General features: G+C 43.9%; 1 protein-coding gene across 5 annotated transcripts; it reads left to right on the top strand.

Annotated features, from left to right (window-relative positions):
* The first annotated feature begins 2,241 nt into the window (after positions 1–2,241).
* Positions 2,242–104,748, top strand: ADGRF5 (adhesion G protein-coupled receptor F5). 5 transcript variants are annotated; one of them, XM_059701494.1, is made up of 23 exons: positions 27,261–27,281; positions 47,973–48,098; positions 54,870–54,924; positions 66,547–66,717; positions 69,756–69,929; positions 70,058–70,164; positions 72,001–72,059; positions 73,072–73,214; positions 76,327–76,548; positions 77,496–77,699; positions 86,088–86,258; positions 88,011–88,130; positions 88,280–88,489; positions 90,472–90,684; positions 92,575–92,733; positions 93,569–93,777; positions 95,705–95,881; positions 97,609–99,000; positions 100,259–100,300; positions 100,398–100,457; positions 101,063–101,147; positions 102,315–102,381; positions 103,008–104,748. In XM_059701494.1, the coding sequence occupies exons 1-22, from the start codon at positions 27,264–27,266 to the stop codon at positions 102,377–102,379; spliced, it is 4,182 nt and encodes a 1,393-aa protein (XP_059557477.1). In that variant the 5' UTR covers positions 27,261–27,263; the 3' UTR covers positions 102,380–102,381; positions 103,008–104,748. The 5 variants fall into 5 exon arrangements, with proteins under 5 accessions (XP_059557479.1, XP_059557477.1, XP_059557476.1 ...); XM_059701496.1 differs by lacking the exons at positions 27,261–27,281; positions 102,315–102,381 and adding an exon at positions 2,242–2,479; XM_059701493.1 differs by lacking the exon at positions 102,315–102,381.
* Positions 104,749–115,100: the final 10,352 nt, after the last annotated feature.

The following is a 115,100-nucleotide window of genomic DNA, read 5'->3' on the forward strand; positions in this document are numbered from 1 at the left end:
TATTTAACTCATTAATTAATGAAGGGACGGTAAGATGTTAAAACAAGTTCAAAGGAAAATCTCAAGAGTAGACATTTATATAAGCAATCAGGAATTTTGAATTGGATTTGTGAAAATGCAAATACAGGGTGTCCCAAAAATGTATGCACACTTTGAATAATTATTAATTCCAATGGTTTAAATCTGAAAAGAAAGAAACATCAATTGAGCTATCAGCTGTAAAGTGTATATTCATTTGGGAGGGGGGGCACCCTATATAGAGAGCCTAATATTATGTGAGCACTAGAATGTAATATTTGAGATAATAATTTCTACAGGGTGGAAATCAATGATGTATCCCCACTGGGGGAAATTAATTTGTATTTCTATGGATAAGAATTCTTTGCACTATTGCCTGTGTAATTGTTTCACTCTGTCGGCCAGAGTTTAAACTGTTATAGAACCATAACAACAATCTTGTTTTCCTGAGTCATATAATTTCAACTGATCAAAAAGGGGATAACTGTAATGAATGCTTCTGCTACTAATACTAACCTCACACGCATCACACCCTCCTGGTTCTCGACCTAGGGACGTCCTGTTGAACCAGACACGGTCCTTGCCTTCTCAGAGTCTAAGCAGTGATGGCGAACCTATGACACGCGTGTCAGGGGTGACACGCGAACTCATTTTTTTGGTTGATTTTTCTTTGTTAAATGGCATTTAAATATATAAAATAAATATCAAAAATATAAATCTTTGTTTTACTATGGTTGCAAATATCAAAAAACTTCTATATGTGACACGGCACCAGAGTTAATTTAGGGTTTTTCAAAATGCTGACACACCGAGCCCAAAAGGTTTGCCATCACTGGATAGCCCTGCAGGCGACAAGGGCAAGCAGACTGGTTTCCACTGCTTTGAGTTAATGAGTGTTGAGAGAGATAAGCAGGGTTTGCTAAGGAGATACACCAAAGGGGCTCAGGAATCTGACAATTATTTTCTGGAGGATGTGAGATTTGAAGGACACGGGGTTGAAGGAGAGCATGGTTCACAGAGTGATCCCCTGGAGTGAGAAAGGTGGGGAAGGAGGGAAGGAGGAGGGTTGAGGAGAGAGCAGGCGGAGGTGGGCTGTGCAGTAACGTGGGAGAGGCAAGGCAGTGCCAGGTCCTGAAGGGGCTGGAAGCCACGTTAAAGTGTTCAGCTTTTTTTGCTGATGTTACTGAAAGATTTTAATCAGGCGAATCATGTCACGATGGTTGCAGTTGATAGCGATTGTTCTGAATGAGGAGAGGAGAATGACATGGAGGTGAGCGGGAAATCAGCGAGGAGACCACTGACCCTTTAAGTCAGCGATACAGCTATGGTCTTTGCTGGCTCACACGCCCAAGCCAGCATTCCTCCCTTGCCCCGGCTCCAGCGGCACTGCTGTCCCAGGCCTGACTGTCACCCAGCAGAACACAATGCGACAGTCCAGGCCTCTTGATAACCCAGCTGCTTAAAACCAACACACCCATAGTCCTACCCTTCTTCCCTAGCCAGGACTGGCTCCACTGATGCACAAATCGAATAGTTGCACACAGTCCCAGACTCAAGGCAGAAGGGCCCCCACTATTGTTTTCATGATCTGCTGTCACCATCTTGAAATCCTTAATTTTTGAATGGCCTCGTACTTTTCATCTCACCCTGAGTCCCACCTATGACGCAGGGAGTCCAGCTTCCAGCAATCGATAGATGGTAGCCTTGACAATAATTCTTTAAACCCCAGGGCAAAATGGCCTGAGGACTTTAGAAGCTGTTCCAAGATAAGACTGAATGTCATCAGCGGTTGCAAAGACAGAACCCAGCTCCATGCTGCGAACAGACTCTTCTCAGACCTGTGACTCGCTCTCACCAGCACCTCTGGGGCAGGTCTTCTGGACAGCAGCCAGGCAATGTTTCAGTTCTAAGAAGATGAGGGTGTTCTTGACTTTTGCAGAGTTAAACACTTAGGGAAACTTCAGGAAGCAAGCACTTGGTAAAAGGTAAAGCTAGCTGGCCCGTCAGCTCCCTGCCTGCTGCCCCGCTCATTCTCATTTTCATGGTTCTTAGCATGTTTATTCTCTTCTTTCCAGTGGCCAAAGGACAAGTTTAAATTTCTTATTTCCTCTAGGGAGCCTGGAGAGAGGCAACCGGCACCAAATACAGGAAGTCATGTGGAGAGGATCTCTTATTTATTATGGCTCCCATATTATTTCCCTTCCCCCAGCCTCCGCCCCCACCCCCAGTCACACTGAGTCTCCCAGCTCTTTCCTGCAGCAGAGAACAGAAGACAGTCCACCTCTGCTCCCTCGGGTCTGTGGGCGCACTGAGGATCTGGAGGCTGCTTCTGGGAATCCCACCCTGTGTGGCTGTGTGATTGAATGGGAGGCCCTTACATTTCATCTCACATAGAAGGGCCCTAGGAAGGTCTCTGGGACCGGATTCAGTTTCAGGAGCCTGAACACCACAGAGGAGAAAGGTAGGTCCGTGTTATTGTGCTTTGTCCTGCTGCCTGTGATTTGAGCTGTTCTGAAGTAGATGTGACTGCCCACCTGGCTTTTTGATTGGGCTGTATACCTTCCACCTGGGTCTTTTTGACGTGGACTGATTTACAGGACTGTGAGCAAAAGGGTGAGAGGGGAGGTGGCATTTGGGTTTTTTGAATTTGTACATCGTTGGATAAAGAATGCCAACCAGCATAGTACATAGAGCATGATGCTGATTATTATTCTTTTTGGAGGGCCAATCTCATTAGAAATTGCTTTTTTATTTTTATTTTTTTGGCTTCTGCTGAAGGGAACAAAGTTTACCACTTGCCTTTTTTTTTTTTTTCCTTCAACAATGTAGACCCCTCCCTTTATTCATTTATTTATTTATTTTACTCTTTCCTGAGTTTTTTCTTTGGGTGAAAGGTATACTCGAGCTGACAGGATTTTCTAACAGGGATAGAAACAGGTGTATCTAATGTCGGGGACCTATGGGCTGTGAATAAATGAACAAGAACTTTGCTCAGGATCCGGTGGACTTCCATGTTACTTTCCAGAATTTGTTGTGAAACAATTGCTCTTCCTGAAGTTTCCTGAAATCGAATGCAAGTAGTGACACCATATGTCAAGGGATATCTGTGAAGAATGGCTTATTTACTCTGCTGTGATCGTTCTATGCAGGGATGGTGCTCACTCTATAGCTGGCTGCTTTTTGGGGCCAGTGAGGTCACTCTTGGGGTTCAAGATAATGTGTCCACTGAGACCTGGAGCAGGGTCAAGACATTCAAATAACATTACCTATTCTCTGGAATTCCTTTCCTGCCTCTTATGGGTTTTTGTTTGTTTATTTGTTTGTTTGTTTAATTTTTGTCCTCATAGTCTTCCTCTCGGAGAAGTATTTTATAGCAACTTCATAGACTATCAGCCAATTTACACCTATTATTGAACATAGACTCTTCTTCCTTAGCTTATTTAGTTCAGGTGTTCAAAATTTCTTGCCACTCGTGTTTTTAACCTCAACAAAGTCTCCCTCCGCTCTGTCCTCCATGTCCTACCACGGGGTTCTTGAGAAAATCAATTCTGTCAATGTCACTCTCCACAGTGAACTAGTCCCATCATGCGCCTGCTGCCTAAAGGGCCCTCTGGAGTCTGCATTTTAACCAGGTCCCTGCACATTAAACTTTGAGAAGCCCCAACTTAAAGAAGGTAAACAAGACCTTCAAGGTCTGCTCCTTATCACCGTGCCCAGCCTCGCCTCTCCCCACCTGAGCTTCCAGCTGTACTAAATACCTTTCAACTCCTCAGGACATGAGAGCTCTCTGCCCGCCTATGTCTATGGGTGCTATTCTCCCTGTCCAGGTCACTGCCAATCATCTTCTCCACCCAACTATCCACTGCAGCCTGACTTCTTTCCCTCCTTCCCCCTCATCCAGTCCACCTCACTCTGAGTGTCCCTCAGGTCTGTGGTTTGATGGCACTTTGTGAAATGTGCTGTCATAACCCTAGCACATTAAGTGATGGTTGCTATGTTTATTTTCATCCTTGAGGAGTTATCAGTCTTTGATTTCTGAATCCATAGCACTTGAAACAATGCTAGGTGCACAGCTTTTGCTTAATCAATGTTTATTGAATTTGTGAGCACATGAATGAATCTGTTGTCTGAAGAACCCAAATTCATTGCCAGATCAATAGTTGGAAGCTTTTCAAGGAGATTGCTGATTCCTGTAATATTTTCCTACACTCTCCTTTAGGAGACTTTGCTATATTCATTTTTTTCATCAATTATTTTGAGTATCTACCTTGTACCATACCTTTTTAGAATTGATTTCTTTATGTCTCTGTGGATAGCCTCTCCCATTAGGTGTTTCTCTATCAGTGCCCCTCACTCCACCCCTCCAAGTCAGAGACTTGCGTATTTATTTTATTTTTTATTTTTATTTATTGATTGATTGAGAGAGAGAGACACTGATTTATTGTTGTTCCACTTATTTATGCATTCATTGATCAAATTTTATGTGTCCCCTGACTATGGACTCACACCTGTTTAGCAAATACACATATACTGAGCACCTTCCACAGAAACACCAGGTTCTGTACTAGGGATACAATGGCAAGTGACACAGATGTGAGTCCTGCCTCCATCCAAGTCTCCTTAGAGAGGATGTACATTTTCTCATCCTCTGTCCTGCTTCTCCCTAAAAAGCATTAAAGAAAACTCAAAGTCTGATCTCTAATACATGTTGGCACATCCAAGTACATATATCAGGAGCTTGAAGTATGATTTAGTAAAAAGCTGTGGGGCCCTGACTTAGTCCTGCACCTGTAACTCATTTGCCATGTGAACGTGGGTGAGTCCACATCCATTCTCTGAACCTTGATTTTTCTCAAGTGGTAAGCAAGACAGGAGCAACAAGGGAGAGGAGCCTCCGCTTTCATGTGTGCACATAGAAGACGATATCCCAGGAGCCTCTGCACTCACCTTCTCTCATGCAGCTTGATTATTTGAAGGGCATTGCTCTGTAGTTTTCTGAGTCAAACTGGCAAAGAGATCTTAAGGGAGTCATTTTTTCACTATGCCCATGTGCTCAGCCATAGACATTAATGTTGTCCATTGGTACCTTCTATGGAGCACAGTGTGGCAGTGACTCTTAGGGAGCAGTGGCCTACAGCTTACTTTAATCCACTGGGCATTAGTTGTTGGGTGTAGAACTACTTTGAAAAGGGGCAGCTGAGGGCAGAGGCAGTGTCATCCTCAGGCAATCCCTGCTTTTGGAGAGCAGCCAGGAGAAAGGAAGGAAGTAACCCTACCAAGTGGTGTGGGGAAAATGTAGAAGCCTGTAGACATAGAGCCAGTCCCTGAACCTCATTGTGGCAGAGCTGCAAAGGACTCTCTTTCTGACTACATGCAGGCTTTTTCTCTTTCCACCTAAAGGTGTGGCCTAACCAGATTTCACCTAGAGTCAGATGTTGGACTTAGTATCCTTTGTCCCCAAACTTTGCACTCCCGTAGAGGGCATGATCAGCTGGGGGAAAAACAAATATTTCATATTTATTCTGTAGACACAACCACGCGGCTCGGGCTAAAGCAAACGGTTTAGGCACCCTCATGCAACCACTTCCCCCCTCTTTGAGCCCTGTTGTCTTGTTCTCCCACCACCTGAAGTTTCCATAACAAGGTGCCTCCCGGGCCTCCTAAATTCCTTCTTGCTTCCTGTTGCTCACGCGTCTCTTGACCACTATACTCCCCTGCACACCCACCTTGTCTATAGTTTCCCTTCAGCAGCCAAGGTGGGTGTTTTCCTGGTCACTTCCTAACTGTTCAAATTAACATTAATTTTTGGCTTTTATAAAAAAACCAAAAAATAACAAGTGTTGGTGAGGATGCAGAGAAAAGAGAACCCTTGTGCACGGTTGGTGGAAACGTAAATTGGTGCAGCCACTTTGGAAAACAGTATGGAGGTTCCTCAAACAACTGAAAATAAAACTATCATATGATCCATCAACTCTACTACTAGGTATTTATCCAAAGAAAAAGAAAACACTTCTTTGAAAAGATATATGCACCCCTATGTTCATTGCAGCTTTATTTGTAATAGCCAAGATGTGGAAGCATCTTACGTGTCCATCAATAGATGAGTGGATAAAGAAGATGTGGTGCATTTATACAGTGGGATGTACTCAGCCATAAAAAGGAATGAAATCTTGCCACTTGTGACAATGTGAATGGACCTTGAGGGAATGAAGCTAAGTGAAATAAATCAGAGATAGATAAATACCATGTGATTTCACTTATTTGTGGAATCTAAAACAAAAACAAAAAAACCCTCTCAAAACTCATAGCTACGGAGAACAGAACAGTGGTTGCTAGAGGGGAGGGAGTCAGAGGTCTGGGCAAAATGGGTGAAGGGGTCAGGAGGTAGAAGCTTCCAATTATAAAACAAAGAAATTATGGGGATGTAATGTACAGCATAGTGTCTGTAGTCAATAACATTGTAATGCATAGTTGACAGTTGCCAAGGGTAAGTCCTAAAAGTTCTCAACACAAGGAAAAAAAGAATTTTGTAATTTTGTATGGTAATGGATGGTAGCCAGGCTTATTGTGATTATCACGTCTCAGTGTATACCAATATCAAATCATTAGGTTGTACCCCTGGAACTAATATAATATTATATGTCCTTTATACCTCAATAAAAATGAGAAAAAAAAAACAACACACACCCATTAATCTCTATTAGTAAGGACAAGTTGTAGTGACAAAAGGATTGTTAATGTGCATAGGAGGATTCTAGCAGCCACAGATCTCAGAATGTTTCTGAGATCAACCTTGGCTATACCTGGTTCAACATTGTTTTTTTAATCAGAGACGTGTGGTGGGCTAGAAAGAGGCAGACCTGGTTTTGAATCCCCCATCTGCCACTTCTTTGAGTTAGTAATTGTATCTTGCCAAGTTTTAGTTTTGTTTCTGAAAATGCAGCTAATATTTAGCTCACAAGGTTATAGAGAAGATTAATTAGCTAAAGTACTTAAAATGTTGCCTCAAGAAACACATCAGATCTTAAACGAGGAGGCTGGCCAAGATGGGGAAAATGAGAAAATTGTCATTTGCAGAATAGTTGAAGGAACCAGGGGCATTTGAAGTAAGAAGTCGGTCTTGTGGCACATGGAGGCTACCCTCAAATATTTCAAGATTGATGTGTGTGGGGAAAGAGGTCAGCAGAGGATTGATGAGTGGAAATTATGGGGTAACGGGTTTTAGCTCAATGCGCGGAAGGATTTGCCCGCCATCAGAATTGTCTAAAACTGCCTAGTGGTTTGGTGAACGACCTGTTCTGGGCGGTGAGCCAGCACCCTGGAAGCTCGTGGCCGGGGTGTTCCCACAGGGATGCCGCACTGGGTGGGGTCCGGGTGATGACCTGGAGGTCCTTCCCGCTCAAAGCCACCGAGAGTCCTGTGATGTCAGGCCCCCAATCCAAAGCTACCAAAGGAAGGTCTGAAAAAAAAAATCATCAGGCTAGAGAGCGACTGTTGCTGCGCTTTTGTTAACTAACTCTGCCTGTCTGCTTGACCATTTAAAACCAGGGTCTTTGCAACAACAATAGAGTGAGTTTGGACTTCCAGGAAAAAGCAAAGAAGGCATGAGAACGATGAGGCAGCAAAAGTTCACTCAAAACCACTCTTTTTCAGTTACTCTTTAACTAGATTGTGGGTTACTTGTTGTGCTGCAAACACATTCCGATTTGATGGAAAACTGACACAATTTGGCCCATTTTCAGCCAAACCAGGGTCAGGCAAGTCACAGCAAGACTCAAAGCTATACCCCTGATATCTGTTCTATTTATAAAATAGAAACACCACCAAATGGATATGTATTCTGAGCCACTCAAAAATCTAATTTTAAAGAGTGCAACATAAATGGTCCTACCATCTTCTAAATTGTAGGGACTGTGAGTAAGATATTTGCCTTTTGGGGAGAGAAGAGAGCTGGTTGGAGCTATCTGCCTGCTGTGAGTCAAGTTCATTGTTCACTGTTGACTTACCTTTCTTTTTCTGCTAAATGAGCCACGTTAATAACAGCCTCTCTGCCAGCTAAGTACCTGGAGGCTTAGGGAAGGGCGGACTTCGTTACAGGGGGTCCCACGCAGGTCACCCGCTGCTCCGGGCCGGCCCAGGGCTCTCTGCTAATACTTTATCCTTCCTGCACTGGGAAGAACTGGCTGGTCTTGTGGTTTTGGGTGCTCCCATCTTTCTGCAGTTGCTTGGACAGCATCCCAGCATGCCTTTGCTTTCTTGAACACTGTTTTGAAATCCTCAGGCAAAAAAAGCAATAGCCCTTTCAAAGAAATGGGTATCAGCAAATGGTACATTTTGTCAAATCGAAAGGAAACCATGATATATTTTATTCTTCCCGTTTACCTGGGCTTGCTTTCTTAAAAACATTTTTAAAAAAATTCCCTTTTGAAATGTGATCCACTGTGCAGGGCAAAATCATAGAACCCCATGCAGACCAGCATGTTTATTTTTAGGCGCACATCAGCCTGCCCAGCATAGCAAAGCAACTGCCTCACGTCCAAACTCTGGCCCTGGGAATTTCCTCTAACAAGCCCGTGTTTCCGAGCATTGTTACAGTACAAAGGGCAGAGGGAGGTCTGAGTGGAAGGCTCATGGTAACCCCGCCCAGAGTGAAATCTGCAACCTGTCATTGCCTCAGTCTACAGGGTCCGAGTCCGGGGTCATGATGGAGGTCACCCACCATCTCTGGGCAGATGCAAATGAGTCGGCATGTATGATTATTTCATCTAAAAATATCCCAAGACCAGTGATGGCATTTCAGAAATAAAGGCTCAGCTTTCTATTGACAGTTGAGAATCTAACCCTCACCCGTGCTGTGTAGTGGACTCTGGTATGGCCAGAAACAGGAATTTGAAGAGCCTGGGTTAGACTGCAATTAGTAAAGGGTGGTTAAGCATTTTATAGTAACAAAAGCACACATGTACATGCACACAGCCCTGACACATACACCACACACCACACCACACACCAAATACCCCACACCACACAATACACCACACACACCACACCATATACCACACACACCACACACCACACACATACACACACCACACACCACACCACACACCATATACCACACACCACACAATACACCACACACACCACACACCACACACACACACCACACAATACACACACACTGCACACATTCCACACACACACCACACCATGCATGCACCCCCCCCACACACATGAGCAGCTATCAGAAACATGAATCACCCAGATCTTTGCTATTAATGTTTCCTAGGCCAGTTTCTGATCCTTGATTTATTCATCTACAGAATGGCTGCAGTAATCCTCACATCCTATTAGTTTGGGCATAAATAAGGTACATTATTACCAATAAACTGACCCACACTAGATTTTTGCTTAAGATTTTTGCATTTTGGTTTTAAAATGCTTTGGATTCCTTATGAGAAATTATTGTATAAATATTTACCAAGACTTCAGAGATTTTTGTTGCTGTTGTTTGGGTTTGCTGTTTTTGTTCTTGTTCTGGTGAGTGGTGAGCGGTGTGTGTGTGTGTGTGTGTGTGTGTGTGTGTGTTGTTTCTTGCAATTACAGAGAAATAAGCCTAATCGGTTATGTAATCAACACACTTTATTAGCAGGGTTTTCACACCTTTGTCAAGCCCTCCCATTCCTGGGGAAGGCCACTGCATTACTACTCAAGGTTGTAAAGTTCAAGGTTGTGTCTGGGAGTCACTGCAGAAGATGCTAAGGTGGATCTCAGGTCTGCATGCAGGGTCCATATCCAACCTGGAAAGGATCTGCAGTCTACATTCCAGAGGTTCCATGTGAGCGTGGGGCTCCCACACAATCAAAAACACAAGAGGCAAGGGAACCTGCACGGACAGACGCCACACAAAGGGCAGAGGGAGGGGCAGAAAGCCCTGAGCGGGGGCAGGATTGTTGGGCTCTGCCAGCGGGTGGATGTCCAGGCCCCCTCCAGGTCCACAGATGCAGGAAAATGCGCTCCAGCCCTTTGGTGAAAATGCGAGAACATTAGTAAAAATGCTTTTATGGATTGTTTTGTTTGCAAGTGTTTATCATCAGACACTCCTCCGGGGTTCACAGGGCAGGTTGCGAATGTCCGAAGTGGGGCCTGGGAATTTCCTTCCACAAAGGCTGCGCTTCCTCTCTTTGTTACTCCTTGGAGAACAAGTGGAAGCATTGCTAGAGATCCTTAGTTAACCCTTTCTCCTGTCCAGTGCTCCTGTGTCCTCACATCACACAAAAGTCATGTTTCTGGCCTTCTAAGAAGTAGAAAGATTTTGGACTTGGGTTGTGTGCGTGCACAGGCAGGTTTGTGTGCATGTCTGCATGTGGGTGTGTGTATGAGTATGTGTATGAATGTGTGCATGTGTGTGTGAGTGTGTTCGAGTGTGTGTGAGTGTGTGTGTGTGTGTGTGTGTGTGTGAGTGGAGAGGAAATAGGTAATAAAGTGTTAAGTTCAATATCATAACATGCACCAATCACTGTTTAGATAGGGTAAAACTTCTGCATTATTACTACAATATGCTTTCCTACTAAAAATGCTGATCAGTTTCAGTTCCCTGTCCCCAGGACAGGACACACCTAGAATGATATTTGCTTCTCCCCATTGGCATCTGCTTTTACTAAGCAGGGATATGATCAGTTGAAGATCTTTCAATCGATGAAGTTATTTACCAAGCATATGCTGCATGTGGTCTACTAGGCACTGAGAGAAAGCCTGAAAGAAACTTTAAGAACATGTGAAATATTTAAATGCACACGCACTTGTGCATTGTAAGTGAGAGTGCACAGAAGCCAGATAACTGTATGTTTTAACCCCAGGAAGATCAGAAGAGGCACATGAGCCCTCGCCTAGCCAGAGACTAATTATACACAGAGACAGTTCCATGGGGTCTCCACCGTCCTCACATGTCCAAGCACTAGTGTGGCCAAGTGCACGCACACACATGGACATACACATGCACACACATGTACACATACCTCATCTCAGGAAGCAGCTTTGCCTTCTCAGAGGTCACAGCTCTGTTGGCCTCTCACCACCAACTCCATAAAAGTATCCGCTTCAACACCCATCTCTCTCCTCCTTTCCGGTCTCCAAGGAGAGACAGCCCTTTCCTACATCCAGAGCTCAGCTCTCTCCTTCCCTCCACCCTCCCAATGGCCTCACTCCACTCCTCTCTGATTGACTCTTTCCCATTATCATTTCATTCTACTTATGTCGTTCTCATCTCAAACAATACTTTACCTTCACTCAAAATCAAAATCACAATTCTAATACTTCCGATTTGAGTTTTCAATCCTTGTTTAAAAGCAAAAAGAAGAAGAAGAAGAAGAAGAAGAAGAAGAAGAAGAAGAAGAAGAAGAAGAAGAAGAAGAAGAAGAAGAAGACAACATGGACTTCAGAGTGAATTTAAATTTCTCTTCAGGGAGAATTTCTGAATATGTCATGAATGACACTGTGTTTTCATGCACCTCAGTGGGGTTGCCACAGTGGAGCACGAAGCAGAACTAATGTTTTGTCAAGATCACCACCTCACGGTGGAGCTGGCATTGCATAAACTACCCACGGCTGCACCTGCAGCTCTTCTGAAGCCACAGAGGAGTTGTTTGAAGGAAACCTGTGGGGACCACAGGATGAGCCTGAACATGGAGTCAGTACAAAATCCACAGCCTCCTGCCTCCCAGGAGTGTGCAGGGCAGGCTTAAGAGGGCAGGGCCAGAGGCTCACCCAACCCTGGGTGGTAACAGTACGCTGAATCCTCTCTTGGGTGAAGAGGAGAAAATATATCAGCTGTTATTTATTTTGAAACATCTCAACCCTCTACAATGTCTGGGGTTTTTGTAATAATGTATGTAAAATATTAGTGTAAGAGAACAGTAAAATGACACTCAAAATACTGGCGATACAGAGCATGGTTCATCCACGTGTGGTCTAGAGATCACCAGTGGACAACCTGGCTGGAGTGCTGGTCAAATTCAGATTGCCAGGCCCTACCTGCCCTATAAAATCAGAATGTGCATGTGCGAAGGTGGGGATGGGGGCAGGGAAGGGAGCCATATGTACACACTTTTCACCAGCACCTTAGATGTTTCTTCCAAAATCTGATGCACATTTAATTATGCATAAGTAACAATGGTTAGAAAACATCAGCCAGCGTGTTTAGAAAAGTGTTTACACTGCTGGCTTAAGGGGCTCCTCCCTGCATTCCTCTGGGTAGGTTAATGATTTTGCCAGCTGGCTCCTCTTTGCAGGGACATCCTTCCTGCTGAATTTGTAACCCTCTCTGGCCACACGTTTGGAAGAGAACCTACCCTGCTTTGTACCATCCCTCACACCATCAGGTGTTGACCTTTTTGTTCGCTTATGTCTCGGCAGCCTATCTTATCTATGCCATACAGCATAGCGGAAAGAGCTGGGTTTGGGGTTCAGAATCTGACTTAAACCTTCAGTTTGTTTGACCTCCAATCTGGGGAGTTTTCAATCGAGGCTTGGCAGGTTGCTAAACCTTTCTAAGCCTCCCTCTCTAAAATGGGAATAGCTAACTACCTCATAGAAGAATGTGAAAATTTAGTGACATTGTACATAAGCAATTTTTTAAAAAGAACTCAGCACAAACCCTGTGATGGAGTTGTTTCTTGGCAAGAGGCAGCAATTAATAACAACAACAGAACTATCATCACTACCAACTATTGCAGTGGTTCTCAACCTTCTGGCCCTTTAAATACAGTTCCTTATGTTGTGACCCCAAACATAAAATTATTTTCGTTGCTACTTCATAACTGTAATTTTGCTACTGTTATGCATCATAATGTAAATATCTGATATGCAGGATGGTCTTAGGTGACCCCTGTGAAAGGGTCGTTCGACCTCCAAAGGGGTCGAGACCCACAGGTTGAGAACCGCTGAACTATGGTGACAATATACTTGGTGAGTTTGGGAAGCACATGGATGATTTGTTTTTACAGAACCTGAAACAATATTCTGTATAAAAGAGGCCCCCAAACATTCTACCAGTAAGTGAATATGTTGTGATTTATTGGTAAAAATAGTATTTTAAAAAAGTAAATATGTAAGCAAACTGCTTATGTAATTGGTCATGTGACTGGAAATCAGATTTGGTCTGCTCTTGATACAATTCGAATAATTTTGCACAAAAATAATCTGCTTTCCCACATGTTGTCTGCAAGTTCTCCTTACTTTACTAGACAATTCTGTCTACTGCTTGTATGTTTAAATTGCATTTCTTCTATAAGTTACTAAGTCTGTTTTTCCCCTCTTTTTACTTGAGACCCACCTTATTTCAATAATTTCATAAATGATAACTTTCAAGGGCATGTAGGTTTTATTTATTTTTAAGAATTATCCTTCAAACAATTTTTGAATTGGCTAATGCCTATTTCCTAATTGCTGACATACCTTAGTTCTGTTTATAACTTCATAAACTCAACTAACAAACCACATCTACACACACACACACACACACACACACACTTCTAATGGTTATAAATGTGGGATGTTGTTGTATTCTTAGAGAGCACTGTATCAAAGAAAGAAGAGAAAGGAGAAAGAAATATTGGCAGCCTAGAGAAGAAATATGAAAATTTGGAGAAAGAAGGGGCGAGTGACTTTCTAACTACTAAAGTATCTTAGGACCCTCATTGATCCTTTTTGTTGCTAACATGAAGCATTAAGGCTTTAATACATATCAGGTCCTGCTCTAAGCACTTAAAACAACAATCCTATGAGGTAATTGCACCCCTATCTCAATTTTATTCAGAAGAAAACTGAGGAAAGAGAGGTTAAGTAATTTCCACAAATATACAAAGCTAGAAAATGGTAGAACTAAGGCTTGAACCCATGCAATCTGGTGTCATAGCCCATGCCCTTCACCTCATATAGTGCTCTAATAATGTGCCACCTTGAGGACTTATTTGTAACAAACATTGATTTCATACCTGTACCTGACCTGGGCTAAGGTACAGGGCACAGAAGAGTAGACAGATGAGGTCCTGCTTTGGGGGTGTGGGTGGAGAGTGGGGGGAATCATAGGATAGCAGAAGAGCTCACAAATAGACCATTATAATGCATTTCAGTAAGTGCTTTGACAGAGGGAAGTGAGGGGTGGAAGTGTACACACAACTAGAGTGAGTCAAAGGCAGCTTCTAGAAGGAAGTGACCTTGACTTGGACCTTGAAGGACAATGGAGTTAGACACATGACAATAAAGGAAGGAGGCAGTTCCAGGCAGAGGCTGGAGAACACTGTGTTTGCAGGGCATGAGGGGGTTCAGAGAGGGAAGAGTAAAATGGGAAGAAAGTGGGAGAGAGAAGTGAAGTTGGATGTGTAGGCAGTTGCCGCAATGATTTAAGGTTTTAGCTTGAAGATAGTTGTGCCATTTTGGAGACAGGACAGACTCTCCATGAAGGAACCCAGCAGCTCACCAATCTGCCAGTGTTTCTTTTAAATGTATGAGGAGCTTCTGATTCAACTGGTGGTTTTTCAATGTGAGGACCCTATGTTAACAGATAATCATACTATATAAATCCCAGTGGTTATTCAAGTTTGCGAGCGGAGAGCTGTTTAAACACTGATTACTAGACCCAACCCCTCTAGTTCTAGATTCCAGAGGTCTGGATGGGCTCAAGAATTTGAGTTTCTCTCAAGTTCCAGGTGGTGCTAGCACTGGACTCCAGCCCTCTAGAGAGCAGAATCCCTGAGTGTGAAGCCAGGAACTTGGGCAAAATGATTTAGGTGATTCTTAAGCAGACATAAAATTTGAAAATTCCTGGGGGGGGGGGTGGGGAAGGAATGATTAAATCTCTCACCTCCTTTGCAGTAATGCTCCTTTGATTTTTAAATATTTATGTAGTTTAAGAAAAACTAACCCAAATATTCCTGATATTCTGTTTCACTTTGGCCTGTAAGTTGTCAAAATGTGACTTGTAAGGTTCCTTGGAATTTTAAAAATCAGCCCTCTGACACTCTTGTTTGCGAAGCAGGAAGTCACTTGTTACCCAGAGCAAACACACTCAAGTCAAGGATTTGCCCTTCCAGAGGGCTTTCAAGCTGGGGCTTTTGAGCAAGTTTCTCGGCATTTTGGAGCAATTTGAATCCGAGCCTTTAGAGAATGGACTGTGAATGTGGAGACATGAGATTGATGTCTCTGAGTGTGGCCAAGTAGAGAAGGCCGAACCATATCTTAGGTTGTCAATTCCTCTTGGATAGATGAAGCAGAAGAAGCTGGAAATCCAAGGGCACCTTGAACAAGGGTGGAGTGAAAGGATGGATGGAAAGAAAAGATCCTGGGTTCTTCATGTTTCCCTTTGCTTAAAAAAAAAAATCTACTGTCTTTTATGTCATGGTCACAAACTAAATTTCTCACACCAAAGATTCAGAAGAAAAAGGTTCATGTGAAAAACAGCAAGTGGCCAAATCAACACCATTCTTTAACATGGTGACTGATGAACCAAAATAAGGCTTTGGGGAGCAGAAATAATTACAAATCATAAAAAAACCTAGTTCCTGTGTGGGAAACTTAAACTCCTGTGCCTATAACATTGAAATGCAAGTGTCATTCTGAATATCTAGAAGCATCTAGAAATCCTTATTCACCCAAAGTAGATTCACTTCCATTAACTGTCTGTTTCATATAGAAGAAATGGGCTGAATACATATATGCTTGAGGATTTTTCAATACCACACAATTTGTCGCCTTAGTTTACCAGCGAAATTAGATAGTAGAGCCCCTAATTCCATATTCTGGGGACAAAGTTCAACCTTTACTGAAAGTGACTTTTGAGTTTTGAAACAATGGGTTCAAAGGGAAGTTGCTAAAAATAATTGAAATTAACAGCGATTGTATCAAAGGGAAATAAGCAGAAAACTACTTTCATTGAACAATCGACTTTTATTAACTTGCTCTTTCCCCTCATTTGGTTAATTTTCTCATAGGGATTTCAGTTAAAGTCCTGCATTGCACCAGCTGGTTGTCTATTAATTTACTAAGTGCCTCCACGAGCTCACGGGGCAGCCGGTGCCCTCCCATTTCCTGAAGCTTCCCCCACCCCCACCTTTGAGCCCACTAGATTCCAACCCCAGCTCAGCCCTGCCCTCACTCAAGTCAGATACTTTGAACTTGGTCACTCAACTGACCATATTAAAGCAAGATTACCACACCTACAGGTAGAAAACAACCATATAAAGGAAGGAGTGATGAGTCCCTAAGGCTTTTGTGTTGACAGAATCAGAAAAAGGAGAAACAAAATGAAAAAATGAGGAGAATTCTGGGGAGAGGAGAAGGCCCTGAGAAGCACTTTGTAGCAGCACATGGGTGGTAGTCTCTAGAACAATAGACTTTAAAGTTCAGTTTGCGCAGGAGTCACTTAGAGAGTTTATAAATAAATGAAGATTCTGGAGGCCACCCTGAGACTCTGGTGAGAAGGTCACAGGCAGGACCTGAAAGTCCTGGTCAGTGGACACCCCCAGGGTGTATAGCACCCTGCCCATGAGGATCGAAGGTCTAGTCTCTCCGAGGGTGAGAAGAGCAGATGGACTACAAGGATTTGTCCATGGCTTGGAGGGGAAGGGAAGGAAAAGTGTTCCTCCACCTTATTGGAGTCCCTGGCGGGATCTGAGAATTAGACTGATAAAATGAGGTTAACAGGAGAGACGCATACACTTTTATTTAACATAAGCTTTACTTGACAACAGTAGCCTTCATAAAGAAAGGAGGACCTGAAGAAAGTTAAACCTGACTGTTTTTATGTGAGGTTTGAAAAAGAGTGGACAGTTGAGAAAAGTTGTGATAGCACAAAGAGTATGTGGTGAATGTAGTAAACTGGGGGGAAGTGCACAAGACCAGTGTTCAGATTCTTCTTGACATCTCTCATTCATGGCAATGAGGATTCTCCTCTCCTCCGGGTGTAGGAAGGGCACCTCTCATTTGCTTCAAGGGAGAAGGGGGGGATGGGTGGAAGCCAGAGAGGCCTCCTGTTTCTGCCATTTTCTCAAACTCCTTCAGCCTAAATATCCAATATGCTAAGGTGCCATATTTTGGGGTACCATGTCCCGAACCCTGTCAGAGAACAACTCACCTCCCGTGGCCTCATCTACCAGAACCTCACTTTCCTTATTGACAACAACCCCCAAGATTGCTCATTATCTATGGCCTCCTAGGTGCTTGACAGAACAACAACAAAAACCAGAAATCGACCAGTCAACAGTGTTTGTCAAGGGTTGGAGGAACATGGGAGGGAAGCCAACCTACTCAGCTCTGATTTTCTGCTTATGGGATGGGATGGCAGGTGGCAGAGTCCGAGGCTGGGAAGGAGAGGACGATGCTTTAGAAGGCACCCGAGCATTGTCATTCTCCTGGCAAAGAATTTGCAGAGCAAGCTTTGGACTTGTTCTGCAGGCTTTGGGCGGTTAAAGAATACACATGCTTGCTAAACACACAAAATTAAACTGTAATTCATGTTTCCTCACCAACTACGTGTAATGGAAAATATGTCTGGCTGTCGGTGACTGCTCATATCACCTCGCAGTGAAGATGAGCATAGAAAGCACTCTGCCTGGGAGATTGAGATACACATTCAAGGCAGGAGCCGTGATTGGCCGGCAATGCCCTGTTTAATGCCGATAAGAAAAACTGAGGACCCAGTGGAACACCCAAGAATGTGAGATCTGAGCTAGTGAGGCTGGGAGGGGCCAGGTAAGGGCCGGAAAGGGGATTTTCAGTAACATGAAAGAAAGAGGGATGGGATGCCGCCTCACTAACACACGTGCACTCCTTGTAGCCCTGACTCTGCTTAATGTTGCTATATGGCATTTTTGCTCACCTGATATGTAAGTTATTTGTTTGTTGATTGCCTATATTACTGTATCAGTTGAAGCCCTGGCAGAAAAGACTCTCTCAGAGGTTAACTGAAATGGTGTAGGCAGCTAAGTCAACAGGAGATTGGCAGCATTGAGAAGTCCTGGATCGCCTTCCTGAGGGCAGAAAGAGACAAAAGGTTTGGGTGGCGTGTCAGAGGAGCCTGGCAAGACCGGTGGATGTAGGAGAGGGTGTTCCCCAGAATCTGTGGCTGAGGGTGGAGGAACACAGCCACTGCCCAAACTGTAGCCCGGACCCCCTTTCCTCCATCCTTCAGTCTCCTGCTGGGCTTTCCCCCGCCCTTTCTTCCCCTTGCCCTCCCACTTGACAAGGATGTGGGTTTGGGTCGCTTCCCGGGGCACAGAGCAAGGGTGAAGATGGATCTGGAGGTGAGCCAGCACTCTCCCCCAGCTAGAATGTCAACTTCTAGGGGACAGTGTTAGTTAGTGCTTATCTCCAGGGTCCAGATTAGTGCCTGGTGCATAGATTTTCAACAAATATTTGGTGAAAAAAATGAATGATGCATGACTCAATGAAGAGACATATTATTGTATCATGTCTCCTAACTGTGGGTAGGTGACATGATACAAACTCGCCCACTAACCCTATGATCATATTTAGCTAAATTCGCCTTCTCATAAGGCTTTCCTGAGAAGGGCTTATTTTAAAGGGCAGTCACAACAGGCAGACCTGGATGAAAAGAATGAGGAGATACCTGGCACTTGATTACACACAGATTATGCTAATAAGTTATCTAGACATTCACTCTACACATTTCTGATTCTTGCTCTGTGAGCAGCTGGATTGAATTAGCCATAGATGGACCCCATCGTGACAGCAATGGTGAAGGTTAAGCCTCTGGTATCTACAGATGCTGCAGTCACGGGAGGGCTCATCCCCAGCCAGCCCACCCCCAGCGGGCCAGAAGGCCCAGACACCAGGCAGTCCCGGGGGTTGGGTCCCATCCTCCCACGTCAGCTGCTCAGAGACAGTTTCCTGTCTGTGAAGTGGGGATGGCTGGGCCTCTTCCCAGGCATAGTCGTGAGGCTGGTCAGTGTGAACACTTAGCAGTAGCCATCAGGACTGTTTCTTGTACTGGACAAGGTCGCTAAGCTTGAGAGAGGTGTGGAAAGTGCTGCGGGGCTCTGCTTTCCGCAATTCGCTGGGTGTTTTCGATTAGGGAGGGTCAGGAGGTAATAGCACAGCCAGTCCCCAAGCAGGGCTTCCTGCTTCCTTCCTTCAGGGTCAAGTGCAGGGGAGGCTGGTTTCCCTCTGACCCCTGCTCACTACCACACACCACACAGTATTTTTCTTTCAGGTGGCCTGGTGGGCCTAGAACTACACACACACACACACACACACACACACACACACACACACACAGCTATGCAGCTCTTCCTTCCTCCGGTCAGGGAGATGTTTCCAGAAGAGCGGGAATGAGGGGCAGGTGGGGGGCCTGGGAAGGAGAGGGCAAGATCAGCTTCCCTTGGCGAAGATGGGAAATGCATTAGCGAGTCTTGGCATTCACGTGGCCGCCCTTTCCAAGGGCGCACCTCCACTGCAGCTTGCTAGTGGCAAGTCCTCCCCCCACTTTGGGTCTATACCCCTGAAGGTTGGCTCTGAGTTAAAAAGGATGGGCTGATGTAAAGAGAAATGGGTGACCCTCGAACACAAAGGTCTCCGTGCCTGAGTGACAGCTTAGCAGACACTGGAATCGGTGTCTCCGAGGGTGGGATGTGGGGAGAGGTCCCCCTGGGTGTAGGCAATAAGTGGTACTTGTCTGCAGAGAACTTAAAATCAATAATAAAATCAATTAAAAGTTCTTTCTAAAAAATTATTACGTGGTAGCCATCCCAAACAATGTCAGTGATAACATACTCTTCTTAAAAATAGTTTTGTTGATCTAAGTGCTAAACAATTATTGCCCTCACGGGTGAGTTTCAGTACTACAACATAAGCTCATACTTAATATTTTTATTACTTATATTTTAATGGATATTGCACTCTACATCGAAGTTAAATCAGAAAAAAACTCAATTGTATACTGGCTCCTGACACACAGGGACTCGGCTATGCGTGCTTGCTTCAGGATTAAGTTCCTAATGGCTTGCAAATATTTGGCCGTGCTTTCTGTGTGTCCATCCCATCGGTATGATGACATGTCCTTGGCCTTGAACAGTATATTAATAGTAAGCAATGTGGGCAGGTGGTTGTAAAGACAAAGAAACTGAGCAGGAGTTGCTTCAATTCTGTCATTCTGTGGGACCATGCAGAATTTTTATTTGTGTTTAAAAGTTAAAACGGTAAAGGACAGTGCACCCTGCAAAGTGTAATCTTTTTCTTGACAAATACAATTTTGGTTTACAATGAAATGTTTTACTGCATTTTAATAATATTTCCACGTGAAATGTTTTATTTTTTTCATTGTTTTAAACATAAAGATTAATCAAGAAAATAAGGATTATTAACGGAAATAGTGTTTTCATCTAAAGAGGGGGAAGTTAATAAAAGACATGGTTCAAGTCTCAAAAAAGCTAGATGCCTCCCTGGTCCAGAATTATGTGTGCTGGTTGCTGCTTTCTTTACCCCTCTGGTACTGCAATGCAGAACAATATAAGTGTGTGTGTGTGTGTGTGTGTTATTATAGGTATACACATGCACGTGTGTGTGTGTGTGTGTGTGTATTTGTAGGTTTAAGAGACCCATTTTCTCTCTTTAAATCATCTCACAATTCCTGGAAAATTCTATGATTTTAGACATAGAAGTATACTTATATATTGCTCTTGTTAGTTCATAGAAATAATCCCAGGGCACCTGATGTGCAAGGTGAACTTGGCACTTAGGAAGGGGCCATTTCTAATTTAGACTAGTAAGTGAGCCAAGGGCGAGAGGTCATTTACATGGGGGCCCATATTTAGAGTCCAATAAAGGGTCCCAAGCAGAGATACATACTAAGAGTGTGCACATATTACCATGTAAAACACGGGCCAGATTTCAGTGGCCCTAAATAAAATGGAAAATGGAAGGACATTTGAGGAATTCAGGAAGAGACTAAAAATATATGTGGTTTTCCTCTCAGTGTTTCAGGTCAGATGAGGCAAACTAGAGGGGTGTGGGCCTGGAATAATCCTGTATTGTTGATATGTAGCTGTGTTTTGTGTATTATGTCTCAGCTCTAAAAATAGTTTCGAGGTCCTGAGAGGCAAACTCTGAGTTATAGAAGGCAATGTTGTCTGGAGAGGTCTTGAACTTGAAAAACTGGACCCCTTATTGTCCCGGAATAGGCCATCAGAGGGAGCTATGGAGGGCTGGGCAATTCCATGCACCAAGGGGAGAGTCTGCAGGATCTGGGCCATATCCAAGGGCAGTAGCAGCCACTGTGAACATGTTTCCCTAATCTCTTACTCCATCTATTTCTGGAAAACTAAAAAAGTACAGAACGCAGGGCAACTAGCCTTAGGGTTTATCAATTTGGTCACCAGGCTGACTAGATGGTCAGACAGACACTTAGAGTTGGCATTACCACATGAAACAACAGATCAGTGAAAAAAGAAGGCGCCAAAGCAATGCCTTATCCACTGCTCAGGTTTGGGGAGACGGGGAATTCAATACATCTACAGGTAAGCCATCCGAAGTGAACAATGAATGCTTCTCCCCAGTAATAAAGCAGGCAAGTTGTTTTGAACAGGGGCCAGTTTACCAAGTAATGTGCACGGTATTCAGAAATTTTGGGCCATTCCATTTTCTTTAAAAGCAACTTACTACACGTAAAATAGAAAGGAGTGTTTGTGGCCTAGCAAGATCTTGCTAACTATCAAATATTTAATTTCCCCCAAGCTGTCACAAGCTCTGTTGTTTTTCAGCATTCCATATCTCCATGCTTTTAAAAGGCACATTCTTCCTTCTCCCCAAGGAGTTGAGCTTCAGGAATTTTTATTAATTTTTCACTTGTGCTTCACTTTCCATTCCCACCACCACTGCCCCTAACTTTATTGTTTGAGTCTCATAGACACAGGCGTCAGCCTGTCTTTTTCCGATTTCATTCTCAAGCAAACATTGTCACTGTCCTTGACATATTACGTATTCTTGAAAGGGCATTTAAAAAAGAATACATCATTCCTCTGAAGAACTTGGAGAAGTATTAGTCCAGGGAAATATCTGTTAGACTTGTAGCAGAAACTAAAGAGCAGAGCCTCTGCTGGGACGTGGAATGCATACTGTGGGGGGTAGCAATTTTTACCACAGGATGGCCCTCTCTGGTTGACCAGAAGGTAATACTGACTTATTGTATTACCTTCACATTGGAGGTCTTGCAACATTTATTGAACATCTATGATGTCCTGGGGATAGCTAGCTCTACTTCAAAAATTACTTCCACTCTTTGGCTAAGATGGTGGAGTATCTCCCCATACATGTAGGGGACCTCCTGTAACTCTGTTATTTACAAGAATGCAGGGAACATCAGTGTGCATGTGTGTTAGCAATCAAAGCATTGCTATGCTTTTGGAAGTACTGGGTTCCCCTGATGGTGTGTATACCTTAGCCAGCTGAAAAAGAAATGAGAGGTAAAGCAAAATCTCCCCTTGATTAAGTTATTAATTAAAAAAGTATTCATTGAGCACCTACTATATTCCTTTTCAGAGTTACTTATTATTTTAGTTCATATCTTCTTTTATAATCCCATCTTCAAATTAATCATTTTAACTAATAATTTAAAAAAGTAATAGTTAAAGAATAGTTTTTAAATGATCGATTCTCATGTTTAATTTTCTTTTTTCTCAAATATCTCTTTAACCTAAGTTAATGTGTGCCATATGAATAAAATTCAGGAGGCCCATGAAATTTAGAATTTCCTTTCATTAGGAACACAGGTAATACACCACAGCAGTATTAGCAGTACCTATGATTTGTTACCAATAGAAATCACAAATATTTTTCTATCACATTTACAATGTTGCAGATCCTTAAAAAAATCTAATTTATTCCCATCATCACTTAGAACTTGTGATAGTTACTAAACCTGTTGCATTAAATATTTTATCTGAATATATTGATTAAGTAGTCAATACTCAATCACATCATGTTTAATATTTCAGGAAGTATATTTCAATAGAGTGTAATCCTATGTATTTTGCTTTATGCATTTAAAAAACACTATTCTGAGGAGGCGTCAATGGGTCTACCAGATGGCCAAAAGAGTCCATGGCACAAAAGCTTTTTTTAGTAGTCCTTTCAGCCAGGACCAGTGAGGTACAAACCTTCTCAGTCTTCACATGCTAAAAAAAATCTTTATTTTGCTCTCCTCCATGAATGTTCTTTGAAGTATGGAACCTGATGAGTTCACCCTGGAATAAAGCAGGTCAAATGGACAGTGGGACCCTGGACCAAACCTGGGGCACACCAACATTTAGGGATCAGGTAGAGGAAGAAAGGCCACCAGGAGACTAAGAGGAGGGATGGGTGGGGAAGGAGGGACATCAGAAGAGTGGGTGCCACAGAAGCCAGAAGAATATGAGGTTTTAGGGAGGAGGAAGTGGCCAAGTCTGTCCAGGGGTGCTGCAGGGTCAAGGAAGATGAAAACAGAAAATGTACCATTGACTGTGGTGACATGGAAGCATGGTGACCACCAAAAGAGCTGCTTTGTGCAATATGAGGGAAGGAACACTGATTTGATTGACTCTGGGGCCAGAGAAGAGGGCTGAGGAAGTGGAGACAAACATATTCAGCTCTTTGTTCATGACTTGTTATGGGAGCAAAAAACTGTTGCAGTCAATGAGGGGAGGGAAAGGCATAAGTCTAAGAAAAGCATTTAAAGAGACATTCTAGAACATGTTTGTGTGTGGATGGGACTGATCCAGTGCTGAGGAAGTAAGAGGAAACAAGACACAGAGACAAGTGGAGGAAGAGGCACGCCATCAGGAGGGACAGGGACGTGTCATCCTCTCAAACCAGAGGGAAGGCAGAAAGGGCAGTGCAGGTGTAAGAGGGTTGGAAGTTCCTGTGTAGGAGCAGGAACATTCCTGTTTAATTGACTCTGTTTCCTCAATGCAGTATGAGGCAGGTTGCTGCTAAGACCGAGGAGAGGAGGAAGTATGCAATGGTCATTTTGAGGACTGAGAAAACTAAAATAATGGGCTTGTTGGCTATGTGATTGTAGCAATTCCACCAACAATTAGCAGGATGATTTTAATGAATGAGCCAAATATCTGCCCTTGGACAGAATTAAGAACTGCTCTTTGCAATATCACCCCCTATCTATTATTCCTCATCTCTCTCTAACTTTACTGCCATCCTGTTGTCTCTACTCTTTCCCATATAAAAGCCTCTTTGATGTCTTAAACTAATTCATGTTTATGTAAAACTCATTGGAAATGGAAAATATGTCAATCTTCTAAACATATTTGAGTCAGAGAAGAGTCTGTTCCTTAACTTACAGTAATTTGTTTCTAAAAGTGTAATTTCAGGAATTAGAGGCAGGTGGAGATGTTTCTTTTTTCTTTTTTTAAAAAAATATATCTTATTGAGTTTTTACAGAGAGGAAGGGAGAGGGATAGAGAGTTAGAAACATCGATGAGAGAGAAACATCGTTCAGCTGCCTCTTGCACACCTTCTACTGGGGATGTGCCCACAACCAAGGTACATGCCCTTGACCAGAATCGAACCCGGGACCCCTCAGTCCTCAGGCTGACACTCTATCCACCAAGCCAAACCATTTAGGGTGGGACATGTTTCTTTTTGTTGTTGTTGTTGTTGTTGCTTCTCAAACCCTGCCACAGGGTGACAGCCAATACTACTGATGTCACCTGGTACCATATTTTTTAGCCTACCATAGTGCCATTCACCACAATTTTAGTTCAACTGCATTCTAAATGTTAAAAAGAATTCTTTAACATTCTTCCATTTAGGTGCTGGAAAAAATTGGGTATCATTTCTGGCACTAATTAAGTTTTGAACCAAGCATCATTAAAAAAAAAAAAAACACAACAAAAAAAACAAGCACAAGTTTAACACAAGTTTAATATTGTCTCTTTCTCTACTGAGAAATCATTACTCCATCTTAGACATTAGGTGTAGAGATAAACACCCTATCGGTACCTGTGGAATTACCCCATTTTAGAAGTGAGAGGTAAAGTATCTTAACAGTATCCTGGGAGCACAGGGGGGCAGGGAGGCAGTCACCAGAGCATGATGTTAAGAGGACTTCCTGCCAGATTAACCAGAAAGCCGCCTGGCAGCCCAAACAAAGACAGAAGATCTAAATTCTAATTCTAGCTCTGACACTAATGGTGTGGTGACCTTGGTTAAGCCTCTCAACTTCCCTCTCACACAAGGTGGCTGGAATAATGGGTAGAGGCCCTCTTTAACTCTTTGATTCTGATATCTCCTGGCCTGGGTGACTCTTCAGCTCATATTTGCCCAATGGTTTTGGTATCATAGTTGCTCACTAATTGACTTGATACATTCTGATGAAATTACCTCTATAATCAGAAGCAGAAATGGCAGCAGGAGGGCGGGGAGACTTTTCTTTTGAAGTCAAAGGAAATGCTGGGGAGCTGAAAACAGTAGAGAACAATGGACTCTGAGAGGTGGCTCTAAACGAGGGCCTGCCAGATGCTAGTAGATCACACTCACTGTCAGAGGTATACAACATCTGCCAGTGCAGAGCACCTGCAACAGGATGAACAATTAGGGAGAGAGGTTAGAATAGCAGTGACTATCCAGAGATCATGGACAAAAGAACACCTGTCCTTTAGAGGAAATGCAGCTTCATTCTAAATAGATTCCTTCCCAGATCAAGACAAGAAGGAATGCCCACGTCTTCAAATATCTTGCTTTTCTCCATAATACTGATGAAAGGGAGTGAGGAAGGAGAAATCATTGACACATTTTGTCAATTAATAACTCTGATATCAAACGCATCCCAGCTGCAGCTGAGGGTGACATATTGTGGACATCAGTAGGCATGTCTGCTGCATGGATGGCATGTCACCTGTAAGAACTAAAGGTGGAACCTGGAGTCTGAGAATGGCTCTGTGCTTCGCTCTTCTGGGCAAAGGCAGGGAAGGTAGTGCTGGGAGTAGCGTCCAAAAAAGGAGAATTCCACTTGGAAGGGGCTTTGGGTTTCCACCAGAAGCTGGGACCATCACTGGAAGCATAGGAAGGTGAGTAGAATGGGGCTGTCAACTGTACGCAATGGGTTCAAAAGATGGAAGCTTTGGTATCTTTCATAGCAAAATAACACCATCATCTTAAGTTATGTACACAAAGGAGGTGTAATAGCTCTGTCTACGGGTGGAATGAGTCCATAACAGCAAGTACAAATAAAACTTGAGAGGCTGCAGCTGAGCACAAGTACAACTAACTCCAATTAACAGAGACTCTGCCAAGGTATACACACAAAAGATAAGAACAAGACCATTTGTATACTATAAAACTGCCCAATTATTTTTTGGTTCCTTCCTTGCATAAGGACAGGTCAGTGCCAGAGGGCAATTTTGCTGGCCTTGAAATAGAAATACCAAACAAGAGCTGACCCTGGGCCACACTGAGTCAAAAGGGTTACCAACATCTTATTGTGAATTAAAAAACAAACCAAGCCTTAACCTGCCAATACATGGAGGTCAGGGTGCTTCCAAAGGTGAAGCATTGTGTACTTTTGCATATGCTTCTGCTATGTATATGCTAATGCTGTGGCATTCATAACTTTGCTTGTGTGTTACACTTCCAAATACTCTTCTATAGTGAACCAAATAGGCATCTCTGCCCTCAGGGAGCTTACGTTCTAGTTGGGGATGGAAGGTGGAGACAGCCAATAAACAAAATAAATAAGTACATTATAGTATGTTAGAGGTGATATATAATATGGAAAAAATAATCAGGGAAACAGGAGTGGGAGGGCTGAAATGTGAAATATGGCAGTTAGCTAAGTCTTTACTAAGAAAATGAGGATTGGGCAAAGGTGGGAAGGGAACAGGGAGAGAGACACGAGTGTATCTGGACAAAGAGCATTCCAGACAGAGAGAAGAGCAAAGTAGGAAGACTCTGAGCTGGAATTGTACCTGGCTCACAAGGAGGTCAGCACGTTGGAGCAATGTGAGTGAGGGAAAGAGAAGTAAAAGAGGAAATAAATGCTGGGAGGAGCAGGGATGCTGATGGGGTGGTGCAGGGCTTACAGGCCATTGACAGGACTTTCACCTTGACTGTGTGAGAGGGGAGTGCCCAAGGGTTGGGCATAGGTGATGGACGTTATATAGCTTATGTTTTATGAGGACCATCTAACTGCAGTCTTACACAGACACCAATAACCCAGTCAAGAGACAGTGATGGCTTGAATGAGAATGATAGCAGTGGAAGAGGTAAGAGCTGCCTAAATATGCATGTATCTTGAAGGTAGGGTTGACAGGACTTGATGGCAAATTAAACATAACGTGTGCAAGGGAAGACTCAAGGATGACTCTTAGGGTTTTGGTCTGAGTTAGCTGGAACGATGAAGATACCGTTTACTAAGATGGGAGAGACTATTGGGGTAGTTCGTTTGGGAGGGAAAAGTCAGAAGTTTAGTTTTGGACATGTGCATTGTGAGATCCTATCGAGCATCTAAGTGGGGATATTAAGTAGGCAGTTGGATATATGGGTCAGGAATTCAGGCGAAATGTCCCTGATAAAGATACACATTTGGAGGCCATCAGCCCAAGGATTTAAACCAGCAATTTTCAACCGGTGTGCTGCAAGAACTTTTAAAACATGCAATACCTGACCTCTTTCCCCTTAGACTGTCAAATAAAAATATGACAACAGCCAACACAACAATAGCCATCTGGTGTGAATGAATCAAAATTATACCTATATTTTTTATCAGATTGCCAAAAAAATGTGCTATTTTTTGGTGTGTTGAAGAATTTCAGTAATTAGTTTATGTGTGCCATGAGATGAAAAAGGTTGAAATTCGCTGATTTAAATCCTGAAACTCGTGGAGATCACCTGGGAATAAGCATCAACAGAGAAGAGTTCCAATGACTGAGCCACAGCGCAGTCTAATGCTGAGAGGGAACCAGCAATGGAGTGAGACGGATCAGTTTCATGTTGTCTGCTTTTGTCGATGAGCTGCAATAGGCCAGCACTATGTTAGGAGCTGGGCAAACAATCAATGAGACTGGCCCCTGCCATCAAGGAGCTCATACTCAATGCAGGAAAGGAGTCACCTGAATGCAGTGTAGTGACTGCAAAAGACTCACCTGGTAGGGTGGGATCAGGGAGACAGAACTCTTGGCCCAGGCTGGGAGGACTACAAGGGTCTTTAGAAGACATAACACCTGTAGCTTAGAGTCACCAAAAGTGAGCTGAGTGACGAAGGAGAAAGGGCAGAAGGTGCGAAATAGCCTGGAGCTTGCTGAGAAATACATACTTATTTGGTGCCGACATCTCCGCCTCTGAAAATAGCTCTGTCTCTAGTGAGATTAGGCCCTCAAGTGCTAAGAGACACTTTATACGAACGCAAATATAGATAACACAGCTGGAAAATTAATTACTCTGGCTTCACTGCTGCATCAGGTTGAAGAAGTCTGGGGTCAACTTGCTACCAACTTCAACATCTTAAAATGCAGGGGAAGGGCAGGGCCCCTGCCACAGACCACACATCTGTAGCTGCGAAGGGGCAAAGTCTCCCCATCAGCAGTTAATTCTGGGTTGCAGCCGGGACCATATGGTGGTTCCATTCTTTATTTGTCTTTGTTTTCATTGTAAAGTGAGGGTGACAAGCACAGAGTGTTCCTAGCAACAAACGGACTGTGGGTGAGAGAGGAATTGCTCCTTGGGGAAGCGCCGGGACAGCCACTGGACGACGCCCCTTTCCATGTCAGGGAGCCAACTGCCACCGATGACCCGAAGCAAGCCGGGGACGGTGGGGGGAACAGGGGGGGAGAGCAGTTGGAAAAGCCCTTATCCGGAGCTCGCTCTGACAGCAGGGTGTTTGTTAAGGCAAGAAGTGTCCAAGTCAAGTGCCCCCACACTGTGCATCTTTTTGTAAATATCAAGGCCTGCAGCCTCCCTTTCTCCAGCTCTGGGTGAACTCTGCACCCAGACATGTACTTCCCAAAGCCATCAGCCTGCTGAGTTCTCTTTGTGTCCTTTACCATTGTGTTAATGCCCAGTGTCCTCCGACGTTTTCTTCATTCCTCCCCAACACGGCTGCCACCGGGTATCTACATTTATACCAACCCACTCAGGTTACTCTTAAAGGAGCCAAATCTCACGACAGAGACAATAGGATATATTTCGGAAGCATCTGGAAAGGGCTGATCAATCCATGCTGCACCTGAGGCAAAGCTAGCGTAAAGCAAAGGCAAAGACAATACCCAAACCATATGCTACTATTATTACAACGGAAATTTCTTCTCTGCAAAAATAACAGTAGCTAACACACATGCTCACTGTGTGCCACACACTGTTCTCAGCATTTTTATGTGTATTTAATCTTGACAACAACCCTGAAGCAGGTAATATTATTTTACGGATAAGGAAACTGAGGCCCAGAAAGATGAAGTAAGCTGAGTGTCCGCGGAGCTACTATTTGGCAGGTCTGGAGTTTTGGGCTACTCTTAAGCTCTGGCTATTCTGGGTTTTTAAGACCAGGTGCTTTTCCAGGACTTACATTTAATATTGAAGATTTTTAGTGTAAGAAAGAATCTGGAGTATTTTAGTCCATTTCTATAGAACAAGTCAATACCACACATATTTAGCATAAGAAGTGGATTTGGAATATTTTAGAATATGATTTAAGTCATTTGGCTCTGTATACATTTTGATTTTCCCTCTGTTTCATTTAGGCCTAGGGTAGTAGTTTATATGGAATAAAAACATTTATTTTTTTATAGTGATTCACCACTTTATTATAATGGCTTTTAGCTACAAATAACAGAAAACCCAATTGGAGCTGGAATAATAACAAGAACCTTTATTGTGCCACTAACAGTAAATGCAGAGGTAAATGTGCACCCACGATCCGCCACATATCCAAGCTTACCTCAACGTTCCCAAGGAGAATGAGATCACCTTGCTTAGACCAATCTCCGTTCACCCCCTGAGCTCACAGACTAGCTATGCATGAGTTCCCCAGCAAAGCGGGTCAGCTGTGGTGGACAGCCACCGTGGTCTCCCTCCCAGTAACTGCAGGGGGTAGGCTGGAGAATACAGTTGAGAATCAGTGCCAAGAAATAAAAGAATGATATTTTGAAGGCTCATCCTCCTTTTATTGAAATACTTAACTTTTGCCGAACCGGTTTGGCTCAGTGGATAGAGCGTTGGTCTGCAGACTGAAGGGCCCTGGGTTCGATTCTGGTCAAGGACATGTACCTTGGTTGCGGGCACATCCCCAGTGGGGGGCGTGCAGGAGGCAGCTGATCAATCTCTCTCATCAATGTTTCTAACTCTCTGTCCCTCTGCCTTCTTCTCTGTAAAAAAAATCAATAATATATATATTAACACATTGTTTGCGGGTAGTTTTTATCGCGCGCTAACAGGTGGCGCAGGCCATTTTTGCTAATTTTTTGCGCAAATGGCAACGTTCAGTAAAATTACGATAACTTTAGTTTACGTATTTATACGTTACCTGCATTCTTCCGCTAGTCTATAAAAAACGTATTAATACGTGTCCCGCGCTCTACTACACTGGTAGAACGTATAAATACGTAAAACGTGTAAACACGTTTCCCACATACAATGTGTTAAAAAAAAAAAGAAAAGAAATACTTAACTTTTGTCTCAAGCCTGAGTTCCTTTGGTGGTGGCTGACAGACAGAAGGGAAGACAGGCAACGGACGGTGTAGAGCAGGGAAGACATATGAACTTAGAGGATTGGAACCCAGGTCTCCAGACAGTAATGGACAGTTCTTGAGCTCTCCCTCTATCTCAGGCTCTCACTGGTGCTCAGCAGTATTATTACCCACTTTCCTACATAATAAAACTGAGTCTTGGTGAGGAGAAGTTGGTGGGACTATGGCTTGACTCTCTACAGTCTGATTCTGGTGTCCTTGCTTTGACACTACACTGGTTTCTCTAACTACAGTCTGGGGATTACCTGTATCAGGCTCACCTGGAGCACTTACTTGCAATGCAGATTCCCGGCTCCAGGCCAGGCCTCATTCAGCAAGCCATCTGTGCACAAGGCTCACAGGCAGGCAATTGAGCAGCATTCCCCATGCTAACGCTGAAGAATGGGTGGGTGATAATCTATTACTTCCCATCTGTGTTCGGACCTTATTTCCCCTTGGGCATCAATTGCCTCACTTGTAAAATCAGGATGGATAGGTCACTTCCAGCTCAAAAACTGGTTAGAATTCATCTTTAAACCCAACAACCTGACTACAGCCAGCCAACTGGCCCTTTTTCATGGATCTTCTTATCCTATATAAAACAGGCTAATATGCAAATTGACTGAACAGCAGAACGACCGGTCGCTATGGTGCGCACTGACCACCAGGGGACAGACGCTCAACACAGGAGCTGCTCCCTGGTGGTCAGTGCGTTCCCACGGGGGAGTGCCGCTCAGCCACAAGCTGTGCTCACAGCTGGCGAGTGCAGCAGTGGTGGTAGGAGCCTCTCCCGCCTCTGTGGCAGGGCTCAGGATGTCTGACTGGTAGCTTAGGCCCGAGGGCTCCCAGACTGTGAGAGGGCGCAGGCTGAGCTGAGGGACCCCCATGAGTGTTACATAATAATGTTATCAAAATGATATTTGAAGTGTCACAGAGTTTAAACTTTGATGCACAAATTTTCGTAGAGCTTCCCTAGAAATCTGGAAGAACTAGCTGTCCCTTCTTGCAGCATATTGGAGGTTCCGGACCCTAAAGCCATGGGAGGGGACTGAACTTCTGTAGGTCTTCCCATTCTCTAACTTTTAGGCACTGCTGGGAAAGGAAATCATCGATAATTTTAATTTTCTTTCCCCTCTGAAATCACAGTGGACATCTTTCCGAGGTTTAAACCAGGGCATCCTACACCCGTCATTAGCTCCAACCCATTTGGGTTTGCTTTGGTTTCAGTTTTCTGATTTTTTTTTCTTTGGAGAAAGGAAAACAAGAGCGAGGGGCATTGGCCAAACAAGTCCGGCCACTCAGTGGTGAGGTTTCCAGATAAGAAGGATCTGAAGGACTTCCCATGGGCGTGAGGGAAATTGCGCACGCCATCCGGGAAGGGGACCAGGAAATCACTTCTTGTTTTTGAAACAGCAGCAGGCTGTGCGGAATGGCTCTGTGAGGCTCGGAGCACAGGGCAGGGAGGCATCGGCAGGAGGGACACCCAGCTTGGCAGCAGCTGCCTGAGCCTCGCAATGAGTCCTGTTCGGCTCTTTCTTCAGCCGTGAGGCCTTCAAGGAGGCCGAAGGGCAAATGGCCTCCTAGTGGAAACTGGGAAGCGTTGAGGCGTCTTTTGCAGCAGGAGCGGGTCTGGGGACTTCAGTGCTGGCCAGGTAACAGGCACTTCTCCTCCTGGGGTCTGTCTCCCTTTGCAGCAAGACCTCAGCGACACTCCTCTTAAGGCATCTTCCATTTAGGAATCTCTTTGCCTAATTTTCTCTTTTGTAGGATATGTGCAGCTGTGGCATTTATGTTGGATATGTACACATGTGGCATGTATGTTGGATATGTACAGCTGTGACATGTGTGTTGGATATGTACAGCTGTGACATGTATGTATCATGCATAGCTAGGGCATGTATGTTGGGAGCGTAAAGCATGTGTGGTCAAGAGCATTGTGCAGCCTGTCGATTAAGTTGAGACTGTGCTTAGGGAGACTGAGTATCAGACAATTAGCTGGGATCTTTTTAGTATATTCTCTATAATGGAATTCTTTTCCCTGTCACCTTTTTTGTTGTTGTTAATAAATTTTCCTGTCTCTGTGCTAGAAAATACCATAAAGACCAGGGCATTAACGAATCAGTACTGAGCGTTTCCATGGCTGGGCAGCCATGTTGCAGTTGTGCTGACCAAGGCGATGGCTGCAGCCGTGTGTAGCCAGAGCACGGGACATTCTGTCAGCTCAGGCCGGACAGGGGTGATCTCTGAAATGTTAAGAGTAAGCGTTATCTCCCACCCACTGACTGAGGGGACAGGAGTTTGCAGGCAGCCCTGGAAGGAAGACAGGCAGAGTGCTGGGATTAAGAGCTGGCAGACTTGACTGGAGCATTCGAGAAGGGAGGAAAAGTTCTCTGATGTGTGGTTGCTTGAACCTTTTTTTCTTGTACATTGTAGAAAGCCAGGCCATGCCACTACTGCAGCTCGGTTTTTCCTGACATGAAAGTTTTGGTCATTTTTTCTGAATTATACCCCTAATGCATGAATACTTGTACTGTAACTGACTATCTCAAAATCTCCAACCCTTCAATATGTATTATTTCTTCCCTTCCTCCAAATTAAATCATCAATAGTTTGCTGTGTACCTTACTAGTTACATGACTTATTTTCTCTCTTCCTAACTCTTAGGACAAGCCAGGGCACACAGAAGTACAATAAATTTTCATTGTCAAATTCATTTATTGATCCTTAACAACATCTTCTTCCCACTGGAAATATAAAATAATACATGGGGAGTGTGGACAACTCTTTTAACACTTAAAAAAGTTTGAAAGAGTTTTAGTCATTTTTACCATTATTATTTTGTGTTGGCTTTGGCTTTAGTAATTAATGATATTAAAAACAACTTCCCATGGATTAAACTCTAGATTTGCAAACTTGAGGTTTTTCTCTTGAAGACTATCAAAGGCAGCCTTGTTCTGGCAATGAAAGGGGAAAAAAGAAAAGAGAGGAAAACTAACTGGGGAACAGAGAGACCCCTAGATTAAATGGTTGGCTCAGGGAATATAGGTGAATGTGGGAGACACTCATTTTTCATTTCATGGATAAGACCTGTGTGTAACAGGGGTTTATTTTTATCTCTTTCAGCCTTCTGTAAAAAAACAAAAAAAAAAACAAATGGGTGGTCATTGATCCTTCTTTTCCCCCTTACATTGTTATGAGACAAGTGAATAAGAAAAGCAGTCACTGTTAACAAGCCCATGTAGCTCGTGGAAAGAAAGTACAAATAAGCTATGTCAAATCCAAGAATAATTGCAAAATACTTTCAGTTGCTACTGGTATTTGGTATTTTCTTGTCCTTATCAAGGTTTCTCCACTCCAAATTCAAGGGTCATTGGCCCTGCTGATTTTGGAAATTGGTGCTGCCTTCTTGGCCATCCAGCCTTGGTGCTTCTCCCCATCCCTGGCTAATAGGATTAATCACTTCTCCTTACTGCATAGACCCAGCCCAGACTGAGACTTCCCCTGCTTTCACTACGTCACAGTCATAGGTGAAGTAGTATCTTCTTCACATATATATTTCTTTATTGATTTCAGAGAGGAAGGGAGAAAGAGAGAGAGATAGAAACATCAATGATGAGAATCATTGATCGGCTGCCTCCTGCATGCCTCCTACTGGAGATCGAGCCTGCAACTCAGGCATGTGCCCTTGGCCAGAATCAAACCTTCGACCCTTCAGTCCAAAGGCTGAAGCTCTATCCACTGAGCCAAGTAGGCTAAGTCATGTTCCCATTTTATGGAATAAAAAAAGAGATGTTCAGAGGTTGTTTGCCCAGGAACATACAGGGAATCTTTCCGGAGCACTGAGATGAGAAGAAACCCAGATGTCTGGCTTTGGTCAGCGATATGAGGATAAATGTCAGGTGGGACAGAGAATTAAAGTGATAGAACTCTGGCAGCTTTGTAGCAACACGGACTCCAGTTTTGCTGGGAATCTGTAAGTAGATCAAGCTATTGCCTGGTCCAGGTTTTAGCCAATTTTAACACCTGTTATCTAGTCGTATCTCTACAGGAACCTAACCCCCACCCCACCTCACCCGCCAAAAAGAACAATGCCCAGACACCTCCCAGGAGCAACTGAATCAGAATCTCTGGGGAAAGGGCACGGGCGTGGGAATGGAATTATTATGTATCTTACTCTCTGAAGCAATTCATTTACGCTGCTGGGGTTGAGAACCCCCGAGTCCTAACTATAGGAGAGAAAATGGCTAAACTGGGCAGCAGAAGCAATCCCCGTTCCTGTGCCTGAAAGTTGGGCCAGAAGTGCCTGCTGTTGTGAGCCTCATGTAGAGGGTTCTGGTTGTTGCTGCTGCTGAGAGGAGCAGACACACCTCACAGCTGCCTGTGAGAGCAAGGAGTTTTCCAGTCCGCCCCCCCCCCCGCCCCACCCCCGGGGCCCTGCCTTGAGCGTTTAGATTGGAATAGCCCCACCGACTTCACTGCGGATACTGTGACTCCTGTTACTTGCAGATTTTACAAAATCAGATGAAATGTTCTAGGTAAACAGGATGTGCTCTTCTAGTGCCAAGTGACCGTGGGAGGTTATAGATTTTACTCAGTGTTGCTTTAATACGTTTTGTCCTGATTCCAAGAAAAAGGGGAAAAGAAATACTAATTATGCTTTGCTGATCTGCCACTTTCTCTATTGACCTGAATATGGATAGACAATAAATCAAGGCTGCTTTTGAATCATGAAATGTTCCCCTAGAACCTCTCTGCCCTGACATTTCTTGATATAGTTCATCGGTGTAATTGTTGCCTCCTCTATAGAGGCCCTGGGAGGTCCTTTTCCGCTTCTCTGAGTCCCGCCCCCCCCCCTGCCCCCCCCCTCCGCCCCCATGCCTGTGAGTTTGGGCACAGAATAGATGCTGCAAGAAAGGCTTGTTGGGTGAAAAGCATGTGTTGGCTGTGAGTACATTGTGAATTCACGAGTTAGTTACCAGCTCTGCATTTCAGCCCGTATTGTAAGACTCTGGTTGTGATGGTTAAAATAATTAGAATATTGCCTATTTCTTAAAGGTAAAACAACAGTAAAACTTGTTAAATCACAGCATAGTGCAGGAATCTCCACGGGAGAGACTTGCTATAGAATTAAAAAGGCAAATAATCCTTTCCTTTAAGCTTATACTCTTAATGGGTGGCAAGGCTCAGGCATTGAAAAATTTAATAATAGGCAATAATGACTGAGCACTGCTATTCTAATGCCTGTTATTTAGATAAGGGGACACAATTCTAAGTAAGATGAGGAGTTCAGATTTTGACAGCAGACTCAGCTACTTACTGTGTGATCTGCATATGTTTTTTCATTTACCTAAACCTCAGTTTTTTCACCTGTAAAGTAGGGATAATGTAGCTCTAACAATGAAGGATTGGAAGAATTAAATGATCTTAGTGCCTGCACAGTGCTGAGCTTAATGCCTGACACAGAGCAAGGGCTTGATAAATGATAGTAATTATTGTTACTGCGTAAGGTGAGGCTCAAAAAGGAGGAATAGAGCAGTTCAGTTGCCAAGAATAGTATAGAAGAAGCTGAGAGATAGCAACCCATTCAACCAATAGTTATTATTAATGCTTATGGCGTATTTTGCAAAGGAAGGTACAATATAAGCTTGTGAGCAGGTCAGCCTGCTCTGTATCCAAGTGCTATGGGAGGGACATGTGGCACATCTGGGTTTACATGAGGTTGTGGTGATCAGCTTGCCAGGTGAACTGGCTCAAACACTCTCTGGGCATTTGAGGTTTAATGTAGTATAGCAGCAATCTTTGAAAATAGTGCTGTACACAAATTAATCAGCCTGTGCTGTGATCGGTCACAGGGCAGAGAAGAAAGGAGGGAGGGGGCCATTGAGGAGATTCCTGCAGTCATCCAGGTGTGAGATGACACTGTGCAAACCGATCTTGTGGCTGAGGGAAAGCAAACGCCATCAGTGGAGTCATGTACGGGACTTAGTGACTGGTTGACTTAGTGCCCCCACTCGTGCCCTTGATTCTTGTGTCTAAGGACACCTGTGAGCCAGGAAACTGGGAAGGAAGTCAGCCATTGGTAAATCTGAGCAGAGGTGGGTGAGCAGACAGCATTGGGAGAGAAGGAGGCATGTTCAGTGCTAGACGAGTTGAATTTAGATTTAGTTGGAAATAGCCCATTTGGAGAGAAGCTCCTGCTATTTAGCCAAGAGATCAGGGTGGAAATACACTTTTGGGAATTGTCACATAAATGGATAATTAAAATGGTGGAAGTGGACAAGTTTCCTAAGAGAAAGGGTGTCAGGAGAGATAAGCCACAGATCCAGGAGAGGTTTTGGCAGGTTCACAGTGAAGCACTGGTAGAATGAGAAGGACAGATTCACAGAAGGAGGAGGGAAAGGAGCAAAAAGTGGAGCGAAGAGACTCAGGAGAGGAAAAGGGGTCACCGAGAAGGAGGAGGCGCTACATGGTGTTGGAAACCAATTAAGTAACCAAGGAGTATGAGGACTAGTGAAGAATGCTATTGGGTTTGTCTTTATAAAATACTCTCATAATGAAGTGAAAACTGAAGTGAGAATGTCCAGATAAAGGAAATCATGGAATGGCCATGACTTCTCAGGGTACTTCTTTCGTTTTGAGCAGTGCACACATATCATTCTTTTAAAAAATATATATATATATTTTATTGATTTTTTACAGAGAGGAAGGGAGAGGAATAGAGAGTTAGAAACATCGATGAGAGAGAAACATCGATCAGCTGCCTCCTGCATGCCTCCTACTGGGGATGTGCCTGCAACCAAAGTACATGCCCTTGACCGGAATCGAACCTGGCACCCTTCAGTCCGCAGGCCGACACTCCATCCACTGAGCCAAACCGGCCAGGGCAACACACACATATCATTCTTAAAGTCAAACAAAATCTCTAAGAGGGAAATGAAAATTTCAGAGACATGAAGTCAATGGTCAAGGTCACCAACTCCTGGTCTCGGGGGCATGGAGTGAACCAGGTCTGTGAAAGGAAGAAACAGAGAGCTAAGATGGGATATTTTCAAACCATTATTATTATTAAAAAGCTGGGATATTTTCAACCATGCAGTAACTCCTGCCCTGAGCCTGGAGGATTGCCCTCCACACCTCCGTTTCAGCCACCTTGGACCCTCCCACAGACCTCTCCACTATCTACCCATGTGGGCCCCAGGCCTCTGCTCCTGCACAGAGACAGCTCTGATTGGTCCATTATGAATATTATGAAAATGCTCCAGTGTTATTTTGAACCTCATCTAACAAAGAACTACTGAACTGTAAGGCTTGGCCTCACACCCAAGCCCTCTGATGCTCTCTGCACAACTGCAGCCAGCCGCAGGCTCCCCGCCACCGCAACTGGAACGCACCCCAGCATTGTTTGACCAGGGCTGAGGGAGACCCCTCCATGGTAAATGAAAGTAGCAAGATACATGAGATAAGATCAGAGTAAGGAACTCAGTGTTTTCATAGAGATGGCAATCTCTGCTTAAAGGTTAAAATCTTCCAGAGATTTACAACAAGGACAGAAGGATAAAAGGTTATCAAGGCTGCACACATGTGTGGTGTGTTTTGGAAAACTTGACCCCATTGTGTACAAACAAATGTCCCTCTGTAATCTGATAGCACTGAGCCACCCAACACAATGCTGCTGCAGGACCTTATTTCAAGGCAAAGGAAAATGAAATAGAAAAAACATTTCAAGGCAGGTCTTTAATTGGTATTGTGTTTCATGTTTGTGTTAAATAAATGTTTAGCTTATAGTTCTGCATGTGTGAGGGATGAATCATCTAATTAAATAAGGTCAGCAAAGATAAGTCTATTACCTCTGTGGTTGAAAATACAGACCTATGAAGGCAGGCTCTTAAAGTTATACTTGAGGATTTTTCATCTGTATGTCTACAATTCAGAAAGGTGGCTATTGATGACACTCTGTCCTTATTGCAACCCTATGCCTCATGGAGATGAGCAAAGAATAATAATCACACTGAAAATTGCAATGAAAGTCCTCTTGAAATTTGGTATTACCATCCATCATTAAGAGAAACTCTGCTTTAAATTATCCTCTAGTAGTAGAATGGTATATGTGCATATCTATTTGCAATCTCTCCACTAATCTCTATTTTGATTCGGAAATACCTGTTTAAAACATAGCCACTTGAGAATATAGTCTATACCCTTGAACACAGGGAAATATGCCCTTGGCTTGTTTCAAAGAATATAGTAACTTGTCTAGTTAGCCCGCCACAGGCCAAGGTTTAGTAAGAGACATGACTTCTTTTGATATTGTCCTAGTATGCAATGCAGTTAGTTCTTCTCTAAAAGGAAAGCTGTGTGTGACATCAAGGTTAAGCAGTTTATACTTGGGATGAACCTTACTCTTTCTTTCTTCCACCTTGCAACCAGATTTCTTGAGTTTTATGTGCTCATCACCTTCAAATTCTCACCTCCTACACTCTGCAACTTTCCCCAATATAATTTCCTCCCCCATCACCCTAATGAGATCCCTCGTACTAAGAACATAGTATCTCTCCAAATCCAATGGGCAGTCTCAGTCCTCCCCTTAGCAGGCCTCTCAGCACTGTTGGACATAGTCGACCACACTCTGCTCCTTGAAAACCTGACCTTCCCTGGTTCCAGACTTTCTTCTAGCCTTGTTTCCCTCCTGCCTCTCTGGTCTCTCATTCCCAAACATCTTGACTCAATCATCTTCCTTGAACAGACCTTTGATTGTTGAAATTCTGTGGGCCTTGGTTGTAGGTCTTCTCTACTCTCTCTACTGTCTTCCTAACCAATCTTACCCACTCCTGTGATTACAATTACAAGGCTTGTCTGCCTAGCTTCTGTTCACCTCACCAGTCCCATCTCATACCATGCTCTGCTTCCTTTTGGGGTCCCAGCCACGCTGGCCAGCTTACAGCAACTTGATTGTGCCACCTGTTTTCCCACTGCAGGGCCTTTGCACATGATCTTCTTTCTGCCTGGAATCTCCTCCCTCTGCTCCCTCCATCCTCCCCTTTTGTTTTCAGCTAACTCCAACTCATGTTTCAGATTTCAGCTCTATTAAATACTTCCTCTGGGACACCTCCCACAAATTCCCAAGGCTAGGTCATATTCTTCTCTTAATAGGCATTGTTAGACAGTTCAGCACAGTGGTTAAAATGATGGCCTCTGGAGTTAAACTTCCAAGGTTCAAATTCTGGCTTTGCCCCTTACCAGCTGTGCAATTTAGGACAAGTTAATCACTCTGTAGCTCAGTTAATTTGACATTATCTTAGATATTATCCTAGAATCCCTTCTAGAAATTGTTGTGAGGATTTAAAATTTTGCCCTAGCTTGTTTGGCTCAGTGGATAGAGCATTGGCCTGTGGACTGAAGATTCCCAGGTTCAATTCTGGTCAAGGGCACATGCCCGGATTGTGGGCTCAGTCCCCAGTGGGAGCATGCAGGAGGCAGCCGATCAATGATTCTCATCATTGATGTTTCTATCTCTCTCTCCTTCTCCCTTCCTCTGTGAAATCAATAAAAAATATATATTTTAAAAAAAATTTTCACACAGTCAGTGTTCAGATCAGTGTCTGGTGCATAGTAAATGCTAAGCAAATATTAGTATTATGATTATTTTTCTTGGTAGCACTTTCATGGCCATAATTAAACAATAAACTGAGTAATCAATAGTGTGGCTCTCTGGTCTTTAATAAGCTCATCTACTTCATTAGACTCTAAGTTTCATGGGGACAGGGACCATTCTCTTGTTTTCTGCTGTTCCCCATGCACCTAGCAAATCACCTTGGCACTTAGTAAGATTTTATAAATGTTTGTCCAGTCAATACTTGGGTGAGCAGATAAATAGACTTGCTTCATATAATACTTTACAACAATAAATATAATATGAGGAGGAAGGGTGAAAGCCTAGATAAAGTGGGTGCTTAGAAGAAGTGGGTACTGTTTATAGCTGAGCAAATCATGGGACCTATTGCCTGGACATTGAAGAGTGGATAGAATTTGAATATGCAGTGATTATTCTGGGGCTAAGGAGCAGTGGAAAGTGGAGATTAACAAAGCATGTAAATGGCAGAATTATTTTGTTTTTGCCAAACACTGAGAAATAATAATTACTACCCCCCACTGTGACTCAATTTCATTCTCAAGTATTAGTTTTTGCAATTTTACTTTGCATGAACACTTGAACATCTCTTGTACTATTTTAAATTATGGAAAAGCAATCAGCTTCAGTAATGAAAATATGATAGATGCCTTTTAAATATACCAGCTCCAAAAAACAAAATTCGAGCCATGGAGGGCCTTGATATGAGTGAAAGTGATTGTCTTTATTCTGAAGGCAATGGGGAGTTAAATAGAAGGTAAAATGAGGTCTGGAAAATCAACCTTGTGCTCGTGTAGACAATGGGGCAGAGAGGAAGGAATGGAAGCCATTGCAGTGGTGTGCATGACAGCCAGTGAAGGCCTGGACCTTGCAATCAGAGGTAGGGTGTCAAAAGTGGTTGGATAAATATAATAGATAGTTATGATTAGGTTGAGAAGCCCAAGTGAGGTTACACTGGATTTGAAAAATTATAAGGAATTTTAGACTTTTTGAACAGTAGTAGGGCCTTCAGAGGCCAACTCTTACACCCCAATTTTGAAATCACTGAGTGCAGTCAACTCCCTGGATTTGCAGGTAACAAAACAGACTCTGAGAGAGAAAGTGACTTGTCCTAAGTCACACAGTTAATTAGTGGCACAGTGGGGCTAGAACTCATGTTTCCAGTTGCCTGGTCTAGTGTCCATATAGAGAAAGTTTTCCATTTATTCTTATTGCTATCCCACCAGGAAGATCTCATAGCCCAAATGGTACCTATTCCCAGTAGCATAGACTGCTTGCTTTTTAATTTTGCCACTACCACATATCAGCTAAGTGGCCTTATAGAGTTATTCTTCCTTCTAACCTTCCATTTCCAGATGTGAAAAGTAGTGATAATTTAGTGGTACCATAGGATCACTGAGAGGGTTAAATGACATAAGCCTTGGAGACAGCTGAGCACCATGCCTGGAGCATAGTGAGCCCCCAGTAAATGATAGGGACCATCGTCATCATCATCATCATCATCATCATCAACAACAACAATTACTATCCACAATCCTATTACCAATAGCTTGCCTGACTGTAGAATAAGAATATTGTCTAGAATTTAAAGAATCCTTGGTTGATCTCTTGAGTCCTGACTGATTCGACCCCCAGTTGCATTTGAGACGCAAAGACCTTGCTAGGCCTTAGTTTTCTCATCTGAAAAACTAAAGTGTATGTGTCAGGGGATTGGGAAGCTTGAACTAGAGATGAATTCTAACTTGTCTTCCAATTCTGATGGTATGTTTTTATGCTCTGACCAGACATACCCAGAATGCATTTTTCAATTTTCATAAAACATATCCAGAATAAACAATAAATGTTAAGCAATAGACCAGAGTAAGTGACCCTGGTCACTCCAAAGCTCACCAAACATTCACCCCCTCCCCCATGTTTAGCGTTTTTAAAAGATAAAAAATTTAAAAAGAGGTAATTTTTAAAAATTCTATGTGAGTTTGCTAGACTGTGTGGCTTAAATAGCAGAAATTAATTTTCACACCATTCTGGAGCTTACAATTCTAAAATCAAGGTGTTGCAGGGTTGATTTCTTCAGAAGCCTTTCTCCTTGGCTCGACAATGGCCATCTTCCTCTGGTGTGTTCACATGGTCCTTCCTCTGTGTTTATCTGTGTTTTAATCTCCTCTTATAAGGTCACTAGTCATATTGGATCAGGGTCCACCCTAATGACCTCATTTTAGTTAATTACCTCTTTAAAGACCCTGTCTCTAAAGAAGGTCACATTCTGAGGTATTGGGATTTAGGATTTCAACACATCAATTTTGGAGGGACACAACTCAGCCCATATCAAATTCCAACTATGACCAAGCCCGTTTGTGTTTCCTGGGCATATCTCTAATCTTTATGACAATTATGCAAAATGGGTACTTTGACCCTCGTCATTCACGTCAGGAAACTCTTGTCATTCACATCAGGAAACTGAGGCTCAGTGGGGTTAAATGTCTGGACCCTAATTATTAAGTGGTGGAGCTGAAATCAGAACACAAGCCTGTTTGGCGTCAAGGCTGCTGTTCTTTCCACTATAGGAAGGAGGGAATCACCTGAGCCCAAGGCCATCAAATTCATTCTCTTTCCAAGTTAGAGCTGAAATTGCTCTGCTCAGGAGAACAATGCCCTCCTGAGGACCACACTGAGCCCATGTCACAAGCTGCTCAAGGGAACTTGCACAAGTGGCTCACTGCTAAACATCACCCTTTGGGCTGTTTTGTTGAAACAGAGCTGCTTCTGCTCACGCTGCTCCTTTTCTACCTGAAATTCTTTCTTTCTCCATTAGACATTGAAGTATTGCCCATCCTTCCGGGTCTGGCAAGTGACCCTTGTCACTCCAAAGCTCATCCAAGGTCGCTCTGTCCTCAACTCCTGTCATGCTTATCACGTGCACACTACAAGTCACTTTGGCCATAGGTCAACTTGGGGACGGATCTGACTCTACTACCTACTAGCTGGGGGCGCCGGGTAGGTTCTGTAACTTGTCTGGGCCTTTGATATTTTCTCATCTCTGGATTAGGATTAAAATACCTACCTCACAGAGTTATTGGAAGAGTTAAATGAATGAGTTGACATATTTATTGTACTTAGCACTGTGCCTGATATCTAGTAGGCATTTAGTAAAAGTATATCTTTCAAGCTTGCCTCCTTTTAGTTCATTTTTTAAAAAAATTTATTTTATTGATTTTTTTACAGAGAGGAAGGGAGAGGGAATAGAGAGTTAGAAACATCGATGAGCGAGAAACATCGATCAGCTGCCTCCTGCACACTCCCCACTGGGGATGTGCCCGCAGCCAAGGTACATGCCCTTGAACGGAATCGAACCTGGGACCCTTGAGTCCGTAGGCTGATGCTCTATCCATTGAACCAAGCCGGTTAGGGCTAGTTCATATTTCTTTAACTGTATGTTTCATGTCTTCCCAACAAGATTGAGAGCTTCTTGGGGCAAGGACCAGGAGTCATTTCAATTTGTGAATGCATAGCACAATTTTGGGCCAATAAAAAGTAGCCTGTATTCATTGGTCCAGAAGTGCCCAACACATATGACGCTATTTGAGATATAGAACACAAGCTCACAAAAGAGGATTTCAGGCAGAGGGCAGCATAAGCAGAGGCAGCTGTCTCCATTTCAAAGTGAACAAAGCAGCCCAAGGGTGATAGTTACCAGTCCCATGAGCCACTGGTGGCTTCTGTTATATATCTCATTATACACTATTGGATTGCATCGAAACTATTAGGTAGATCACCTCTGAGCCCATCCATACTCCCATTAATCCATTCATTCATCCACTGCTGATTGATTGCCTCTTAAATGAATCCCCCTGAAGATTCTGTTTCTACATAGCTTCTTTAGTAGAGGGAAAGCTATAGGTTGGTGATGGGAAGGGCCAGGGGTGTGCAGGGAAATATGGAATGGAATGTTGAAGATGTGGATCTGGAGACCTCATGTATCAGAAGCAGGTGGGGTAGACACCAACTCTCAGCTCCCATCCCCCAGAAATTCTGATTAATTGCTCTGGGATGATATTGAAACAACAAACAAACAAACAAAAGAAATTCCCTAGGTGTTGGTTCTGATGCACAGCCAGGGATAAAAACCGCTGAAGCAGATGCTACACAAATGCTCCAGGAAACTTCCAGGGTGGTGGTACCTGGCAAGCTTCAAGGAGGGTCCGTGTGCTGGGCTGGAGCCAGGAGCAGAGCACTGGGCTGGAGGAAGGGGGAGACACCGGGCAGAGGCTGATCAAACATGGGCTCTCTTTCACCTCTTACCTTCCTACTTCCCGAGAGGAGAGTAACAAGACTAGACTCCCCGGAGACCAAGGATTCCAGGAGAGCCAGGAAGGCAGAGCTGTGTAGAGCTTAGGAAGTAAATCATTACCAGAAAGAATCCCACTATTGCCCTATTTAGAAATAGCTTGGAGTCATAATTTGATGATGACCTCACAGATGTCATCATTTTGTGAACAGGCTTTGAACTTGCAAAGTACACAGCCCATTCACTCCTCTTCCTACTGCAAGTCTGGGTAGGTCAAGGCTGATGAAGCGTTTCCAAAAGAGCAGTTGATCTTAAGCACTGGACGTTTCTAAGATTTGGGAGAACTGTTTCCTGACGTGTTTCAGGCCCATTTCACAATGCCAGCTCCTGCAGGAGGATGTCCTTAGAGACTGCTCCAAGGAACCCAGACCCTCACCCTCCCAATGCTGGCTGCCAGGAATCCTGATGACCTATTCCTGGCATATGATGTCAGGGTTCTCAACTCCCCTCTCCCCAACTCCAGGGACAGGAAAATAGAGTCAGAGGAGGCCAGGAAGTTGGTCATCACCATAGGGTTGGGGCTGGGCATGAGAACATGTTTCCCAGCTTTTTCTAAGACACAGCCGGCTCACATAGGTTGGTGAGTTTTAGTACAGAATGTTCAGGACTTATCATTTTAAAAGAGAAAGATATTGGGAGTGATATCAGATCATTTTCTCTCTCTTGCTGTTTGTCTCTGTATCTCTTAGCGGTTATCCGTCCTTAACTCCAGGAATTTGGAGTAAACAAGAACCACTGCTCTAGGGGATTTATGACTAAGGGAGCGCTACTGAAGACACATTGCTGTGAATGTGGGATAATGCTCTTCACTTTTAACTGGATAAATTTGGACTTTTGTCTCCATTAGCCAAGTTAAAGATCTTCTACTGCCTTTCTCACAGGCAAGAATAGCTTTGAGCTGGAGGGTTAGGTAAGACAAGTGTGTCTTCAGGTTTCCCCCCACATGCAGTAGCAACCTCAAAAGCTGAACTGATCTTCAGCTGGTATCACTGTTCTGATTGGTCAGGCCCATGATGTACTGGTTGTCACATATTTTGAAATGACCTCTCTCTCAAAGGGAGGGCATTCTCCTTTCAGGTGGTGAACCCCTCACCTGTGCTGTGTGACTGGTGACTGCACACAGCTGTCATCACTCTTCTGCACCCAGAGAACCCCCTCCCCACAGTGGGGTCCTCCCTACTTCTCTATTTCTATTGACTTGTGATTTTTGTTGTCACCAAATACTTCCTTTGAGTAAAGAATGTTGATTTAATCAAGAGCTGACCTAGGGAAGGCTGAGGAAGATGAGGACAGTAGACAGTAGTGGATGGTGGGCTATACAGAAGGACAAGATGTAACCACTTAGGGACATTATAATTCTTGCTCACTCGACGAAAGGCCAACGTTGGAGAATGGTGGAAAGATATGGAGTCAGCTTAGGTCCTTCTAATACCTGAGTCCCTCCATGGGTGTCACAAATTAAGGGAGGTTCATTAACCATTCAATTACTAAGTGTCATCCCCTGATTAACTGCCTCAGTATGGAACCAGCCAACACTATGTTGGGGCCTGAAAAAATTAAGTTGCCTCCTACATAACTCCATTCATCCTGGGAACAGTTGCTATCACCACACTGAACCAGCTGCCCAATATCCACAAAAGCCCACACTCTTTCAACCAGGGAGAAAAAAACCTCAGGTAGAGAACTGAGCAATGAGTTGCTATGATTTCCCATCAGCAGACGCATCTGATCTCAAATATCTGTTCCTGTAACTCAAATTGCAAAGCATTTTCCGAAAACCATCGGGTTGCAGAATTTTAAAAATGTATTTGATTGCCAGGTTTGCCAATTGGGTCAGTTTACCAAGGCCTTATACTTCCCTCTTTTCAACTGGGGAAAAGGAAAAGGAGGCAGCCAGCAGCTCGTGATTGAAACACAATTCTCTCCAGCATGTAAGTCTTGGCGGTCATTTCTGTGTTATCTTGGCTATGGTCGCCTGGCACTGTCTGCTGCGCCTGGGCCAAGGACTGCCCTTCCTGATGGTTGCCCTCTGGATTCCACCAGCAGTCAGAGTGAAAACCACAGCAGACCGCACCCCTGGAGCTCTTCATGGCTTTTAGTTGCATTTGAGTCTCAGAAAAGTCTGCGAGAGAATTAGAGGAGGTGTCATTATCCCCATATCACAGATGGGGGAACTGAGACTCAGATAACTGACTTATTCGAGGAAACACAGCTAGTTTATAGTAATCCTGGATCCTAATCCCTACCCATTTCTTAGTCCAGTGCTCTTTTCAGAACACATGGACATAGGAAAGTCAGTAAGGGAAAGAGTTTCCACAAGGCAGTTTCTCCTGGTCCCCAGACCCATAAGATTTGGGATTCTTCCATCTGATAGTCTTCTTTTTAATTGCCATAGTAAGTAATCAGGTCACCGAAAAACTTTGTTTTCATCACCATCATTATAAAACAATAGCTATCAAAAATCAACACATAGGCGTAGCCCATGGACAATAGTTTGGGGAAGGCCAGGGGAGGGGGCGGAGCGAGGTGGAGGGGGCGGTCAGTGCTTTCAGCAATAAAGATAAATTAAAAAATGATAATAAAATAAAAGTATAAGAAAGAGAATAAATAATAAAAGCAATAGAAAATTTGCAAGAGGCAACAAAAATCAATACATAGGATGGGTCATATTATAATATTAATATTCTTCACTACATACTATAAGACTATAAAATACAACTTATAATTTTATGGTTTAAGTCTAGGATTTTCCGTACTTATGGGTCATGAAGTCAATTTAATAAAAAATTAAATTAAAAGAAAAAATAAGGATAGACGAGAATTGAAAATATCAGTGTTGCATGTAGCAAAGGTTAAGTATTAATCTCTTTTGTTCATATATTATGTGTACTGGATCCCAAGGTTAAAATTATTTCGTACTAAATAGTCTTTCCCTTTTTCTTACTTTCCCTCTCTTTCCTCTTTCTCTTTTCTTGTTCCTTATCTCTCTCCTTCTCCATGTATAAGAAAACGTACCCCAAAGCCTGCCACCTCTGTCCTATTTACAGGTACCATCACCCATCCTCCCCAACCCTCATCCTGCCTCACATTTCCTCGCCCAAGGGTTTGGGGTAGAGGCTGTTCTCAAGAGTAGATACTTAACGCACCTCCTTTCTCTGCTGAAAAGGTCCTTTTGTAGTGTGGCCTTTGAGATAGGGTTTGCAAGTTCTCTCCATGTTTTATAAATAACTTGCTCTATCTCTAAACCATCACATTTCCCTTTCAGGCAAAGCAACTCAAACTTGAAGAAATGAAACATCCAGGGAGAACCACATTGTGCTTCGTGATCCTTGTGATTTATTCTTCCCAAGTCACAGCGACCTGGAATATAGAGTCTACTGTTCATCCTTTGGTGAGTAAATCCCTGTCTGCTGTATTTTTCCTTGTCACATTTTTCTGATATCCTGGGAATATCACAGACAGAAGTGGCTTAAAAAAATTTTAGGGTCTGTGAGAAAATGTTGTAAATGGGGGTAGGAGAGGTAAACCTAAATGGACAGTAGTGTATCTACTCATGGGTGACAACTTGTCTTGCTCTGAAATCAGTGGAACATCCCCCAGTCTTCCCTTTTGAATGACACTGCCACCTCTAGACCTGAAGCTGTACTCTGTGAAACAGACAACAGTGACTGTAAGGCAGTTTTTGAGGATTGAAAAGGATGGATGTTCTCAAAGGATTCATTGTAACTTGAGCATCAGACTACAGCACATTTCAAAAGGTGTTCATTGTGTGTGATAATCACGGCTTGAGATAGCTAAAGGGGCAGAGATATCTTCAAGCTTTTTGTTGACAAATTATCCAGGTAGTTTTGTCTTTGGAAAGTTAATGGGAGTTTTCCTTAACTAATGGGGTGATAAGTGCTGTCTTATTATTTTTTTTGGGACATTTTTGGGTTATTCCTTCCTTAGCTTACTCCATATATCAGAGATAGAATATGTTATGGGTTATGAAGCTTGGGAGATTAATGGCGCTCTCCCTGTGTTTCACTTTCTTCCTCTATAAAACAATGATAATAATGGCACTGATTCCCTATGACTGCTGTGAGAACTAAATTAGTTAATATTTATAAGCTGCCTTAGAATAGTGCCTGGCACATATTAATTACTGTAGCACTGTTTGCTATTATTATTTCTTCTACTGTAATGTTTTTTTCTGCTGATTTTTAAAGAAGATATTTTAGTGCTACTTTATTTAGTCTGTCACCATTGTTGTGGCTTCATTGGTTGATTTTAGCCTTGGAGATGTCTCTTTTTGCCGTGCTTGGCCCCTTTTAATTTTAATTCGTTGTCCATCCTGTCTTTGTATTGTGTTTGCCCGATCTTTGTCCTTTATTTTTTGTTTAGCCTTTAATATATCACTTTGCTTTAATAGTTCTTTTATAAACAACATGTGTTGAAGGCTTTTTTTCCCCATTGAAATCAAACCTGAGTGAACCTGACTTTGGTTGTGGTGTATAATTTATTCATGTTAATGTCATATTTAAAATGTTTGGTCCTACTTTCAGGATTTTGTTTTATGACTTTATGCATGTCCTATTTTCTGTTTTCACGTCTTTCATCATTTCACCTAGGTTTTCTTTGTCTTTTTTAAATGTCTCCGCTGACTCGGGCGATATAGTTTGTGTGCAGAGTGTGACCCGGACAATTATGTGCAGCAGTGTGCGCATATATGGTACACAGGGAGATGCTTACATTTCCTGTGGATGTACTGGGTCAGTGCAGAGCTCTAGTTACCCCAGGCACGTGGGGAGAAAACCAGAGCATGAGGGGATCACATCAATGGAGTTAGGTTTACCTCTGCTCCAGGGTCCTCGTGCCCTCCCATTGTGCCAGGTTGGCCCTCATTGCAGAGGCCCTAGCAAAGCCTCTCCATCTGCCCGGTGGCACAGGCTGTCAGGGGATAAGCCCCTGACCTCCAAGAGCTGCTAGTAGAATTTGAACTTGATCTACCTGGAAGGTCCCCTCTCTCCAAAAGCCTGCCTCCTTTTTCTTCCTAGATCTGTATTCAAGATATAATATCTTCATACAGCCCAAAGGCCAAAGACCCCCATAGGAGAGGTACACTTGAGCCCTTCTCATCAGCTTACACTGCTCTAAGCTGCCACCCAGCTTCCATGGCTGGCCGTCTATCATGTTAAATGCATAGTGATGAGCTTTTAAAAGACAATTATCGCTTTTGAAATAAAATTCACCATTTTGACAGTTTTTAAGTGTGTAGTTCAGTACTGTTAAATATACTCACATGGCCATGCAACCAATCTGCAGAACTTTTTCATTTTGCAAAACTGAAAATCTATACCTTATAAATAGCAGCTCCCCACTGTCCCCTTCCCTCAGCACTTGGCAACCACTGTTCTACTTCGTCTCTATAATTTTGACTATTCCAAGTACTTCCTATAAGTGGAATTGCACAGTATTTGTCTTTTGGTGACTGGCTTATTTCACCTAGCATAATGTCCTAAAAATGTGTCTATGTAATAATATGCATCAGGATTTAGTTCCTTTCTTAAGACTGAATAATGATCCACTGATGTATATCTACTTTTTTTTTATTCCTGTATCCATCAATGGACACTTGGGTTGCTTTCACCTCTTGGCCATTGAGAATAAAGCTACTATAAACATGGGTGTGCAAATAGGGGTGGTGGGCTTTTGAGGTGGATGATGTACTTTCTCAGACTTCAATGTGCACATGAATCCACCTGGGGACTTTCTTAAAATGCAGATTTCAACTCAGGAAGGCTGGGGTGGAGCCCCAGATGTTGTATTTCCGCCACTTACCCCTGTTCCAGTGAACACACTTTCAGCAGCAAGGCTGTCCACTCTCAACTGTGGCCTCAGCCCTGAGTCTGAAGCCCAGCTCTGACCCTCACTAGCTTTGGAAAGAGTCACATTTCTTTATCTCCCTTAACCTATTTCCCCTACATGATATGAGAATAAATAGTATCTCCTCCTCAATTGGTTGGGAGGATTAAATGTTGCGCACATGTATGTCTTAGCACAGTGACAGACACAGAGCAAGTACTTAAGATTTAGTAGTTATTTTTACTATTCAAGTACAAATAAACCTGTGTTAATTAATATGCTTGTGCGAGGAGAGATTCCAACAGGATCCTTGTTGAGATAATTATTTAATACTAGTGCCTGGGTGCATGGATTAGTGTACATTGAAAGGAAATTAATTAGAAGATGGCTGGCGGGGTGGAACTGGGCAAGATGGGCCAGACACACATTGGAGCCAACCTCCCAAGGTCCCTCCCCGGCTAGCCACACCTGGGGCGGTGCTGTGGCTCAGCTCAAAGGTTGTCTGCAGAGTGAGTGGGGTCCCTCCAGCAGGTGGGGTCCCTCAGCCTGGCCTGCGGGGATCAGGCAGAAACCAGCTCTCTGACATCCCCAAGGGGTCCCAGATTGTGAGAGGGAGGTTCTTGGGTGATGCACCCCAGAATAGGGTTCCCTCCTCTCTGGTTCCGGTGCATCACCCAATAACCGCAGCTGCCAAGTCACCACAGCTCAGCAGCTCCTGCATTGAGTGTCTGCCCCCTGGTGGTCAGTGCGCATCATAGCTACCAGTCGGACAGTTGGACGGTCACTTAGCCTTTATATATACAGAATGAGGCAAAGATCTTAAATCTGGGATTCCAGGTCAAGGCAAAGAGGAGTGAGGGACAGGGCCTTGACAAAGAGGGGTGAGATATGGCAACAGCAGTGACCTTTGAGGATCCCTTATCATCAGGTTCCATGGGAATTTTCTTTCTACACATAAAAGTCACCTCTTATTCCTGACTGACTGTCTACACCCTCTTCAGGCCATAGCCCCACCTCCATGGTTGTTTGTAAAGTCATGTGGAACAGGTGGGGCGTTTCCTGGAATCGCTGACCTCGGGTCTTCTGGCTGAAGCTTGGCTGTCAGGAAATCCCCTCTGGAGAAGCTGCCCATTGTCGCTCAGACACTCGCCTGGGTACTTCTAGGTGGGCAAGCTGAGGGAGGCCCGGCGGGAGGCTCTGTGATCTCATCCAAAGTAAACATTCATCTCAGCAGTGGGAGCCCCTGGCAGGAGCCCCTGGCAGGATCTATGTTCCCTCATGAGTCCTCAGTGCCCAAAGTTTAAGAAAAATGGGAAGTTCTGGAGTCTCAGAGGTCCTAGAACTGGGGTGACATGAGGACTCAGGAGGATGAAGCTACCCCCAACCCCCATGAGCCCCAGGCCAGCTGGATACGTGGACACACACACACCACAGCTAGAGACTTCACATGCATCTGGTGTGCCCCAGCCCAGTATCTTCCACAAGAAGCTTATGCTTAGAGTGAGCACAGCTTTTCCAACCAGGAAGAGCAGCGGTGGGGAGACTCCAGCATTTGCCTCATGGAAGTCCAGGCCCCCAGACCTGGCAGCCAGTCCTCTGCTCCTTCTCAAACCTGGGAGAGTTACCACCACCACGGGGAAGCTCCTGGGAGGTTTTATTGCCTTCAGTGTATTTTCCCTCCATTCCTCCCGAAGATTGCAGGGCTCACAATAAAATGTAGGCTATTCTCACAAAAAGCTGTGAATGCTCATTGGACAATAGAGAGGCAGTAGGTGACAGAGTTGTGGGAGCAGCAAACACTTCGCAAAGATGTTCCCTGAAAGTTCCCAATAATCACCAGAGAGTCAGGAACTAGTTCAGAAGCAGTGATTCTCAAAGGTTGGCCTCACGTGAGAGGATATGTGGTTAAAAAGGCAGTTTTCTTCACACGCACCCCCTCCCAGACCTGCTAAATCAGATTGCAGAGAGGAGAGGCAAGTTACCCTTAAGCTCACAAAGGTTTCAAATACTTTGCATGAGAGCATTGCAATGTATCTTCATTTTAGCGGACAACTGCCAGCACCAATCTTTACCCCACTGGGAAATGGAGCAAATAACATCTCCACCTGGGACAGGTGACCAAAGGTCACCGCCAGTGGCCACCTTCTCCCAGGCTGAGTCTCCCAACCGCAGCCCGTGAAATGTGGACCGAGAAAGCTTCTGATGGCCCCCACTCCCCACGCCCCACGGCCAGGCCCCAGGGAGGAGGGAGGCAGGAATGTAGCGGAAGACCCTTCCCCTCCGCCTGGGCACAGGGCCAACGCAGGCTCCAGGGGAAGCCGGCAGGAACCAGCCCTGGGTGTGGACGCTGCTCCTTCTGGGGTTGGTTCCTCATATTCAGCGCAGCTGAAATAACCTCACCGCGAGCGAAGTAGCATCTGGGCTTCTAAAATTCCAATCGTCACCCATCACTGCTCTAGTCATTCTTCAAGAACATTTATGAGCTGTCAGGTACAGTTTCTCCCCAGTTCCCATGGATGTTAATACTCGTCATCGAAAAGACGGGAGATGAGAAGAGGCAGTAGAGAAAAAGTACAAGAGAAAGACAGAGTGGGTCCCTGAGACAAAACCACAGTTTTCTGGAGAATCTCCTGATTAAATGATGCTTGTGTGGACAGCTGCAGACGTGGGGCCAGGCTAGCTAGGTTCAAATCCTGACTCTGCTATTTAAGGGCTGTGTGACCTTTGCCAGGTTATTGGACCTCTCTGTGCTGGTTTTCTCATCAGTGAAATGTGGGAAATGGCAGTACCATAGGCTGTCGTGAGAATTAAGTAAGTTAGCATACATCGAGGGATTAATAGTGTCTGGCACGGGATGTTGAACACATCTTAGGAATTATTACTTTTGTTACCCTTATGATGTGAGATAACTAGGAAATAATGGTAGACAGTGCAGATAGTAGAATGAGCCGTGCCTCGGGTGAGGTTCATAGGTGTGTGGAGTTTGTGGGAACGAACACACCTCTGTGGGCAGGAGTTGTGTGGGGAGGCCTCAGAAAGGCAGGGCTCCTCTATTGACCTTAAAGGGGGTTCAGATTGGGAAGAACATTCACAGAGAGGTCCACCTGGAGGCAGGTGGAGCTAAGAGACCTGTTCCAGATCACGGTGTGGTTACCAGCTGTGGAGCTGGCATTGATCCCAACAGGAAAGCCCATCAGTGTCAGTTCCTAAACCAGAAGCCACATGATGACCGGAGATGAGCTTTACAGAGATGCGGCAGGAGGCCGTGTGCAGAAAGAGAGGTCCGTGGTCCATGGGAATGGTGCCCCAGAACAACGTGAAGCCCTGTCTCAGGATAGCATTTACTATGTCACCAAAACTAGTTTCCATGCCGGAGGCTTATTAAGCATTTGGCAATCCCCTGTCGCGGGCTATTTTTATCCCTATGTTATAGGTGAGTACTGAGGCACAGAGAGGTGAAGTAACTTGCCCAAGGTCACACAGCCATTTTATGGCAGGGCTCAGATTTGAAGTCAATGTCTGCAGAGTCCTTGTTTTTAACTATTGTGCCTTGTGATATAATTAACATTTATTAAGAGCTTACTTACTATGTACCACATTATAGTTCACTTAATTCTCATAACAATTCTATAAGGTCAGTACCATTATTATTCTGTTTCACAGAAAAGAAAACCGAGGCTCAGGGAGGACAAATAAATTCCTCAAAGTCACAAATAAAGTCCTCAAAGTCACATAGCTAGTCAGTGGCACAGCGTTGTAGCCAGGCAGGCTGACTCTGGAGCTGGCTCTCAGGGTCCCTGCCACAGAAAGCAACCATCGGGAGAAAAAGGAGCCGGGAAGGAGAGAATAACTTCTAAGCATGGACCATCTAAATGGCCCTAATGCTGCAGGAGTACTCCCATGGGGACAGGCGGAGTGCCAAGAAGAAGCCGTGAGACTTGTCGAAAAGGCCAAAGGAATGAGTCAGGGTTCCAGTCATGGGCAAGCAGCACAAGCTGACGACACCAGGATTTATACTTCTTGACAGGACTCACACTGCAGGAACTCTGAGAAACTCAGACACGGTGATGTCTTCCACTCCTGGGTCTGGAGACTGGTCTATAGAAAGTGAATTCCCAGGTCACAGTACAGAGCCGAGTCCATGTCATTTTCCCGACCACTGAGTTGCTGTTCACCTCGCACTCACTCACTGGGCACAAGGTGCTAACCCCGACTCTGCAGCCCTAAACCCAGCCCTAACATGTGGGGCATGGGAGCAGAACGCCGCAGTGGAAAGACGTCTTTACCACTAACTGACAATTCTAAAATGTTCTTTCAGAATCTCCAGGAGCATGAACTAGCAGGGGAGGAGCCACTGAGGCAGAAACGAGCAGGTATGTAAACTCTTTCTTGTCAATCACTTCTAGTGAGTCCATTAAATGATATTGGCTCTAACCTTTCAAAACAGTGTGATCTACAGTTCAGTCTCAATATCTAGAAGTAATTACAAAAAAACTCCGTTCTCTACCAAATGGCACGAAAGGGATCTTAGCAACATTCCGATGCCCCTTCCCCCTCCCACCACCTGTGCCCGTCTCCTCAGCTGCCCTCCACCCCCCAAAAGCCTGCTTCTCTACTCTCAATCCTGCAGCCTTTCCTTTTGCCTTTTTAGAAAACCTCTTCAATTCTCACTTATCACTTTATTTTCTGGATCCACTTAATCACTAGACTCAAGTCCTTCTCCTCTGTCTCCCACTCTAATTTTCCCACTAAATTTCAAAAGCTGGTCTGGAAAATAGAGGGTTCTGCCCCCTGCAGGGTTGAGGCAGTGAGAGCTGTAAACACCTCCATGTACAACGATCCTTGGGGTCCTGTCCCATGTGCAGGACCTGGGCGGGTGTCAGCGTACATCTGCAGGCTGGTTTTTCCTAGAACCAAATTCTCCTACTTTTCTCATAGGAACCTTTCAAAAGCATCATCCTGATGCTTTCATTTCCCTGCATAAAATTCTTCATGGGCTCCCAATTGCCTTGAAGATAAAATCCAATTACCTGCTTGAGTCCTACAGAATGGACCCTGCCTGCCTTTCCCACATGTTCTATTCCTGTTCCCTTTCACACAGCCAGTGCCCTGCCCACCATCCCCCTTTGCTTGTCCAAGGGACTCTGACCTAAGTCTCAATTCACAGGGGTTCCTGCCATGTAAGGTCTTCCATCAAATCCCAGATAGGGTGGGGCTGCTTTCTGGGTTCCCATTGCCCTTGATACATCCCCGTAGCGCAACAGTGTCCCAATGCTTTGTCATGCTGCTTCCTGTTTGTCATCCCTAGTAGACGTGAGCGCCCCTGAACTCTTCCTGGCTTCTAGCCCAGTCTCTCAATAGGTGAGTGAACAAATGAAGCTAGAGTGCACGTCTCTGTATAGCTGCCCCTTTGTGAGTTCAGAGAATCTGTTCCTATTGTTGAGTCTGCTGGCCTGTGGCTACACCAACTGTGTAGAAGGTAGAACTTCTTACGTCTAGCATTGTGATGGGATCATTTTCCAGACGTGCTGTGACTTGCTCTGCTCAGTCTTGTGGTCTGAAAGACTGGCTGGGCTGCCGAAGGGAGTAGGCTTGTCAGAGGTCAGGGTGGAGGTGTCTGTTAGATCCCTCACAGCTCAGCAACCAGACCGCACTGCCATGAAACTAGAACCTGACCACATTTTATCAAGCTCCCAAAATCCTCATTGGAAGGTCATACCACTGAGAATTTTCTTTTCCTTCCCTTATTTTTCTTTCCTTTTTCCTTTTCCTTTCTCTTCTCTTTCTGCTTCTGTTTTAGCTTTGTTTCCTATCCCTATGGGATCCCCACTCCCCCTTTCTTCCTTCCTTGCTTGAAGTGGTCTGCAGCGCAGACGGCACTTTCTGTGCTTCAAAAGGAGTATCATTATGGCCCTAGCCCTGTAGGCTCAGTGGGTAGAGCATTGGGTCCCAGGTTCGATTCTGGTCAAGGGCACGTACCTTGGTTGCAGGCTTGATCCCTGGCCCTGCTTCAGGTGTGTGCAGGAGGCAACCAATGGATGTCTCTCTCACATCAAGGTTTCTCTCTCTGTCTCTCCCAGTCCCTTCCACTCTCTCTACAAGTCAATGGAAAAATATCCTCAGGTGAGGATTAATGAAAAAAAATAAAATAAAAAATAATAAAATAAAAAGAGCATCATTATGTCTACCCCCACTTCCTGCCCCCTGTGACAGGCACAGGGCCACAGGTGCCCCCATGCAGCAATTTGAAAGACTTTTTAAAATCAGTGAGTTCAAAAAGGGTGAGTTCTAGCTCCAGGTTCCTGCCAGCTTCTTCTAGGTCTTGGTTGCCCGCTTCCCCAGGGACAGTGGGGGACCCACAGCTTTAAAAGTAACATCTTCCTGCACTTCCCGCGGCTGTTTGTGACCCATGGCAACAGCACGAGAGGTTAGCCCTTGGGGAGGAAACTGCTTCCACATCTAAGGGTTTGACATTCCACAATTTTTCCAGACATGCTTTATTAAAAACTCTCATGATGATAAATCACCATGAAAACCTCGTTTCCATTTATTACATATGGTCCTCTGTGCTCTCACGCCTCCAGAGTCCTTTGGGATTTGTTAATCACTCAACTCGCCATTTGCAGGAGATGGATTGGCCTCTGTACTTTTACTAAATGATTGAAATAAGAAATGGCCATAGAGCCCTCGCTGGTTTGACTCAGTGGCTAGAACGTCAGCCCACAGACTGAAGGGTCTCATGTTCCATTCCTGGCCAAGGGCACATACCTCATTTGCAGGCTCACATCGATGTTTCTCTCTGTCACTCCCCCTCCTTCCACTCTCTCTAAAAATGAATGGGAAAAATATCCTTGGGTGAGGATTAACAGGAAGAAAGGAAGGAAGGAAGGAAGAAAGGAAGGAAGGAAGGAAGGAAGGAAGGAAGGAAGGAAGGAAGGAAGGAAGGAAGGAAGGAAGGAAGGAAGGAAGGAAGGGAGGGCCATGGAGAGGCCCAGGCACTATGCAACAGATACTTGAAACGTGAGTTGCAGTTAATAGCGTGACTATGAGAGGAAGCAATAGGAGGGTTACATGCAGCACAGGCCACACGGAGGTGTCTGTTCTGCTTGGTGTGTGAAGTTAGCGAGCTGAAAGCCTTGCGCTCTGGTTCTCAGTGTGGTATTCTCTTTCATGTATACGCGCAGCACCCTTTCTGGAGCCTTAACACCAGAAAGACTCAAACAGTGGTTCCGAGAGAAAGAGAATTCTCAAAAGAAATTTTCTTTTGAGACACTGGACCAAGTCTTTAGAGCTTGGGATAGAATTGTCTTTAAAGATTGGATCAATACTCATATTTATTCTGAGAACACTGTGGACTTTTTCCTAACTCATTTTGCTCAGTTATATAACTTCTTGAGCCCTTGATATATATTTATATCACACACACACATATATGTCACATCTATCACACAAAACCACATATATACATAGAAATAGATATGTATACCAAATAATGTATTACATATGTAGTACTATATGTATCACATTTATCACACACACATCATATATATATATATATGTATATATATATATACACACACACACATATATATATATGTATATATATATATATATATGCCTAATATGCTAAGTGTCCGACCGTTCGACCATTCAACCAGTTGCTATGATGTGCACTGACCACCAGGGGACAGACTCTCTGACCAATAAGTTAGCTTGCTGCTGCGGTTGGCCGATTGGGACTGGGCGAGATGGGCCAGACACACCCTGGAGCCAACCTCCTGTGGTCCTTCCTTGGCCTCTAAAATATTTCTTCTAATTAATTTTCTTTCAATGTGCAAGAATTCATGCACTGGGCCTCTATTATATTATAGCATTGTGGAGGGGAATAAACAATATTGTGTACATATTATTTTTTTAAATGTTAATTGGGTTATCTGGGGGTTTATTTGTTTTTGTTTGTTTTAATACTTTATTTGCTAAAAACAAAGTCAACTAATTTACATATAAAAACAATACTGGCTGAAACCGGTTTGGCTCAGTGGATAGAGTGTCGGCCTGCGGACTGAAAGGTCCCAGGTTCGATTCCGGTCAAGGGCATGCACCTGGGTTGCGGGCGCATCCCCAGTAGGAGATGTGCAGGAGGCGGCTGATCGATGTTTCTCTCTCATCGATGTTTCTAACTCTCTATCTCTCTCCCTTCCTCTCTGTAAAAAATCAATAAAATATATTTTAAGAAAAACAATACTGTATTAGAAAGAGCTTGAAATAGCCCTGGTTCAGAGAAGTTCCCATGTAACCACTAGAGTCAGGATGAATGCCATCACACAGGAGTCAGCATTTTAGGAAAACTGTTGTAAGACTCTGCTGGGAAGAGAAGCCTGCACAGAAGCCCCAGAGGCCTGAGCAGGAATGAGTGCACATCTGCCTGTAAAACAGAAGGAAATAAGAAGGGGTCAAAGAACTATGTCCTGATGACACCAGGAAGTAGATTCTATCTAGACTGAGAGGCCGGCAGAGAGGTGGGACTGATGGAAGCCATCTGAAGGGAGAGCCAGCCAGAGGGTTTGGCTAAGTGAACTGGATGAGGAGGTTGCCCGGGAGACCAGCGAGGAGGCTCAGCAGTGCGGACCGTCATTGGCTCCAGCCCCTGGGGTGAGACAGGAAAGGAGAAAGGGAGCCCTGGTGAATGGCATTTTGAGGAGTGGACGAAAGGGACCTGGAGACAGATCCTATGTGGGGGTGAGGGGGAGGGATGGTCCAGGTGAACTCCCAGGAGCACAAGCCTGGGTGCCTGGGGGATGTGGAGGCCACAGGTAGAAACGGGAGTGGGAACGAACATCTTATTTTGGAGGTTTGTCAACAAACTTGAAATGTAGTCTTAAGGGTAATCTTCATAGGGGACTGAAAGTCGAAGCTACTGGTAAGAAGTCACACAAATATGTCCCCTATGTCGATTTAGGAAATTGTCCACACCAGGTTTCTTCCAAGTTTGACTGGGAATGTACCTTCAGCCCTGGGCTGAAGAGTCCTCATTGGTTTTAATTCAGCTTCAAAAGGAAAGACCGGTAGGAGACAACATTTCAAAAAAAGAGATCCAGGATGTCCTAACCCTGTACGGGAGCTTACCTTTACACCTATTCAGTGGGAGCGAGGCTCCTACCTCCCTGGGCTGCTGGCCGCCTGTGCCTTTCTGCAGCCCTGGCAGCCCGGGTGTGCGGGTCCTTTTGATCTGGGTCCAGGAAATGCTATACATTTTCCAGGTTGAGAGACAGATTTGAGGGTTTTCATGGCTTTAATCTTTCCTGTGATAATAGGTGGCAGGCAGTGCTCCGAGCAGGCCCCGGTGGTGGCAGAGCAAGATGAAAGGCCGGATGCTCTCAGCCTGGTGTTTGAGTTTGGTTTCAGAGTTGACCTTTAATACCTGGAGTGCTTTTTCTTTCAATCTCTGATTAGTGTTGTTTGTTTGTTTGTTTAACACTCTCCAAGCTGAGACCTAATGGAAATAGCAACTTTTGCTTAAACTACCAGCAGACACTGGCAAAGAATAGAATCATTAATTTTTTTTTTAATTCTTACCCAAGGATGTTTTACTGATTTTAGAGAGAGGGGAGGAGAGAGAGAGAGAGAGAGAGAGAGAGAGAGAGAGAGAGAGAGAGAGAGAGAGAAACATTGATGTGAAAGAGAAACATTGGTCAGATGCCTCCCTTATGCACCCCCACTGGGTATCAAAATCAAAACCTAGATATGTGCCCTGACTGGGAATTGAACCAGCAACCTTTCAGTACATGGGATGACACTCCAACCAACCGAGCCACACCACCAGGGCTCATTACATTTTTAAAAATCAGTATTATTGTTTCTATCTGCTGTTTCAGAATGGTTACAATATGCCAGACAATTTGCTAGGGATCTGCATTCAGTATCCAACTCCTTAACAGCAACTCTGCAGAGATAATATTACTCCTACTTTGCAGATGAGCAAAATGTGGCTCACAGCGGTTAATGCCTGCCCAGGTAAGAAGGCATTCCACACACCTCTCTCTGGCTCAAAGTCCATGCTCAGAGTTAAGAGTCGTAGTTCTCAACCTATGTTTCTGGCCTGTAAGATTCCATCCCATGATTCTTGGTGCCCCTTTGTAGAGCAAGGAGAAGTGGGACCACTGTCTTCCCTGCACTCAGAAAAGAACTTTATATGAGGCTGACTTTTTTTTTTTTACCCATGCCAGCCGTACACATTTATTATTATTCATGCATAGTCAAAAAACTTACAAAACCCATTATTATCAGTATAACCATACATATGAAATATCACATAGTGACATGGAGTGAAAACAACAGCTTTATACATATTTAAAAAGACAGACACATACACACATTCTCTTTCATGTGTTCACCATACACTGCTACACAAGCAGGAGGCATGGAACTGCAGGAGTTACAATATACATGGCATGTGGAAATGTCTCAAGCATAAAAACCACCCTTAAGTTGCAAAAATAAAGTTTCTTTCTTCAAACATTTTGATCTGGGCTCAAGCAAAGCACCAATGATTTTCATAGATTAGAGGAATGAACAATGCATTTCATCCCCACCCCTTTAAAAAAAGTCTACAGCAGATCTGGTTCATCCTTTGAAGATGATTAGTCAGTAGAATGGATTCGTTTCCCCAGACTGCACAACCCAGTGTTTTACGACACTGTGCTTCCCCCTCTCCTCCATCCACACCTGCCAGGTAAGCCAGAGTCAGGGGTTCTGGTGGTTGAGCCCTATGAGAACAAACCTTTCTAAAATCTAAAGGGAGAACTTTGACTATGATGCTGCCAAATTGCTACCTACTAGAACATGCCATGAAAACAGAAAAACAGCCATCGCTTAATATTTCCCTGCTACAGAGCGATGGGGGAGAAACAAGAGAGCCAAACCCAGTGATAAAGATGCACTGTCCTCTTTGCTCAAGAGAAAGCCACACCCAACCTCATGTCCCCTGGGTGAAGTTAGCAGCCTTCATTCTTTTGCAGGTGGGAGATTAATTTATGGATCTAATTTGGCTCTGACTTTTGAGAAGCCATAATTCCTATTAGAGTTGCCGGGCAAAAGTAGTATTGTTTGCTTTAACAGCTGTGACTAAGACAGAACTGCTTGTCTCAGTTTGTGGCCAACTTTCCAGAAAGGTCTCTTTAAGATAAGTGCCGTGTGGTGGGCAGTGATTTATGGGGAAGGAGAGGGGAAATCCTGGCTGGTTTGTGCCTTCTGGGCCTGCAGATAGGCCTCCATCTGTGACACGGTGACACCTGGAATGTGCTACCTTCCACTGGGGCATCGGTGAGTCAGAAAAATTCAGACAAACAACACCAGGGCACAGGAGCCAAGAAAAAGAAAACACTTTAAACTGTCTGGAATCAGGTGGCCCAGGGGCAGCAGACGAGTATGGAAGCCTCTTAACACACCCACAGAGGGGTGGGGGAACAGCCCTGCGCTCCCCCTGGTTCCTTGTAGCTGAGGCAGGACAGAAGAATCACTTTCCTGCAAGTCCTCAGGTTTGGGACAGGGGAGAGGCAGAGATTGGCATTTCTATTCAAACTGTAGGCCTGTCTGAGGCTGTGAGCAGAATATGCCCTGTGTCCCCAGCACCAAGCACAGTGCCTGGGAGGTAGCCACTTAATATATAGTAATGTTACTTATAAATCAACTAGAGGCCAGGTGCATGGATTTGTGCACATTGAAAGGAAATTAATTAGAAGAAATATTTTAGAGGCCAGGGAGGGACCACAGGAGGTTGGCTCCAGGGTGTGTCTGGCCTGTCTTGCACAGTCCCGATCGGCCGGACCCCAGCAGCAAGTTAACCTACCAGTAGGAGTATTTTCCCCATGGTGGTCAGTGCGCGTCATATCGACTGGTCGAATGGTCAGACACTTAGCATATCAGGCTGTTATATATATAGATAAATCAAGGAACAAACCAACTGAGCAAGGGTCAGTGCCAAAATCCACAAATTTCAATGGCGGTGGGTCATTGTGTCTTTCCTCACTGTGGATTTCTAAGACATTTATTATGCTGACTCAAATGGAGCAAAGTTTTAGCTAATTCTTCCATTTATCATTAATAATTTTGCCTTTGAATTTAATATTATTTCAAAACATACTTTGGGAATTGCACATTTCCCAAAGACACATTTAACAATAATACCTCATATTTTTATGGTCCTTTAAGATGTACAAAGTGGGCACTTTTATTATCATCTCCTGTTTGAGTCATGGCAGGATATAGTTAAAATAAAGTGAACTTTGGAGTCAGAAAAATATAGCTTCAAATCCAAGTTCTAAAATTTGCTGTCCATATAGTTTCAGTTTTGTCATCTGCAAAATGGGGGTTTGCATACTGTTCTCATAGCCCTCGAACCCAGCAGGTAATGGATAAATGGCAGCCGCTGTTATTAGTGTTACTGTCATTATGATCACCTGGGATCTATTCGGTATCCCTGAAGAAAGAGGTGAGCAAGTGTCAGTTCTCTCAAAGCAAAAGAGGAAAAATAAGAGTAAGCAGATAGGCTTGGAGACTGCACGATTGTTCCCCCATAGGAGCACCAGCAGACGGTGTTGAAAACAAAAAGCCACGCTAAAGCCAAGAACAAACTTATGGGTTCATATTGGTTCTCCAAGATCACCTTCTCAGTTTCTTCATTTGGATTCAAATGTTAGATCCCAAACCTGCTTGATCACTAGAAGCACCTGTGGGAATTGGGAAAAATTCACATTTCTGGGCCTCCCCCATCAAGACTCTACTTTGGCTCACGTAGGCTGAAGCTCCAACATATCTGTGCGTGTGTAGAATTCCCTACGTGGGTGTAATCATCAGTCAAGTGTGGGCGACACTGGAATAGGGGATTCCCAATGGCAAGCCCGAAGCCTTCTGAGTTACTAGGGTATTTCTTTATTTATTTTTTCAGCCTGTTTGGAAGAACTGGCCATTTTGAAGGAGAAGATGTTTCCTTTTCTATTAGAGATTCTCTTACTTACCAGTCTTTGATCAGGGAGAAGTGATGCTCGGGCCAAGGGTTACTCTGAAACTCCTTTAGAAGTTAGTGAACATAAAAGGTGGATAAGGGACAGAGGGCCTTAGAGACTGGTGCTCTTATTAGTAGTTGCACAGATCCCATAGACTGGGACTCGCTAGAGGCACAGGAACTTTCCTCTTAGCATTTTAAGTTTTTGGCTCAGCTCCCTGGAAGATCTCAGTGGAAGAACTCACTGCCTTGGTTTCAGTGGGGAGTGATGACATCCATGAATCACCACGTGCTTTCCAGGCCCATGCTTGTACTGCAATTAAGTCTGCAAAGAGCATAGAGTGGTGGGCTCATGGGTGGGAGGTAGACAGGGCCCTCAGACAGACATTAACATTATGCTGTGATCAGACCCTGGGATGCAACAATGCGGATGATGAAGTGGGGGGTATGGGATTGTTATAGACCTCATTCATCTCAAAAGCAGCTCCCGTCCAGGAAATCCTGTTTACATTCATGGGAGGAGATTCGACTGACCACAGCAAAGAGGATCCTGGAGCTAGGAGTCCTCTGGAGGGTATAAATATTGCTGCATTACTTTTCAGGAAAAAGAATGTGCTCTAAGGAAGACCTGCCCTCCTTGCAGATGTCCCCAGGGGCAACATACTGTGTCTAGAGTTCAGATCACATAAATTAAGATAAGCAGTCTCCCAGACCACCACCCCGAAGCTTGTTTTCATTGCAAAACCATTAGAGAATCAGAAAAAAAAGAAAACCAGGAAATTTGAAGCAACAGCATAGTATCATGACAGACTGAGATTGGGTTTTAAAAGTCACCTGTTCTGCAGGAAATATATTTTTATAAGGAGAAAATACACCTTAAAGTGCATTCTTTTTTGTTGTTTTAATCTTCACCCGAGGATATGTATTCCATTGCTTTTCAGAGAGAGTGAGTGGAAGAGAAGGAGGAAGGAGAGAGAAACATCTATGTGAGATAGACACATTGACTGGTTGCCTCCAGCACACACCCCAACTTGGGAGTGGTGAGGAGTGAACTCACAACCCAGGTATGTGTCCTTGGATGAGAATCCAACCCAAGACCCTTCGTTATGTGGGCCAATGCTCTAACCACTTAGCTGCACCAGCCAGGGCAAAGTGCATTCTTAATTTTAAGAAAATCTGCATTTTTACAGTTTGTGTTAATTATATTAAGTTGAATGATGCCAAAAATGAAATAATTCTCAACAAGGTTGGTGACTTAAACCAAAATGCTAAGACAAACATAGTTTGTAACTGTAAGTAAACAAACATGATGATTTTCTACCATAAACATTTATCAACTGGAATTTCCCATAGTAAACTTACTCTACTTTAGTGTTTCACATAAATAATCCTTGGAAACATTGAAAGCAAATCTTGCAATTTTATGGGAGACATTTTTGCCCTCTTAGAAAATAGACGTAGAATTTTTCATTGTATGGTAAAATATGCATCATAGGTCCAGATTTAACTTAAATTTTAAGGTAATTGCTTTGTAGGTATTTACCTATCTTTTTCTTACTTGACTGACAAAATAAAATAGAACACAACTTGCCTTCTCAATGTGTCTGTAAAAAATTTTCTTAATTTTTGAAGGCTGTTCATTAGCTTCTAACTAGGCTATGGCTTCTGCTCCAGTTATATATTTCAACCAAGAATGAGCCAAGGATTCCGGCAGTGACAGAGAGGTGGATCTGTGACTCAACTCAGAGTCACAGGTTAAACTTATTATGCGGTGACCCCAGGCCAGATGGGGTGAGTAAGGCCATGAGAAATGAAACAGTTCCTGTCCTTGAGGAGCTTACAGCTAGTGGGCTAGACATGATGTCATATAGGAAACTATGAAAGAATATAGATAGATATAGATAGACATAGACATAGACATAGACATAGACATAGACATAGACATAGACATAGACATATAGATACACATATACTGTCTGCCCTGCCTGCAGTGGGCATGTATGTATTGGGGACCAGATGCATCTAGAATGATAGCCAGTCAGCCAGCCTGAAGACAATTTGGAAAAACAATGAAGATCGCTTTCATTTTACTTTCCAACTTGCCAACTTTGCTATTGTGGAACACCTATCATATTCTGAAACACAGAGTAAAAACCGAAAGCCACGCCAGGCTAGGAGCAAAGGGAATTAGCTAGATGACTTTTCCCAGAGGTCTCAAGTTTGCGTAGTCCAGCTCTCAAAATACATGCATGTCAATTCAATGGTGTTTGAAACATATTGAGTCATCTTGGTGAGTCAGGACATGTATTGGCATTTACTGTCAAGACTGTTGCCAAAGCCTGCGTGCTAGGTCTCTCTGCTTCTATTCTTGTCCCATCACAGTTCATTCTCCACACGGAGGTCCTTGGCCTTGGACACGAAGAAGGGTGTGGGAACAGAGAGAAAGGACAAGTCCTGAGCTTAGCCTGTGAATCTCTTAAATGGCCAGAGACCACTGCTCTGAGACCAGACAGGTCAGTTGCCTTCTTGGTTTAAATAGTAAAGTTGTAGAGAAGAATCACCATGAGAGGGACTTGGTGGTGGTCAGTATACAAATTCTTCTTTTCATCTAAAAAGTTTATTAGAAATTCTTTTGTTGTTGTTGTTGTTGTTTAATCCTTACCTAAGGATAATTTTCTATTGATTTTTAGAGAGAGTGGAAGGGAGAGGGAGAAACAGAGGAAGAGGAGAAAGAGAAAGAGAAACATTGGCCACCTCCTGCATGCTGTGCCCTTGACAGGAATCGAACCCAGGACCCTTCAGTCGATGGGCTGACACTTTATCCACTGAGCCAAATCAGCCAGGGCTTTTCTAGAAATTCTTAAAGGCAGATGTGCATGTGTCCAGCATCCACATGTTCCTGTCACCACCTTTAAGTGCTAAAATGTCTACGGTGTTCTCCCTCCACCACCCACAGTTAAGTTCTCACAGCCCTTCTTACGTTTCATTTCAGTTGCCACGAGTCATCCTACAGCGAAAGAGTACACTGTTGATATTGAGATCAGTTTTGAAAATGCCTCCTTCCTGGATCCTATCAAAGCTTACCTGAACAGCCTCAGTTTCCCAATTCAAGGCAATGACACTGACCCCGCTGCCAACATTTTGAGCATAGAGGTGACAACAGGTAAGTAAAAGACCCATTGCTTCAGAATGAAGGATTAGGCTCTCTGAGCTCCTCCCATTAGAGCAAATTATACTGAGTAGGCAAGTGCAATGACCCAACAGGCTTGACCTGTGATTTTATTACTTCGTTGCCTTCCAGATGAAATCCCTGTTGGTAAACTCTGCAGCCAGTTTGCTTATTTTAAATGGTGACCGCATGTTTACTTAGTGGTTTGTTTGTTGCTTGTCACAAAGTGGTCCCAAGATATGGCCATGAAAACTACTGGATCCTCTTACCCTGGGCAATCAGTGGATATGGCAAGTTATGAGTTCAGGAGACTGATACGTAGCAATTCCCTTTTTTTTGGCATCATAGGTCAGGAAATAGGAACCAGGTACATGCCTAGGTCAGCAGTAAGGCATTAAGCAGGACCTCCCAGACTATGGGATTGGACTTTCTGGTCATTGACTCCCTTCCAAGGTCATGTTAGCTCTCCTATGTTTCAGGGGACCATCACCTCTATGCCATAGCAGCTGTGAGATGTGATTGCCCTTTATGTTATACAAGGTTACTGCTTTGTAAATTGCAAAGCACTAAGATGTGGGCTTTTTTATTCTAAAATAGTAACAAGAATAAAATTCTTATTTTTAAAAATCTTTTTGAATTCTAATATTTTAAAGAGTCTATCACAGTGTCAGTCTGCATATTAATTTTTAGCTCTTAATATATGCTGCTTGAACCTGAAAGAGCTGCCTTAAAGCTCTCTTTGGATTCCATTCCCCACCAAATTCTGCATTAGCGTTAATTTCCTTGAGTTACCATGAGGTTCTCTGATCGAATGCATTGTGAGTCACCCACAATGTTCCTCAAATGTATTTATGAAAAGGACTCTTCCGTAGAACATTTCACAAAACCAGTTATGTTGGAGCAAGATAGGAAACATCTTTCTCTGTCTCCACTCAGTACAGATCTGCATCTAAAATTGTCTCCCCTATTTATGGGAAAAATTAATAATTTGATATATTTTTAGTCAATTTTGTTTTGCTTCCCAATAGTCTTTTAATGGAAAACTTTGGTATTTATTTGAGTACTAGAAAGCTACTCTAGTAAACAAAATGTACCAATAAGTATCAAATATAAGTCGTTCATTTTTGTCAAACAGGTTGTGATTGTTAACACTTGAACTTTCATTGTGAGCTAATGTTATGTACACTCAGTATAGACATATTAAGACAGTCTCCTAGGTTTGTCTCGCTCTGTTAGAGGAGGTGTGATTTCAGGGGCTCCACTGTTTATGCCATTTTAGAAATTTGTTAACCAAGTTTACAAATTGGGTTAACAAATTTACAATTTAAATTAGCAAGTTTCTCTTTTAAGATGCGAATGCCCTGGGAAAGCTTAATTTATCCTGCCAGCAAGACTGGTTATTCACATGTTGAAGGGGTGACAACTTCCTGATAGTTAACTGAGAGAGTGTGTGGCTCAAGGACCTCAGGACCAGAGGGGAAAGCTGGGGAGAGTTGACCTCAGAAAGGAGTGGATGTGATGGATGGGCAATGAAGATTAGACTTATTGAACATGAAACTAATATCTAAGCACCCCCAAATTTCCTCCATTCCCCTCTTCCCATGCCTCTCCCTGCCCATCCTTCCAACAGCTTACTTGATGATCCTTTCAAGGAAGACATTTTTTAATAATAGCAAACAAAACTAAGGGCCAGACTGTATGTAAAGCACCAAACAATACCTGGAATGTGGTAGGCGGTCTGGTGATGATAGCTTTTGTCATCCTCTTAAAGCAAGTTTGTATTTTACATGGGCGTCAAAAGTTCTTCAAATACTACGCTCACATTCCTCTCAAAAAACAAACAAAAAAATGCTTTCGCAGTGGGATTTCAGGTCAGTAAAAGAGAGATTTTGACAAGGGGGTCTTTTTGGCTCCCTTCAGATTCCCCCACCAATGATCCCCACCCTCACCAGCAGCCTGGACACCCTCTGATCCCTAAGCTTCTGCTCAGCTCTCATGACTTCCAGAGCACAGGGCTGCATCAGCATCCAGGACTCACTGGGACTCAGTTGTTCCTCCTATCTCACGGCTTTCTTTTGGAGAGTCACTCTGCTGAGTCTTTGCCCAGGTGCCCGTCTGCAGAAAAAAACAGCTCCTGGTGATTTGACTTTGGTCCAGTTTTAGAAATAAATTCAGCTCTCTCTTTTCAGTGTCCCCTTAGTATCAGAGTCTGTTTGGGCTGCTCACATTTGACATGAAATGTAAAAGGCACAATTTTGCTTGTACTCTTCATTTGTTATCTATTGCTGTGTAACAAACTACCCCAAAACGTAGCGTTCAAACAACAAACATGTCAGTTTCTGAAGGGCAGAAATTTGGGAAAAGCTTAGCAGGCTCTGGCTCAGGGTCTCTCATGAAGTTGTCAAGCTGTCAGCCAGAGGGGCAGTCATCTGAAGGCTCAACTAGGGGTGGAAAATTTGCTTCCAAGCTCTCTCATGTGATTCCCAGCAGGCCTCAGTTCCTCACTAGCTGTTGGCTGGAGACCTCAGTTCCTCACTCTGTGGTTTTGTGAAATGTCATGACATAGTCTCATGTGATGACAGCTGGCTTCCCCCAGAGCAAGTGGTGCAAGAGAGAATGAGAGAGAGCCACCAAAGTGAAAGCCAGAGTGTCTTTATAACCTAATCTCAGAAGTAATACTTCTGTTATAATCTATTGGTCACACAGACCAACCCCAGTACAATATGAGAGGGAACTATCTGAGAGTGTGAATACCCAGAGGCAGGGATAGTCAGGGCCCATCTTGGGGGCTGGCTACTGGATGTCAGAAATCTCTCGTATCACCTTTGTAGGCATGCCTTGAGCTAGTTGGAGTAGTCATCTTTTAGATGCTCAGGCCTAATAGCATGGTGATACATACAGGAGCCATGGGAATCTCATGCAGTACTCTTGAACTTCTCAGAAGGGCAATATGGAGTTAGTCTATACTTGCAGTCTATAAATGCAAAAGTGGTGACCATCTTCTCTCTCCTCCCTGTTCTGGTTGACGATAGTCTGCAGACCTACTGGAAATGAAATCTGGTGCTCCTGCGAGTCAGGCTACAGGTGGCCTCAGGAACAGTGCCTTCACAATCTCACTTGTCAAGAGCATGACAGTGCCCCTGCAGGGCGTTGCAATTGCCTTAAAGGGCTGCCTCCCAATGGACCTTTTTGCCAGCTCCAGAGAGGTAAGTAACTGCTCATTAAATGTTTGTTTGCTGAGTGGCTATTTGGTATCAGATCAAGCAAATGTTTCTGTGTCCTGTGTGTTCTTAAAGGCTAACATGAGATTTTTAAATATTGCCCCCTTTTTCAGACATAACCCTGAGAATGTCAGTCAGACTCAACGTGGGCTTTCAAGAGGACCTCAGGAACACCTCCTCTGCCCTCTATAGATCCTACAAGACTGACTTGGAAACAGCGGTAGGTTTTGGCCTCACGGGCCTCTGAACCAAACAAACTTTGGGCTGCACTAAATCTATTGCATTGACTGTGGATAGTTTGCTTGGATCTGTCAGAATTTATGAATGTGGATGTTAAAATTACTCCTGTACTTCTGGGATGATGAATTCAGAGGAGCTCGAATCAAACAGTGTTCAAGGGATGATTGGACATCCTCTTGCCCTTCAGGTGGGACTTCTTTTTAGAATAGAATTCATTCAGATATGATTTGGTGACACACTGGTAAACTAACTGAAACTCATTCAGAGAGCCAAGAGCTTGATCTAGAAGCACTTGATGGTACATTTCTATTTGTCTTCACACAGCACATGGATGAAACTACTAACATCTTTTGGGCAGGTCAGCCTAAGACTGGCAGAGAGGGTTCCAAATCACTCTATGTTAACAGTTCAGAGGCCTTTACACTTAAGCCAGATTTAAATTTACTCCCGTGAAAATAGAGACTATTCCCTTAGTGTTAACTTTGTGCCAGACACTATTGTCAGTGCATTACATTGGATGACTTTATCTAAACCTAAATGCTTTACTTGAATTAACTTATTTGGAATAGACCACCCCAACTGGTATGGCACAAATTATTACCGGTAGCCTGAGATAATCACTTCCCTAACTCTCTGGGCAGCTGAGCTCCTGCTTCAGGCCAGGAGCTGACCTGGGTATGCCACACAAATATTATCATTTTCCATGGGTGCCATGTTAGAGTGCTGATGCCGTAGAGCTCTTGGACATCTGATTTACCTATCTGGCATGTAATAGTTCTACACAGCATGAGAGTCCTTCTCATACACACAACCACATGCAAAATCATGTATGTTTGAGGAAGAGAGTTACATACTAAACTCTGGATCCCCCCATGCAGGTACCTGGTACAGAGTGCTTTGCACATCGCATCTGTCCTGTACATGTGACTTGAGTCAAATTGAATTTCCTATAGGGTTGGTATTCAGAGGAACAAACTTTGGTAAAAACATCATCATAAACCACATTGGCTCAAGCAGCACTGCAATATGTTAAGTGAGGCATGAGGCAGTGCGGTGGCCTTAAGAGTGTGCCTCCTAGATCTCCAACTGCAGGGAATGTAATTGACCAAGGGCCCCAGCTGCTGCCTCTGACGGCCATGACAGTGCTTGTTGCTCACTGCTAATGAATGAGCTCAGAAGGTCTACATCTTCCAGATATAGACCTCTTTGAAGGCCTTCCCGAACCTTCCCACACGCAGTCTAGGATGGTTTCATCCAACCTTCCTTCCCACTCTTTCCCACTTAGGGTTCAATGGCTCTCTCTGCCTTCATGCTGTCTCTCCCATATTCTTTTTTCTTGAATACATACATTTTTATTGATTTTAGAGAGAGGAAGAGAGAGGGAGAAAGAGATAGAAACATCAATGATGAGAGAGAATAATTGGTCAGCTGCCTCCTACACACCCCCTACTAGGGAATGAGCCCTCAATCCAGGCATGCACCCTAACCGGGAATCCAACCATGACCTCCTGGTTCATGAGCCAAGGTTCAACCAATGAGTCACACCGGCAAGGCCCCCCATTTTCTTTCCTAGTTGTTTTCCTGAGTAAATGTTTCTACATTTAACCTGGTGTTTGCTTTTTAGAGAACATAGAATTTCAGAGGTAGATAATAGGAATGACTTCTTCAGAGATCAGCTGATGCCAGAGCTAACAACATACACGGGAGGAGCTTTCTCTCTGGGTGAACAGGAATATGTGCATTTTATCCTGTTTCTAATCTTTGACATCTCTGTCATTTGACCTTGCTACACGACACCGTCTGCTTTATTTTTCAGTTCCGGAAAGGTTACAGTATTTTACCTGGCTTCAAATTGGTGACTGTGACAGGGTTCAGGTAAGAATGCTGTAATGGGGTCATTTCTATCTAATGGCACAGACCAACACATCAGTGAAGGAGGAAAAGCCCGTTAGAGGGGCGTCATCTGGGACACTCAACAGGGGCAGAATGCTGGGGCTGAAAGTGGCCGAAATACTGAGAATTGTAGCTCAGTCCTTACAGAGGCAGCTACTTAGAAGGAAGGTGAAAAAGGACTCGTGTTCATTCTATGCACACAAGAACTTTATAAAGATATGGGGTAAGTTTGTAGTTTAGGGAATTCAGAAATACAAAAGTGAAATAATGTCACACAATGATGAAAAGAAAAGTCAAGAAAAGTTGGCCAGCCAGGACCACAGGTGCAGGCTGCTGCAATGTGGGTGGTGGCCCCTAGGGTTGTGCACCCTGGCCGACCTGAGAGGGTTTACACAGTTTTTCAAACAGTTGGTTGCCAATGTTAAATTTTAAGAATGTGAGACAGTGAGGATTTTTGCTTCACTTACATTAAGCTTCCCTGGTAACCCTGGGCCAGCATGGCTGTATGACAACTCTCTGCATGTGGCTGCCACTCTATGGCCAGTTTATGTGATTCGTTCACTCACCCCTGTCTGGCTATTTTGTTATTTATGTTACCTGTCTGCATACAGTGGAGTGTCCACGCCCTGCCTCAGGCTTTCCATTAGAGTTTGAAAGCACATTGAGATCAGTGAACCCTTCCTGCCGTTTTGTTTTCTCATACAAAAAAAACATAAGGATCTAGACCAGTGGTTCTCAACCTTCTGGCCCTTTAAATACAGCTCCTCATGTTGTGACCCAACCATAAAATTATTTTCGTTGCTACTTCATAACTGTAATGTTGCTACTGTTATGAATCGTAATGTAAATATCTGATATGCAGGATGGTCTTAGGCGACCCCTGTGAAAGGGTCGTTCGATCGCCAAAGGGGTCGCGACCCACAGGTTGAGAACCGCTCCTCTAGACTCTTCCAGGTCAGTCACTGCTTTACTGAACTGCGTGGTCTCCGCCCAGGCCCGGAAGTGTGGTTGTGGCATATGAAATCAGAACTACAACACCATCCCCTGGAGTAATGCACAGAGCGAATGAGCTGGTCACACAGAACCTCAATCAGACCTACAAAATGGACTTCACTTCCTTCCAAGCAGTGACTAGTAGTAAGTAGATGTTGCTACATTTTTCCCCCCTGTGCAATGATTCCATTTAGATATGACAAGGGTGTTTACTTTTATGCCGAAATCTACGAAATTACATTGTTATGTCCCCTGTGAGGAGAGTCTCCGGTCCCCAGCATAGAGGTCTATGTGCCATCTCCCTGCCTTAGGCTGGTGCAGAGCCTCTCAACAAAGCTAATTCACTGTAGTTAGGGGAGAGGTTGCCAGGGGAGAGATTTTGCAAAGGGGCCACAGAGCCATTATGGGTTTTAAAAATTACTGTAACGGGCCCAAGATAGCCAAAAAATACAACCAACATGGTGGTGCAGGTTGGGATATTCATGAAGTGCCCTGGTATTAAATAGGGGGCCACTGTTATTTTAGAGCAGTGGTTCTCAAAGTGTGGCCCCAGGCTAGCAGCATCAGCACCGCAGGGGAACTTGTTAGAAATGCAAATTGCTGGGGCCACCCCAGACCAAGCGGGGCCAATCTGTTTCAACAAGCCCTCCAGGCGACTTGATGCCCAGGAAAGTTTGAGAACCCCTGCTTTGGATCACATTTTAACAGTGGTGAGAGTCCTGGGATTTTAGATGTTCTCCTACGTTTTACAAATGGGGTACAGTGCTGGGCTCTGTTGTGTTAGGAGGTGTTGCCCAAGGGGTAGCAAGGGGAGCTGGCTGGGCGGAGATTTGGCAGCCGGAGTTTGGCCGGTAGATGTCCTGGATAGCACAGGCCCATGGTTCCCAAGTAAAGGTAGTTCCTCTTTGGTGCAGCGTGGTCCACCGTGGGGGAGGACAGAGCAAAGAGGGCCAAGGGCACAACTGGGAGGAAGGGCGCCCTTCTCAGCGGTTAGGCTGTCCTCACAGCAGGTTTGTGCTCTTTCTCTTTACAGTCTCTGCTGGTATTTTTAACAGCGGATCTTTTTAAAAAATTAAAAAAATATTGAAAGAGATATACACAATGGTAAGAAAGTGCTGCAACAGATGCAAGATAAAATAGCAAAATAAAAATTCAGGATAAATAAGGGAAAATTTCAGAACAAACTAATGAAACCCAGAAAGTTGAAAAAAAAAGGGGGGGGAATAAGTGTCCTAAAAGTGTGGACTCACACAGAAGCAATTTTAGCAATGCCACATCTTCACCCCTAATATCACCCCTGAAAAGTTATGTTTATTTATTGTTCTGAGGGAATAGGAGAGGAGTAGTTTCTTGCATAGGTGTTCTTCAAGTATTATTATTTTTCCCCCAAAATTTCAGTTGCGCTGAAGATAGTCAGACATTTAAGTGAATAAAATGCAGCAGACTTACTGATCAGTGGCTGTCAGTCCAGAACTAAAGGTGCTTTAGTATCCATGGCTTATTATTCCAAAGAACAATGAAGTCATTGGGAATGGTACTCGACTCCCCTCTCTGCAAAGGATCTACATCCATCTCTGTCCTCCTTCACAGACCAGAATGTGAGTCTGTGATGTACTCAGCCTTAGACCACGAAACATGAACTTATGGGGTGCGCAGACACCGCCCTGCTCTCCATAGTATTGGCGGTGTTTACCCAGAATACAAATATCAAAAAATTCGAGTGACTGCGTGCTTTTACAAAATTGTGTCTGAGGGACAGGGGAGAGGAAGAGAACAAGAAAGAAAAATGCTGAGTGAATGAGTTGGTATCAGGAACCCATTTTTAAAAAATATATATTTTATTGACTTTTTACAGAGAGGAAGAGAGAGGAATAGAGAGTTAGAAACATCGATCAGCTGCCTCCTGCACACTCCCTACTGGGTATGTGCCCACAACCAAGGTATATGCCCTTGACCAGAATGGAACCTGGGACCCTTGAGTCCACAGGCTGACACTCTATCCACTGAGCCAAACCAGTTAGGGCAGGAACCCATTTTTAAATCTGTCTTTATGAAACACAAAAAGCTGATGGCAATCTTTAGAACAGTTCCATTGGTTTTGTCATATGTTAACCCTCTGGTGATCCTTGATTAATCAGCAGGGTCCGTTAACTAGACATCCCGTTCTTTAATCACTGCCAATAAATTTATGATCCGTTCTATACAACCATATGATCCTGGCGGTTTTACTAGTCATAGTTATTAGCAACGATAGTAATGAAAAGAGGGCGCTATTATTGTACCTTTTCTATGGTAAGCCCTGTGTGTTCCACATATTTCATCTGTATATATTCCCTGAGGCAAATATTACTATCTTCATTTTACAGGTGAGGAAATGGAGGCTTAGAGAGGGCAAATAATTTGCTCCAGGACTATAGTAAGTAACACAAGTGTGTGTGACTTCAAAGCCAGTTCACTGTGCTAACTATTCATAGGTGGCCTTGATTCCTAATGGTTGAATGTGCTTTTTAAAAATCTTAAACCTAAAGAGGAACCTAAAATAAACGGTAAGAAATATTTAGATACCTTGACATTTTGAGCAGAACATCGACCACCCAAAATGAACTGTATGGTGTTTGAGTTCCCTGTTCACAGTGTGGAGAAGTCTGGTCTGAGCAGGTAGCCCGTGCAAAAGAGGCTCATAGTGCCTCCTGACCCAGCTCCTCCAACCCCTCCCCTCACGGACTGCAGGAGAGACATGCACAAGACACAGCTTAGAGGGAGAACCTCCTGTTGTGTAAAAACAGGGCCACCTTAGAAGGACATACAGAAATAACAAATTGTGTGTCTCTATCCAGGGGATTATTTCATGCAATGGCTCTCCCGAGTTTTACTGTGAAAACAATAACAATAGCCACTGTTCCCCTAAGTCACCTCCCAAGGTAGCTTGCAATTTTCTGCCAGACTATTTGAAATATTAAAAATATACGTGGGATCCCCATTACTACCACTGGGGACTCTTAAGTGTGCAAAGACCCCACACTGGAAGTCGTGTCCCCAGTCGTGCAAAACTGGTGGGCTCTCACTCCTTGGGCCGCAGAGAACAGCTGCCCAGGGATGGAGGGAGGAGGATGTGTTGCCTCCATCTAGGGAGCACCACAGATGAGATGCTGTGGCGACTTCCTGAGAACCCTGTGGAGTGGCGTCTGGTGAGTAGTAGTAGTAGTTGCCTTTATTTGCTTTGGAACCCTACTAATTGTTTTCTTTGGGTTTCCAGATGAAACCAGGTTCTTTGTCACACCAGAAATCATCTTTGAAGGGGATACGGTAACTCTGGTGTGCGAAAATGACGTTCTGTCCTCCAACGTGTCCTGGCACCACGTGGGGAGGCACGCCAACATCCAGAATGGCAGCCGGTTCTGGGTGTACACCACCGTGCTCAACAACCTGACTTCCGTGTCACGCCTCACCGTGTTCAACATCACCCTGGGGGACGCGGGTGGGTGTCTGCCCAGTAACTCACTGGGGTGGGGGGGGGGGAAGGGATGAAGGGCTCTGAGAAAACAGACTTAAGAACGTGTAGAGAGCATTTCATCTTCAAAAAGGAGTCACCAAGCTCGACTTTTCCAAATTGAAAAATCAATACCATGGCATATCAAGCCAAGCAAATTAGTCTTGGGAGACAAGTACAGTTTTCCACATTTACTGAAACTTAGGAGTTTGGAACCTGACACAAAAAAACCAGACTTATGCTCTTAATTTTTTAAAATTTTAAAACAGCTCTGTTGAGGTAGAATGGACATATAATAACTGTGCATATTTAAAGCGAACAATTTAGTAAGTTTTGATCTATGTATAGCTCTGAAACTATCGTCCTAATTGGGAGAGTACACATTTCCATCACCTCCCCTCAAAATTTCCTTGTCCTCTACTGCAATCCTTTCTACCTGCCCCTCCTTGCCCCTCTCCCCAGCACCCTCAGAGCACAAGTCTTAAACCTGACATCCTAGAATTTAATAAGCCCCCGAGAGTCCAGAGGCTAACAGGGGGATCTTTTTCTGTGAATGATGTTGGGTGGCAGACACCTGGGTGCTATCACATCTTTGTGGGTTCTGATTTTGCCACAGAGCTCAGTAGAATGCCAGAGTTACCCAGTCTTCCAGTTCTCCAAGGCTTTCCTGTGTTTCCTTCCCACCTCTGTCACCCCCACACGTTTTACTTACCAGTAAGAAACAAGAGTGAGATGGCCTTGTGCCATCAGAAGTACCTTCATTGGCCTTCCCACTTCCTGAACGTTCCTTCAGGGCTGTTAGACCAAGTCTCAGATGCATTTGAAAAGGATGTTTCTCGAAGCACTGTCATGACACATGCCCCGAGGCTGTCCTTCTCCTAAGTAGCAATAGCAATCAACTCATAGTAACGAATGCTTCCGTGTATTCCGTGCAGGTGAATATATTTGCAAACTGACCATGGATATTTTTGAATATGAGTCCAGAAAAAAGATTAATGTGACCCCCATCCGAATTTTTGCAAGTGAAGACATGAAGGTGACGTGTGACAACAGTCCCGTGTCCCTGAACTGCTGCAGTGAGATCAATGTGAACTGGAGCAAAGTGGAATGGAAGCAGGAGGGGGAGATCACCATTCCAGGTAAGAATGTCGGGTGCCCTTTCATGGCCAAGGAAATATGGGAGATGCCGTGGGTGGGAGAGGAAATGTCCGATGGGCGTTTCTTTCTAGACTTCAGACTGTGAAAAAGTACTAGGCTTGATGCCACCCCTCGCTTAGCCATTCAAGAACAAAATTCCAAAAACATATGTGCATATGTGTCATGCTTGGGTCGTCAAGATCCTGGCAGAGAAGATCCAAGAGGAGTGATATGATGACTTAGGTCCATGAAGGCTGCTGCCTACGGAGAAGCTTGTCCCACCTTCCTAGCCTTTCCAGTTTCAGCAAAGAGCGAAGGGTGAGGTCAGCACCTTTGCTTTGGAGTCTGACTTGGAACTTCTCATTCCATGTCTCTTCTCACTTCTCTGCCTTCTTATCCACAGTTTCTTCTATGTTATCTAATTATGTGTCTCCGGTTTGCTTGTTTGTTTTGTTTTTTTTGTTTGTTTGTTTGTTTTTTATCTCCCTGTGTAGGCCTATTTACCTCTCAATTGTCTCATGTCCATTTCTGAACTGTTTGCTTTCATTTTAGATCTGAGATCTAACTGAAGTCCCCCACCCCCCAGTTTACACTGGTGAATGACAATCCTACTCCTAATAAATTAAAATAGCAGTACTAACTCTGTTTGCCATAGCAGTTTGTGATAAACCAATTTTTTTAAAAACAAACAAACATGTTATTACTTTTAATCACATTTTAAACTTGACCACAAGTTGGAAGCTGGAGGGTTTTTTCCATGCAGTTTTCAAAAAGAAATTGGGATCCAAATTAAATGACTTAGTCACTGTTGTCACAATAGGAAAAGGCAAAGGATTGGGACTCACTTCAAGCCGCGTGTCACAAGACCGGTGTTTATCTGGGCCAAACTCTCTTCCCATGCCTGGTGGGCCAGGGCTGGGGCGCACTGACCCGGCAGTGTGCACAGAGGCAGAGCCTGCTTTCCGCCTAAAGCCCTCATATAACAATACCCAACCCTCCCCTTCAGAAATGACAGTATTAAGTGTCCATATTTACCCTAAAAAAATCATTCCAGTGAAGTGTGGCTTCCCCCCTTGAAATACATCCGTGATGGTGGAGACTTTATTTTACAAAGCCTTTGCTATCCGACCATATTAAATTATGAAATACAAAATAATGATCGATTGGCACGCACCTCTTCCTGAGCACGCCTCTTTTGTAAAGCCCATCTCAGCTGCTGTTTGTATTGGACTTTAAAGCCCCCAGAAGAATGGGAAAGGCATCTGGTAAGTGCTGGAATGTTGACACTGGTCCGCATAGTCACTTCCTTGATTGTGAAGGAAGAGGAGGTGTGGGCATCCTGAAGGAACCGCCAGCTGGGAGAAAGACTTTGCAAAGTTCCTGGGAAAGCGCATAAGCTCTCCAGGGTGAGAGGTGAAAAGCATCGCCCTCTGGCAGACGAGCCAGGAAGTCTGCGGTGCAGATGCTCAGAGACCTCTCCGTGGCCACCACTTCTTCAGATAGTCCCCATGCCCAGTGCGGGCCCAACGGCCTCAGAACAATGGGTTTCCTGTCACAGGGCTGGCCGCCTGGGGAGCTGCAGAAATCAGTTCTCTGATGAGTTTAGCCTCTGCTCTGGGCACCCTGCCCTTCCTCCCCCACCCTGACTGCCCCCTCTCTGCAGCAATTTTGCTCCAAGTTCTTCAGGTGATTCAGAAACCATTTTTCCAGGCCAGTAAGAAACAATCTAGCTGACTAATTCACCCCAAACATTTGAAACTGAATGTGTTACCTCCTCTCAGAAACACAGTGTTATTTTCAAAACACTCTGGCAAGAAATAAGACGGAAAGAAGTGATCAGCAAAGGTAGAATTTCTAGCTTTAAGGGGAGAGGGTCTGTTGAATAGGGAGGGATTTCTGCAGTTTTTCAAATCAACAGACACCAACTATGATATTAATAATAATGGTATCAGAAGTAATACAGTAGCCCCCCTTATCCACGGGTATATGTTCTAAGACCTCCCATGGAGCCTGAAACTGTGCAGAGTACCAAACCCTAGATATACTGTTTTTTTCCTAGACATACATACTTATGATAAAGTTTGATTTATAAATTAGGCACAGTAAGAGATTAGCAATAATAACTAATAATAGAACAATGATAATATATGGTAATAAAGATTATGTAAATATGATCTCTCTCTAAATATCTAATTGTACTGTTACATACAGCATGCATAAGGTTTCATCATGCTACTGAGAATGATGTGCAATAAAAATTTATGATTTGTTTATTTCTGGAATTTTCCAAAATATTTCTTAATATTTTCAGGCCGTGGTTGACTGCAGGTAACTGAAATAGCAGAAAGCAAACTGTGGATAAAGAGGGACTACTGTAGTATTAATGCTGCTACTAGGAGTAGTAATAGCAGAGGTAAAAATAGTTATTATTATTAGCATGGCTTCTCATTTTTCTATATCCAACACTAGCTTTGACTGTGCAAGAATGTATTGACAAGTTGGGGGAATTGAAGGGCAACAGAATTGAGAGTGTCACCATAGCTCTTCTCAGGGGGCATGATGCTAAAACATAATGAAGTCGAATTCCCTTTTGCCCACAAGCTAGGACGGTTCCCAAATGAGTTCATAAACTTCTTCCTGGCCCTGCCTACCCAATTTCCTGGCTCGTCTCATGCAGATTACTCATAAAGCAATTGTATCTTTACTAGAGGGTGTCAGCCCCTTGTTGCCTGGCTGACAGAGTTGTGACGGCAGGGAGCACCGAGTGACTGGTGAGGGAGGGACAGCCTCAGATTCCACCGTTTCCTTCTTTGTCTCCTCTTCCCAATTGCCCCACTTACGCTTTTAAGCTTATGTTATTGTGCATGCTTGTGCGCTGTCTGAAATGTTAGTTTTGCAGCCAAATAGCATGAGGAAGAGATAAAGAAGTGAGACCACTCTTTTTCCCTTCTTGAATAGAAATCCGTCTTGTGCTGTTCATGTCACTTTATGTCGCCTCCATGTTCGTGTGTATTTTTCAGGTTTTATTTCTCATGATTTATTTCTAGGTTCATACCATTATGGTCAGAGAAGATGCTTGACATGATTTCAATTTCTTGTATTTATTGAGACTTCTTTTGTGTCCTAACATGTGGTCTACTAGTATCCTAGAAAATGTTCCATGTGCACTTGAAAAGAATGTATATTCTGCTGCTTTGGGATAGAATCTCTGCAGATATCAATTAAATTCATCTGATCTAGTGAGTCATTGAAGGCCACCATTTTCTGGTTGGTCTTTTGTCTGGAAGATCTAGCCACTGATGTCACTGGAGTGTTAAAACCCCCTACTATGACTGTATTACTATCAATCTCTCCCTTTTTGTCCATCAAGATTTGCTTTACATATTTAGGTCCTCTATGTTGGGTGCATAAATGTCTACAAGGCTTATATCCTCTTGTTGGATTGCCCTCTTTGTCATTACGTAGTGTCCTTCATTGCGTCTTACTATAGCCTTTGTTTTAAAGTCTATTTTGTGAGATATAAGTATTGCTACCAGAACTTTTATTTCCTTTCCATTAGCATGAAGTATCTTTTTCCATCCCTTTAGTTTTAGTCAGTGTGTATCTTTTGTCCTGAGGTGGGTCTCCCTGGACAGAATATACATGGGTCTTGTTTTCTTATCCATTCAGCTACACTTTATAAAGTGCCACTAGGAGTCCGCCTGCCTCAGGGACTGAGGTGAGACCAAAGTAGAGAAGCAACTGGAAGTATTGAAGCATTCTCCATCCTGGCGGCAAGAAAGGGTCACCCTTTTGGTTTGGTTTTTTAAGAAGACCAGGTGTCAGGGCTTCACTCTAGAGCAACTAAATTGGAATTGGGTTTGGGCTCCAGGCAGTGGCATAAGTTCTTAAATGTCGCTGGAGATTTTACTGGGCGAAGGGGAGCAGGAGCCACGAACTTAGTCTAATCCCTCCTTTACGCAGGAGGACCAGTCTCCATGACAGTGGCAAAAGGCTCCCTCCTCACCCACAGCTCTTTCTCTTTCTCCTCCATGTCGCTCTCTGTTCCTAGCAATGCCACAAAAAAATCAGACTTTAAATAGTGATTCCTCTACTTGAAGGAATGCCCACCAAATTGGATTTTAAAAAAAGAAGAAGAAAGAACTTGTGCCAAGTCTTCAGTCCTGGAATAATAAGCCTACACCCTGTGCTTTTCAGTAGGACAGTGTCTAGTCTCGGGAAGCTGTGATCCCAACTCAGCCACGTGCCCTTGTCCTGATGCAGGGCAAGGTGGGGCACCTTGTGGACTCCCAGGCCTTCGTCCATTAAATAGTGATAATGGTACCTACTTTACAAGAGAGGAGAAACACTGAGATGGTCAATGTAAAATATTTAAAATAGACCTGAATGCACTGAGTCTGCCCCAATAACTATTTTCTGATCATGATGACAGCTTTAAAAACCAGCCCCTCACTTTTCCTCAGCGTGGTTGGTGGGAAATTTTCATCGGATATGATCTAATCTTGAGCAGCAAATGTGTAATTGCATACCATCTCTTCTCCAGAAAGCACAGTACCAGCTTATCAGCTGCACTCAGTACCCTCCAGGCAGGACCCCGAGGTGCACAGCCCCATGGTGTTGTATGAAATACAATGGGAATGCTGCCAGTTCAGAGTTCCCACCTTTGTTTTCTGAATTTGCCATCTCTCTGGAGCCTTATCTCCACACTATAGGGTTCAGCCTCACAGAACTACTGTTTTTTCCTGAGCAAGACCAGCACGCTGCTGCTTCTGTGCTTTGGCTTCCACCTGTAATTTCTGATTTAACTGTAGAATTTTTTCTTGACGTAAAATCTGTGTGTTTGTCTAACTCGGGGTCTCCCCACCTCAGCACTAGTGATATTTGGGCCATTCTCAGCTGAGGGTAGCTGTTGTGTACATTGCAGGGTGTTTATGGGAATCCCTGTCTCTACTCACTAGATGCCAGGAGCATCCCTAGTTGTGACAGCCAAAAAATGTCCCCTAATATGGTCAAGTGTCCCCCCCAAAAGGCAAAATCACCCCTGATTGAGACCAAATGTCTAATGCATAAGGCAGACCAGAATGGAGCTGCTTGAGTTAGAGAAAGGGTGGCGGGGGGGGGGGGGAGGCAGGGCTAGAGCCCACATGGCTTATTACCCCCAACCCAGCCCCAACTCCTAAAACAGGTTCACAGAACACCACGTTCTCTAAGGAGTACTGATTCATACACACCCCCACACACCCTCACTGCACACCAGAACACCACAGCCACCATTTCCATCTATGTCTTTCAAGGACTAGAACAAATCTTCCCTCTCCTCTGAAATCTTCCAAATAAAACTTCCCTCCTTTAATCTTCATACTGTAATTACTTCTCTCTTATGAAACCTATCTACTAGATATTATAATTATTTCTGTACATGTCTTTATATGCCCCATTGTTTGTAGCTCATTTTCTTGCACATTAGCTTGGTGAGAAAGCTGGGCTTGAAGGATGAGTAAGAGTCAACAGGGTGAGGGAAGGACAATATTACAGGTTTAAACACATAGGGTATGAAGCTATAGGCATGTTGAAGGACTTGACCTAGTTTTTAAGAAAGTGATGTAGAATCAGATAAAGAGTGCAGAGGCAGTTGAAGGCATATGTGAATAAATACATATACCACACTAAAGAGATTTTAGTTTGTTTTGAAAGCAATGGTAAGATTTAAAGGTAAAAGGAGAGAAGTCCGATGATAGGGGTTGAACTTTAGAAAAATAAAATTTAAAAACTAAAAATAAATTTTGAGGTAGTATAGCCAATAGATTGAAGGACCAAATAACCAAAAATAGAGACCCACTTACAACCGCATGCAATTAGCAGAATACGGATAATGGGGCCCAGGTTAGTGACCATGAGTTGGAGTGGATAAGACAGTTATGAGATGATTTAGAAGTACAACCTAAACATTTTTTACAACTGGTTGGAAGTGGAATGTGAGGGAAATGCAAGTAATTAAAAATAACCTTAAGATTTTTAATTTTGAGAGCTGCCATTGGCAAAGAAAAGACACATGAGATGATATACAGGCTTTGTCTGGGGAGGAGAAAGATGAGTTCCAGTTGGACACGTTGAATTGGGGATGCAGCAAATATCAAACGGACACTTGGGAATTCACTTCTAGAGTTTCCAACACAAGTGTTTCTCTCTTTTAAAATATTTTTAAATTTATTGTTTAGAGAGAGAAGAAGGGGGAGGGAGAGAGAGAAAAACATCAATGTGAGGGCAGAACACCAATTGGCTGCCTCCTGCACACCCCCTACTGGGGATCAAGCCAGCAATCCATATATGTACCCTGACTTGGAATCAGACTAGCAACTCTTCAGTGCACAGGAAGACACCCAACCAACTGAGCCACACCGGCCAGGGAGAGAGTGTTTCTCTTAGAGCTAGAGTGGAGAGTCATCCAAATACAGGATATAATAGGAGCCATGGTGTGGATGACATTCCTCAGTGAAACAGTAGAGATAATGATAAGAAAGGGTCAATATCAGAGTGCTTGGGCAAGGCCAGTATCCTTGGGAACACCAATATTTACGAAGGGAACAAAGGCAAGGAGCCTGGGAAGGAGACCCAGAAGGAGGGATGAAGAGAGAAAAGAAGCAGGAGAGACTGTGGAATTGAGTAGCCACGTCACAGAGAAGGTGGTCAGCAGAACGGGTAGCATGAGAAGAAGCCACTGAGTCTGGGAAAGAGGAAATCGCAGGGGCCTTACAGGAGCACTTTCAGTGGAGAATAAGGGAAAGAAGGTAAATCACAGTGGTTTGATAAAAAGTCGTTGAATACTAAAGGTGACAAATGCAGAAGCCTTGTGGTATGAAGAGAGGATGAAAATGCAGTGATGGCTAGAGAAGCTTCCAGATTAGGGAAGTTATTTTAGGAAGGGAAGACAAGACCTGGTGGTTAGCATGAAAGAGCCCAAGGAAAGATTAAAGACATAAGGGAGAGGTGGTTTAAAAGATGGGATAAGGCCTGGGGGAATTGGAAGACATAGATTTGCAAAAAAGAAATGGAGGAGTGAGCTATAAGTAGGGACACTTGTGCCTATGAGCTAAGAGGTTATTTAGTCAAGTGGGTGAAGATGAAAATCAATTTCATGTTTTGAACCTTTTGGGAGACTGGGGAGAAAAGCTGGTTACATATCAATCAAAGTATTTCAAACATCACTGATTATCCAGCTAGGGCTGAAAAAGATGCATTTATGCTGGAGCTAATCAGAAGGTTTATTCTTTTTCTTTAATTTTTGGAAGGTTGGCAGTGTTTGAAGAATGCTTTAGGAGTTCTTGATAGTAGGCGATATTAGAAGAGGGAAATAGTGGAGTAGAAAACATTCACCAGGAGGGTTACAGAGCCATGGGCAAGAAGTAAAGAGGCCTTGGAGGGCTGGCTTCTGGGAATGACAAGCAAGGTACTGAAGAGGATCTATTTGAAGGGGAAACAGCTACTAAGCTGAGAAAGCATGAAGCTAAAGCTTCCAATAAAGCATATAGACTAATAAGATGGAAAAAACCATGAAAACGTTTCTCAAATGAGATGAATATCAACTGTTCCAGTCTTGTTTCTTTCTCCTTTCAATAATAATAATAAAAATCTAAGTAACCTGATTTTTTCTTTCCAGTGGAAATCATGTTCAAAGACCTTGGTTTTCTTTCTTTATTTTTCACATTCTAACAACCACCACTAATGGGGCAGGCCCCAGCCAGGCACCAGTCTAAGTGTTTATTTTTGTTTTAATTTAAATTCTTTATTGTTTAAAGCATTACATGAGTCTCCTTCTTCCTCCATTGACCTCTCCTTGTCCCTTGTCCACTCCCACCCCCAGCACATGCCCTCACCCCACTACTGTCTGTCTCCATTGATTATACTCATATGCATGCATACAAGTCTTTTGGTTGATCTCTTACCCCCTCCCCCCACCCGACCCCCGCCCTCCATCTTCCCTCATAGGTTGGACAGTCTGTTTGATGCTTCTATGTCTCTGGTTCTATTTTTGTTCATCAGTTTATGTTGTTCATTATATTCCACAAATGAGTGAGATCAATTGTTTTTTATGTTAACTCATTGCACCTAACTACAATTCTGGGCTGTGGTTATTATTATTTCTCCTTATTTTACATTTGGAGAACCTGAGGCACAGAGCAGTATAGTGACTTTCTCAGCAATGCCCTTCCAGTAATTGCTTGAGTTTGGGATCTGTAGCCAGGCCACCTGGTTCCCAAGTCTGCAGGCCTAACCACTACATATTCCCGTCACCTCTCCATTCAGAGAGAAGAAACCTAACTGAATTAATAACTCTTTTTCACTGACTTGGCCTCCCTGTGACAGCAAAAGAACTGCCTGTGTCATTGCAGGAAACTCCGAAGCAGACTCAGATTCCAGCTGCAGCAGGTACACCCTCAAGGCTGACGGGAGTCAGTGTCCCAGCGGGTCGGCCGGAAGGACAGTCACCTACACGTGTGAGTTCATCAGCTTCCACGGAGCCCGAGGCAGTAAGAACATAGAAGTGACATTCACATCTGTGGGTAAGGACTCTTACTAGCATTTTCACCTCAAACCCAGGGCTGCCAATCAACTGGGAACATCCCTGAGCCATAAATCAGGGCCTTCCCTGGTGGTGGGAGGGTGGTTGGGGTGAGTCACAGAATGGGGAACAGGAGAGGATTTCCCTCTGTGTCATTTCAATTCACACGAAATCTTCAGTATGGGGAAGGGTAGGCTGGGCAGCTGGCTGCAGAGAGGCTACAGCCTGCCTTGTGCCGGTGCAGAAAGTGGGCCAGGAAGTAGTTTCACACTTAGATTAGTCCTATTTGATATTGAGTTTACAAGGAGGCTGATGCCCCTAGTCCCCCCCTTTCCCTTCCATAGTTTCATTCTCCCTCCCTTGAATTCTCCTTCCCTTAGTCTGGCTCATTCCCCACCGCCCTTCCCTCCTCTGTCACCTAATATAGGACCCATGCTTCAGAAAGCTTAACAACCTGGCACTTGGAGGTTATTTTACAGTTGTAACAAGTACTTTTTAATATTTCAATTAATTCAGCTTATTTAGGCCCCTTCAAAGTAGAAGTTCTTCTCCTCATATCATAAAGCATCATAACTTCAGCCCTCTCTGCAAAAAGAGGGCAGTCAAAGTTGTTTTTCCACCCATCTTAGAAAAACGAACTATGTAGCTAAATCGTGAACAAGTTGGAGGAAGGACTTATATATCAATGGACTTGTTACTCTTGCTCACATTTCCTGTTATTGTGACCTGGCATTTTTATAAAGAGCAAGATTAGGTTTATCTGAAAAACATTATTTCTGTAGTTCATGGGTCTTTTGAGCAATGTGCAGCTGTCTGTAGTGAGCACAGTTGTACATGGCACGGCTCCACGCTGGGACCTGTGTCCTTAGGTGAGCTTTGGTTGTCTTAGGGGCATGTTTAGCCTCCGCTGAAAACCACTGGTCTGGTACTTGGACCTCATCTGAGAATCAAGAGAAAGGTCCAGGAGCCTTTGCCTTTTCTCTCTTGCAGAAGCCACTCCACCTCAGACAGCTATCCCGAGGTCACTGCAGCCAGTAGGGCACCGCCAGGGACGCTTTAATCACGCTTTGTGACTTTGGGGCTGTATCTGAACACTTGAATCCCAACTTCTAAAGGGCACTATGGAGACCCCTGATTTTTCTGATGGTGACTGAGGAGAAGATTATACACTGACTGGAAGAGCAGGCAGCCTCAGTGAACTCCAGGCACGAATTGTTCACCTAAAAAAGACAGAAATGAATGGCATTTTGAAATGTCAACCCTGTAAAAGATATGCTCTAAGAGCCAGAGGCAAAACTAGTGGGGCAGTCATACAAATTTTTATATTTGTAAAGGCCTTGTTAACATTCTCGGTGAATAAATTCTCATGAACCTATGAGGAAATTCTCAGAAAGAGGAGTAAATGTAGAGAGTTATGGTTAGGGTGCCTATATGGCCCCGTTCGCCCCAGACAGTCCAGTGATCCCTTAAGCTACTTAAAATGTAGCTTCAGAAATCACTCTTGCTTGGACAGAGACTCAGTGCTAGATCTAGGGATTAAGTGCTGGGGATGCAAAGACACGGAAGAGAGAGTCCTGTGCTTGCGGGGCTCGAATTTCTATGGAGAAGAAATATAGAAAGAAAGAAATTAAAATACAATGTGGTGTCACTGAGACACTTGGTGTCCCTTGCGGTGTCGCGGAAGAGGTTGGAGGGGAGCTTGGGTGAAGTCAACATCCCTAAGTTTGCAACCTTTCGCCCTGCTGACCATTAGGAGATAAATCCAGCCACAAAGGGGAAGTGAAGGAGCTCCTGAGGCATGTGATGGAAATGAGTACAGTTCAGAGCACCACCAGGATCAGCCTAGAAACAAATAAAGCCCAGGAGCAGCAAGGTACCAATCCCGCGTTGACACAGTAGTCAGGACGGTCCCCGCTTCCTGTCTCTATCTTAAATTTCACTCCTGTGTTGATGGCACCAGAAAGACTAAACATTGTGCTTGTTGTCGGTTTTCTTTTGTCTGTTTTGTTTGCATTCTTTCAGCCAACTTAACAATAACCCCGGACCCAATTTCTGTTTCTGAGGGACAAAACTTTTCTATAAAGTGCATCAGTGATGTGAGTAACTATGATGAGGTGTATTGGAAAACTTCTGCTGGAATTAAAATACACCAAAGGTTTTACACCACCAGGAGGTATGCTGATAAAGCAGAGTCAGTGCTGACGGTGAGGAGCGCGACAAGGGAGTGGAACGGTGAGTGAAAAGCCACTACTGCTCTGCTGCCCGGAGCCCTGGAAAACATGCAACAGTAGTTCCCATCCACAGTTCATGCAACAGCCCTTCTGGGGGAGGATGTCATTATACCCATTTGACAGATGTAGAAACTGAGGCTCAGAAAGGATAATAAATACACCTAAGCCCCTATACCTTAAGTTGTAAAGCTAGGACTGGAACTTGTCTCTCTCATTCTAGAGCCCGTGCTCTTGCCATGAAGTTAAGAGGATTTTTATTAAAGGTACTTTTATCAAACTCATGGTAATGTTTCACCCAATTGCGGCATCAAAAATCTAGGTAAAAGGTTTATTAGGCCTGGATCCAAAGGAAGGAACATTTTTATGTCCTATATTTCTCTGTACAGTATTCATGTTGGGAAGATATGCAAATCTTTGGGGGGGGGGAAGAGAATTTGATTGAGCTACTGTAATAACAGCTGACATTTATTGAGCCCTTACTATGTGATAGACACTGTCCTAAGTGTTAAAGTATGTTAATTCATTTAAAACAGTAATCTGAGAGGATAATGCTATTATTATCCCCATTTTGCAGATGGAAAAGCTGAGGCTCAGTGAGGTTAAGTAAGTTGCCCAAGATTATGCGTCTCGTAAATGGAAGTGCCAGGGTGAAACTCTGGCTAGTGGCTAACTCTGAACCACTTCACTCTGACGTCTTTCATTTATTGTAAGATTAATCAGCCCGGATTCTGTGAGTCCCCGGTCTTCATTTTTTCCTATGAAGACCAGGCAACATTGTAGAAATAATTGGTTATTGTTTGGCTGTAGTAAAATATCAGGAAATGAGAGTATTTCTCTCCTATGGTGAACTCACACCTACTTCTGTCCAAATTGCTCTTTCCTTCTACTGGGCAATAGCTTAGGAGGAGCCATAGCTTTCCCAGGTTACAGGCATTTATTAAACATTCTCATACTCAAGTGCTAAAAAAACCTAGTCTTACCTAACTCAACTACACTTTCATTTTAATGTAATTTAAATTTCCCTTCCCTCCCAACAGAATTGAAAGGAGTTTCTTCTTGTTTTTTGTTCTGCCTGATTTCCCTCCAGCTAGTTGCTTTTCTGGCTTCTCTAGACTTGGAACAAAGAGAAGAAATTTAAAATAAAAAATAAAATTAAAAAAAAGGGTCTTACTAAATTGTAGGTACTCTTCTTATCTCCTGTACTATCCCCATGATAGGTGCTCAAATGGTGGCTCAGCCTCTGATGAGCCCTAATACTCAGTGGGAAAAGGTCCTTTCAAGAAACTCAACCCAAGTACTGTCCACAGTCCACTCTCCCACACCAAAAACTGGGCAGGCAGGCTACTCCTGCTGCTGCCTCCCCTTTTACTCCAGCAAGGTCAGCCAGCATCTTACTTTTAGACTTTTCTAGATAAGAGTGAGACATCAGACATCTCATTCCAGAGTACAGAGGCTGCACTTTCCCAAGAAATCTCTCTCTCTATCTATCTATCTATCTATCTATCTATCTATCTATCTATCTATCTCTCTCTCGGTGGTGCCATGGGGTCCTGGAAATTGAGGAGCCTACTCAGAGATGGAAAGAGAGGGCATCACAACATCACAGTGTTTCACCTGGGTGACAACTCTCTTTAAAGAACTTGCCACTCCAGCACACACCAAATTTCCCATTCATTCCCTGGTTAATGAAAGAGCCTTGGAGTAGGTATTGGGAACCTGTTTTGAAACCCGATTCCCCCTAACAGTGTGTATGACTTTGGATAAGCCACTTAATTTTATTTGAAAGTAAGTGAATATTTAGGTGGCCCTCGGTTAGTCTTTCAAATACAGACATAGAGCACTCAGGAGGGGAGTCTATCAAGCATGTTCTTACCCACTGTCCAGGAAGTCTTGACAGGGCAACTAAGCCTCTTCTTAATCTCAGTGAACACCTTTTGGGAGTGATGACTTAATTTCATCTCATTCTTGCTTCCTTCCATCCAGGAACCTATCAATGCATATTTAGATATAGGAATTCATACAGTGTCACCACCAAAGATGTCACCGTTCACCCGCTGCCTCAAGAGTCGAACATCATGGTTGATCCTTTGGAAGCTTCAATCCCATGCACAGGGTCCCATCACTTCAGGTGCTGCGTGGAGGATGATGAAGACTACAAAGTCACTTTCCAAGTGGACACCCTGACCTTTCCTGCTGGTAAGATACCAACTGCTGAGTTGTTAGGACATAGTATTTTTTACAGGGAGAGTCTAAAAGTTTACTCTTAAAGTAGACATGGGGATTGCTTCAGAGACAGAATAACAGAGTGAATTCCAAAAGCCATTATTACCTTCACTTTTGCTTTATTTGGCTTGTGGCAAAATCATGAGAGTTTGTTTTTTTGAGGGAGCCATTGAAGACAGTATTAAGGTACCTTCACAGGTCTTCCACTTCCTCAACATAGCTGACTAGGCATTCTGATAGGCCCTCTCTCCAAGCTATGAATCAACATACCATAAAAGTACCACAAATCCTCTTAAATGCACAGCTGAGAATGCAAGAAAGGAAGAGAGATAACCAAGTACAAAACATAGAGAAAAACCTAGAGATAATGTTTTAGCTAAAGTTGGGCTTCCTCGAAGGCATCTGCCAATATAAGAAACCCAGAACCTTGGCTGTTAAGGCTCTGAAGGCCATGGAAGAACCGGTCTTCCTCCCTATGCAATAACTAAGGCACCCCTAGCCCACCAGCACAATGCCAGGACCCTCAAAAAGTGACATGCTCATTTAAAAAATAGACTAGAAAAGCAAAATTCACCTGCCAGAGTTAAGAACTTAGCCTTATCTCTAGGTGAGCAAAAACTTTCCCAGAGAAATATAACTGCCTTGCCCTTATTCAGGTTGGGAGTTTGAATTTATACTACCTATATGGTCCAGGAACTCCAAACTGAAGAGGTGAAATGGTCTATTGGTAGCACCCTATGGCACTTGGTAAAAAAATAAGTTCAAATCCTCTCTGGTAGAATGTCCCATCATTCAAAATCCCTCAAGATTCCTAAAATGAAGGTCAACCAAATATGAACTCACACATCCAAATGTCAAAACACAGACACCATCATGAGCAATTTACAGTTATTCTTTCAAGAATTATTCTTGAAGACCTGCTCAATGCAAAACATAGAAGTAGGCCATAAAAAGGAGAAAAAGCAGTTAGGGCACATATACTAATATGTAGACGAGCTCCTGTCATAAAAGACAATGCATATAACAATAACTATTCAAATGTACAATACAGATCAAAAGAACAATGAAGTTCAGAAAAGTAGGGACCAAGTGAGTCTGGAAAGTTTAGAGAAGATTGCATGGTATCAATCTGGAATCAATCTGGACACTGAAACATTCAGACGTTTCCACATTCTGTGTTTCACATGCATTCATCCAGTGCTCTCTCAATGTGCCAAACACTGCACTAGGTCCTGGGAGGTGGAAAGAAAAATAAGACCAGGTACCTTCTCTTCAAGACCTCATGGTCTAGTGGAGGAGACAGGTCCATAAAAAGGCGACTCTCAACCAACATGGTGAAGGCAAGACAGGATAAAGGCTCAGGACCTGATGGGATTTACATAGGACATTCTGAAAGGCATTCTGAGTGTCCCAAACTGTGTGGGCACAGAATGGTGAGGTTTTGCTAGCATGCATGCAAGTGTGGGCTTGCTTACTTGTAGGCTGGAGGCATTTAAAAAACCACTTTAAAAATCATTATAGCGCCCTGGCCGGTTTGGCTCAGTGGATAGAGCGTCGGCTTTCGAACTGAAGGGTCGCAGGTTCGATTCCGGTCAAGGGCACATGCCCGGGTTGTGGGCTCGATCCCCAGTGGGGGACTTGCAGTAGGCAGCCGACCCATGATTCTCTCTCATCATGGATGTTTCTATCTCTCTCTCCCTCTTCCTTCCTCTCTGAAATCAATAAAAATATTTTTTTAAAAAATCATTATAGCACATTCCTGGGGAAATCTTGCACAAGTGTATGCATAGAGGATCATTTTAACAAAATGTGTGCTTCGGAGACTCATATTATGACTTAATTCTTTCAATCATTCTGCCTTAGCAAAAGAAGTTCATGGAAAGCAAGCGTGCTACACATTCAATTTCATGGCAAAATCAATAGTTTCCTGGTGTCCAAAACATGTCGACGTGTTCTGCCACTTCACCAATGCCGCTAATAATTCAGTCCGGAGTCGGTCTATGACGCTGAATCTGGTGCCTGGTGAGAGCATTTTCAATTATTTTAAAGCGTTGTACTCATGGGCAGGAATTTACCTATTTATTCACTCCCTCATTCATCCATTCTATAATAGATGTTGAGCACCTTCCTATGGCATGCCTTAGGCTAAGCATGTGGGGTTTGAAAAGAAATAAGCCACGTTTCCTAGCTCCATGCTCGGGGAGAGATAGATGTGGTCAAGAATATAAGTGCTAAGCTAGAGACTTTGTGGGTAGCCAGAGAGGCTGCCTGCTGATAGATAGGTGGGGAAGAAGTGATCAAGAAAGTCGTGCAGATGAAGTCATATTTCAGCTGAGTCTGGGAGGCTACCCACTGCACAGGGCAGACACGTGCCTGAATTCCAGCTGGAGGGATTCTGATTTACTTGGGCTGTAGTGAGCCTGGATGTTGGTATTTTCCGAGCTCTCCAGGTGATTCTAAGATGCCAGAGTTGAGAATCCCTTGGGTGAAGGCAATATATCCCTAAGGCTCCTGGGAACCTGAATATCTCTCATTTGGCTGAGCCCATATTAAGCTCTCATTATTTTCCATGGCTAAGATAGTCTAGACAGCAGAGAGAAGTTTCCCAGGGCCTGGAGGTGGGAAATAAATCCTGTTAGGAAAAGCAAGTGCAGATTAAAGTCAGACGTGTATGGAAAGCACTAAGAGGCTTTGGAAAGCCAGGGACAAAATAAAGACTGGCCACTTCCAAAAAAGGCACTGAAAGTAAAGGGAAAAATGAATTCAAACATCAAAATTCTACCTGGGCCAGACCCCATTTCCACTTCCTTTTCTCCTCCTTTCAGTTGTCCCTTTTATCTCCATGTTTCCAATGCAGGAGAAAACATCACATGTCGAGATCCCATAATAGGTGTGGGGGAGCCTGGGAAAGTGATCCCGAAGCTCTGCCGGTTCTCGAACCTGTCCAGCAGCCCTGCGAGTCCTGTTGGCGGGGTCGTGACCTACAAATGTGTGGGCTCCCAATGGGAGGTGAAGAAAAGCGACTGCATCTCTGCCCCAATAAACAGTCTGCTCCAGCTGGCCAAGGTGATCCTCAAACCTTTGACTCTGAGGTCTTCGTGGGGTCATCTGTCTGGCTTACCATGTCTCCGCACTAAGGAAAACGGGCTTTGGGCTGGTTTGTGTTGCTCTCAAAACTACTTTAATTTGTTTCTTTCCCAAAAAAGGACAAACCGAGATATGCTTAAAAATTGGTTTAAATACAAATATGGAGGTAACAAAATATGTGTTTTACTTTAAAAACAGCCATATACCTTTACCTTGTCTTCTCAGTACCTTCTATTTGTTGCCTGCAAGGGGTAGGTAGTATTATCCTCACTACCTGCTGTCCTTTGAATAATTTTTATATTAAGCAAATAGCTCTAATCTTTTAAGAAAGAAGAGCAACATAAACAAATAAGATTGACAATTGCAAAAAAAAAGTTGGGCTTTATACTTTTACAGGTCTGAGATTTCCTCAATCCTTAGAGGTAACCAGTAGTTACAGAAGAAGGGACTAGCTTACTTCTCTTACCTAGAATAGAGGTTACTGTCATGTAGTAAGGGAAAATCCCTTTCTTTCCATCAAAATAGATAAATGCCACCTCATACTTAAGTCATTGAAAGTTAGAGACTCCTAAAATTCCATGAGTTACAATAAGTAAATACTGATGAGGCAACTAGTGGGGTTATAGCAGATGGTGACATCTTCGGACAGCTGGTTTCAAATTCTCTCACCCTTGGAGGGAGAATTGAGGAAAAGAGGTGATATTAACTTATGTTTTATCTGGTTCTCCTCTTGTCTTATACCAAATTCATTAAAAATACCTACTATGTACAAAACATTATTATAGATGCTATCAGGGTAAAGAGGCCAAATCTGATTTGATAGATAATATGACATTAAACATACATTAATTTTGGTTAGGATAATTGGAAAGTGCTGCTTGAAAAACTTGGCATCTGAGTTGGACCATGATGGACAAAGCACAAGAGATATAAGTTGTCCTAATTGAGAAAGATAGAAAGTATAATTTGGACTCAACATTGGGCCATGGTACCAATTCTAGATACTTAGATACATTGTCAATGTAAAAGAGGCATGCTGGCCTATCACGTTCCATTGAGTTATCCATTCAACATATACTGTTGAAAACCTATTGTGTGCCAAGTTAGATGATGTACTATGTTAGATATTATGGGATATGAGAAGAACAAAAAGAAATATAACATATTTTTCACATTATTAAGGAGCTTATATTTAATTGGAGACTTTGAAATTAGAATATAAGATGACTTTCATAAAAATATCACAAATGTGAAGTATACTAAGTAAGATGAATACTTATGCATTCAAAGGAATAAATTTCCATGTTGGAACACTCATCAAAGTTCTTCATAGAGAAGATCTAACCTGAGTTAATTCTTTAATTTTAAGTATGAGTTAGATAGAAAACACAAGTGTGATGATTATAGATAGGGTGACAATATCATTTATCATAGAGACCAGGACACTTTTAGAAAATAAAAGAGGGTCTGTTAATAATTACATGGTGACAGAAGTTATATACCAGAACTGTTCCAGGAAAATTGGGACAGTCACCCAACAGAGGAAATGATTATAAAAAGGAAAGAGTAGCCAATGTGCTTCCATACAGACCATCTAAGTATCAGTTTCATTCAACTTTAATTTAGTTCTCTAACAATCACACCTCCTTTTATTTTCTCAATCAGTCATCAGGTTGACATATGTTTTTCCGTTCTCCCATGTGTGAGATCTTACGTAATATTCCATTCTGAAGGGTACACACAGTTTAAAAGAAAAATAAGTTATTTTATGAGATATACTCTTGGGTATGGATAAAAAAGGAAACTAAGGATAGGAGAGATTTTGTCATGGACAGATCAGCATGATCTAATGACCAAACTGATTGACAAGTGCTTTGTTGGTTTGTGTTGGCTTTTGTGTTGCTAGGCTTTGAGCAAGAGCCCCTCTCAGGACAAGAAGCTGCCTACATACCTGAAGGACCTTTCTGTCAGCACAGACAAGGTGGCACATGAAGTCAGTTTTCCGGGGAACCTGGGAGCCATTGTTAACATCCTTGATTTGCTCTCAACAGTTCCGATCCAAGTGAATTCAGAAATGATGACGGTGAGTTTGTTTAAGCCTTGCAGGAGTTTGGGGGTCTTGTCTTTTCACCCCTCAGGACTTGTGGTCAAGAGAGATAACACCTCCCCATTATAGCTTCTTCTCTGTCATTTCCAGAGCAGTGTCCTAGTTATGAGAGTCACATAACATGCTCTGCCACTTATGGCTTTTAGGATATCAGGGGGTTCCCTATTTTCATTTTGGGATGTTAAGAAGATTTCTTTAGTGAATCTCTGCTTTAATATCTTCATTAAAATAGAATGAATTGTTATCTTCTTTCTAGGAAAAGTAGGAATTAACGGCTTTCAGAATAGGATGCTCAAAGGTCTAGCACTAAACATGAACTTTGAAGCAGTCAGGGTTCTGGGAGGAAAGAGATTTCACCCGCAAGAATTCTGATGAAGAGACTTGAATGAAAGGTTGTTTCAATACATAAAGCCAGGATTTAAAAAGGGGGGGGGGTGAGGTATTCAGAGCCCAACAACATTTAGGAGCCATTACTATCCCTGGGACTAAAGGAGAAAGAGGAAACAGCTGAGTGAGAGCTGAATCCCTGGATGAGGGCTCACTCAGCAAGAGCTATAGTCTCAGAGGGACATAGCTATTGCCAAGATGCGCTTAGATGGTGTGGATGGGGGAGTGGGGTATGGTGGGTCATAGAAAAATCTATTTCAACTTTTTCTTCTCCCACCATCTCGTCCCCTGCCAGTGCTTCCCACTGGCCAAACCCAACCAGGGATTTCCTAGGGCTGCTATTCCAAATTGCCACAAACTGGGTGGCTTACAATGACAGAATTTTTTTCTTCCAGGGTTTTCAAGGATAGAAGTCCAAACTCAAGGTGTCTGCAGGGCCATGTTCCCTCTGAAGGCTCCAGGGGAGGAGAGTCTTTCCTTACCTCTTCCAGATTCTAGTAGTGCTAGGCTCTTGTTGGCTTGTGGCTGCCTCCTTCTAATCTCTGACTTGCTCTTCACAAGACCTTCTCTCCTCCATTTATCTTCTCCTTTTCTATCTCTTATATGGATAATTGTCATTGGATTTAGGGCTCACCTAGGTAATCCAGGATGGTTTCCTCTCAAGATCCTTACCTAAATTACATCTTTGAAGACCCTTTCTCCAGATAAGGTCACATTCACAGGGTCTGTGTATGGAACATGTCATTTTGGGGGCCACTAATCGACTAACTATAGGGCTCATAGTTTCAGAGAACAAACGTTTAAAAAGGGTAGAGAGATTATATTGAGAGAAGGCACACATAGAAAATGACAAGCCCGAGTTTATGAGAGAGAGAGAATCAAAATGTTTAGCAAAAAAAGAAAGATGCTTTTGACAAAGAACAGCATTGCTCATTTGATGCTCAGCATATGAGAGGGTCTTTTGTGACTACCCTGTGGGTGAAATGCCAGCCACCAAAAAGCATTTACAAGCTTGAGGTTAAAGATAAAATAAAACAATTAATGAAGCTCTCTGCCAACCTACTGAATTGGCCTTAGTGGGTGGTTCTCACTATCACTTTTGCTGAATCTTTAACTAAGTCTCACTGTCTTGGAGACCAACCCATCCTCCGCTAACTCCCTGCCATAAGAAGGTGGGTCCCAGGTCCCCACAGCCGATGATGCCTCCTTTTCCTCTTACCTGTACTCACTCAATAAGCTTCCAAAGAGATGGTATTTTTTCTCTTGTATAATGGAAAGAATTGATTTGATTTGACCCCATGTCATGTCAATTACAGAACTTTCTCTCTACGGTCAATGTCATCCTCGACAAGCCCATCCTGAGTACGTGGAAGGTGTTACAACAGCAACAGACCAACCACAGCTCACAGCTACTAGATTCGGTGGAAAGATTTTCCCGAGCATTACGGTCAGAAGATAGCGCCGTTTTGCCCATCTCCCACACTAACGTGCAGATGAGGGGCATGGTAATAAAATCTGGCTCTCCAAAACCCTACAAACAGAGGTTTGTTTTCTCAGACTCCGACCTCTGGGGCAATGTGGCTATTGACGAGTGCCATGTGGAGAACCTGCAGCCAGACACATCTATTGTCACCGTGGCTTTCCCAACTCTCAAAACCATCCTCGCCCAGGATACTCAGGGGAAGAATTTTGCCAACAGCTTAGTGATGACAACCACTGTCAGCCACAAAATAACTGCTCCATTCAGGATTTCAATGACTTTTAAGAACAACAAGTCCTTAGGTGGGAAACCACAATGTGTCTTCTGGAACTTCAGCCTCGCCAACTATACAGGAGGTTGGGATAGCAGTGGGTGCTATACGAAAGTCGATGGGGACAGTGTCTTCTGCAGCTGCGACCACCTAACATCATTCTCCATCCTCATGTCTCCTGACTCCCCGGATCCTGATTCTCTCCTGAAAATACTGCTGGATATCATTTCCTACATTGGGTTGTGCTTTTCCATCCTGAGCTTAGCAGCCTGTCTAGTTGTGGAAGCTGTGGTGTGGAAGTCAGTGACCAAGAATCGGACTTCCTATATGCGTCACATCTGCATAGTGAACATTGCAGCCTCCCTTCTGGTTGCTGACATCTGGTTCATTGTGGCCTCCACCATCCGGGACCACCACTACGTACTCAATGAGACAGCTTGTGTGGCTGCCACCTTCTTCATCCACTTCTTCTACCTCAGCGTCTTTTTCTGGATGCTGACTCTGGGCCTCATGCTCTTCTACCGCCTGGTTTTCATCCTGCATGATTCAAGCAAATCCATTCAGAAGACTATTGCATTTTCTCTTGGCTATGGCTGCCCTCTTATCATCTCAGTCATCACAGTGGGTGCCACTCAGCCTAGGGAAGTCTACACGCGGAAGAATGCCTGTTGGCTCAACTGGGAGGATACCAAGGCTCTGTTGGCCTTCGTCATCCCAGCGCTGATCATCGTGGTGGTAAACATGACCATCACGGTTGTGGTCATCACCAAGATCCTGAGACCTTCCATTGGAGACAAGCCCAACAAGCAGGAGAAGAACAGCCTGTTTCAGATCACCAAGAGCATTGGGGTCCTCACGCCACTCTTGGGGCTCACCTGGGGTTTTGGCCTCGCCACTGTGTTCCAGGGAAGCAGTGCTGTGTTCCATATTGTGTTTACCCTCCTCAATGCCTTCCAGGTAAGTTCTGAAGTGCCAGCCTTGCAGGAAGTATCTAGGCAGGTGGGACAAATTAATGATAGAAACACAAACAGGAGTGGGAATGGGGAAGGATTTTAGTTCAGAGGAGGACCTAGCCCTAAAGAGCAGTAATCACAAGAACTCAACAAGGTAGAAAGGACACGTTCCTCTGTTCCCATGGAACCTCATACCTCTTATCACCTGCATTATAATTTAGTTGCACATGTGACTCTCTTCTAAATGCCCTGGTAGTACAAGTAGGAGGAGAGTCCCTTCCCTACACTGGATTATGCTATTTACCCAACATTATCTTGATGCCATCTATTATCTCCTAAAAGAAAAAATCCTCTATATAACCAAGTAATCGCTCCAGTTAATTGCCACAAGCATTAAATGAGATCGCTCTTTGGGATGTCAGGGACAGCATTGGTCTTATCTATCATTATATACCTAGTACCTAAAAATGACCTTGGCCCAAACTATGTGCTGAAAATAACCATTTGACAAATGAAATGAATGCTATGCACCACATAGAATGTTCTCTGGAAGCACTTGCTGAAGAGCAAAAGAATGAATGTCTTACATAAGGTGGATATTTTGTTCTATTAAGCTAAAATGGAAAAGACGCCCTCTTTGTTCTCTCGCAGTGCATAACTCATTATAACACAAGCCGATAGGTTAGAAAAACCTCAGCCGAGGTACAGACAACAAGCCTTTGGAGCACAAGGAAGGAAATGCTTAATTCTGATCTCACGAGTGGGTGGGTAGGAAACACAGGCCCCCATGAGCTGGTGAGGAGGTAGGAGGCCTGGAGGTGAAGTTGAGACAACACCCCCGGATGCAAATTCTAATTTCTGCTACTGGGCCCAAGACTCCAAATTATAGAGCTCATGTCTGATGACATTTATAATATGCCCTGACTAGAAGTAAATGATTATTCCACCCCATGGCTCAGGCCCTCATCATATGTGAGGGCTGCTGTAGGCATAAGAGGTATGTCTAATAGCATAACCAGCAGGACCTCCACTTCACAATTGGGGGAAATAAGGAAATAGAAAATACCCTGATAACATAAAACATTTAAAGTCCCTTGGTGTGGACATACTGCATCTCTCTTAACATCATGTACTAGGCTCACTCCATAAACACAGGTGTGGGAAGAGGTAGTACAAATTCAATGCCAGGTTAGCAATACTTCCTATTTTGCTGAACAATAGAATATAAGTGAAATGCACTTCTTCCCAATTCTTTTTTTCAGGGACTATTCATTCTGCTCTTTGGGTGCCTCTGGGACCAGAAGGTAAGAACATGACAATTTCATGCTCCTGGATAGGTCTGAGGTGCTCGTGGCAGGTAGAATTTATGATGGCTTTTGTTGTTGTTGTTAAACAATGCAGGTACAGGAAGCTTTGCTGAAAAAGTTTTCTCTGTCAAGGTGGTCTTCACAGCACTCAAAGGTAACTCTTTCCTTTGTAGAGACTTCTGAAAACCCTTCTCTCTCCACAACTAGTTTTGGCATAGATGATTCCAATGTTTTTGCTTCTCGCCTGATTCAACCTATTACACACGCTATGGAACTATCATTAAGATGCTGTTCCCACATCTTTAAACAGGGGACAAATAGCACAGATAATGTCAACTGGAGGTTAAAATCAAATTTCAATGAGAAATAAGCAAGGAGTGTCTGATGAAACTCAGGGCCGTAGAGAACACAATTTGAGAAATAATGATGAATAGAATTTTCTATAATTTGTTTTGGAAAATAACAATTGCACTCAAATATACTTCCCTGTTTACATATGTCAGAAGATACTAAACTCGATAACAATAAAAAACATTTGTAAGTTATTTTTCTAATACCGGTGATGATATTCCAGGTCTCATGGGGCTCCCACTTGACTGGTTTTAAGGAGAAATTCATGCTTATCCCTGCTCTCACCTTGAAGTGGGATGATATTCAGACAGTGACCACTAGAGGGCAGCAAATGAATCTGACTAGAGAGAAAGCAGAGCCTTGGTCTGACACATTTGCATGTAATTGTCTTTTTTTTCTCATTTCTAGTCAACATCCCTAGGTTCATCGACACCTGTATTTTCTATGAGTTCTCCGATATCAAGAAGATTTAACAATTTGTTTGGTAAAACAGGTAGGTAGTGACCCCTAGGTGCTCCCTGGGTTGACCCAAACAAATTGCCCTGATGGGGAGATTCAAACTTCTGCTTTCCCAGTCCTCACTTCATGACATTTACAATGCCCTCATTGGGGGCAGAGGTTAAATACAGGAACTTGCTTAGACTTTCCCCAAACCACCAGGAGGCTGGTACAGAAGGTAACTTCCTTCAGTGGAACAACTAATAACTTATGAGGAATAAGATTTGGAGAATCTAGAAAAGCCTGCAGGCAGCTGTCTGTCAAACGGGTATCAACCCTAACAATGGGGATGGAAACTGCCCACCTTGTCAAACACTGACCACTCTTCTATTCCTGTGAAATGCGACTAGGTGGGTCATGTTTCTGGGCTGTGGTGCAGCAAAGAATATGTTCAGAAAAGCATATTATAGAAGCCCATGTTCCGGGTTCCTTTTTTTTTTTTTTTGAAAGTGCATGTTTTACACATTGCCATTTATGAAATTACGCATACATATAAGAGGGATCCCCAAGCCAGCTATGCTATCAGAAACATGCACAGGCAAGTGTCCACCGTGGAGGCACACAATAAATAATATTAACGGCTTTGGGCAATGAGTCTCAGCTGTTTGAAACTCTGTGCCATGCCGCTACGGTCTCCATGAAAATAAGCAATGCAGTTCCTTTCAGCTTCTTGAAACCAACCAGGTCTCACACATGTGAAATCTAGAGTCGTGTCGATGTTCCAGGGCAAGGCTTTTCGTTGTTAAAACTCCAGAGGACTTGGTGTTTCGGGTTTTAGTTTGAGGCATTACACGGAACTGGAGGGCGTTGGCTTTTGATTTTGAAGGTCACGGATTGGACCTGCTGAGAAGGGATGAGACCCTCAGGGTGTGTTAACACTGTTGCACTTGACCATCACTGTCGCTGGAATGTGTTTGCCCTTTGCATTAAAGGGAAACTAGGGAAAAGTCTATGAAATGATCCCACATAACATGGAAGGCCAAGAAAAGCTGCCCGTTATTTCTGAATCACACAGACAAGAGTTGGAGTTGGAGCTGTTTCCGAGGTCCCAGGGCCTGGGATTCCCCGTCATTGCACTTGCTAGCCTCTCGGGTCATAAATGCATCTCCGATGACCTCGCTGAGGGGTCCATAATCACTGTGACTTTGGTTTATGTTGCCAGCAGCCCCACAGGGGCCCCCAAGCAGTGATGGAAACCTTGTTAGCAGTGGCAGTTCACCAATCTGATGGTAGGGTGGCCACTGTGTCCCTTCCCTTGCTCGACACATGTCCCCCACTCTCCCTGTGCTTCGTCCCGGCTTCCTGCTGACACAGCCTGTGTGGTGGCTCCGGGTCCCCTCCCTGCTGCACTCGCTCTCAGCACTTCTGTTAGCATCCCCTGACTTCTCCTCTTTCCTGGTCTTGCCTTTTCTTCCCCTGTAGTGTTCTCTTTTCTTTCCATCTCTCCCTTCCCCCCATCACCTTCAACTCAGCTTACAGACCCTTCCCAAGAGCTTCCCCAAGTCACCCCAATCCAAGGGGACCAGGGGGTGCCCTCCTATGGATGTCCCATGCATGTGGTGGCATGTGGAGGGCTGCCCATGTGGAGACACTCTGTCCTTTGTAGAAATCTGGCTGCTGGTGTGATGGGAAGTAGTTAGTGCTTGTCTTGTCGGCTGCCTCGCACGCTTGAGAATGACAGATTTGTCTGTTCTCGGGCACTTGAGGAGGGCGGGCATGGGTTTGATTCTGGCACGGCGAGCTTACCTGGCTCTTGGACTAGAGCTCCCCTTCGGGCCTTTAGAAGAAGCCCCCCCACCCCTTCCTTGATCGCCCAGGCTGGTCTTTTGGGCTAAGCTGCTGTTCTGTGTTTCAGGAACCTACAATGTTTCCACCCCGGAAACAACCAGCTCATCCTTGGAAAACACATCCAGTGCTTATTCGTTGCTCAACTAAGAACAAGAGACTCCAACCCATGTGACTCTCGGAGAACAGTGGCTGTGCTCTGAGAAAGAGATCCTTTCAAAGCCCTGGGAAACGCATCCTCTCCACAGGCTTCTGGGAGCTGATGCCGAAGAGACTTTTTCAGTAGGGAAGAGCCTTTCTTGTGTAAAGAGGGACGAAAAGTAATTGTTCCATTTATTTTGCTGCCCCACCCCCACCCTTTGTGTGATACCAAATGTGTATAGTATTTAAGTGAAACTCAACTTTCCCAAAGCCCAACTATCTGTCTATATTGTAAAATAGAATTTCAAAGAGACATTTTCACTCTTCACATGTTGGCCACAAAGATAAGCTTTCATTAAAATAAGATGTAATAATGCTAGTACCTAGGAAATACTTTAGTGGATTCAAGAAAGAAAGGAAAAGAAGGAAGGAAGGAAGGAAGGAAGGAAGGAAGGAAGGAAGGAAGGAAGGAAGGAAGGAAGGAAGGAAGGGAAAAATAGAGAGAAACAACATTAAGAACCACATTTTAAGATTTCCATGTTCATGATCCAACACAATTACTAGACAATACAACATTGAGAATTAAGAGGTGGCTCAAAAATGGAAACTAAAAGAAAGCCATGGGAAAAGTTTAATACCTCCCTGGTATTTTCTTAGCAAAGAGAAGGGGAAAAAGGAAGTGGGGGGGAAATAGAGAGTAAATTACATCATCAGGATTCTTTCAAGTGGATAATAATATTGACCAGAAATTGCATGGAAGGAGACATGATCCTACATATCTACTTTTTTTGCATTTAAGGTTTGAGCTAAGTGGAATGAATATGCAAAGGAAGTGTGATAAGCATCCTTTATCTGATCCAAGCAAGTCCAACTGCTGATTATATTTTTATAGTTTATAGTTTTTTTTTATAGCTTATCAGAAAAGCTTTATGTTTTGGTTTGTTCCACATTTTGAAAGCAAAAAAAAAAAAAAATGCGTATTTTTTTTTATCCATTAATTGCCAAATGTGATATATTGCACTGAAAACAGATCCCAACTGTCATATATTATATGTAACAGCTTCCAGGTACTTCTCTGTGCATTATAGACTAGATTTTAATAATCTACAGCACTGTATATTACTGTTATTGTTACTGTGGATCTAGTGGGCTTTGGTGTGTTGTGTAGCTCTCTGTGTATTAACGCTCTCAGTCTTTAAGTCTCCAGACCAATATACATGTAGAGTTCTGTACAGTGTAACTTGTGTTCATTCCAACCACTTGGAAATCTTCCGGAAAGTTCTACCGCTGGCTAGTCCAAGCTCTCACTGACACATCCCCTTGATGAACAGATGGTGGAGGTTTTCCCAAGAATTTGATTATTTGTGATTTGTGTGTGTCTGTGCCTTTCATACAAATACAAATATTTATTAAATTTGCATCCGTATTAAAGTCAACCTTGTGCTTCAGCTACAGCAACCATATATTCCAACCAAAGTCATCATGAGACAATAAAATGTGGGACTACCTGGGAAATGGGGGCCAGGCGCTCCTCATTCAGACCAAGGACCTGCCCACCAGGAAGACAGGACAAAAGGGGCTGAATGCAACAACCATTAGTTTATCAAGGTTCGAAAGAGTTTTCTTTTAAAATTTTAACTCATTAAAAATCTCTTTCTTTTAATTCTAAAGTTTACCCTGGCCTTCTTTTCTTCACGGGGAGTGTGGGGCGGGGGGGTGGGGGGGGAACAGGTGGAACAGATAGAAATATTATCAATGTTTAAAATAAATGAACTCTTTATTTCTACATATTCACGAATGGCCTAGACATGACTCCCACGTTTGCTGAAAGTTGTCACTTCATTATTCCAACTGAATAGTTCATTATTTAAAGCCCCTAAGGGAAATGATCCTTAGGCTACAACATTCTCCAGGGCGCAATCAACTGTGGGCAGAGCTCAGCACTGAGAAGGTGGAGGGCCCCCTGAAGTAGAATTAGACATTAAGGAAAGATTGGCTTTGGCTGATCGGGTGCCTGGGGTTTTATCAGGGAGAACAGAGGCAGGGTTACAGCACAGTGTTAGCAAGGCCGTCTTGACACGACCAGCCAAGGAAAGCAGAGAGCTGGGGAGAAGGCTGTGGTTCCCATGTTCAAAAACACAATGGGACCAGAAACACTGAGTTCCAGCCCCTTCTGTAGGGCTCCTTTGGGAATCATTGAGTTTGACGTTGTGAAAGGAACCTCTGTAATGGCAGGAACCTTTGGCAGCGTTCCACAGAATGTGCATCTGGCCATCTGCCCACATTCGTTAACTGAGGCACGTTCCCTTACTACATACTTGCGTGGCGCGCGCGCACATGCACACACGCACATGCACACACGCACACACACACGCACACGCACACACACCACCCCAGGCGTGCATGTGCTTCCCACCTCATGAGCCACAGCACTGGATGCAAATTCCAGAAAAGCTATGTAAACAAAAAGTTGGAGAAATAATTTTTGGTTTTCTTTCCCACCTGCAAGATACATAGTTCAAACCCTGCTCTTGGCCAAGAGTATCCTAAACTGAGCAGTAGAATTCAAAGCTGTAAAGGAGCGCACTCATGAATCTGTAATCTGTAATTGTATGAAAGTGAGCAATTGGTGACATTGGTTAACAAAATTATTCAGGTCTCAGGTGCACAATTCCACAACACATCATCTGCACACTGTATTTATTGTGTGTTCACCACCCCAAGTCAAGTCTCCATCCATCACCAGGTATCACCCATACCCTCCTTCACTTCCCCCCATCCCCATCACGTCACCTCTTGAATGAGTCACATGTTCACCGTCCTTTCCCCTGTTTCTTATTGTTTGTGTGGACAAAGAAGGGAATGAAGCATTCATGGATTGTTCAGGAGTAGGTTGCTCAGGCCAGAAATGAACACAGTGGGAAATCACAACCTTTTGTTGTTTGTGTAAAGAACTTCAGAGGGGCTTGTGTTGGAAGGTTAAAGAAAAAGTTATAAAGAGAAGAGAAAGATTAGCGCAACCAGTACGTGCAGATGCAGGGGCGGAGTTATTCTGCAGGGAGTAGAACAGGAAGTCACAACCATTTGAGAAGAGGAAACTGGGGTGGTCGTGGAAATGCCATGTGGATGGAATGCGTTTCATTTGTGGCATGTGATGGTAATGTCACATGGCTTCTGCATCCTGAAGGGGCAGTCAATGACTCAGGACAACAGGAACCGATTCCCTGAGTGTGCAAAATAGAGGAGGGGCTTACGGTGGATAGTTCTCTCATGTATTTTTTTGAAAGTCAATGAAAATATTGTCTCATCATTTCAAAGAGGTTAGCTTTGAAATGAGGTGCTATAGGTTTCTAAAATTAAAATTTAGGATTTAAAATCCTGTCTTAGTATGCCAGCACACAGTTATGTTTTCCTTTCATGCTTATACCAATAAAATATTTTACAAGAGCTGGTAAAATATCTAAGTTGTCTGCTCTTTTTCCATCTGTTACTGCTGCTGTTTCAGGCGTCATCCCCCATGTCAACCACAGTTTAACTCCATTATCTGATCAGTGAATGATCCCTTACATTTCCCAGGCATGGGAGGGAGAGGAGGGGGCGGTGCCAGAAGCTCAACCACTAAGCTCAGTTGACAGAAGTGCTGATGCCTTTCCTGGCACCATCCACACCCCCGCTCAGCATGTGGAGCCCAGAAGCTCACAGAGGGTTTAAACAGGGGTCCTTGAAGTAAAGCTTTTTAGGACCTAACTCTGTGGGAAACGAACAAACAAATGTTTGTTGTAACTTTTGTGTGGTCTGGCTGGAACCCTCGTGGACAGCTGAAACAGAACCCTGGGAGTTGTTGGACATAGATATTTCCCCAGATCGCCCGTATTCGTTTTCTATTGCTGTGTAGCATATTGCCACAAACTTACAGGCGTACAACAAATTCATTTGTTATTGCACAGTGTCTGTGGGTCAGAAGCCTGGGCATGGCTTAACTGGGTCTTCTGCTCAGGGTCTTACCTGGGAGTCCTCCTCCAAGCTCACTGCTTTTGGGCAGAATTCCATTCCCTCAGCATGCCCTCAGCTCCTACAGGTGTCCTGCTGTCTCCTGCCAGGGTCCCCTCTCCACAGTAAGATAGTTTGCTTCTTTAAAGCCAGTAAGAGAGTTTCTGATTAAATCTCTCTGATCTCTAGATTCTTCTTTAAAGGACTCACCTGATTAGGTCAGGATCATCCAGGATAATCTCCCTTGTGATTAATTCTAGTCAGGTGATTAGGGACCTTAATTACATCTGCAAAATCCCTTCATCTTTGCCTTGTAATGTAATCTACTTGGGGGAATGATATCATATACACAGGTCCTGCCCACAGTCAAGGGGAGAAGGTTACGCAGGATATTTCATCAGATTGCTTAAACAAACCAACAAAGCGAGGACCCACGCTGCTCTGCAGAATCTGTCAGAGGCGTTGGCTATGGGTATGTGACCTGCAAACATTTATTTATCCATGAAGGTCATCAGACCTAGAAGGGTCTCTCTTGCAGGATCAGTAAGGAAGCTCTCACGCTGCAAATGTTCTGTCTGCTGAATATGCAAATGTGAAGGATGTCACCTTTCCTAAAGAGATGGCTTGGAAAAGCTCGATTTAACCAGATGAGAAGAGGCACACACACTCAGGAGGTGACAGCCTCCCCCAGCATGCTGTGTGCTGGGTGGCCAGGTAGAGCAAGCCCAGGAGCTAATGTGCCCTGGACAGTTAGGCCAGCAGATTAGAGACCTATCCACACTGGTGCCAGCCAGGCTCTGAGCTTTTATACATCTGACCTCCCAGTCCTTAGACATAAAGTCAAAATGCCCCTCTCAACTGGCACTTCTCACCCTTCAGACCTGCCCATGAAATGTTGCCACCTGCAGCCTGCATTGCCTGTCCACAACTGGTCATGGATCTCTCATGGGGTTAAACGTCTGCCATCACATATTTGCATGGGTCGGGGCAGCTTGTCTGGAGTTCCCTGCTCATTTGAACAGATTTTTTTTTTCTTTGTAAGATGATGTTACATCATTTAGAAGGAAGATGTGCATTTTTGTATTTGGAAGACTTTCCCCCCCTCGCTTTATGGCGTTTACACTTTACTAGTCTAGACAGGGAGAAAAGCATGCTTCCTACAAACACTTTCTAGGAGAGTGACTCTAATGTGAGTCACATTTTTAAAAGTAGGTAAAATCAATTTCAATAATGCATTTTATTTAACCCCCTATATCCAAATCATTATTCCAAGATGCAATTAATACACTGATTCATGAGAATTTACATTCTCTTTGGTACTAAATCCAGAGTGTGCTTTACACTACGGCACACCTCAGCTGTCACAGCCTTGTTTCCATTGCTTAACAGCCACACGATCCAGAAGCTACTGTGCTGAACAACCAGCATTAGAGTACAAACCAGGCTTCCTGCTACTCACACCGCTGCCTCCTCTACCCCGCCAGCAGGGTGAGAAAATACAGTGAGAACAAGGCCTGCACCACGTCACCCAGGCTGGGCTATGCGCAGGCTCTGTGCATAGAACCCCCGGCCCCTCTGAGCCCACCTGAGAGCCACACTGACAGAAATGCCCCTCGGGGATTGCTGACATGCACAGGGCCTTGGCCCCATAAAATCACAGCTTCATATCTTCCCCAGGAAGGAGGAACTGCCTGGGGATCCCCACCGGCCTTCTGTCATGGAGGACGAGCTGGCTGTGTCATTCATGTGGCGAGGCACAAAGAGCAGGGCTCCTGTACCAGGCGGATGCCCTTACTCAGTCATGGGACCCTTCTCTAAAATCCTATGGCCCTTGGTTTGCTCATCTGAAAAATAAGGAACATTCTCATCACCCCTCAAGGCTCTTGTCAGGCTCACAAAGCAGAGTTTATACAAACATGTTTTGTAAACTATCAAGTGTTGTGCAAATAACAGATTATTTCCACATCTCTGTGAAAGCAGACAGAGGCTGACCCCAGGGGAGCCATGGGGAAGGGACATTAAGCCCCCTTGTCTGTAATGAGGTTCCAGGGCAGTTTAAGGCCAGTGCCTTGGGGTCTTCAGAAGGGCACTGGATCCAAAGGACACTGGATCAGGCACTCAAGAGGGAGTGAGGGAGTGCTGGAGAAATTGCTGACTTTGAAGATTTCCTTCAAGTTAATTCTGTATGTGATGAGCTGACTTTTCTTACAAGGCCCCAAAGCACATATGTAAATCGGCAGAGTTTTAATAACATTCCCCAAAGAGTTGCCTTCACACTGACCTTTCATGCTTCCCTCTTCCTTGCCTCAGAATGCTGAGTCACTGGTCATGACTCAGCTTCTAGCTACCCCACCCAGAGGGCACATATCAGATCCCTGTTGCCCAACAGTATAGTCTGAGACCCAGGCCTGTCCCCACCCCAGGTTCCTTCAGCACTCCTCTGATGGGGGTAGGAAGTGGGGTCAGGGAGGGAGCCTGTAACTATATCAGTGCCCTTCAAACTCAAGCCTGGAGACCAGATGGCCCCAGAGGATAAACGCGTGGGGAAGCGGGAAAGCCTCACAATTGTGATTAGTGGGTTCCCAGGGGATGTCTGCTCTGAGTAATGCCTCTCCAGCACCAAATGGGTCCACATGCAGACTTCCAGGTGCCCCTTTCTTCCAGTGGCACCAGCAGCAGCGTCATTCAAATCCCACTCTGCCCTGGAGACTCTGATCAAATTATCCCTCATCCCTGCAGATGCCAGGAGACTGGAATTGGCCCCCTGGACTGGGCTGATGATCTCGTCACCCTCTCTCTCTCTGCTCCCATTGGTGGTACTGACGGCGTGGTGCAGCCGTGAAGCACCCAAGTCTTCCCATCCCCCAATCTCAGAGGCTAGGGTTCCCCCTACCCCAATTTTTCCTCTGCCATGCACGGACACCTATCTAAGTTTATCCTCAAGCACATTCTAGAGAGGAAACAATTCCCATAAGCCTTCTGCTCTTAGTGAATATGGAGCAGACAGAGAAAGAAGGAAAAATGGGCTCCATGCCAGACCCCACCGTATGCCAGAGCCCTGGGATTTATCTCCAAATACCACTTTCCTGTGTGGGCTGGACATGGCTTCCTAGAATAGAGATAGAGTCCTCTTGGGTCCTTTAAAAATGATTTTCTAGACTCTTTCATGTCCCTTTTACCCATAAACTTTGAGATGAAGAGTTCAAAGGTCACGAGTATTCCCTCTGCACAAATGGCCGTGGGTAGGGGATACGTGAGCCCTTTCACACCCCCAGGGTTCTTATTCCTTAATCCAGAGCCAAGTCCCAAACGAAGTATGCTGGTGACTATTCAAATCTAAACAGACAAACCCAGGAGCCCAGAAAAAAAAGGCTTTTTCTCAGCATGAAAAGAAACAGGAACTGATTGGGGAGGTCATGGGAAGACTGCAATTGCAGCCCATGTCCTACGGTCAACAACACAATCCCAGAATGACCTGGGGCCTTTTTTGTAACCAGTTTTGATTGGTACCATCCTCTGTCCTCCACCCTGCCAAACAGTCCCCACCCCCGGTAGTGGTGGAAAGACGTGTTTGGTTTTGATTAACTGAGGAAAATTGTACATCCATTTACTGCTCTTCTGGAACTGGGAGCGTTTCCCACGCCCGGAGGAGCTCTCTTACAGCTGTCCTAGTCAGAGCGGCCCTAACCAGCTGGCCTAATGAGTGACAGCTGGCCTCCAGCCCTGATTCTCAACACCCACAGGCTTTTCCTAAGGCTTGATCGCCACCTGGTGGTCACTAAGAGGAGGCACCTCCTCTGGGTCCCCCTGGGCAGAACCTCAAAGGCAGACAACTTTAGGCTTGTGGGCGACATGCCCAATGGGAAACGCGCAGAGAAGTAATTATTCGGGCCTGTGAACACAGTGAAGGTGGAATCAAGGCCTGTGAGATGACGGAAACAGGGAATGAAAGAATCTCTTTTGCTCCGGACCTCCTAATCCTTTTACATTATAGTCCTTGCAGGAGCAAAGGAAGTCAGAAAGGGAGGGTGGAGGTATGGGGTGGGCGAGCCCGCCAGTCACAGAGTTTTGGTGAACAAGATGGCTCTCTAGCCACGTGTTCATTTCTGAAATATACCATCCAGGATACCTTCCTCCTTTTGTCTCTTTCCTCCCTCACTGACTGAGTCTTTTTTATGGAACCAAAGGCACAGCTTAAAACAGCTGCAGAAATCACCTGACCCCCTTTCCAGGTGGTTTGAGGAAGCAAAAGGGGGGCCTTCCATGTTTCATGGGACTTCTACACTTTTTCCATCAATGCAACTTCAAAAGGAGGAAGTAGGATGGTCTGGTTCCTTTTCTAATCCACCCATAGAAAACTACGGCTGGGCTGGGTTTTCTTTTGCAATCCATGTTGACTTCGCAGCTGTCCCAGGGCTATCTGACACACCAGCCCCCAGCTGAGGCCAGCTGGTAAGTCTGGCCTCGGGACACACATGCCTGCCAAAGTGTGATCCAAGAAGCCCAGGAGAAGCAAACAGTACCAACTGCTGAGAGGGCCGCCCTTGGGGCAGAGGGACAAGCTGACCTGATCTTGGGTAATGAGACAGGCAACTTCTGACTGGGAGAATATCATGTGCCCCAGGGTATTTGCTCATAACCTCTCAACATCTCTCACACCTTTTCCCTTATGTTGGACATTCCTCTAACAGAGAGCAAAATCTCAAGTTGAAATAGGGCTAAACGTACAGAAACTTCTGGGGTAGGTACATGGCACATGAAATGCATTTGACCCTCTGATGATAACTATTTAACTATGTTCAGTACCATTTATAGTGTTCTTACCATGTGTTTGATGCTGTCCTCAGCTCTTCATGCATATAATCTCATTTATGCCTTATAGCAACTTCGGGTTGAGTAAATTTGCTTTTTCTCTTTATTTAAAGGTGAATAAATTAAGCTTAGAGAGGTGAGAATAACTTACCACAGTCACACAGCTCAAGAGTGTCAGAGCCACATGTTGAATGCAGAGTGTCTGACCTAGAATGTGCATGTCACCACCACACTCTACTGCTTCTCCATGCAGCTCGATGCACACAGAGCCCATAGTGGGGAGGGTTCCGAGGACACAAAATCACAGAGGGAGAACAATGGTGATGGGAAGGGTGGAGAAATTAAGGCATCTCCAACCTTCATTTCACTTTATAATTTCTCCTAGGGGGCAGCCCAGAACATGATGACCAGTGTTCTGGGCAAACTGTGGCGTCAACTCATTTCCTCTTGTCATCTCTGATGGAGCATGAAAGGACTCCTGCTGTGTTGCCTTATTGAAAGCAGATCTCACATCAGCCACCTAGTTCAGTCCCCAAATGGAGCAGCTTGACACACATGCCATTTTCATCTTTAGTCTTCATCCAGATGAGCTTCCATGAGGCCCCAGCCGCTGGTTGTATTATGTTTGTTCTTGCCAGAGATCTACCGAGCATTCTCAAACTGTTGGATGTCATTTAGCCACAAAGGAGGAAAATATGATTTCCCAGAAAGGCCGTGTTTCAAAGGCTGTGTTTAAACACAAATGGAGAATTGAGACATTTGTCCTAATAAACTTGGCTGCCTCGTGATTTTCCTTGTTATGCAGACTGAAGCGGTAGCTGATTGGCTACTTGAATTGCCTGGAGTTTCTGCTTCACCTTGTGGGCACATGGGCCTGTCTTTAGTGCTGATTGACAGCCTGTGAGTGAGTATACAGAGGAGTGAAGAACATGGGATCTGGAGCCAACACCTTTGTGCTTTCCAATTGTCACCACTTCTTGTTTTGTGACCTTGGATGAAATAACTCTCTTGTGACTCAATTTCCTTTAAAAGGGGATGAAAATGATACAGGTTGCTATGAAGAGTTGTCCTTATAAAAGGCCCCAGTAATTACTGAATGAAGTTATCCTTTCTTATGTTCTATCACAGATCCCAGTCACTACTCAGAATCACAGTACATATAACCCTCCACATTTTTGCATTTAATTCATGACTAGATGTCTTTGAAAGGAACCCTGAAGATACATGACATCCTAAATCATCATTTTACCAAGGCTTGAGTTTAACTCATGCCCATTATGAAGCCAGAAGTCATTTAACAAATGAGTGAGCCCGGGTCACTTCCCAGTGTCTGCATCTCAATTCGGCTTTGGTGATCTTATGGAACCTACATTTTTTCTTAAAGGAATCTCACTATTTCCCCTGCCAATGAGCCAACTAGGTGCTGCAGCAGTAGAGTTGGCTATTATAGGAAACACAACCATAGCTCAAACAAGTTTAAGCAAGGATGGATATTTATTAGCTCATGTACCTAGAAAAGATACTAGATTGGCACACCTTTGGGTAGAGCTGGACCCAGGAGTTCATTGTTCTCCAGGTCTCCCTCTCCCTTTTGAGGCTCTGCCTCCCTTTCTGTGTTTATTTCATTCCACAAGAGATCTTTGAGGGAAGAAATCTATGAGGGCTTTTAGACTGAGATCTAAAAGGAAGAGCAGCTGTTTTCTTCCTCATCTACCCGTGCATCATGGCAGTGCAAGGCATCGTGACTGATCGTGAGTCGCGTGCTGACCCTGCGGAAACTACAATATCAGTGAGGAGTATGTTTTCTGTGAGCTACAAAGATGCAAGATAACAGAGGCTTAAACTGCAAGTTCATTACTTTAGCACATAAGTGTGTGGATAAGCAGTCCAAGACTGATATGGGAGACTTGGCTCCACAGAGTTCTCAGGGACCCAGTCATTTATTTTTGTTCTGCTTTTCCCAGGGTCACCTCTCAGCCCCACAAGGCAGTTCCCACTCTGACCATCATGTCCCCTTATCAGCCATTAGAGCAGAAGAAGGAACTAAAGGTGTATGCACCAAGGCTTCTTAAAGAAAGCTTTCAGGAGCTGTCATTTAACATTTCTGCTCCCATTCTATTGGCCAGAACTTGGTCACACAGCCCCACCTACCTGCCAGGGGAGGGGAGAGTGTAAACCATATTCTGGGTAGCCATTTGACCTGCTGGGATTTGGAGATTCTATTGTGAAGAGTGGGTAGAGAGAGAATGGATATTAGTGACCATTTTTTGCCTGGGGCTGGTAATTTGAATGTTTTACCTGCCTCTCACTCTCTCCTATCTTCCTCATAATCCCACTTTCCTACTCTTTTATTCTCTTGACCAGATCGAAATCTTTAAATGTTACTAATGATTTCCATTAAACTGTTGAGTCACACATGGATCAAAGTCTAGGCCCTGAGGGAAGCTGTGACCCAGATGAGGCCATGTCCAATCTATTCCTAGATTCCAGGACCAGAGCTTGGCAAATGTTCAAGATGAGAGAGATGAGTCTTGTCTTCACTATCTTGTCCCATCTCACTTTTAAAACCATCTCTTACACATTCACTTGTACACACACACACACACACACACACACACACACACACTTGTTGGGCTCCCCAACCCAGGTCAAATATTTCCATCATTTTTTTCCCATGTCAGTACTCATTAGAGGGTACCACCATCCCACTCTACTATTTCTCATCCCCCACCTACTAGGGTTTTGGATAGTTTACTAAACAGTACTCATAACTATCTATCTATATAAAACCCTAATATGCAAATAGACCGAACAGTGGAACAACCAAACAACTGGTCGCTATGACGTGAGCTGACCACCAGGGGGTGCGTGCGCAACAAGGCAGGCATCGGCAGCAGCAGGATGGTGGAGCAGGTAAGCGAGGGCGACAGACCAAGGTGGGATGCCAGTCGCTGTCATTGGGGTGAGCCTCTAGTGGTTACTGAAAATTCTTTGCTCCTGCATGCCATGGTCCCACCTTGCACTCGCACTTGCTACCGGCACCAGAGCCGCTGCTCGCACAGATTAGTGAACTGAGACCAAGAGTTTAAATGATTTCATTAAAACTGCACAGCCAGTTAGATGGTCAATTCTAGTCTGCAGCCGGGGTGCCTGACTTCCAGACCCATTTCCATCCACCAAAGCAGGTTCTGAGTGTGGCGCCCACACCAGCATCTTCACA

Source organism: Myotis daubentonii, chromosome 6 (assembly GCF_963259705.1).
Source record: "Myotis daubentonii chromosome 6, mMyoDau2.1, whole genome shotgun sequence".
In the NCBI taxonomy this organism is placed as follows: domain Eukaryota; kingdom Metazoa; phylum Chordata; class Mammalia; order Chiroptera; family Vespertilionidae; genus Myotis; species Myotis daubentonii.

What these genes read in the sequence shown, in the direction of transcription:
- ADGRF5 (XM_059701493.1), top strand. An exon ending in GGGGGAGATCACCATTCCAG is followed by an intron (nt 77,700 to 86,087) that starts GTAAGAATGTCG and finishes GTGTCATTGCAG; the next exon opens with GAAACTCCGAAGCAGACTCA. An exon ending in TGAATTCAGAAATGATGACG is followed by an intron (nt 95,882 to 97,608) that starts GTGAGTTTGTTT and finishes TGTCAATTACAG; the next exon opens with AACTTTCTCTCTACGGTCAA.